This window comes from Lucilia sericata, unplaced genomic scaffold, assembly GCF_015586225.1.
Source record: "Lucilia sericata isolate MDLA Ls3-8-SP2 unplaced genomic scaffold, ASM1558622v1 Contig000974F_arrow, whole genome shotgun sequence".
Lineage (NCBI taxonomy): Eukaryota > Metazoa > Arthropoda > Insecta > Diptera > Calliphoridae > Lucilia > Lucilia sericata.
The window spans coordinates 22478-166656 of record NW_023994957.1 but is presented as its reverse complement, the minus strand read 5'-3'; the positions used below and the strand labels follow the sequence as shown (position 1 = coordinate 166656).

Here is a 144179-nt window from a genome sequence, read left to right as displayed (position 1 = left end):
CCATGATTGAAGTTATCCAAATAAACCTTCATCGGAGCGAGACGGTTACCAACGCCCTGATGGCTATAAAAAACATAGCACAGTGGGGTAGAAAGGAATCCTACAAATGCTCCAGGGGCGGCGCTATCTTGGTCTACTCTTTTCCTAATGTAAGACGTAATTTTGAACCGAATGGATTTAAATTTTTTTTGTGTTAGTTAGAGAACTAAATTACTAAAACCATAAAACCAAATTTGAGGCAAGAGCATTTATGGATTCAAAACTAAACGAATTTTGCCATTTGTTGGAATGAAAAATGCCTAGACTCTTTTTTTATTAAAAACAAACTTTCTTATCTTTATGTGAAATATCTTGGTATAAAAAATATCAAAATTTCAACTTTCGACCACATGTTCTAAAATCCCAAAGCTGGGATCAGAAAACTGAAAGATGTTTTGGAAGCCTTGATGTGTTCCCTATTTATACCCAAAATATTATCTGAGCCCCGAGAGAAATGTGGATTCTACGAATAAAATTAAAAAAATAAAAATTTTAGGATTTTCGCTCCAATTTATGGAAATTGCGGGATTTCTACCTTTTGACACATTTTTTTATACTTTATTATTTAGAATGATAAACTTAAAAAACGTTGAAATAGATAAAGATTTTATTACATACTAGCTGGCCCGACAGACGTTGTCCTGTCCAAATTAGAAAAAATGTTTATGTTCGATTTGTGATTTTAGATAAATCGAAAAAAGTGAGCGTAAAAGTGGGCGTGGTCAATTATTCCTTCAGTAAAACTTTAAATTTGATTACTACGAACATGTTTTAAAAAATTTAGCCAAATCGGTGCAGCCGTTTTCCGATTTTAGATAAATCGAAAAAAGTGGGCGTGGTAAATTTTTCTTTCAGTAAAAACTTAAATTAGATTACTACGTCCATTTAAATAAAAAATTTAACCAAATCGGTGCAGCCGTTTTCCGATTTTAGATAAATCGAAAAAAGTGTGCGTAAAAGTGGGCGTTGTCAATTTTTCTTTCCGTAAAAACCTAAGTTGGACTATGACGAACATTTCAGTAAAAAAATTGTCCAAATCGGTCTAGCCGTTCTCAACTGATGCAATTACCAACGAACGACAATTGATTTTTATTTATATAGAAGAAGATAGATAACATATTTCTTGAGTTTCTAAATCTAAAATTTGTATTTCCCAGTTATCCAAGAGAAGCCCTGGGTAACTGAAGAGATCCGGAACCTTGGGAAGACTCTTCGCAAACTATTGATATGGAGGAGACAATGAAACTCCTAATGGATTCTAATTTCCTACCCTGTATATCGAATAATATAGATGAACCGATATTGGAGGAAGGGGAGGTAATATTTATACCCAAACCAGGAAAACCTAGCCATGGGACACCTAAGTCCTATCGGCCGATAAGTCTTACGTTCTTCCTACTTTAAACCTTGGAACGAATAGACGATAAAAGGAAAGGATCCAAATTACTTGTGTAGAAGAACTGAGGAGGCTCTGAATACGACCTTAAGTTGAGCTCAACCGAGAGACCCCAATGTTAACCTGGCGAAGACAAGAAAGACAAAAATGTCTAAGTATACTGAACCCTGTTTCTTGGGCAAGAAGATACCGGTGACAGACAGAGTTAAGTACTTAGGTGTAATCCTTGATCGGAAATTAAAATGGAGACACCACATAGAGGATAGGATCAACAAGCCACATCGGTGTTGGGCGATATGTAGGAGAAATATAGACATGAAATGGGATCTTAGTTCTACTAAATATGACACATTGGCTTTATTAAAGTGTAATTAGACAAATTTTAGCTTATGCTTCAATAATTTGGTGGACTGCTTTGGACAAAAAGTGTAATATCAAATCACCACATGTAGTTCATTGTACATGCTGCTTAAGTATAAGTGGTGCCATGAGTACTACGTCAACCAAGGCTCTGGAAACAGTGCTAATTATTCCACCAATTGAAATATATATAAGATATGAGGCGGCACTCACAGCCGAACGGCTCATTACTTTAGGCGAACTGGCCAAAAGCGGTTAAAGGATACGTCATCTATGCATACTGGACACATTGGAAGGCTATACGCATTCATCGGACGTGCACGACGCATACCAGACACATAATATGTCGGAAACAACACAAGCTTACAGGTAGAAATACAAGCAACAGGTTTATGTTAGGTTGATAGGAAGATGTATATACATCAAATCGGAAAAAATACACATAGGGCATTATCGGGCCTGTTGTGCGCTCCTTTCCATGGAAAATGTTTGTTGGTAAAAACCAAAAACCTTCTATAGTATTCACTAAATGTATTATCGTCCGATGTTCTAAAACTCAGTTTCCTAAGAATTTTCCAATCTGTGTTCGTGAGGGATATTATATCCGGAATAATATCACCTCCAAGATATTTGAATCTAATTTCGGCAAAAGCCTGACAATGGCAAAGAAAGTGCTCCAGATTTTCACTGTCCTCTCTACATGCTCTATATTCGTCTGAATCCGCACGTCCACTTTTGTATAAGTGTGCCCGTAATCCTGTGTGTCCACTCAGAATATGTACTATCATACCAACCTCAGACTTGTTCATTTTGAAGGGTCTTCTTTTTCTGCTCTCGTTAGGGTCACCCCATAGGATTTTTGTGGTTCTGCCCACGGTTTCATTATTCCAAGATGCCCTCGTTGCGTCAAATGGTTTTGCATTCGTCAGGTTAACTACCTCGAGTTCATTGCCGACTACTCCCAAGTGGCCTGGTACCCATATGATGTGAACCTTACCTCTGGGAGAGTATTCAGTTAGAGCTTTTCTAAAATCCAATACGGTTTTAGATTTCACTTTATCACCTGATATCGCCCTAATTGCCTTCTGGCTGTCGGTAAATATGTTAAGTCCAGTGAGACCCATTCGCATTCCGTTATTGCTCGGACTTCTGCCTGGAAGCTAGTGTTGTGATTAGGTAAACGGTGGCATATTTCTGTTTCTGGGTCTTCAATATAAAAACCCAGGCCCATTTTGTCTCCCAATTTAGAGCCATCCGTGTAGCAACGGATTCCTACTGGTATTTGCTCTAAAGTTCCGCTTGACCAAGACATTCTATTTCGGATCAGGGTTTCAAAATTTCCGACATATTTTGTCTCTGGTATGCGATCGGGCACGTCTGATGATTGTGTATATCCTTCTAATGTGTCCAGTATACACTATCGGACAAAATAAAGTGCAAAAGTACTCATGTATATTCTTTCAGCGAAAAATCGGTTAAATGATTATTGAATATGGAATTTTTTTTCAAAATCATTTAGTTTATATACAATGCTACAAAAATAACAATAAAGCTAAATTATTCTACTTAAAATTTTTCTGCATAACATCTAAAATTAAAATAAATTCACTTTTTTGTCGGACAAAATAAAGTGTAAATTTTATATATCATTATTTAAATTTCTTGTATATCAAAATTTTTTATCTATTTTGGTTCTGATTTTAATATCTGTATCTATTTAAGCCATTTTGGTAATTTTGTTCTCCATTATTATTCGCAATCGCTTTCCCTTCCCCTTGCTATCCCCATATGATAATTTTCAAAAGAAATACGTTTTTGATCACTATTTCATCGGAATTTTTTGATAAATTGTGGTCCAAAATTAATCTATTGAATTTAGGGCGGTGCTCTGAGCAACTTATTTCAATTTTCAGTGATTTTTCCTACAGTAATGTTATTTTTTAACTTTATCAAGTGCTTAAGCTTATTATCTTGCCGAAATATAAAGTTGCCCAAGTCCATTTCGAAGGCACTGATCTTAAGATTTCACTGCAATATTCTCATATAGTGTTCATTGGAGCTTTTTGAATAAATTTCACCTAGGTTCCCCACACCTAACGTTAAAAATTGGACACTTACGAAGAGTCAACTGAACCATACCTTCAATCTTTCACCAACATATTTAAAAGCTTAAAATTTTTTTTCGATTTTAGTATTTAATTTCATATTTTTTAGATCAAATTTACGTAGTTGGTCAGATGAGTCCCAATTTCTACCGAAAATTTTGAAATGTCGACTATGAGTGTGAATTAAGCCCTTCAATATACAAAATTTAAAAAACAATACCCCAGGTTTCAAATATTATGGTGGAGGGCTATCGGTATTGTTACATTATTCAACTTTAAGAGCGAGAATCTTAGTGAAAATGGAGTAACTAATAACAAATGAGCAATTCACGAGCTTATTTAATAAAAATTTGGAAATAAATGCCGTAAAAATGGGTTTGGGAGACTTAATGCCTCAACCGATTCATGACTTCAAACACACGACTAAGGTTAAAAACATTATTGTAAGAAAAAAAAACACTGAAAAATTTGAATGACCTGCTCAGAGCATCGCCCTAAATCTAATAGATTAATATTTGACCACAATTGATCACAAAATTCCGCTGAAATAGCGAACAAAAATAGATTTCATTTGAAAATAATAGTATGGGAGAAAGCAAGGGAAAGTGGAAGCGATTGCGAATAATAATGGTAAAAAAATTACAAAAATGACTTGAGTAGATCCAGATATTCAAATCAGAACCAAAATAGATAAAAAATTTTGATATGCATAAAATTAAAATAATGATATATAAAATTTACACTTTATTTTGTCCGACAAAAAAGTGAATTTACTTTAATTTTAAATGTTATACAGAAAAATTTTAGGTGGAATAAATTTGTTTTATAGTTATTTTTGTAGCATTGTATATAAACTAAATGAATTTAAAAAAAAGTTCCATATTCAATAATCATTTAACAGATTTTTCGATAAAATAATGTAGCATGAGCACTTTTGCACTTTATTTTGTCCGATAGTGTACATTGATGACGTGTTCTATAACCGCTTTTGGCCAGTTCGCCTAAAGTTATGAGCCGTACGGCTATAAGTGCCGTCTCATATCTTATATATGTTTCAATGAGTGGAATATCTAGCATTGTTTCCAGAGCCTTGGTTGACGTAGTGCACATGGCTTATACCCAAGCAGCATGTACGTTGAACTACCTGTAGTAGTTTGATATTACAATTTTTTTCCAAAGAAGTCCACCAGATTATTAAATCATATCTTAGGATTGGTCTAATTACACTTTTATTGTCATAGTAGGACTAAGGACCCATGCCTATGGTTCTTCTACATAGCGACCGAGCAATAACATAATGCGTAAATTGGATTAGAATAAATATGTCGCCCACAGGGCTTAACCCTTTTATGTTGGTCTTTTTATGGATATAACTTCACCACACACTTTATTTTGACGTATATTGATCATTTTTGATGAAAAATGAAAAAGTGTTTTCATTTTTCAGGAATATTATCCTTTTTAGCATGTAGTGCCATCAAATTCTCAAAAATATCTTTATTTTCTTTGGAAATAACCATTTACTGCAACTGTGAACTCAAAATTATGCTCTAAATCGATAAAAATGGAAAACAAAATCTTGAGATACCGGTGTCCCGTATACATGAAAGAGTTAACATATTTACCGACAGCCAGAAGGCAATTAGGGCAATATTATGTGATATAGTAAAGTCTATGTAAGACCGTATTTGATTGTAAAAAAGCTTTAACTGAATACTATCCCAGAGGTTAGGTTTGCATCATGGGTACCAGTCCACTCAGGATTATAAAAATTAAATTTCAATTACGACGAGAAACATATTAACCTTTACTTTTTGAATCTGGTTTAACTTGATTTGTTTGAAGTTATAAAACATTCAAAGTCATTTTTCTCGAAACGACTTTTTTTGCATTATGCCAGTCTGGTAGTAAATGATTGAGCATATTAAAAAAAGTGTTTAAACACAGTCAGAAAAAGTGTCCCTATCTTATCTTCCAGAAGAACTTAAGTTTTAGACTTAACTCTTGCGCAAAGGACTACTCACACTCCCCTGGTGACGTTAGCTTAATTGATAGATGACCTGACTTGAGTGAGACGGGACTCAGGTGGTCAAATATCACCACTTGTAGAATATCCAGACTGTTCTGGCCAACTCTGACAAAGGATAGGACTATGACTCTTTTATCTTTGAGTAAGAACTCGAGTAGTCTTCTCACGGGTATAATTACTGGCCACTACATGATTGGATACAAGTCGAAACGTATGGGCTACAAACGTTATAGCTATTGTAGAAGTTGTTTGGATGAGGAAGAGGAGGAATCGGTACAACACATTCTATGTAACTGTCCAGTATTACAAGAGAACAGACTACATTATCTTGGTAAAACTTTTTTTCCATGATCTGGACTGTCTCAAAGATGCTGGTTCTTACGGGGACCAAAGGAACCACATAGTCAACGAAATTAGGGAGGGAAACCATTCTCTCTTATATATAAACTCTCAAGATAAGGGAATGGTAATTCTAAGGGTACCACAATTGTCCACAAGGCCTTCGAGTGAACTCGCTAACTTGCGAGCAACAAACGTAACCTAACTTTGAACTTAATTTTTTGGCAACAAACATTTAGCTAGAAAATATCTAAATTCAAGACATTTTGAAAAATTAGCGATAAATCGTCAAAATAATATTTTTGCAAAATGTTTCTGATTTTTTATATTATTCTTAAATCTATATAAATACATACGGTGGTGGAAAAAATAATAGAAACCACATTATTTTGTGGTAAATTGATGATTAGTATCTCGAATAAAAGGTATTTGACTCTTCTTTCATATGATATATCTATTTTATTGATCTTTTTGCTTAATCTTATTTTATTGGTATTCAACAAATTTGGAATTGGAAAAAATAATAGGAACGATTCGCAGAATTGCAAAGGGACATAAGCTAAGATATCATAAAAGGCGTTTTTATACCCTACACCACCATAGTGGGGAGGGTATTATACGTTTGTGCTGATGTTTGTAACGCACAGAAATATTGGTCCTACACATACCTTAAATTATACCGATCGACTCAGAATCACTTTCTGAGTCGATTAAGCAATGTCCGTCTGTCTGGCTGGCTGTCCATGTAAACCTTGTGCGCAAGGTACAGGTCGCAATTTTCATAATATTTTGATGAAATTTGGACCATGCGTGTTTTTCAATGAAGCCTATTGAAAATAGTTGAAATCGTCTATTATTTCACCTAGCCCCCATACAACCCTACCCCCGGAAAGGGCTTTTGAGTTCATAATTATGTTAAATATTGTAGTATCTCTACAAAAATCGGCAAAACTTAGTTCTATATACGTGTTAATAATACTACCAATTTTCATAATTATCGTATTTTATTTGACCCTAGCCCCCATACAAAGTCCCCTTCAGAAAATGACTTGAATGTCAATAATTCACTAATAAACACTAGTATCATGATGAAATTCGGCATACATAACTCTAATGTAAACGTAAAGCCATGTACCCAAATTTACACTTGCCCCCATATAACCTCTCTTTTAGAAAATCACTTTTTTCAACAAATTGTAAAAATATTTCTGGATTAAGGTAAACAACTTAAATGCTTTGTTATTAAATATAATCTACATTTTTAACGTGGTGTAGGGTATCATATGGTCGGCCATGCCCGACTATACTTTCCTACTTGTTGTATTTAATTTTGAAAATTTTAATTATAAGTGAAGTTCTTATTATAAAAATATAATGTTTACTTTGTTTTTTATGATAAAGATCGGTTTTACACCGTTTAATTTACCGTATGGTTCCTGTCAGCTGATTCGGGGGCCTCGCATTCAAAATTTCTTAAATAACATGTCCAGATGGTGGAAGAAATTACTTTTCATTGTAAAATGTTATATTAAAATAGTTGTTGAGAAAATTTCCAGCAGAAAATGTATTAGATACACTTAGAGATAATTTCAATCCACCGATTTTTAGGACAAATTTCGAGCAATATTTCAATTTTTTACATTTCAACAAGGTCCAGGAGATTAAAATGTGACTTAAATATCAGAATATCTTGACAAACTGGTAAAATAATATTAAATTAAGTTAATTTTAACACAAAAAGTTAAAAAAAATTAAAAAGTTTTTAAATTCATGTGACCTATAATATTAAAACGTCAAAAACAATATTTCTTCGTATTTTTTCACAAAATAAACGTATAGGACTTTGGAAAAGGTAAAAAAAATAAAAAAAATATTTTCTTTTCCTCATTTTAAAACTTTCTATTTTATTTTTTGGATTAGATCGTATTGTCTCTATTAGATCGTATTCCTATACACTTATCTACCTAAAAATCAAGACGAATTTTAAAATTTTTTTTAATTTTTTGAACTTTTTGTGTTAAATCTAACTTAGCTTTAAATAATTTTTCCTGTAAGTCAAATGTTGCTCGAAATTAGGGCCAAAATTCGGTGGATTACCTTTATCTATAAGAGGATCTAAAACTTTTTCTGCAAGAAATCTTCTCAACAACTATTTTTATATAAAATTTAATGAAAAGTAATTTCTTCCACTATCTGCATATTTTATTTAAGAAATTTTGAATGTGCGATCCCCGAATCAGCTGTCAGGAACCATAGTCATCATAAAAAATAAAGTAAAAATTAAATTTTTATATTAAGAATTAAATACAAAAACGTCTTTTATGATATCTTAGCTTATCTCCCTTTGCAATAATAATACGAATCGTTTCTTTTTTCCAATGTAAAATTTTTTGAATACCAATAAAATACCATAGAGCAAAATATCTATAACATAGATATATCATATGAAAGAAGAGTCACATACCTTTTATTTGAGATGCTAATCATCAATCATCATTCTAGCGGGTAGTTTTTGAGAAATGTTTTTACCACAAAATAATGTCGTTTCTGTTATTTTTCCACCACTTTATGAACGTACATAGGAATGGAATAGTACCTGCTGAGCACTGAGTACACATCATATAACAAGTACATGAGGGAATCTTTTTATACCCTCCACCACCATCAGTGGTGTTAGAGGGTATATATAACTTTGTCACTCCGTGTGTAACACCAAGAAATATTCATCTGAGACCCAACAAAGTATATATATTCTGGGTCCTTATCAAATTCTGGATCGATTTAACTATGTCCGTCTGTCTGCCTAAAACACGCTCACGTTAAAACTAGGAAAAGGAAGTAAACCAATTTTTTTTTTCATTTTATTTATTCTTTATTGAATCTTTCTTATGTAGAAATTTACAATAAGTAAACCTAAATTATAACTAACGTTGTTATTGCCAATGCAATTTCAACCAAAGTTCTCGATAATTAGATTATCGGGCAAAATCCAATGTTTCCGTTCTTCTCAGTCGTCTATGACCCTCAAATGACAGCAACTCCCTGGCAAGGGGATTTGGGTGATCCATTAGTTTCGACAAGTAGGTTAAACAAGAGAATTTGATCTCCTCGCGTATTATGGGGACATTGAGATCCCTATGAATATTACTATTGCGAATGTACCACGGAGCACCTGTTATTGACCTTAACAGTGCTGACTGCTTTCTTTGTAATTTTTCAACATTAGATGAGGAGGCTGTTCCCCACAGTTGAATGCCGTATAGCCATGTCGTTTTTATAACTGTTTTGTACAAAAGCACTTTGTATTCCAAGTCTAGAGCTGACCGTGATCCAATTAGCCAGTACATTTGAGCTGACTTTAATTTTATTTGTGTAACCTTGGCTTCAATGTGGTGAGTCCATGTTAAGCTGCGATCAAGGTGGATACCAAGATATCTCACATGGCTTTGTTCAGGAATTTTTATATTGTTTATCTGTACGGGAGGACAATTTTCTCGTCTTAAAGTAAATGTAACGTGAGTACATTTTGTTGCATTGACCTTTATTTTCCATTTGTACAGCCACTTTTCCTATTCGCCGATGTGAAGCTGGAGTTGTTCAGAAGCTATTGAAGGGTTATCATGTATGCTTACAAAAGCGGTATCATCCGCAAATGTAGATGTGTGAGTCAGTGCGCTCGTTGGCATATCTGCAGTATATAAAATATATAGGAACGGACCTAGAATACTCCCCTGGGGTACTCCTGCAGATATTTTTCGACGTGAAGAGATCACATCTTTAGATCTGATTTGAAAAGATCTTTCATATATATAATTTTTAAGCAGTTTGTGAACATTCGCAGGTAGTAATGTGATAATTTTGTGTATTAGTACATCGTGCCAGACTTTATCGAAAGCTTGAGAAATATCTATGAATAATGCTGAGCAATATTGCTTGCTCTCGAAGGCCTTCCGAATAAGAGTAGTTATTCGATGTACCTGTTCGGTAGTGCTGTGCTTTCTTCTGAAACCAAACTGATGGGCAGGAATAATGCAATTATCGTTAAGGTGTAGTATAAGGCTTTCAAGCAATAACTTTTCAAAAAGTTTTGAGAATATAGACAACAGGCTAATGGGACGGTATGATGTCACTTGAATGACATCTTTTCACGGTTTTGGTATCATAACAATTTCGGATACTTTCCATGAGGTAGGGAAATATCCAATACGTAGCATCGAGTTAAAGATGAACAAAATAATTCTCAGTGCTGAATTGGGCAGGTTACTTATCATCGTGGTAGTAATTTTATCTATACCAGGTGATTTTCCTGCCTTTAGACCTTTGATTGTCGTCTTTACGGTAGAGAACCAGAATTTTATTGGGCGTGGAACCACATTATTTATAATGTTAGCACTAATAGAAGAATCTGTATCATTTTCAGTAAACACATTCTCCAAGTGATTGGCGAATGCTTCAAGTTTTTCTGACGTATTTTTTGCTCATTGACCATTCTGGAGGCGTATGGGTGACTCATATGCAATAGGGCATTGCATATGTTTAACAGCTTTCCAGAGACTATATTCTGTTTTCTTAGTACCAAATTCACCAAAAATGTTCACTATTGTCCTATTCAGTTTGGTATTGAAAATGGTGTAATTTTCTCGAAAACTATGCAAGATAATTTCATGAAAATCACCATACATTGGTTTCTGTACAAGAGCTTGATCCCTGCTGAAAATGGGTTTTTTGTTAATAACTTCCGTCACAATGTCGATATCTTCACAAAATTTTACAAGTTAAAATCGCATGTCAATAGAATTCATTCAGAGAAAAAATTTTCTGGATCGGTTCATAATTGGACATAGCTCCCATACAAGGTTCCCTCCAGAAAATCACTTAAATGCACAATATTCATTACCAAATAATGATATAGATACAGAATTTTGAAATTTAGTCTTTATATACATTATTGGTCATAGCTCCCATACAAGGTCCTTTTACGAAAATCTCTTAAACGCCCATTACTCATTACCAAATAAAGCTATTGATACAAAATTTGGCACAAATATTAGTTTGGTATACAAAAATTCTATTTCAAGATTTTTTCACGATCAGTTCATAACATGGGTGCGGCAGGTCCCATGTAAAGTTCCCTTCAGAAAATCACTTGAACACACATTACTTATTATTAAATTACGATATAGATACAAAATTTGACTGAAATATAGCTTTTATCTACAGAAATTTAGCTTAAATAATTTTTTACGATCGGTCTATAATTGGTCATATCTCCCATACTAGGTCCTGCCCCTAAAAGCAATTTAACCGTATTTAACTAGTTGCATTATCAATTTGTGTAGAACAAAATTATATATATGTATTTTGAAAATCCTTAAATTTTTCACACACATGCATACATGCACATTATTAAATATCGTTAAAGCATATCTTAGGGCGCTATAACCTTCGCGACGGGTAGTCATCTTGACGCGATGCGAAGGCTTATGTGTGATGACCCATGCAGACCGTGCTGGTAGGGCTACCCATGCCAGAGGGGCTCATGACGAGCACATACTAAGAACTACCCTTCCCACGACTGGTAGCGTCTGTTTCTCCCCGATGGGGCGGCTACCAGTCCAAGTACTTGTCAAAAGATCTCTACTCATTCTTCGGATGTGTATCTTTTGACAGTACAGTCCGTTCGGGATCTTTAGATCCCTAAACTCCACGACGGTCCGTCTAAATCCACCAGCGTCTGTTCCCACATTGGGCGGCTTTGTGGTCTGCAAGCACATCATATGCAGAATCATATACTTGGTAGCAAGTATAAAATGCACACCGTTTTAATGTCCAATGTTCGACAAGAAACCGTGTCCCGCGTATCCGGTAAGGGGCCTAATAATCTCCGGAGACCCTACCCCCACGGCGAAGGCGACAGGCTGTGGAGAGTCGAGTGCTACTGCCACCCAGGTTAGTCCGGCGGAGACACCGGGTCGGGCTAGTCTGAATGCTACCGGCGCCAAACCCAAAACAAAAGCGTCTGCGGATTTAGGAAAGCCTGGATCCTGCAGTCGCAAAACAATATCAGCATCTGGCTCCAAAGCTGGATGCAGCAAAATAAGCAGCGAGGCACCTCTGGACGTCACCCCAAGTATCTCAAAAGCAGCTCTGGTCCGTATTGGCAAAATGCCCTGTTTCGGGGACTACCACCAAAGGTAGTAACCCCAGTGCCGGTTATGCACGAGGGAACTGCGAACAAGATTTCGGGTTCTCAAACGGCATCACCCAATGCCACTACGGCGAATAGTAAGACCCCCAGGCACGTAACACCAGCAATAAGGGCCTTCCTACAACGGCGCTCCGCCGCCAAAATTCTAGCGCGCTTAGCTGGCAAGCCAGTTGAGTCGCTAAGTAAAGAGGACAAGTCCTCTCTAGAATGGGCGAAGGGAAAATTGGCCGTTCTGGAGAAGGGTCCCCCCCTCATGTCTAAGGACGCGCCTAAACGGCAACGTTCTGAGGAGGAGACTAATCTTCAGGGCCAGCAGCACGGGACAAAACGTCCGAAACCGTTGCCCCCCAAGCCGCATGACAGGACCTTCGGTGAAGTGGTTGAGAACCAATTCACGCGTGCTGTCATCGACAGGGGTGACATAGATGGCGCTATGTCTCCATACAGATGGGACATAGTGCGAAAAAAGCTGATGGGGGTGTTCTGGGAAGTTCTTAAACAGAACCCTGGTCCCCCCACAGTGTGAGTTGGTTTCACAACAGAGTGAAGCTAATGGCCTGTTCTAACGAGCGCTCAGCTTTGCTCCTGAAGCAGGCTGTGTCGCTGATAAAGGATCCGTGGGAAGGCGCTAAGCTGGAAGTGGTCTCTGTGGACGAGACCCCACGAAGGCCTAGATCCACCGTTATAATTCCTGCGGAACCACATAAAAAGGCAGCGATACTAGAACTACTACAGGTTGGCAATCCGGGTCTTCCAACTCAAGATTGGAAGGTCGTCAGGGTTTCTCAACCTGTAGGAAGCTCCAGAAGGATTGTTGTGATCCTGAACCAAGAGTCACTGGCGCCGCTTCGCGAGAGACAAGGGAAGGTCTACTACGGCTTCGAGTCGATCTTCCCTCGTGTCTATCGAGGTGATGACAAGGGACTATTGGAACAGGATGATCCCGATCCTGACCAATCCGCTGCGGATATGTCTTGCGACGAGACTGACCTTTCGCTGATTCAATCAACTTCTAAGTTGGTTAAGGACTGGGAGGAGTCAGTTGACGAGGACGATCTCCTTGCCTCTGACAAGGAGGACGCCAACGTCACAGTGTTGCGTGAAGACAAAAAAGGAGATGGTGAGAGTAACTCAAATTAATCTCCACCACTCCAAAGCAGCCTCGGCTGCACTGCTCCTCCGAATGGGTGTAAGTGGGGAGGAGCTCGCCCTAGTCCAGGAACCCTGGATTCACCAAGAAAGGATAAGTGGACTAGGCATGAAAGCTTTAAGCTATTGTACGCAAAAGGATCTGGTAAGATTCGATCCTGTATAGTAGCCAAAAGCAGTCTCAACATCTTCATTCTTTCTGATTTCAGTGATGAAGACACCGTAGCAGCCATATGGGAGACCAGTGTAGGTGCTATATTGGTTATCTCGGCGTACATGGCTCACGACCACAGCGACCAGCCACCGAACAACCTGGTCTGCAGATCCATAGAGATGGCAAACTCGAAAAGCATGCCGATCATCATGAGGGCTGATGCCAATGCCCATCACACTGTCTGGGGAAGCTCGGACATAAACGCTAGAGGTGAGTCAATCTTTAACTTCATTCTATGCAATAATTTTGATATTCTAAATTCAGGATCCGAACCGACCTTTATTGTTTCAAACAGAAGGGAAGTTCTTGACATTACGCTGGTTAGTTCTATGCATCATGATAGGATAAAGAGACGAAAAGATTGGGAAATGCAAATGGGGCTAATCTCACGTTCACTCCACGATTTACCGATCATCGAAAACCGATCGGACATAGAAAACGCGGTTGAAACCATAAATCAAGCTTTCAAACACACGACTTCACTGTCTTGTAAACAGAATATGCACAAAGGCAGATGCAGGCCCCCATGGTGGTCTGCGGACCACCATGGACGCGCAGACTGTTTAACGAGGCAAAGAAAACAGGAAACTGGATTTCTTACAAGACCTCGGTTAATCGTTTCAAGAACCTGGTAAGAAATGCAAAGCGCAAATCTTGGAAAACCTTCTGTAGCGGCGTGGAAGGTTCTTCTGAGACCAGTCGTCTGCGCAAAATCTTATCATCTACTCCTCCTGTCCCAAGTTTCATTCAGAAACCTTGTGGCAGTTGGACGACCAGCAGCCAAGAAACCTTAGAAGTTTTAATGGCCACTCACTTTCCAGGCTGTCAATCTCCGGAAAACGGGACTGACATGCAGTTTACAGATCTCCCAGCTGATACAGGAATATCTATAAATGAAGATAAAATCAACTGGGCGATAAACAGCTTCGACCCCTACAAATCACCGGGTCCTGACGGTATAATACCTGCGGATTTGCAATACAATGCTGTCCATCTTATGCCTTGGCTAACGCGGATATATGATGCCTGTTTAAAATGGTCTTATATACCCGAACCCTGGACCAAGTGCACAGTGGTCTTCATTCCGAAAGGAGGAAAGACCTCTCACACGAAGCCAAAGGATTTTAGACCAATTAGTCTATCCTCCTTTCTTCTCAAAACTTTGGAAAGGATAATTGATCTGCATCTCAGAATACATATCAAACCTGACCATCTATCAGCATCTCAACATGCCTACATGAAGGGAAAATCTGTTGAGACTGCATTACATTCGCTAGTTTGTCACATTGAAAAGACAATAGCGCAAGGGGAATATACACTGGTTGCCTTCTTGGACATCGAGGGGGCTTTCAACAATGTTCACCCTGGGTCGATAACAACGGCCCTAACTGGCCTGGGTATAAACCAACCAATAACAGCTTTCATCAAGAGATTACTGACTCAACGAATCATTATCTCCGAAATGGGAGCAGCAAATGTCACAAAAGTGGCAAATCGCGGTACCCCACAAGGTGGAGTTCTATCTCCGCTTCTGTGGAACCTAGCGTTGAACCCACTTCTTATGGATCTTAGATCTATGGGATTTAAGGTCTGGAAAATATCTGGATACTTTATCGCAAAGGATGGAGATTGCACTCAAGACACTCAGTACGTGGAGCAACGTCAGTGGCCTTGGTGTAAATCCATCGAAAACGGAACTTGTTCTCTTCACTAAGAAGTACAAGATACCCACCTTCACTCTCCAACGACTGAATGGGATAGAATTGAAGTTATCGGATAGTGCTAAATATCTGGGAGTAATCCTAGATTCAAAACTATCATGGCATTTGAACACTCAATCTAGAGTATCAAAAGCGGCTGCGGCCTTATACTCGTGTAAGAGAGCAATTGGCAAATCATGGGGCATAAACCCCAAGAATACCAAATGGCTCTTCGACATGGTAGTCAAGCCCATACTATTGTACAGTGCACTTGTATGGTGGAAGTCTGTACAAAAGGACTCACACCGCAAACGTTTTGAGGGAATCCTTCGTACATCAGCTCTGTTGATAACGGGGCCCTCCGCACCACCCCATCAAAGGCTCTCTTTGTCATGATGGGATGGCTACCTATTGATCTAATAGCCCAATAGGTTGCCCTCAACGCGGCTATTAGACTCAATACAATTGGTATGTGGCATATGATTCCGTCAGGTCACTCCACCATTCTCAATTGTCTAGGAGAGATTCCTGACAATATCGACTATTGCATCGCCAAACCGTCTTTTGATAGATGCTTTTCGGTGAATATCCAACACGATCCAAATGTGATGGAAACAATCCTCCATGACGGATCGTATAAGGTTTTCACTGATGACTCAAAATCAAACCATGGTATAGGCGGTGGCTTTTACATAGCACATTCGGGAACGGAAGTATCATTCAAGCTTCCTGACCAATGTAGCGTCCTTCAGGCTGAACTATCAGCCATTAAACGGGCTGCAATATTCGAATTTATACCGACAGCCAGGCAGCCCTTAAGGTTCTAAGTGGTGTCTACACGACGTCAAACTTAGTCCTATAATGCCGGGCATCCCTTATTCCTATATTCGTGCGACAAACTGGTTCGGTGTAGGAAACCAGAGTGATTAGGTTGAAGTGTACTAATACGCCGACCGTTTTCTCTCGTTTCAGGTATCACAAAAGGATCAAAACACTGGACCCAAGTGTGTCCCCAGTTATGACATCGCGAGGACGACCTGCCTACCTAACCTAACCTAGGGCGCTGTAAAAATGTAAAAGAAAATGGGGTTTGTAATGTTCAATAAATCTTGGAATTGTAACAGATTTAAGCTGAATAAATCTTGGGGGTTTTCTATTTAAGACATGAGAAAACTTATTTCTACAAATATTTGATCAATTAAAAAAGTATTAATATAAAAGTAGCTGGTGGAAGGCATTTAAGATTCGGCCCAGCCGAATATAGTACTCTAACTTGTTTATGTTAAATATTTTCAGTTTGGGTTAGGAAAAATGTAAATTTGAGGTTAATTTCGATATGCGGTTCGCTTTAGACATTATGTAAAGTTAAAGTCAAAGCATCATTAGCAAGTACTGGCAATGTTGAGGAGTCAAATCCTAAAAGCGAGGAGGAAATCACTCACCCGCCAGAAGACAGAACAGCAGTGCTCTCCAGAATTGGGAATGTGTCTATTAAAAATACTGCTATTCCTATGGCTGATAAGGACACCGCAGAGCCATCAACAGTACCCACTGCATTAATAGCCACTTCAGGCTATCCGGAGGAGTCAAATCCAAATAGCGAGGAGGTGACCACCAACTCGCTGGAAGACAGTTTAATGGATGACCGTGATTGAGGTTATCCAAATAAACCTCCATCGGAGTGAGACAGCTACCAACGCTCTGATGGCTAAAATTAACACAGGTAAAATACATATAGCTTTAATCCAGGAACCTTGGACGATTCGCAACAAGGTTTCTGGATGAAATCGCGTAAATTTCCAACTTTTCTACGCTGATACAGGGTCTTGCCCGAGAACATGTATCTTATGTCACAAGAACTTATGTTTTCTCCTCTCAACAAAGGAAAAATAAGAAATTGTAATAGGTTGTGATGCCAACTCCCACCCTGTAGCTCAGGGTAGTACAAACACCAATCGTAGGGGACAAGCCCTCATGGATTTCCTTAATACTAAAGACTTGATAACATTGAACTTAGGTAATAAAGCTACCTTCGTCAATAGAATCAGAGAAGAAGTATTAGATATAACTATATGTTCAGAAGAGCTTATAAACGAAATTCAGGATTGGAGAGTTTCGGCCGTGCACTTCTTTTCTGATCATCGGTACATAATACTAATACCACCACCAAAGCCGATAAAGTTTCGGAATAAGTCTAAAACTAATTGGACAATGTTCGGGACCTTACTAAAGAACCGTTTAGGTCAGGACACTTTTCAATGTCTAAATAAAGAGGATATAGATACCAAAGTGGAAACGTTCACAAGTGTCCTGGTTGAATCGTTCGAGGACAGCTGCCCTCTGCGAGAGCGGAGATCTGCCCAGGAAAAACCCTGGGTAACTGGGGAGATCCGGAACCTTGGGAAGACTCGCAGTATACTGGGATGAGTATCGTAATAAACTTGGTGAATATAAGAAAATCGTTCGAAAAGCCAAACGAGACTTCTGTGAACAGGCAGATAGCGTAAATGACGTATCGAAGATAAAAAATTTCCTATCCAAAATTCATGTCCAACCCGAATCTATGATCGATGACACGGGCAAGAAGCTGGAGGATATGGAGGAGACAATAAAACTCCTAATGGACTCTCATTTCAAACCCGGTATATCGAATAACATATATGAACCGATATTGGTGGAAGGGGAGGATAACACGGAAATAGTTATTACATCTGACATGGTTAAAGGGGCAATCAAGAGCTTTGCTCCCTATAAAGCTGCAGGGCCGGATGACATTTTCCCGGCACTTTTGCAGATGGAGGCGGGACTGGTTTCCGTACGTCTGTCACAAATATTCACTGCATGCTTAAAATTGACATATACCTCAGTTAAATGGCAGGATGCAAGGGTAATATTTATACCTAAACCAGGGAAACCTAGCTATGCGACACCTAAGTCCTATCGACCGATAAGTCTTACGTCCTTCCTACTTAAAACCTCGGAACGGATAGTCGTTAGCATGGTTAAAAACAGCATACCATACAAAGACCTTAAATATAAGCAGCATGCTTATGTAAAGGAACGATCGGTGGAAACCGCTTTAAACGAAGTTGTCCACTACATAGGTGAGTCTTTCGATAGCAAACTGTATACACTGGCGGTATGCATTGACATCGAAGGCGCTTTCAATAACGTGCACACTGATACCCTTATCCAATCCCTAGACCAGTTTTATGTTGACCGGGTGCTCAGTAACTGGATCAACTACATTCTAAGGAACAGATGGATAAGCTGCGAGATATAACTATCGATATACGATATAACTATCAGGAAAAAGGTATTTCGCGGTATACCACAGGGTGGCATTTTGTCACCTTTACTCTGGGTTACCACGATTAATAGCCTACTAAGGACGTAATACTTTTAAAGGGCTCTGAATACGGCCTTGAGCTGGGCTCAACCTAGAGGCCTCAATGTTAACCCGGCAAAAACGGAAATCTGTCTTTTCACAAGAAAGACAAAAATTTCTACATATACTGAACCTTGCTTTCTGGGCAAGAAGATACCGGTGACAGACAAAGTTAAGTACTTAGGTGTAATACTTGACCGGAAATTAAAATGGAGACACCACATAGAGGATAGAATCAACAAGGCACATCGGTGCTGGGCGATATGTAGGAGAACCATAGGCATGAAATGGGATCTTAGTCCTACTATGACAAATTGGCTTTATAAAAGTGTAATTAGACCAATTCTAGCTTATGCTTCAATAATCTGGTGGACTGCTTTGGACAAAAATCCTAATATCAAACTACTACAGGGAGTTCAGCGTACATGCTGCTTGGGTATAAGTGGTGCCATGTGTACTACTTCATCCAAGGATCTGGCAACGTTGCTAGATATTCCACCCATTGAAACATATATAAGATATGAGGCGGCGCTTACAGCCGATCGGTTCTTTACTTTAGGCGAACTGGCCAAAAACGGTTATAGGACACGTCATCAATGTATACTGGACACATTGGAAGGTTATACACATTCATCGGACGTGCCACAGACACAGAATATTTCGGAAACTTTGAAACGCTAATCCCAGATAGAATGTCTTGGTCAAGCGGAACTTTGGAGCAAATACCAGTAGGAATCCGTTGCTACACGGATGGCTCTAAATTAGGGGACAAAGTGGGCCTGGGGTTCTATATTGAGGACCCAGAAACAGAAATATCCCACCGTTTACCTAATCATAACACAAGCTTCCAGGCAGAAGTACGAGCAATAACGGAATGTGTAAATTGGATTAGAATAAATATGGTGCCCACAGGGCCTAATATATTTACCGACAGCCAGAAGGCAATTAGGGCGATATCAGGTGATAGAATTAAATCTAAGACCATATTGGATTGTAAGAAAGCTTTAAATGAATACTCTCCCAGAGGTAAGGTTCACATCATATGGGTACCAGCCCACTCGGGAGTAGTCGGCAACAAAAGGGCGAATGTAATAGCTTTAAAGGGAAGGGAGCTCGATGTAGTTAACCTGACAAACGCAAAACCATTCGACGCAACAAAAGCTGAATTAAAAATATGGATGAGAGAATCCCATAAGGCCTCTTGGAATAATGAAACGGTGGGTAGAACCACAAAGATTCTATGGGGTGACCCTGATGAGAGCAAGACGAGAAATCTCCTCAAAATGAGCAAGTCTGAGGTTAGTATGATGGTACGTATTCTGAGTGGACACACAGGATTACGTGCTTATCTATACAAAATTGGACGTGCGGATTCAGACGAATGTAGAGCATGTGGAGAGGACAGTGAAACTCTGGAGCACTTTCTTTGCCATTCGTCGAAGTTAGATCCAAGTATCTTGGAAGTGATGTTATTCCGGAAATAACATTCTTAACCAACACCGATTGGAAGATTCTTAGGAATTACGTCCAGGAAACTGAGTTTCTGAACAATGAAAAATAATACATTCAGTGAACACATTTTTTTTTTCATGAATTGGAGCGCACAACAGGCCCGATAGTGGCCTAGGTGTATTTCTTCGGATTTGATGTAGTATACATCCTCCTATCAACCTAACCTAAAGTCAATTTCGAAGTACTGCCCTATAAAGTACTGCTCAAATATATAGCGCACCTTGTGTTAGGTTTTTATTCTTTTTATATTATTACAATAAATTAAGTTAAAAAAACATGATTGATGGCAAATTCAAGAACGAAGTCTAGTTTATGTAATAAGAATCAAAATTCGGTGTAAGTCGGCAAAATAACGGTAATAGGGCTTTTTATACAAAACTAACCTATAAAAACTCTTTCATAATTATAGCGAACTCTTTGAAATATGTTGAAACAATATTGAAAAATGTTAATTAATTTTGAAAAATTGCAACTAATTATTATGAAAGGACAGTTGTCTATGCTTCTAAATGCAATTTAATTTGAAGTGACAAATATTAAGCAGATGTCTTTGATTATTTTTTGTAGAAATGTGTCTTGTAGTACTAGTAAATTACTTTATGTCCAAATTATGCCCTTAATTGGCCAATAGTCCAATTTTTTTAGGATTATATCTAGTGACATTGGAGACAGCCTTCAAATGAGATTTTAAAATTTTTTTCCCCAGGGAAAAAACAATCTGACCTTCTAACATGGGTCACTTTTTGGCAGATTTAAGATTGTGATGGTACAAATTGTAATAATTTTATCAAATTTCACTATAAAACTTTAAAAAACTTGCTTCTAATGTTTAATCTTAATCTATGGAATAATCACACATCATTATTGTGATCTGAATATGCTTAATTCTACACAAGTTAAACCTTACATGTAATATAAAAAATTAAGAACTAATCCGCAAATATCTAATATCGTATTACATCGATTTGATAATAAATTTGTATATTACTTAAAGAAAAACAAGTAAGAGTACTATATTCGGCTGTGCCGAATCTTATATACCCTTCACCATAGCACAGTGGGGCAGAATCGACATTTTTTGGAAATAAATCTGGCATTTCTAAACGGCTGATCCGATCGGTATAAAATTTAGCGTGAGCGTAGCCAAGGAGTATTCGAGTTTAAGTTTTGAAGATGAACCCCGCAGATGCCCCAGGGACGGCGCTGTGGCGGCTCAAAGTAGGGTTCCTACGACATGTACAATTTTTAAACTCGTTCCATTTTTTTGTTTTTCATCCAAATACAAAGATTTTTATATTTTCTGAAAGCGCTCGACGAGATCTTATAATATCCAAGTTATAGGCATTTAAAAATTTAGTGATACAAAATTTACCATACCTTGGTCCGCCTTTTTTTGAATACCGGGCGTAATTTTGGACCAAATGGACTCAATTTTTTTTTTGTTAGTTAGAAATTTCCAATAATATATAAAAAATTTCAGATCAATATCATTTACAGATCCAAAAATATACGTTTTTTAATTTAAAAATTCAAAAAATTTTAGATTTTTGCCGTTTTTTTGCCAAAAATGTGTCTTAACTCTTTTATTAATAAAATAAAATTTAAGAACATATAACAATTTTATAGTTTTCTAAAAGGTATCTTTACGCAGAACGCTTTGGCGTAAAAAACTTTTCCTATTTTCTGAAAATGTTGCCACTGCGTCCTTCCGAATATGACCTATTTTTTATCAAAACTTCAACTTTGGGCGACATGTTCTAAAATCCCAAAGCTGGGATCAGAAAACTGAAAGCAGTTTTGAAAACCTCAATATGTTTTCTATTTACTCCAAAAGTATTTTCCCAGCCCTGAAAGAAATGTGGACCCTATGGGCAAGAAAGTAAAAATCCCATTTTTGGGATTTTCATTCCTATTTTTGGGAATTGCGGGATGCCCTTTGACCTTTTCAATTTTGATATGACAAATTTAACAAGCGTTGAAAATTTCATTGAGTTTTGTTCATAAATAAAGATTTTGTCATATATTACATATTTGTTTAATTTCTAAAACTATGATTTATATCAAAATTTTAATAGGGTCGCAGATAGCTACAACAATTTAGTCCATATTTATCCCTTAATATAATTTTTTAGTTAGATATGGAAATTCTCGACCCTTTACAAAAAATTTCAAGCCAATATCTCAATTACATTCAAAAATATGTTCATTTAAACCTGTGTCCTTTAATTTCATCTTTTTCATATTTTAGTATTAAGTATGACAGAACATACATTTGGTGTTGAATAAAATATTTGGAGAATTTTTAAAAATTATTTAGTTAATTATTTTATTAAAGACTATAACATTGTATATACAATAAAAAAAATTATAATTTTATTATGAGCCACGCACAACAACACCTAAATCACCCCACACAAACCACCTTTCCCGCCCACCGAAATATAAAACACAATTTAATACAATATCATCAGTTAGTATAATAGCTTTTTTTATTTGAACTGTTTATCTTAAACATAATACAATTAATTCTTACAACCTACTTATATAGTTAATTCCTAACACTACTTATTTTCTATAAAATAATCTGTCATATCGGTATACATATCCAGAAGGTAATATAAGTCCTTCAAATCTTCCTTGTTTTGAGATGATAGAGTTTCATAACAAATCCATCTTTTTCGCTGAATAGTTGAACAAGCTTAAAATCTCGATTCCTCGCTTCCTGGGCTTCTTCTGTTAACTATCCAAGTGGAAGAATATTAGATTCAATTATTATTTGACCATGACACAATACTTTGTGTACTGTTGGTGTTAGTTCCCTCCATGGATACAGAGATACAAGTAATTTAGAAATTTCAGATGTATATTCCCCAAATCGATTTCCATTAATTTTATGTTTACTATTCAGTGTCATTAAAATAGTGTTAACTCTTCGAAGCAACTCCTTGTCGATTCCAGTTATTTTTGAAGTAATTTCAAAATCACGAAAAAACCTTCTCGCCGTATTACCGTCATTTGTACTACCGCAACTTGGAAGTGGTTTGTCGATGTTTAATCCCATCTGAACTTTAAATTCTTCTTGGATTCTGCCTTTTTCCGCAGCTCTCAGTTCTTTCAATTCTTCATTATTTTTTGTTGATTTAGTAAGATTTTCTGGCACACTTCTATATTTGAGGTCGTATGCTATGTGTAAAAAGTAATCCAAAAATCGTATTCTGGCATGAAGTGGTGAAATTCCGAAAGACAGGACTACTTCATTAATACTTCTGCTTTTGTTTATATTTGAGAATTGCGACTTTTTCTCATTACATATTGAGCATCTCCAGAAGGAAGAAGTTTCTGTTATGGCATTGCTGACCTTTCCATCAATCATTGTTAAGCTTAGCTGATATGATACGTTAATAGAGAATTCCTTTATTTTTATGCAAATGGGCTCCAGTGCATTTATTTCATCTTTTAAATATTCCACTAAATCTTTTGTTGTTTTCTTTGACTCCTTTATATATTCAAATCCAATGGGTCTACAAAAATTTTTTGAACCCGGAGTTGTATTGATCCATATATCTTCAAATGAATTTCCGATGCTTGACGATGATGGATTAAGGGAATATGAACGAATTCGTAATGGCACTAATGATGACATAAATACACTTTTGTAGTCTGCTAATGTCCGACTTCCACAAGCTTGTTTGTATTCTGGAAGTGCTGATAAACCGTCACATCCCCACTTACACTTTAAGACAACATCACAGTTATGAATTTTCCTTAGTTGGTCTTCTGAAAAGTCTGACACAATTCTTGATGCTGTGTTTTCGAGCAAAAATGATACATCAATACAAGCTTCCACATCATTAACAGCAATAGGTGATGGTAGGATAGTTTTTTTTTTCCTGGATCACCTTGTATGATGGTAATATATTGTGTCCTTTTTCATGCAGAGCTTTCCTTAATATTTGGTACTTATTTCGACTGAGACCCAGTTCCAACATAAGCGCTATTGCTTCCTCTTCAGTAAAATTTGATTGTGATGTTGGAGTTGGTATACTTTCCACAATTCGCTTAAGTCGTTTTGGTGATGCATTAGGAAGAATAGTTACAATATGTACGGCATCCATAGGTTGGTTTTCCTTTTTCAGCATTTCGTTAAATGTATCAGCAATTTCCTCATTGAGATTGAAAAAAGTTTTTGTGTGACCCTCTTTTTTTTGACCTTGAACATAAGTCTTCGTATGACTTACAAGGCGCTGCTGTTGATGTGTTGTAAGTTGAGATTTCCGTAGTAGTTTCCATCCAACTACAAAATTTCTTTTGATTTCCATCCACAGACTTTCTTTTTACATCAAAAAGTTTTAAAAAGTTTTCAATTTTTGATATGCCTGTTTTGTCTACTTTTCTACTATATGTAGTTTTTATATAATTTGAAATGTCTTCAATTCTTTCTGGCCCTTTTGAAGATACACTCCATAAAACGGAACACAACTCTTCGTACTTTAATGTAATCTTCATTGTAGATTTATTAAATATGGTACTTAAAATCTGAGAAGTTTACTTATATACCAATTCTTGTCATTTCTGATACAGGTATTCCAAAGTAAAAAATTACGAATTGTCTACTTATTAACATTTAGGACTATATTACTATAACCTGTAATTCAGTCATTGATATTTCTTATTAGTGAATGAATCGAAATTATCATTACCTGTATATTTTTACCTACATGATCATAAACGAAACAGAACGAAATGATCTGTCGAAAAAATTTAGATAAAAAATAGTTATAAATTTCTGAAAATTTAAGCATAATAGGACCTTTCAATTATAAGGATAAGCGAACAAATAGAAAATAGGTAAATATAAGATTTAAATATGTTCAGTCATATTTAATACTAAAATATGAAAAATATGAAATTAAAGGATACAGGTTTAAATGAACATATTTTTTAATGTAATTGAGATATTGGCTTGAAAATTTTTGTAAAGAATCGAGAATTTCCATATCTAACTAAAAAAAGATATTAAGGGATAAATATGGACTAATTTGTTGTAGCTATCTGCGACCCTATTAAAATTTTGATATAAATCATAGTTTTAGAAATTAAACAAATATGTAATATATGACAAAATCTTTATTTATGAACAAAACTCAATGAAATTTTCAACGCTTGTTAAATTTGTCACTTCAAATAAGAAAATGCAAAAAAAAATTGAAAAGGTCAAAGGGCATCCCGAAATTCCCAAAAATAGGAATGAAAATCCCAAAAATGGGATTTTTACTTTTTTGCCCATAGGGTCCACATTTCTTTCAGGGCTGGGAAAATACTTTTGGAGTAAATAGAAAACATATTGAGGTTTCCAAAACTGCTTTCAGTTTTCTGATCCCAGCTTTGGGATTTTAGAACATGTCGCCCAAAGTTGAAGTTTTGATAAAAAATAGGTCATATTCGGAAGGACGCAGTGGCAACATTTTCAGAAAATAGGACAAGTTTTTTACGCCAAAGCGTTCTGCGTAAAGATACCTTTTAGAAAACTATAAAATTGTTATATGTTCTTAAATTTTATTTTATTAATAAAAGAGTTAAGACACATTTTTGGCAAAAAAACGGCAAAAATCTAAAATTTTTTGAATTTTTAAATTAGAAAACGTATATTTTTGGATCTGTAAATGATATTGATCTGAAATTTTTTGTATATTATTGGAAATTTTGTTGTCTAACTAACATGAGTCCATTTGGTCCAAAATTACGCCCAGTATTCAAAAAAAGGCTGACCAAGGTATGGTAAATTTTGTATCACTAAATTTTTAAATGCCTATAACTCGGATATTATAAGAGATAAGTAGTATGTCCAAGCATGTTTTTTCAAGATTTCGTCGAGCGCTTTCAGAAAATATTAAAATCTTTTGGATGAAAAACAAAAAAATGGCACGAGTTTAAAAATTTTACATGTCGTTGGTACCCTACTTTGAGCCGCCACAGCGCCGTCCCTGGGGCATCTGCGGGGTTCATCTTCAAAACTTAAACTCGAATACTCCTTGGCTACGCTCAACGGATCCGTTTAGAAATGCCAGATTTATTTCCAAAAAATTTCGATTCTGCCCCACTGTGCATAGTGTATTTAAAAATTCATTTTCCCGACTATATCATTATTATAGCAATAGCAAAACATAATGAACAACAACAACGCTAAACGAAATAAACACACAAAAAAAATACACAAGGCAGTAAAACCAACAGACATCCAAACATACGAAATTCAATACACCAAGAAAACAAAAACAATATACACAAGGCAATGAAACACACAGCCATCCAAACGAAATTGAATGTACCAAGAAACAAAAACAATATACACAAGGCAATGAAACACACAGCCATCCAAACATACGAAACGAAATACTCAAAAAAAACAAAATACAAAGGCAATGAATAAGCAGTGTTGTTGTTGTTTATTTTTAATGAAATTTTCAGAGGTTGTCTCGGATTTTTGCTTATATCTCCGTTGTTTATGAACGGATTTTGCTGATTTTAAATAGAAAACTTCTCGAAAGCATGTCTGATAGAATTATTGAAGATTTGGATCCCGAAGATATCTGGGGTCTTCAGAAAACTGATTTCAACAGACAGACAGACGGACATGGCTTAATCGACTCCGCTATCTATAAGGATTCAAAATATATATACTTTATGGGATCGGAAAATTATATTTTGGAAATTACAAACGGAATGACAAACTTATATATACCCTTCTCACGAAGGTGAAGGGTATAATAATAGTTTTCGTTCTAATTGAGATCTATTTTCCATTTTTTGAAATTAAAATTTCCATTTTCTGAAAATAAAATAAAAATTTTATTTTTTTTAAGAATTTTAAAAACATTTTTTGGTGGTGTTTCAGTTAGCACATGTGCATGTCTTAGCATCCTTTTTCTTGGCCTATTATCTTTTTTTAAGGATATGAAAATACTAGAGTCACTAAATTTTAACCTTTTGGAGAAAATGTGATCACATTTTTGGGCCTATTTAAACATAGGCCTAGTTGAAATATTAAAAACGCTCAATGCTATCGCGCGAAATTCAGAAATTTTGGATCTATCAAGGAAATATTCTAATAAAAAATTGATCAAATTGTTATCAAATGTTTATAAATTATATTATGATTGATTAATTAACGATTCATGTCTTCAGAATTTAAAATCGCTGCATAAATTGATTGTAAAATGCTAAAAATTAATTTGTTACAAAACAACCCAAAATGTTCGCTACACTTAGGCAACTCAATACTAACTGGGACTAAATGGGTCTTAAAATATAGGGGCAGACGTATTTTATCATCCCGAGATCCAATATTGATAAACATTTCATTTAAGAATATTTTATTGCCAATTTGATTATAAATGCGCTATAATTTTGAATCAATAATTAAGGACTTGTTTCGTAAAATATTTTCTAGCGCAGTTATTTTGCTATTTTAAAATAAATTTCAATATTGTTTTAATAAAGTGGAATATATGTTTTAATTTACCGCAAAAAAAATTATTATCTTAAGTTTTTTTAATGGTATAAAAAGAGAAAATAATAAACAGAAAATGCGCTATATTTTTGAGCAGTGCTTTATATTGTCTTTATGAATCGATCCTTTATTTTCAGCATAAGAGTAATTATACCCTACACCCTTTTATGGGGGGTTTATCTGCAATATCGATATCGATACGCCTTAGAAATGTTGTAAAGTTTTAGGAATTTATAGGTCGATCCTTTCGTAATTTATTTCCACTGTTCTCTACTTTTTAGAATAATGGTAAATTTTATTATCATATCACTCATTTACTAAAAGAATACAACAAATTATATAAAGTTTTTTGTATAACTTTACCTGTTTTATTACCTCAAAAATGTTTATTATTTTTGGCGCAACTTGGTACATTTTTTCGGATTTAAGGTGAAATTCCACACAAATATTTTATAACCCAAAGTACAACAGAAGATAATGGTCGGTCATTATTTGCAACTTTTACAGAAATAAATGTTGGGAAACAATCATATTTCTAATCTATACAAACTAACATTTTTAATAGCTATAAAAATTGGTTGTTATACGTGAAAACATCTGATTTACACAAGGAATATATTAAAAACTCCAATAAATTAAATGGCATAAACAAATTAAATTCGAATTTTTTTTTTTTACTCATTCAATTTTAAAGTTGTTATAATACTTACGATGATTGAGTATAATAAAAACGGGCTTAAGTATATGAAAATTTCTAAAATTTATAAGCTTAAGATCAAAATTAGTAATTATTTTAATGCGTAAACATAAATAATAATAATAATTAATTCACTTAAATTATAATTACTACGATTAATAATTAAAAAGTCCATGATTTAAGGGAAGCCACTGATGGTACTGCATATGTCCAGCTTGGCAGTTTTCCCAGTAAATTAGCAAATATTGATGTATGTTCCTTATTGTGCTCAAAATGTGTGGTTACTAATGTAATATCAATAAGAGAACGCTTAAAATCATCATCAGCAGTCTAAAATAATAAGATTTTTTACAAATGAATAAAAATCGACATTTTCTTAAAATGGAATTGCAAACCTTTAGTGTCAATGTTATATTAATAGTTTCATGCTCTAACCCATGTGTAATCATGACAAAATAGCATTTCTGTTTGTTGAAAACTGTTTCAGGTGGCAATCGTGGTGTTAAATTCCAACTTTCCAATGTCACTGATTCCTTTGGACGAATATTTAAAGACATCAAATAATTTCCAGTTATCATAAAATGCATTCGATGCCGACTAGCTGTTAGTTTTTCATGTAAAACTAGTTTAAGATGGCCAATTTCTCGAACAACCGGCGCTGGTCCAGGTACCCAAAAGCCGCTAAAAATATAAATACATATAAATAAAACATACATTTTTCGTATAGATTTAGCTATTAGTGAATAAATATTGATTTATTTAATTAGTTGACAACTGAGAATAAACCTAATAAGAAAAAGAGCAGCCCGTCTTATAATCCGTATAATCCGTCTTATAAGCCAAGCCATACTTCACTAAAAGGAACCTCAAGTCAGAATTCTGCGAGTAAGGGTGACAAGTTGTCAGTGAGAAACATAGAAAACAATTGAATGCCTGAGTTCAAATCCTGGCTGAGGAATTTTTTATTTGCAATTTGTAACAGAGTATATAACCTATTATTCGCAAAGTTTTTGTAAGCAAATTAGTAACAGTTTATTAATTTGTTTAAAGTAGATACATATTATTTGAACCTAGTCGAACCAAAATAATTAGTTATTCACCCAAAGAGTAATTAGTTTCCACGTGATTCCAATATTATTTCTAGCTGACTAGGTAATGAAAGTTTTTGCCACTTCAGGCTATCCGGAGGAGTCAAATCCAAAGACCGAGGAGGTAATCACCAACTCGCTGGAGGACAGTTTAATGGATGACCATGATTGAGGTTATCGGAGCGAGACATCTACCAACGCTCTGATGCAGTGTGACCATTTTTAGCTTTTTTTGCAATTTTAGTATATAAACAAAAAAAAAAAAAGAAATAGGAAATAGGTTTAACCGGAAAAAATCAGAATTAAATGTCTACCCAAACACAAGCAACAAGAAATATGAGAAATGTAATAATTTACACTGTAATTCGAAATAATGCAAAAAGATTCATGAAGCTAAATAACTTAAAATTACGCCAATACAAGTGAATACTTTAAAATGTTGTATTCTAAAATATTTTTCTGGAACCCAATGCTCTTTTGAATTCGAGGTGATAGAAATAATTCAAGAGATTTCATATATTTTTACAAATACGTTCAGTACGCTATTATACAAACTAATACTTTTTGTTTGCTCATGGAATGAAACATATAATTTTGGAAAAGGCTATGTATGACGGTTAATTAACAAATTGTATTTTTTCCTATACGAAATAAAGAGGTTTTAATTTTTATCATCCTTCAGGAGTTCTTGTTAATTTATTGAAAATAAGTATTAGAAAAAATCAATAACATATAATTAAGACTTTCTCATCCTACTTTCTGTTCTTTTTTTTTTACCAAATTTTTAGTAATTTTGTTGTCACGTTTCTTTTTTAATTAAAAAAAAAAAATACATAAATTTCGAAAATATTATTGACAATTTATTCCAGAATTACAAACTTACGGATTTGAATATATCTCTCAATTCATTTCATACTTTCTCATATATATTTTTCCGAAAAAATCTTGGAAGTATGAGTTATAAACCTGACATCTATTCACCGAGATTTAAAATTATTTCAACGGAATTTTCAATATTTTTGTGACATGAAAACTATTTTTAAAGTGTTTTGAGGAAGACAAATAAAATTGTTTATATAAAAAAAGTAAAACTAGAAATATTATACTTTTCCTTCCGAAAACACATATAGGTTATATACCATGAGCAACTAGTGTAATTAATAGAGTTTTAATGTAATTTTTGCATTCAGAAATATTTTAAAGTTAGAGACATTACATATTGCTAAATTTACAAAAATTTTGAAATAATTTTTAGCATTTCTGTTTATCTTAATACCACGGAACTTAATTTTTTACCCTACTCCACTATACTACGTTTAAGTATACTAATCGGTTAAGAATCATTTTCTGAATCTGAAATTTTCAAAACAATAAGCACGTATGCTTTTTGGTCCAATGATAAAACCTTTAAAAAATGATTAAAGTCCGTCCTTTATTTTACCTAGCCCCCATACATATACAAATGTATAAAGCCTTTCTCAGAAAATTAGTTTAAATATATCGGAACCAAGGTTCAATTCAACATAAATGCTTTATTACGAAAAATAAATCAAATTTTATACTCATATGGTCAACCACGGCAGAATATACTTTCTTACTTGTTATAAATTACAATGAATTTCAGTTACAAATTAATATGAATTGCTCATGAAAACACTTAAAAAATTTTAGCATTTTTTTTTGGCATTTTAAAATCAATTTAGCATTTTTTCTAGCATTATTTTGGATGGGATTTAGCCGCAACATTTTTTGAGACCTGGTCACACTGCTCTGATGGCTAAAATTAAAACAGGTTAAATACATATAGCTTTAATCCGGGAACCTTGGACGATTCGCAACAAGGTTTCTGGATTAAAGCAAGGTTGTGGCAACATACACCTTGCATTTGTTTACCTGCCATTCGATTCTCCGTCACTACCACCAACGTCAGATCTGATGAAACTGGTTGAAGAGGCACAAAGGAAAAATAAGGATATTGTAATAGGTTGTGATGCCAACTCCCACCATATAACCTAGCGTAGTACAAACACCAATTGCAGAGGACAAGCCTTAGGTAATATTTAGGTAATAAAGCTACCTTCGTCAATAGAATCAGAGAAGAAGTATTAGATATAACTATATGTTCAGAAGAGCTTATAAACGAAATTCAGGATTGGAGAGTTTCGGACGAGCACTCATTTTCTGACCATCGGTATATAAGATTCAAAATACAGGCCACCACCAAAGCCGATGAAGTTTCGGAATAAGTCTAAAACTAATTGGAGAATGTTCGGCACCTTACTAAAGAACCGTTTATGTCAGGACACTTTTCAATGCAGAAATAAAGAGGATATAGACGCCAAAGTAGCATTTTGGCTTCAATAACGTGCACACTATGGTGGGTCGGAAAAAAGTTGAATTAGTCACCCCCGATTAAAGAAATGTCATAACATTTCCAAAAATATAAGAAATATATATTTTTTTTAATTACGTCGCCATTTTAAGTCCGATTGTAACAGATCATATATCAATTAAATGTAGTTATATTTCACTCTTAGACAATTTTGTACTTCGACGTCATACACTCCCGCTCACTTAAATACGTTCACTTTTTTGTTTACATTCAAATTAATTTTTTGCAAAAAATAATGGACTAATTAGTAATATTAAAATTTTTAATAATAACATGATGTCTTAGGTTTTACTAGTGAGACAAAAATTAGCGCAATACCTAATAGCGGATTTTTAATAACTTTTTTTCTAACATACTACGTTTTTTAGCTATATTTTTTATCTCACTTGATTAGGTTCAATCAGAATAAAATCCGTTTGGCAGTGAGTAAAATCCATTCATATTCTATTGTCTGTGAATGTAGACAATATATTTTTTAACAAATAGGTTGCGGTAAGCCATTAACTAAAGAATAAAATGGCAAAATTCAAGCGTTTTTGGAAGCTGTCCAAAATCACAGGAATTTGCAAAAAAAATTGGCCAAATTCAGAATGTTATTCGCAATTTTATAAGAAAACTGTTTGAATATTAGGAAAACATAAATGGAACTGCATATAGAGTCAAACAAAAGCGGATAGAAGAGATTTCATAAAATTTGCTTCCAAGTCAAGTGATTCTGTAGCAAAAATTAGAGAAAAAGTGGGTGTTACAGCAAGCCTAGCTACAGTATAATGAATTGTAAGAAGGGCCAAGGCTTTAGAAATATTAAGAAATTAATAAAAGCCACTCCAATTGCCACTCGAAAAGATAAATCCTCTTCAGTTTGCACGTGAACACCACCATCAGTGGTGATAGAGGGTATATATAACTTTGTCATTCCTAGAAATATTCATCTGAGACCCAAGTATATATATTCTGGGTCCTTATCAAATTCTGAGTCGATTTAGCTATGTCCGTCTGTCTGTGTAAAACACGCTCACGATAAAACGAAGCAATAGAGTTTAACCTAATTCACCCAAAATGTTCTTCATTTTCCTAAGTTGTTTGGTATTGAAAATGCTCAAAATCGGTTCACACCGGGAAAAGTTATAAATCAAAATTTAAAACAACCTCGAAAAAAAATAAGCATTTTTTACACATTCTAATGTAATTTTCTCGAAAACTATGCAACATAATTCCAAGAAAATCACCATACATTCGTTTCTACACAAGAGCTTGACCTCTGCTCAAAATTGCCAGAATCGGTCAACAATACCATACAAAAGTACATATTCCCGGAAAATGGGTTTTTTGTTAATAAATTCCGTCACAATGTCGATATCTTCACAAAATTTTACAAATTAAAATTTTATGTCAATTAAATTCATTCAGAGAAAAAATTTTCTGGATCGGTCCATAATTGGACATAGCTCCCGTACAAGGTCCCCTCCCGAAAATCACGTAAAAGCGCATAACTCATTACCAAATTAAGATATCCATATAAAATTTGGTATAAGTATTGCCCATATGCATAGAAATATCACTGTGAAATTTTTGTCCGATCGGTCCATAATTGGTCATAGCTCCCATACAAGGTACCCTCCCGAAAATCAGTTAAAAACGCGCATAACTCAATACTTAATTAAGATATCAATATACAATTTGGTACAAGTATTGCTTATATGCACGGAAATATTACTGAGAAATTTTTTTCTGATCGGTCCATAACTTGTCATAGCTCCCATACAAGGTTCCCTCCCGAAAATCACTTAAACGCGCATAACTCATTACTACATTAAGATATCCATATAAAATTTGGCATAAGTATTGCCCATATGCTTAGAAATATTACTGTGAAAGTTTTTTTTGGATCGGTCCATAATTGGTCATAGCTCCCATACAAGGTACCCTCCCGAAAATCACTTAAACGCGCATAACCCATTAGTTAATTAAGATATCCATATAAAGTTTGGTACAAATTTTTTTAACTCATTACCAAATAATGATATAAATAAATACTATTCTTGTACACATAAATGTCACTGTGTGTAATTTTTTAAGTCATGGTTGAATAACCATGTACGGACACCACTATAAGATAAAAGACCAAAAATAAGAAGACCCCTGTCTTCCAGCTTTGCCCAAAGTCATGCACTTTTTTAGTTATAGGCCCCCAAAGATTTGGGGCCTCGGTGTCATTTTTGAAAAAAGTGATAATTTTCTCAGGCTCATATCTTGCAAACCGTTCGGAATTTTGATTTACTCTCTGAGGAAATGTTCTTGCTCTTATCACAAAGAATAAAAATTGTGAATATATGAAGTCAAAAAAACGTTATCTTCATGATCAGAATCGCAAAAAGTATTTTTTTTTTAATTTTTTTCCTTGTTCAGATCTATAAGTAGCAAACCGTAAACAAATTTCTATTACATATGAACTTCCTAGGAATGATAGGTAAGTCGCAAAGGTGAAAAGTTTCCTGAAAATTTTTTAATTTCATTTGGTTTTTCTTTACTTCGACATTAGGGTGTCCACTTTTTAGGAGGAATACCTCTAAAACGATGCGTTTCAATGAACTAAATACGGGAAAAGTAAAAAACAACTTTTTTCAAAAGGTCCTCAGTTCCCTAACTGCGATTGAAAATCTTGATCTCAGTACAATATGTTCAAAAATTTTTTTCTGCAGTCTTTTCGAATTGGGTGTCAAAAATTCCGCAATTTTAAGCTTGTCGCGGGAAAAATAATTAAAATTATTGTTAGTGTATTTCTGGTCCGCAAAACTACTTTTATTGTATTATAAGGGACATACAAATTTCAAAAAATTCTGAAATGGACTAAACCAAATGCCAAACAATTTTTGGAATATTTTTCTGTATGAGCTAAAAATTACGACACTTTTGACACCCATTTCGATAAAAAGCGAAACAAAATGCCTCTCCAACCCACTAAAAATCATTTTGTGAACCAAAAATATTTTACAAAATTTTTTAAATTATTTTTCCCGTAATCAGCTAAAAATTAGGGAATTTTCGAGACCCATTTCAAAAAAATCGAAAATGTTTTATTTTTCAAAAATTATACTGAGGTCAGGATTTTCAATCGCTGGCAGGGAACTGAGGACCATTCCAAAAAAAATATTTTTTATTTTTCTCATGTTCAGTACATTAATACCTGTATTATGTAAAGAAGATGGAAGACAGTCTGGAAGCAACGTGCCTGTGAACATCATAAGTTCCGAATCAGAGTCAGATTCGGACGACGATTTGCGTCCACAACTTAAAAGAGTGCGATTTGCATGTCCAGGTCCATCAGCATTATAAACATATACTAATGCTTTTTAATTATTTTTGTAATAGATAGCATTGTATCTCAATGTTGAAGTAAAGAAAAAACAAATGAAATTAAAAAAATTTCAGGATACTTTTCACTTTTGCGACTTATTTATCATTTCTAGGAAGTTCATATGTTATAGAAAGTTGTTTATTGAGATCTTACGTACATTATTGTAGTTGATTGTTTTCTTAAATTTTGAACGGTTTGCTACTTATAGATCTGAACAAGGAAAAAAAATTTAAAAAATTTACTTTTTGCGATTCTGATCATGAAGATAACGTTTTTTTGACTTCATATATTTACAATTTTTGTTTTTTGTGATAAGAGCAACAACATTTCCTCAGAGAGTAAATCAAAATTCCGAACGGTTTGCAAGATATGAGCCTGAGAAAATTATCACTTTCTTCAAAAATTACACCAAATCTTTGGAGGCCTATAACTGAAAAAGTGCATGACTTTGAGCAAAACTGGAAGACAGGGGTCTTCTTATTTTTGGTCTTTTATCATATAGTGGTGTCCGTATATGGTTATTTTTTTCGTGTTGCACTGTGTGTTATTTCAAAATTTTTTCACGATCGGTCTATCCTTGGTCATAGCTCCCATGCAATGTTCCCTCCCGAAAATCACTTAAATGCACAATATTCATTATTAAATAATGATATAGATACAGAATTTTGAAATTTTGTCTTTATATACATAATTGGTCATGGCTCCCATACAAGGTCCTTTTACGAAAATCTCTAAAAAACACATTACTCATTACCAAATAAAGCTATTGATACAAAATTTGAGACAAATAATAGTTTTGTATACAAAAATTATATTTCAAGATTTTTTCACGATAGGTTCATAACATGGGTGCGGTCGGTCCCATACAAGGATCCCTTCAGAAAATCACTAAAACACACATTACTTATTACTTAATTACGATATAGATACAAAATTTGACTGAAATATAACTTTTATGTACAGAAATTTAGCTTAAAGAATTTTTTACGATCGGTCTATATTTGGTCATATCTTCCATACTAGGTCCTGCCCCTAAAAGCGCTTTAACCGTATTTAATTATTTGCATTATCAATTTGTGTAGAACAAAATTTTATATATGTATGTATTTTGAAAATCCTTAAATCTTTCACACACTTGCATACATGCAAATACTAAATATCGCTAAAGCATATCTTAGGCCGCAATAAAAATAAAAAAGAAAATTGCGTTTGTAATGTTCAATAAATTTTGGAATTGTAATAGATTTAAGCTGTTTAAATCTTGGTATTTTTCTATTTAAGACAAGAGAAAACTTATTTCTACAAATATTTGATCAATTACAAATGCATTAATATAAAAGTAGCTGGTGGAGGGTATTTAAGATTCGGCTCAGCCGAATATAGCACTCTAACTTGTTTTATGATAAATTAACCATTCCACAGTGGAAAATTTTATTGATTTCCGTATCGAAAATGGTTTTTGCATAGTTTGGATATATGTATATTTCCGTAAAGCTGAGATAACGTACTACACTAATATAGGCAAAGTTTTTTAACGCATCGCTTATAAGTACAAGAAAATAAAGTTTGAAATTAGGCACTTTTACATTAGATATTGAAAAGTATTTTGAAGCTCAAAGTTGAATGCAATTTTTTTATACTTTTAATTAATGTCCAAGTATCTGTTATATATTTTTCAAAAGGGGATATATGCAAAATTAATTGACATTTTCTAAATTTTAATTATATATTATCCGTTGCATATTTTAAGCACTTAAAAATGTGGAATTTTTCTACATTAAATTTCAACTTTGAAAAAGATTTTAACTAAGTGCCCAGGAAAATCCTTTGGATGTTATACATTGTATGTGAAATTCAGCTGCGATTATCTGCGATTAACGAAAAAAATCTAACTTAACCTAAAAATGTGACTCTTCGATGATTCGTTAACTAATATAACTATTACGTATTTTGAAAAATCACTAAATTTTTAACGCGCTTTAGCCCAATTCAAAAAAACTCCACATAGGACTTTTTGGAAAACAGGACTTTTGGAAAATAGGACTTTTGAAAAGTTTTCCCCATTTTATGGACAGATTTAACGATTTCTTTCGAAATATGGGTTAAGAGACTTTATGGGGTATATTTGACCAATTATAATCAGGGTTTAATATTTAGTTTTTAGTTTTATTTTTTAAATGTTGACTGAACTGAAGAAAGTTCAAGTATTTATTTTTCCCTCACAAGCTATCTGAAGTCAGTCAACTGTGTCAACGCACTGCTGCAAAAACTTGCAAGTGGTTTTGTTTTTCTTCAGCAGCCACACACACAAGCAGCGGCCATGTTAAGTTTTTCAACTCAGCAGAACTGAACACAACGACTGAACAGTAAAAACAGATTTGCGTGTGCTGCTTACGTATGTATTGCTTAGTTCTTGGTTTCGTTTTCTTACTAATGGACGTAAAAAAAACTGATAGTTTGACTGGTTAGTACAAATCAAGCCGACTGAACAATAAAACTTGATGGGTTGTTTGTTCATTAAGACTTTGTTATTGTATGCAATTTGTTTTAGTATATTGTATGTTTTTGTGTTTAAATTTGACAAAAGTAAACAAAGTAATTGATGATTATTGCTAATAGAAATTGTTAATTAATTTAAAATTTATAAAATTATAAATTACTATACTTATAAATTTAGATATTTTCTTTAAATAAAAATTGATTTAAATTTAAGCATTTGATGATTTTTTTGTGAGATTTTGTTATTGTATGTATGTATGTATGTATGTATGTATGTATGTATGTATGTATGTATGTATGTATGTATGTATGTATGTATGTATGTATGTATGTATGTATGTATGTATGTATGTATGTATGTATGTATGTATGTATGTATGTATGTCTGTATGTATGTATGTATGTATGTATGTATGTATGTATGTATGTATGTATGTATGTATGTATGTATGTATGTATGTATGTATGTATGTATGTATGTATGTATGTATGTATGTATGTATGTATGTATGTATGTATGTATGTATGTATGTATGTATGTATGTATGTATGTATGTATGATGTATGTATGTATGTATGTATGTATGTATGTATGTATGTATGTATGTATGTATGTATGTATGTATGTATGTATGTATGTATATGTATGTATGTATGTATGTATGTATGTATGTATGTATGTATGTATGTATGTATGTATGTATGTATGTATGTATGTATGTATGTATGTATGTATGTATGTATGTATGTATGTATGTATATTAGGGTGGGTCGAAATAGGCTTTTCGCTCGGATCAACATCTAATAGTGAAATTATGTTGTATTTTAACGTCAAATGGAAGACTGTAAAATATTATTCAATTATTTTGAGGGTAAGAGCCCGCGAATCGCCGTCAAAGTTTGTAAATGCGTTTATATGGAAAAAATTGCACTTTTTGGAGTATTTTCACAAAATGAGGCTTTAAGTATTAATTATTGCACCATTTTATAGCAAAATCGTAATGTCTACAAAATTGTCTTTCCAAAAAGATGGAAAAACTCAAAATTGGTTAAAAAAGTTTTGAGTTATTAAAATTTCCCCCGAGAATTTTGTGATTCTGAAGACATATAAAAGTAAATATAAGAAAATTTTTGTTAGTTTTGAAAAATTTTACAAAAAAATATTATGTTTATCTTTATAAGGTTCATAAATATGCTAGTACGAATTTTTGTTCAAATTGGATAACGCTTACTCGGTTTAGTCTATGGTCAAAAAAGGGCCATTATTTTAACAGCATCTCCAAAACTCCATTTTCAAACTTTAAAAAATTTTGTTAAATGGATTATTAAAAATTAAAGTTTTCTATGCTGGATATTATAAAGGATATATATAAGAATTAAACACAGAAAGAATGAGCTTAATACCTCTCATAATTTTACCGTACCTGCGATGTGAATTTGAAGGATTTCGGGAAAAAGGCAATTTTTGCCAATAATTAAGTAAAAATTATATTATTACCAATTGTTGCTTAATTTTGATCAATTAAATTGCGATTATTATTTCCGAGTCCATGAAAAGTTATTTCTGATAAAATTTCCGAAATTAAAAATCATTAACCCTCTAAAAACCGGGGTCAAAATCTAGTTTTTGTATATTTAATATTCTTCATTAAAAATAGCAAAATATTGTGTATTTAATTATGAATTCATTTTGACAAACTACACGAAAATATATCCAGAAATCTAGGAATCAAACTTCTTCAAAAATTAACCCTCTGTAATACTTGGGGTCAATTCAAGACCGATTTTAAAAAAAAACACGTTTAAAAAGGAATTTTCTTAAAGATTTAATGGATATATATCCAGTATTTGGTTTATCGTATTATTTGAATGTAGTAAAAATAACTTCTAAGAAGTTTCATCAATATCCATCAACAAATTAACAACATCATGCTCTTATTTCTTCAAGAACATAAAATTCAAAAATTTGATTTTGACCCCGGTGTTTAGAGGGTTAATGATTTTTAGTTTCGAAAATTTGATTAGAACTAACTTTCCATGGACTCGGAAATAATAATCGCAATTTACTTGATCAAAATTAAGCAACAATTGGTAATAATATAATTATACCATCCACCACCATCAGTGGTGATAGAGGGTATATATAAGTTTGTCGTTCCGTGTGTAACACCAAGAAATATTCATCTAAGACCCAACAAAGTATATATATTCTGGGTCCTTATCAAATTCTGAGTCGATTTAGCTATGTCCGTCTGTCTGTCGGTGTAAAACACGCTCACGTTAAAACTAAGCAAAGGAAATAAACCAAATTCACCCAAAATATTTATTATCATCCTAAGCAGTTTGGTGTTGAAAAATTACGTATTTTTCATATTTCAAATATATTTCGATGAATTTTGTCACACATTATTTTTTCAGGGCAGTGATGAATTATATTCAAAATCTTTACAATCGATCCAATATTTCCCATAGCCCCCATACAAAGGTATATATTGCCGGAAATTAGTTTATCGTTAATAACTCCCTCAAATATATCGGTATCAACACGAAATTTTGTACATGTAAATATAATATGAACAGAAATCATACTGTCAACGTAGATCTCAGTCGGTCCACAATTGGTCATAGCTCCCATATAAGGTCCACTTCCGAAAATCAGCTAAACACACATATTTCTTTGATGAATAAAGCTATTGTGATAAAATTCGAGTTGGATATGTTTTGTATACATACAAATCATTCTACCAATTTTTTTACGGATCGGTCCATTATTGGTCATAGCTCCCATATAAAGCCCACTTCCGAAAATCATTTAAAAGCTCATATTTCATTGTAAACTAAAGCTATTTTGATGAAATTCGACATAAGTCCATAATTGGTCATAGATCCCATATAAGGCCCACTTCCGAAAATCACTTAAAAGCACATATTTCATTATCAAATAAAGCTATCTTGATAAAATTCGACACAAACATGTTTTGTCCAAATATGAATCACTCTGCGAAATGTTTCCCGAATAGGCCCATAATTTCTTCATAGTTCCCATATAAGGTCCACTTCCGAAAATCACTTACACGCATATATTTCATTGAATTCTAAAGATATAGGGGTAAAATTCGACTTGAATAAGTTTTGTGTACATATGAATCATTCTACCACTTTTTTCTCGGATCGGTCCATTATTGGTCATAGCTTCTATATAAGGTCCACTTCTGAGAGTCACTTAAACTCACATATTTCATTGTCAAATAAAGTTAATTTGAGAAAATTCGACACAAATATGTTTTATCTTGACATTAATCACTCTACGAAATTTTTTGCGAATAGGCATATAAAACATTGTATCAAATTTTTTCTGGATTGGTCCATATTTGGTAATAGGTCCACTTCAAAAAATCTCTTAAACGCACATATTTAATTATCAAATAAAGATATCTTGATAAAATATAAAATATGATGAATCACTCTGCGAAATTTTTCCGGATAGGCCCTTAATTGCTCATAGCTCCTATATAAAGTCCACTTCCTAAAGTCACCTAAACGCACATATTTCATTGATTAATAAAGCTATTGGAGTAAAATTAGACTTGATCTTTTTCTGCATATAAATCATTATATGAAATTGTTTCCTGATCAGTCCATAATTGGTCACAACTCCCATATTCTGTATATAGATACATCATTCTATTAAAATGTTTTCGAACTGGCGTATTAATATACATTTTTCTGGACCTAATCAAAATTAGTTCGACAAAAATTTTGGCAAGTTATCTAAAAATTAGATAGTTAGATGGGTTTCAATAAAAAGTTGTTTGCTGGTGGAGGGTATTTAAGATTCGGCATAGCCGAATATAGCACTCTAACTTGTTTTTACTTAATTATTGGCAAAAATTGAATTTTTCCCGAAATCCTTCAAATTCACATCGCAGGTACGGTAAAACTATGAGAGGTATTAAGCTCATTCTTTCTGTGTTTAATTTCCAGCATAGAAAACTTTAATTTTTAATAATCCATTTAACAAAATTTTTTAATGTTTGAAAATGGAGTTTTGGAGATGCTGTTAAAATAATGGCCCTTTTTTGACCACAGACTAAACCGAGTAAGCGTTATCCAATTTGAACAAAAATTCGTACTAGCACATTTATGAACCTTAAAGATAAACATAATATTTTTTTGTAAAATTTTTCAAAACTAACAAAAATTTTCTTATATTTACTTTTATATGTCTTCAGAATCACAAAATTCTCGGGGGAAATTTTAATAACTCAAAACTTTTTTAACCAATTTTGAGTTTTTCCATCTTTTTGGAAAGACAATTTTGTAGACATTACGATTTTGCTATAAAATGGTGCAATAATTAATACTTAAAGCCTCATTTTGTGAAAATACTCCAAAAAGTGCCATTTTTCCCATATAAACGCATTTACAAACTTTGGCGGCGATGCACGGGCACTTACCCTCAAAATAATTGAATAATATTTTACAGTCTTCCATTTGACGTTAAAATACAACATAATTTCACTACTAGAAGTTGATCCGAGTGAAAAGCCTATTTTCGACCCACCCTAATATACTACATACATACATACAATAATAAAATCTCACAAAAAAATCATCAAAATGCTTAAATTTAAATCAATTTTTATATAAAGAAAATATCTAAATTTATAAGTATAGTAATTTATAATTTTATAAATTTTAAATTAATTAACAATTTCTATTAGCAATAATTATCAATTACTTTGTTTACTTTTGTCAAATTTAAACACAAAAACATACAATATACTAAAACAAATTGCATACAATAACAAAGTCTTAATGAACAAACAACCCATCAAGTTTTATTGTTCAGTCGGCTTGATTTGTACTAACCAGTCAAACTATCAGTTTTTTTTACGTCCCTTAGTAAGAAAACGAAACCAAGAACTAAGCAATACGTAAGCAGCACACGCAAATCTGTTTTTACTGTTCAGTCGTTGTGTTCAGTTCGGCTGAGTTGAAAAACTTAACATGGCCGCTGCTTGTGTGTGTGGCTGCTGAAGAAAAACAAAACCACTTGCAAGTTATTGCAGCAATGTGTTGACACAGTTGACTGACTTCAGTTAGCTTGTAAGGGGAAATTTTAACTAGTTACTATTTTTTAAGCATGGTACTAAATTTAGTCAAATATTTAGTAATTTGCGACTGCAATTAGCAGTTTTTTGAAACCCTGGACCTAAGTCCCCTGTCAAAAACCTAACTGGTGAGAATGTATTAGTTGAAGCACGAAAATAAACACAGTTGTTCAAAAGGTACTAAATAATAAATGTATTTTTGATACGTTATTTTTTGTATGTTATTACTAGGATTTCATACACTAGTGAATGAAAATATTAGTTAATTAATTTTTTTCAGAAGACATTTCATCTTAAAACATATTATAAATCCGTCTTTTTGTTATTTTTTTTCTGCAGTAATGGAAAAGAAACAAGTTAGAGTGCTATATTCGGCTGAGCCGAATCTTAAATACCTTCCACCAGCTACTTTTATATTAATACTTTTCTAATTGGTCAAATATTTGTAGAAATAAGTTTTCTCATGTCTTAAATAGAAAAAATCCCAAGATTTCAACAGCTTAAATCTATTACAATTCCAAGATATATTGAACATTACAAATGCCATTTTCTTTATATTTTTATAGCGCTTAGCGATGTTTAGTAATTTGCATGTATGCATCTGTGTGAAAGATTTAAGGATTTTCAAAATACATATAATTTTGTTCTACACAAATTGATAATGCAACTAGTTAAATACGGTTAAAGCGCTTTTAGGGGCAGGATCTAGTATGGGAGATATGACCAATTATATACCGATCGTAAAAACTTCTTTAAGCTAAATTTCTGTACATAAAAGCTATATCTCAGTCAAATTTTGTATCTATATCGTAATTTAGTAAAAGGTAATGTGTGTTTAGGTGATTTTCTGTTATGAACCGATCGTGAAAAAATCTTGAAATATAATTTTTGTATACAAAACTTGTATATGAGCTATGACCAATTATGTATATAAAGACAAAATTTCAAAATTCTGCATTTACATCATTATTTGGTAATGAATATTGTGCAATGAGTTATGTGTTTAACTGATTTTCGAGAGGGAACCTTTACGGGAGCTATGGTCAAGGATGGATCAATCGTGAAAAAATTTTGAAATAACATTTATGTGTACAAAAATAGTATTTATGCCAAATATTTTATGGGTTCACTATTTGGTAATGAGTTGTGCGTTTAAGTGATTTTCGGGAGGGGACCTTGTATGGGAGCTATGACCAATTATGGACCGATCGGAAAAAACTTTCACAGTAATATTTCTATGCATATGAGTAATACTTTTACCAAATTTTATATGGATATCTTAATTTAGTAATGAGTTATGCGCGTTTAAGTGATATTCGGGAGGGGACCTTGTTTGGGAGCTATGACCTATTATGGGACGATCGGAAAAAAATTTCACAGTAATATTCCTGTGCATATGAGTAATACTTGTATATGGATATCTTAATTTAGTAATGAGTTGTGCGAGTTTAAGTGATTTTCAGGAGAGGACCTTGTATGGGAGTTATGTCCAATTATGGACCGATCCAGAAAATTTTTTCTCTAAATGAATTCTATTGACATAAGATTTTAATTTGTAAAATTTTGTGCAGATATCGACATTGTGACGGAAGTTATTAACAAAAATCCAATTTTCCGGGAATATGTACTAAAGACGTGCACAGTTACAACTGTTTGCACAAGTTTTGTAGTGTCTGCTACTGTGAGTGCGTATTGATGAGTAGTTGAGTACCCAGCGGTAAAAATATACATTATGTACTCGCTTATCTAAGTGATATTTCGTGGCAGTCAGTGGTGATGCTTTCACTTATTCTTTCACTTAGATTTAACATAAAAGTGTCCTAGCTACCTCATCGATGTGCTCTCGCTTAGAATGTAAGCCACAATATCATTAAGCAAATTGAAATTTCACTTACATAATGTGTGGAGTTCTAAGCGAAGTTAATGAGACGCCTATAAACGCTTGCAAATAAGAATGTAATGTATGTAGATTACAATCCTATTTGCATCTGTAAGTTAAAGTACCATGTTTTCCGATTTTGTTATAGAAAAATTTTATACTTTTTATATTTATTTTAAAATTATGCAAGTTTATTTAAATATGATCATCAAATAATAAACATGTATTATAGTTAATTCAATAAAAATATAATTAAACAATTTTAACGAAGATAAATGAAATGAATCTTAATTTTCTTTTGAAACTTTCGGTCATCTTCCTTTAGAGATCCTGTAAATAATCAAGAGGAAATTGTGTATTAAAACTAGAATATATGAAGTAAATTTACCCTAATTTTTAAGTCCGTTTCTGCCATTTGGATCACCACAATTATTTTAGATTTTTACAATAAAATAACTTTTTTAACAAAACACAACTTCACTTACAAAAGATGAACTTTAAACTGAAACAAAAATATTATTCTTTTCATGTAGTATACATACACAAGAAAAATAAAACGGTACTTTAGTTCTGTTTTTTTTTTTTTTTTTTTAAGATATAAAAACAAAAAACAACATGAAAAAGGCAGCTAACTCTCTGCTTAAATCGCAATCTATGTTATAATTAAAGTGCATGATATGTTGGATTACGCATACATTGCACTGTAAGTACTTAGATTGCTCGCTTAGAACGTCATACTGATGTCATCGAATATTATCTAAGTACTTTGTTTCATTTACCGCTGGGTAGTTCTGGTACAAGTTGATATTGTTATTTTCTCAAACATAGGTTGTGTAAGTGAGTACAAAGAGAATAAGGGTAACATACTTGTTTTGCTATACTTTTGCCAAACAAATAAAATAGATAATGATGGTTGTACAACAAATAACTTATTGTATGCTGCAAGCGTATAAAAACACAGTTGTGTTAGAAACATTTTTTTATTATTTTATAATGTATATTCGGTATCTCGTGATCTATACGAGCAAAATTTAACATAGTTGCGTATCTACTTACAATCTGTAGACTCAGTAGGTCTAATGGAGTCCAGTGGTAAGGCCCTTAAAATTGGTCACCTCGACTCAATTTTTTTAAAATCAATAAAAATGCATTTATGATCCGAATTAAAAAAAAAACATTTTAATAAAAAAATACAAAACAAAACTTTTGAAAGGGTCCTTAGTTTCCTCATTGAAAATCCTGATCTCAGTACCATTTGCCAAAAAATAAGTTTTTAAATTTTGTCGAAATTCATCTCAAATATTTCCTAAATTGTAAAATTTGTAAGAATATTTTTGGTCCACAAAAAGACTTTTATTTAGCGCATTACAAAGGACACAAAGATTTTGATTTTTTCGAAATATGTAAAAATTATCGTAATTTTAAGAAAAGTAAATATTAAATAAAAAAACTGAAAACTGAACTAGAACTAACTAGAACTGAACAAGAACTGAACTAGAATATTAAATAAAAATATAAAAATATAAATAAATAAAAAATTAAAAATAAATATAAAAATATTCACTAATTTATTATTCATTTATTACATATTTTTTTTTTGTTTTGAAATAATCTTATTTGATATAAATAAACATACTGCATCAATATAGATTATTTGTATTACTATAACAACAAATAGTCAAAAATATTTGTAGTACAACAGTTATTTGAGAGCAAGAAACAAATACAATACAGTATTCAACTCAAAACCATAAGCAACTGGTATTGTTTTTGTGGATAGAGTGGATGAGCACAAGCAAAAGCATACAAAATCAGTTACACTCATTCTCTCATTTATACTTATAGTATTAGGTACTCACCATGGTGTATTTGTTTTACAAATACTTTGTGGTGTACTACTGCACGTCTTTAATATGTACATTTGTATGGGAGGTATATGAAATTGTTGACCGATTCTGGCAATTTTCAGCAGGGATCAAGCTCTTGTGTAGGAACGATAGTATGATGATTTTCATGATGCTTATTTTTTTCGTAGTTGTTTTAAATTTTGATTCATAACTTTTCCCGGTGTGAACCGATTCTGCTCATTTCATACCAAACAACTTACGAAAATGAAGAACATTTTGGGTGAATTTGGTTAAATTCTATTGCTTCGTTTTATCTTGAGCGTGTTTTACACAGACAGACGGACATAGCTAAATCGACTCAGTACCGCAATTCTGTAATTTTTTAATTTTAACTACCGATATCGTAAGGTAACGACAAACATCGGTTGCATTAACGAATTTTTAATTTTGTAACTTTTTAACGAGCTTAGAATATTTTAACGACAAATGTCGGAAAAATATGAGAATATCAAAAGTTTTGTATTGAAATATTTTTAAAATATAAAATTATTAACGTGAACTTTTTATTTGTCGTTACATTGCCGATATTTTTCGTTAAATTAATGATTTTGTTTAACGAAAAAAATCGGTAAAATAAAATTCAGAATACCACATAACGACAATTATTGTTAACTTACGAATTTATACTATTTAACGACGAAATTTTGTAGTTAACAAGTTACTGAATTGCGGTACTGAATTTGATAAGGACCCAGAAAATATATACTTTGTTGGGTCTCAGATGAATATTTCTGGGTGTTACACACGGAATGACAAAGTTATATATACCCTCTATCACCACTGATGGTGGTGGATGGTATAAAAAATTATGTGAAATACTTTTTTCATTATACCCTTCACCTTCATGAGAAGGGTATATATAAGTTTGCCATTCCGTTTGTAATTTCTATAATATAATTTTCCGACTCCATAAAGTATATATATTCTGGATCCTTATAGGTAGCGGAAATGATTAAGCTGTCCGTCTATTTTTAGAGGACCCCAGATATCGGCGAGATCCGAATCTTCAATAATTCTGTTAGTCTAAGACTAACTGGTGTTAAATTTTAGTTCAATCGAACGTCGAACGTAACGATTGGGTATTACTTTTTTAAGTAGGTGTCAGTCGCAGTGGGACGCAATGTATTGTGTGTATATGTTCCCACAGAACAGGCATGGTAATGATTACACAAAGTAATTTATTACAAGGTCAATTACAATTACTTGTAATGTGTAATTGAACAATAACCAATTACAATTACATGCAATTGTAATTGAAGTTTTTCCAATTACAATTACTTGTAATGTATAATTGACCAATAACCAATTACAATTATTTTTAATTGTAATTTAAGTTTTGCATTACAATTAATTGTAATTTTCAATTATAATTACTTCTAATTATAATTTAGGTATTACTAATTACAAATTACATGTAATTATAAGGAACAAAATTCACAATTAAAAGTAATTGTAATTGGAAATTCTTCAATTACAAATAATTGTAATTGCAATTACATGTAATTGGCAATGCTTCAATTAAAATTATAATTGTAATTAAAGATGTAGTCATCAACTCCTCCCACATTTACATCTGTATGTGCGATCTCGATCTGGTGTTAGCTACATATTTAATCAAGACTGACATAAACGTCAAGTTAATAAGCTTGAAATATTTCAATGCGTTCTTTGTAAATAACATTTTAAATATTATAAGTAAGAGTGTTATATTCGACTATGCCGAATCTTATATACCCACCATCAAACCGTATGCCGCAAATGGAATGCTCCCCTATAAACATTAGGTTGATATTAGAAATAGGGCTTAAGTAAATTATGGACACATCCTTTTCGGATTAACAATATATTAATTTTTAAAAACAAAATATATTTGTCCAACTTTTAAACCATTTTTAAAACAGTTATGACTGATAAGCTTTTTTTCGGGAGGCCACTTGCATGGGGGTTTGCGAAAACGTGGACCGATATTGCCCATTTTCAATACCAAACAAACCTTACCTATAAGAAATATTTGTGAAAAATTTGAACTCTCCAGCTCTTTCCGTTCGGACTCTGTCGTGCTTTCAACCATGAAAGCTTAACACCCATACAAAGGTACATATTCCCGGAAAATATGTTTATTGTTAATAATTTCCGTTAGAATGTCGATATCTTCACAATATTGTAAATTTTAGGGCGTTATTATTATTACCTTCGCGACGGGTAGTCATCTTGACGCGATGCGAAGGCTTATGTGTGATGACCCATGCAGGCCGTGCTGGTAGGGCTACCCATGCCAGAGGGGCTCATGACGAGCACATACTAAGAACTACCCTTCCCACGACTGGTAGCGTCTGTTTCTCCCCGATGGGGCGGCTACCAGTCCAAGTACTTGTCAAAAGATCTCTACTCATCCTTCGGATGTGTATCTTTTGACAGTACAGTCCATTGGGCGGCTTGGTGGTCTGCAAGCACATCATATGCAGAATCATATACTTGGCAGCAAGTATAAAATGCACACCGTTCTAATGTCCAATGTCCGACAAGAAACCGTGCCCCGCGTATCCGGTAAGGGGCCTAATAATCTCCGGAGACCCTACCCCCACGGCGAAGGCGACAGGCTGTGGAGAGTCGAGTGCTACTGCCACCCAGGTTAGTCCGGCGGAGACACCGGGTCGGGCTAGTCTGAATGCTACCGGCGCCAAACCCAAAACAAAAGCGTCTGCGGATTTAGGGAAGCCTGGATCCTGCAGTCGCAAAACAATAACAGCATCTGGCTCCAAAGCTGGATGCAGCAAAATAAGCAGCGAGGCACCTCTGGACTTCACCCCAAGTACCTCAAAAGCAGCTCAGGTCCGTATTGGCAAAATGCCGCCCCCCTGTTTCGGGGACTACTAAGGCCACCAAAATCAAGGTAGCAACCCCAGTGCCGGTTATGCACGAGGGAACTGCGAACAAGATTTCGGGTTCTCAAACGGCATCTCCCAATACCAGCACGGCGAATAGTAAGACCCCCAGGCACGTAACACCAGCAAGAAGGGCCTTCCTACAACGGCGCTCCGCCGCCAAAATTCTAGCGCGCTTAGCTGGCAAGCCAGTTGAGTCGCTAAGTAAAGAGGACAAGTCCTCTCTAGAATGGGCTAAGGGAAAATTGGCCGTTCTGGAGAAGAGTCCCCCCCTCACGTCTAAGGACGCGCCTAAACGGCAACGTTCTGAGGAGGAGACTAATCTTCAGGGCCAGCAGCACGGGACAAAACGTCCGAAACCGTTGCCCCCCAAGCCACATGACAGGACCTTCGGTGAAGTGGTTGAGAACCAATTCACGCGTGCTGTCATCGACAGGGGTGACATATATGGCGCTATGTCTCCATCCAGATGGGACATAGTGCGAAAAAAGCTGATGGGGGTGTTCTGGGAAGTTCTTAAACAGAACCCTGGTCCCCCCACAGTGTGAGGACGGCTGTTGGTTTCACAACAGAGTGAAGCTAATGGCCTGTTCCAACGAGCGCTCAGCTTTGCTCCTGAAGCAGGCTGTGTCGCTGATAAAGGATCCGTGGGAAGGTGCTAAGCTGGAAGTGGTCTCTGTGGACGAGATCCCACGAAGGCCTAGATCCACCGCCATAATTCCTGCGGAACCACATAAAAAGGCAGCGATACTGGAGCTTCTACAGGTTGGCAATCCGGATCTTCCAACTCAAGATTGGAAGGTCGTCAGGGTTTCTCAACCTGTAGGAAGCTCCAGAAGGATTGTTGTGATCCTGAACCAGGAGTCTTTGGCGCCGCTTCGCGAGAAACAAAGGAAGGTCTACTACGGCTTCGAGTCGATCTTCCTTCGTGTCTACCGAGGCGATGACAAGGGACTATTGGAACAGGATGATCCCGATCCTGACCAATCCGCTGCGGATATGTCTTGCGACGAGACTGACCTTTCGCTGAGTCAATCAACTTCTAAGTTGGTTAAGGAGGGGGAAGAGTCAGTTGACGAGGACGATCTCCTTGCCTCTGACAAGGAGGACGCCAACGTCACAGTGTTGCGTAAAGACAAAAAAGGAGATGGTGAGAGTAACCCAAATTAATCTCCACCACTCCAAAGCAGTCTCGGCTGCACTGCTCCTCCGAATGGGTGTAAGTGGGGAGGAGCTCGCCCTAGTCCAGGAACCCTGGATTCACCAAGAAAGGGTGAGGGGACTAGGCATGAAAAGCTTTAAGCTATTGTACGCAAAAGGATCTGGTAAGATTCGATCCTGTATAGTAGCCAAAAGCAGTCTCAACATCTTCATTCTTTCTGATTTCAGTGATGAAGACACCGTAGCAGCCATATGGGAGACCAGTGTAGGTGCTATATTGGTTATCTCGGCGTACATGGCTCACGACCACAGCGACCAGCCACCGAACAACCTGGTCTGCAGATCCATAGAGATGACAAACTCGAAAAGCATGCCGATCATCATGGGGGCTGATGCCAATGCCCATCACACTGTCTGGGGAAGCTCGGACATAAACGCTAGAGGTGAGTCAATCTTTAACTTCATTCTAAGCAATAATCTTGATATTTTAAATACAGTATCCGAACCGACCTTTATTGTTTCAAACAGAAGGGAAGTTTTTGACATTACGCTGGTTAGTTCTATGCATCATGATAGGATAAGGGGATGGAGAGTCTCAAGTGACTGCTCTTTCTCTGACCATCAGTACATCGATTTTGAAATCGTAGTTGACAAAGTGGCCCCAAAGCCCTTTATAAACAGGAGACGAACAGATTGGGAAATGCAAATGGGGCTAATCTCACGTTCACTCCAGGATGTACCGATCATCGAAAACTGATCGGACATAGAAAACGCGGTTGAAACCATAAATCAAGCTTTCAAACACACGACTTCACTGTCTTGTAAACAGAATATGCACAAAGGCAGATGCAGGCCCCCATGGTGGTCTGCGGACATTGCGAAATCTCGAAAAGAGACGCGCAGACTGTTTAACGAGGCAAAGAAAACAGGAAACTGGATTTCTTACAAGACCTCGGTTAATCGTTTCAAGAACCTGGTAAGAAATGCAAAGCGCAAATCTTGGAAAACCTTCTGTAGCGGCGTGGAAGGTTCTTCTGAGACCAGTCGTCTACGCAAAATCTTATCATCTACTCCTCCTGTCCCAAGTTTCATTCAGAAACCTTGTGGCAGTTGGACGACCAGCAGCCAAGAAACCTTAGAAGTTTTAATGGCCACTCACTTTCCAGGCTGTCAATCTCCGGAAAACGGGACTGACATGCAGTTTACAGATCTCCCAGCTGATGCAGGAATATCTATAAATGAAGATAAAATCAACTGGGCGATAAACAGCTTCGACCCCTACAAATCACCGGGTCCTGACGGTATAATACCTGCGGATTTGCAATACAATGCTGTCCATCTTATGCCTTGGCTAACGCGGATATATGATGCCTGTTTAAAATGGTCTTATATACCCGAACCCTGGACCAAGTGCACAGTGGTCTTCATTCCGAAAGGAGGAAAGACCTCTCACACGAAGCCAAAGGATTTTAGACCAATTAGTCTATCCTCCTTTCTTCTCAAAACTTTGGAAAGGATAATTGATCTGCATCTCAGAATACATATCAAACCTGACCATCTATCAGCATCTCAACATGCCTACATGAAGGGAAAATCTGTTGAGACTGCATTACATTCGCTAGTTTGTCACATTGAAAAGACAAAAGCGCAAGGGGAATATACACTGGTTGCCTTCTTGGACATCGAGGGGGCTTTCAACAATGTTCACCCTGGGTCGATAACAACGGCCCTAACTGGCCTGGGTATAAACCAATAACAGCTTTCATCAAGAGATTACTGACTCAACGAATCATTATCTCCGAAATGGGAGCAGCAAATGTCACAAAAGTGGCAAATCGCGGTACCCCACAAGGTGGAGTTCTATCTCCACTTCTGTGGAACCTAGCGTTGAACCCACTTCTTATGGATCTTAGATCTATGGGATTTAAGGTAATAGCATATGCAGACGATGTGTCTGTAGTAGTATCTGGCAAATATCTGGATACTTTATCGCAAAGGATGGAGATTGCACTCAAGACACTCAGTACGTGGAGCAACGTCAGTGGCCTTGGTGTAAATCCATCGAAAACGGAACTTGTTCTCTTCACTAAGAAGTACAAGATACCCACCTTCACTCTCCCACGACTGAATGGGATAGAATTGAAGTTATCGGATAGTGCTAAATATCTGGGAGTAATCCTAGATTCAAAACTATCATGGCATTTGAACACTCAATCTAGAGTATCAAAAGCGGCTGCGGCCTTATACTCGTGTAAGAGAGCAATTGGCAAATCATGGGGCATAAACCCCAAGAATACCAAATGGCTCTTCGACATGGTAGTCAAGCCCATACTATTGTACGGTGCACTTGTATGGTGGAAGTCTGTACAAAAGGACTCACACCGCAAACGTTTTGAGGGAATCCTTCGTACATCAGCTCTGTTGATAACGGGGGCTCTCCGCACCACCCCATCAAAGGCTCTCTTTGTCATGATGGGATGGCTACCTATTGATCTAATGGCCCAAGAGGTTGCCCTCAATGCGGCTATTAGACTCAATACAATTGGTATGTGGCATATGATTCAGTCAGGTCACTCCACCATTCTCAATTGTCTAGGAGAGATTCCTGGCAATATCGACTATTGCATCGCCAAACCGTCTTTTGATAGAAGCTTTTCGGTGAATATCCGACACGACCCAAATGTGATGGAAACAATCCTCCATGACGGATCGTATAAGGTTTTCACTGATGGCTCAAAATCAAACCATGGTGTAGGCGGTGGCTTTTACATAGCACATTCGGGAACGGAAGTATCATTCAAGCTTCCTGACCAATGTAGCGTCCTTCAGGCTGAACTATCAGCCATTAAACGGGCTGCAAACTGGCTCAGGTTTTATCGAATATACGGTGTTAATATTCGAATTTATACCGACAGCCAGGCAGCCCTTAAGGTTCTAAGTGGTGTCTACACGACGTCAAACTTAGTCCTAGAATGCCGGGCATCCCTTAACGAGATGGCGAAACATTCCACAATAGGACTGTATTGGATTCCAGGACATCAGCAAATTCCTGGTAATACCATCGCGGACTCTCTTGCCAAGTTAGGCTCCTCGCTTGCAGGAGAGCATACCGACCCTTTTGTCGGTATACCGCTTTCAACCTGCAAACGCTGGATACGTGAAAAACTATATGAGCTTGCGCAATGCAGATGGTCGACTGAAGCCACCTGTAGACAGGCAAGGATCATGTGGCCATCTTACGACCCACAAAGATCCCGAGCCCTTTTCTACATTCCGAGAGTTAATCTACGGAACTTAACGGCAGTGGTAACTGGCCACTGGCCTTTCGGACTCCATGCAAGAAGACTGAACTTACCCAGTAACGACTTCTGCAGGAGCTGCCAGGATGAAGAGGAAGAAGAGAGTATAACTCACTTCCTCTGTCATTGTCCTGCCCTAGCTGATCACAGAATGGGTCTGCTAGGTAGCTATTTTCTGCATGACTTAGCGGATCTATCGGAGGTTGATATCCGAAAGATAGATTCCTATATTCGTGCGACAAACTGGTTCGGTGGAAACCAGAGTGATTAGGTTGAAGTGTACTAATACGCCGACCGTTCTCTCTCGTTTCAGGTATCACAAAGGGATCAAAATTCTGGTCCCAAGTGTGTCCCCAGTGATGACATCGCGAGGACGACCCTGCGACCTAGGGCGTTATTAAAATATACACTATCGGACAAAATAAAGTGCAAAAGTACTAATACTATATTCTATCAGCGAAAAATCTGTTAAATGAATTTTGAATATAGAAAATTTTTTAAATTCGTTTAGTTAATATACAATGCTACAAAAATAATAATAAAACAAAATTATTGTACTTAAAACTTTTATGTATAACGTCAAAAATTAAAGTAAATTCACTTTTTTGTCGGACAAAATAAAATGTAAATTTTATATATCATTATTTAAATTTATTGTATATCAAAATTTTGTATCTATTTTGGTTCTGGTTTGAATATTTGGATCTACTTAAACCATTATGGTAATTTTTTTACCATTATTATTCCCAATCGCCTTCCCTTCCTCTTGTTTTCCCGCATATGATTATTTTCAAATTGAATCCATTTTTATTCACTACTTCATCAGAATTTTTTATCAATTGTGGTCCAAAATTAATCTATTGGATTTAGGGCGGTGCTCTGAGCAGGTTATTCTAATTGCCAAAATGGCTAAAGTAGATCCAAATATTCAAATCAGAACCAAAATAGATAAAAAATTTTGATATACAAGAAATTTTAACATGATATATAAAATTTACACTTTATTTTGTCCGACAAAAAAGTGAATTTACTTTAATTTTAAATTTTATACAGAAACATTTTAAGTACAACAATTTTGTTTTATTGTTATTTTTGTAGAATTGTATATTAGCTAAATGAATTTAAATACATTTTCATTACTTAATAATCATTTAACAGATTTTTCGCTGAAAGAATATAGCATGAGTACTTTTGCACTTTATTTTGTCCGATAGTGTATATGAAAATGGTGTTTGTAATGTTGTATAAATTTTGCATTTGTAACAGATTTAAATTATTTAAATCTTAGTTTTTCTATTCAAAAAATGAGAAAACTTATTTTACAAATATTTTATCAATTACAAAACTATTAATATAAAAGTAGCTGGTGGAGGGTATTTAAGATTCGGTACAGCCGAATATAGCACTCTTACTTGTTTTTGCTACAATTTTCTTTATAGTCCCATAATGGGATCCAAATATGGAATACAACTTCACTTCCGTATAACTTCCAAAAAAAGAGCATACAAATTACTTCTTGAGAATGACTTCAGAAGTAGTGAATTTGGAATCAAATAAAAAGGACATCCCTCTTATGACAAGGCTGTGTTAAAATCATCACTGCTTCAGGTCTTTTTCAGTACTTCCATGCATAGTTGCCAGATGATTTTGTCCAAAATCGTCAATAGATTTTTGGAAATCGTCAAAATTATTTGTTACAGATAATAAACATATCAAATGGTATTTCGACTAATTTTGTATACACTAGTTTATCTATCGAGACATTTTTATCAATTTCGATTGATTTTAGCTGTCATTATCTGCTTAATTTGACAAATATACTTCAAAATACCTTATATTGAGTTCTAGTAAATTACATATGTGATATGATATACATACAGTAAATATGAATATGAGATATTTTTTATTCAATCTTTTTTACATGTTTTTCAAGAATTTTTTTAATATACATATTTATTGAGAATTTTTTTCATAATTTTATTTGAATTAAAAAAATTTAAAAATAAAGTATATAATGTGATCTATAAAACTCGAATATGTCAATAATAAGCGTTAAAGACATTTTAAGAAGGGTACCTTATATGGGCTGGTAGGGTTAATTATGGACGATCAACATAAAATTTGGTAGAGAGATTTTGCCTCGTATAAAACTTACTTCTGTGAAATTTCATCGCTATACTCTTCTTTTTAAGCCAGTAATGAGCGTTAAAGTCATTTTATGTAGGGGACCTTATATAGGGAGTAGGGTCAATTATGGACCGATCCACATAAAATTAGCTGGAAAGGTTTTGGCTCCAAAGATACTTACTTATGTCAAATTTCTTCGCTATACTTGTATTTTTACGCCAATAATGAGCGATAAAGCATTTTCTGAAGGGGGGGGTAAGGGCAATTATGGACCGATCCACATAAAATTTGGTTGAGAGTTTGGCTCATATAAAACTTTCTTCTGTGAAATTTCATCGCTATACTCGTATTTTTAAACCAGTAATGAGCGTTAAAGTAATTTTATGGAGGGGACCTTATATGGGGGGTAGGATCAATTATGGACCGATCCACATATAGTTTGGTGGAGAGATATTAGCTTGCATGAAACCTACGTGTGTCAAATTTCATCGCTATGTTCGTATGTTTAAGCCAGTAATCAGCATTATAGTCATTTTCCAAAGGGGACCTTATATGGGGGGTAGGGCCAATTATGGACCGATCCACATAAAATTTGGTTGAGAGATTTTGGCTCATATAAAACTTACTTCTGTGAAATTTCATCGCTATATTCGTATTTTTAAGCCAGTAATGATCGTTAAGGTAATTTTATGGAGGGGACCTTATATGGGGGTAGGGTCAATTATGGACCGATCCACATAAAATTTGGTGGAGAGATTTCAACTCGTATGAAACTTACTTATATCAAATTGTATCGTTATACTCGTATTTTTACGCCAATAATGAGCGTTAAAGTCATTTTCTTAAGGGGACCTTATATGGGGGGTCGGGTCAATTATGGACAGATCCACATATAGTTTGGTGCAGAAATATTGGCTTCATCTCGATATCTCTTTTTTTGTGGACGCAATCGTGCCAACAACAGACAGACGGACAGACGGACGAACATAGCTAGATCGTCTTAGAATCTTACGTGGTCCCAGAATATATATACTTTATGGGATCTGTGAACAATATTTCGCTGTGTTACATTATATTATAGAAATTACAAACGGAATGACAAACTTTTATATACCTTTCTCACGAAGGTGAAGGGTATAAAAATCGTCAAATTTAGAGGTATAATCGTTAAATCGTCAACAGGCTATTTTTACCACTAACAATCGTCAAAATGACGATAAATCGTCAAATCTGGCAACAGTGCTTTCATGGAGTATATTCTACTTCTTTTTCGTTACTTTTAAAGTTCTTTTTTTGTTGGGTACATACATATATTTCTTTTTATTTTCAGTTGAGTTGAAGGCCTCGTATATCCACCAAATGTGGCTTAATTTTATGTAATGATTACCTGAACGTAAAACGGATTCCTATAGTTCTTCAAACTATGAGTTTAATCAATTATCAAGAAATTTTTTCAGTCTTTTTGAGCTTTTCAATGTTTAGTTAGTTAGTTAGTTTGAAAGGAGGATATATATACATCAAATCAGAAGAAATACACCTAGGCCTCTATCGGGCCTGTTATGCTCTCCTTAACCAGTGCCTCAGATGGGAATCGAACCCACAACCTCCGGTCTACCAGACTAGAACCCTAACCACTAACCTACCGGAGGCCACTTTTCAATGTTTAAAAGGTAATAAAATCTTTTATTTTTAGAGCATATTTTAAAATTTAGGAGTATATTTTTAGTTTTTTACTTCATATTTAATGTGCTTAAAACCCTTTTAGAGCATATTTTTGGTTTCCCTGGTAATAAACTTATTCTCAAATTTAGTAACATTTTACTTTTGAAAACATACCCAGGCATAAGTTGACGCGCTGAAAGCAACGGTAGTCCGCAAAAAACTTCACTCTTACAAAGAATATTTTCATCCTGCGGTATTGGTTCTTCGGGCATTGTTAAACTTTCAATAGTTTTACGTGCATTTCGATCCATTTCTAGAAACCAAAACCCTGAATCTGTATAACGAATGTCTCCTTGTTTGTCGTACAATGTCCTTATGGCATGCTATAATTATATTGTTAACTAGAAATGTAAATTAAGAAATTATGTATGCATGTAAATATACTTTACCGTTATATAATGCCTTTGGACTCTGGGATCACCGCTCTTATCATCTCTATATGGGAAACCATAGTGAGTAAAGGAAATGAAGTAAAATCGTGTAATAATGTATGTGGCAAAAAGTATAACAAGAAAATTTTTGCATTTCTTAAAGAGAATAACCAAAGGAGTTAAATAACTGGTAGTAAAAAATGTGAATGCACTGCAAATTATGGCAACCATAACGTCTGGATTTTTCTTTCCACCAGATCGACCTGCCGTCGAAATAAAAACATCCACAACCATATTATAAAAGTTTAACGTCCATAAAGCAACTAGTACTTGTCCAGCTAAATGAATATATAACCACCGTCGAACTAAAAATAAGCAAATTATATTATTATTATTATTATTATTATTATTATTATTATTATTATTATTATTATTATTATTATTATTATTATTATTATTATTATTATTATTATTATTATTATTATTATTATTATTATTATTATTATTATTATTATTATTATTATTATTATTATTATTATTGTTATTATTATTATTATTTTTATTATTATATTTTTTAAAACTTAAAAAAAAATTATGGAAAAATGATGCTGAATTAGTACTATGTTTTCGTTTTAATTAATTTTTCAATTTAAATTTGTCAAATAAAACATACACATTTGGTTTTGTTTACATATAGAAGCGATAAAAAACGACAAATTTTATTAAATCCCTAGGTAGATAAAACTTTTTTCACAACATCTAACAGAGTACCAGCCTTAATGGTTGAAACAATTTTTTCAATGATGAGACCAATGACTTTTTGTCGCTTTAAAAACTAGTAACTATAACACTATGCGACAAAAATAAATACCTGGAAAGTGATACTATTTTTCTGAAAGGTGGATCCGAGTAGAACAAGAATCCATTTTTGAAATTTCCCAAACACCTCCAAAATCTTGAGATACGGGTAAAAAACCGGGTTTTCATACTTTTAAGCACTTACAAATCAGTAACTTAGGTGAGTCTCAACCGATTTTAAGTTTCTGAACGGATTTAGAAAGCAGAAGCTGAGGCCTTTATAATGACATATATGACGATTAAGCAACCTGGAAAACTATGGGTGCATTTCATCCGCAAACATGTTTTTGATTTTAACTTTGCCCCGTTTTTAAAGTTTGGAGATGTTTTTTTAATGTATTTTATATAGGAACCGTACTATTTATTAATTAATTATAAGCCTTTGTTTATTAAAGAGTAAAACGCAACTTTGATTTTAAAAATCCGTTAGCAATTGTCGACGTTATTGATATTTTTCTTAACACAAAATTGTTCAAAAAATGATTTTCTGAAGGATCATTATGTGGGATAGGGTTAAATAGAGTAAGATCCTCATTAAATTTGGTGGAACTGTTTATGTTTATATTATGTTTATATTATATTACATCGTGATATTAATATAATTAAGATAATTATGGAATTAAAGTAATATTTTGAAGGAGGATTTGTATGAGAACTAGGGTCAAGGTCCGATCAATACAAAAATCGACATAAACGAGTTTGCTATAATCATTAGTGATTTTTTAAATAATACGGACTTATTTGACTTTAGTCCCCATACAAACCCTCAAGAAAATTACTTGAATTCCATAATTATTCTTTAAATATCACGATGAAATTCAGCACAAAATAACATTTATCCTCCCACCAAATTTTATGAGGATCGGCCCACATTTAGCCCTATCCCTCATATAAAGCATCCTTCAGAAAATCAGTTTTTGAACAATATTGTATTTAGAAAAAGATTAAAAATGTCGTCAATTGTTAACTGATTTAAAAAAAACAAAGTTGAGTTTTTCTCATTAACAGACATAGTATTCTAATACATTAATAAGTAGTACGGTTCTCTTATAAAATACTTTGCAAAAACATCTCCAAACTTTAAAAACGATGCAAAACTAAAATCAAAAACATGTTTGCCAATGAAATGTGCTTAAAAATATGAAAAACCGGTTTTTACCCGTATTTCAAGATTTTGGAGGTGTTTGGGAAATTTTAAAAATGGATTCTTGTTCTACTCGGATCCACCTTTCAGAAAAATAGTATTACTTCCCAGGTATTTCGATTTTCGTTTATTTTGTCTCACTGTGTAATTGAAGCATGGATGCGAATAAACCAGTTGGGAAATTTTACAGGAGACGCAAGGACGAAAATCAAAATTATTTTTTAAATTTATTTTCTTGCGAATATATGTAAACGGATCAATTAAATAGGAATTAATTTCAAAAAAGTGGTCTTATTGGATTCTCTGACAACACCGATTTAAATATCAATTTAGAAACTATAAATACAATTGGAAGAAATAAACATTGACGTTGGAAATTTGTTTTTTAACTAAATGTGGTTTCATATTATTTAATGGTTAAATTACTAAATTACTTCTTGATAATGACTTCAGAAGTAGTGAATTTTAAATCAAATTGAATCTGTGTTAAAATCATCACTTCTTCAGGTCTTTTTCAGTACTTCCATGGAGTAATTCTACTTCTTTGGAAGTTCTTTTTTGCTGGGATATGGAAGTACTGAAAAAGACCTGCAGAAGTGATGATTTTAACACAGGCTTATCATAGGAGGGATGTCCTTTTTATTTGATTCCAAATTCACTACTTCTGAAGTTATTCTGAAGTTATATGTTATTTTGTTGGAAGTAAAATTGAAGTCTTATGGAATACAATTAATTCGACTTAGGTAGGTAGGTAGGTCGATAGGAGGATGTATTCTACATCAAATCCGAAGAAATACACCTAGGCCACTATCGGGCCTGTTGTGCGCTCCTTATCATGAAAAAAAAAATTATTTTTCAGTGTTCAGAAACTCAGTTTCCTGAACGTAATTCCTAAGAATCTTCCAATTAGTGTTAGTTAGGAATGTTATTTCCGGAATAACATCACTTCCAAGATACTTGGATCTAACTTCGACGAATGCCTGGCAGTGGCAAAGAAAGTGCTCCAGAGTTTCACTGTCCTCTCCACATGCTCTACATTCGTCTGAATCCGCACGTCCAATTTTGCATAGATGTGCTCGTAATCCTGTGTGTCCACTCAGAATACGTACCATCATACTAACTTCAGACTTGCTCATTTTGAGGAGATTTTTCGTCTTGCTCTCATCAGGGTCACCCCTTCGTGGTTCTACCCACTGTTTCATTATTCCAAGAGGCCTTATGGGATTCTCTCACCCATATTTTTAGTTCAGCTTTTGTTGCGTCGAATGGTTTTGCGTTTGTCAGGTTAACTGCCTCGAGCTCCCTTCCCTTTAAAGCTATTACATTCGCCTTTTCGTTGCCGACTACTCCCGAGTGGGCTGGTACCCATATGATGTGAACCTTACCTCTGGGAGAGTATTCAGTTAAAGCTTTCTTACAATCCAATACGGTCTTAGATTTAGTTCTATCGCCTGATATCGCCCTAATTGCCTTCTGGCTGTCGGTAAATATATTAAGCGCTGTGGGCGCCATATTTATTCTAATCCAATTTACGCATTCCGTTATTGCTCGTACTTCTGCCTGGAAGCTTGTGTTATGATTTGGTAAACGGTGGTATATTTCTGTTTCTGGGTCTTCAATATAGAAATCCAGCCCCACTTTGTCCCCCAATTTAGAGCCATCCGTGTAACAACGGATTCCTACTGGTATTTGCTCTAATGTTCCGCTTGACCAAGACATTCTATCTGGGATCAGCGTGTCAAAGTTTCCGACATATTCTGTGTCTGGTATACGATCAGGCACGTCCGATGATTGTGTATAATCTTCCAATGTGTCCAGTATACATTGATGACGTGCCCTGTAACCGCTTTTGGCCAGTTCGCCTAAAGTAAAGAGCCGTTCGGCTGTAAGCGCCGTCTCATATCTTAAATATGTTTCAATGGGTGGAATATCTAGCAACGTTTCCAGAGCCTTGGTTGAAGTAGTACACATGGCACCACTTATACCCAAGCAGCATGTACGCTGAACTCCCTGTAGTAGTTTGATAATGCACTTTTTGTCTAAAGCAGTCCACCAGATTATTGAAGCATAAGCTAGAATTGGTCTAATTACACTTTTATAAAGCCAATTTGTCATAGTAGGACTAAGACCCCATTTCATGCCTATAGTTCTCCTAAATATCGCCCAGCACGGATGTTGCCTTCTTGCCCAGGAAGCAAGGTTCAGTATACGAAGAAATTTTTGTCTTTCTTGTGAAAAGACAGATTTCCGTTTTTGCCGGGTTAACATTGAGGCCTCTCGGTTGAGCCCAGCTCAAGGCCGTATTCAGAGCCACCTCAGCTCTTCCACACAAGTAATTTGGATCCTTTCCCTTTAAAAGTATTACGACATCGTCTGCATAGCAGACAGGTCTAAGTCCTTTCTCAGTTATGGTCCTTAGGAGGCTATTAATCGTGGTAACCCAGAGTAAAGGTGACAAAATGCCACCCTGTGGTATACCGCGAAATACCTTTTTCCTGATAGTTATATCGTACATCTCGCAGCTTATCCATCTGTTCCTTAGCATATGGTTGATCCAGTTACGGAGCACCCGGTCAACATAAAACTGGTCTAGGGATAGGATAAGAGTATCGGTGTGTACATTATTGAAGGCGCCTTCGATGTCAATGCATACCGCCAGTGTATAAGGATGAACCTATGTAGTGGACAACTTCGTTTAAAGCGGTTTCCACCGATCGTCCCTTTACATAAGCATGCTGCTTAAATTTTAGGTCTTTGTCCTTTTCACCATACTATCAACTATCCGTTCCAAAGTTTTAAGTAGGAAGGACGTAAGACTTATCGGTCGATAAGACTAAGGTGTGAATAGCTAGGTTTCCCTGGTTTAGGTATAAATATTACCCTAGCATCCTGCCATTTAATGGGGGTATATGTGAATTTCAAGCATGCAGTGAATAGTGTTGCCACGACCTTGCTTCAGTACCGTTGCATCCGATGTGGATAATCCTGTTGAGAGGAGACAACATAAATTCTTGTGACATAAGATACATGTTCTCGGTCGAGACCCTGTATCAGCGTAGAAAAGTTGGAAGTTTACGTGATTTAATCCAGAAACCTTGTTGCGAATCGTCCAAGGTTCCTGGATTAAAGCTATATGTATCTTACCTGTGTTAATTTTAGACATCAGAGCGTTGGTAGCTGTCTCGCTCCGATGGAGGTTTATTTGGATAACCTCAATCATTGTCATCCATTTAAACTGTCTTCCAGCGAGCTAGTGATCACATCCCCGCTCGTTGGATTTGACTCCTCCGGGTAACCTGAAGTGGCTATTGATGCAGTGGGTACCATTGATGGCACTGCGGTGTCCTTATCAGGCATAGAAAGAGCAGTCTTTTTAATCGACACCTTTCCAATTTTGGACAGCACTGCTGTTCTGTCTTCTGGCGAGTGATTTCCTCCTCGCTTTTAGGATTTGACTCCTCAAAATTACCAGTACTTGCTAATGATGCTTTGGGTACCGTCTTAGGTGTTTTAGTGTCCTTATCGGGGCCGGTTTTGACATCCCTTTCAATCAGCACCTCCCCAATTTTGGAAAGGACAGCTGCACCTTCTTTTGGCGAGTTAGTGGTATCTTCCTCGCTTTTAGGATTTGACTTCTTAACGTCATCAGTAGCTACTGATGCTGTGGTCTTAGGTATTTTAGTGTCCTTTTCGAGGCTTGTTGTAACAGCCCTTCCAATCGGCACCTTCCCAATTTTGAATATGACAGCTTTAGAGGCGAAGTAAGCTTTACCTTTATTCTTGGCAAGACTAGCCATAGATTTCTGGTCGATACCTATTACAAATAAAGTTCCCTCAGGTTCTTCTTTCCTGTAAAAGACGTCCCATTTTTCCACGGCCAGCTCAGCATTTTGACCACCAAGAATTTCCAGTATACGTTCATTAGCCAGTTTATGTAGACAATGGACTTTAAGAGCACCGGAAGCTCGCTCTTCTTTGCCAGTCCCAGCTTAGCGCCATCCCAGGGAGGAGGGATACTTTCCACCAAGTTCTTTAGGGTGCTCACACATTGGTGAGATGCCAACCTCATCAACATCAAGCCCATTCTGAACTCGCAGCACACGCTCTTTATTGGTTGTTGGCCCTTTGAAGCGATTGCGTGGTCCACTATTTTATTGTTCACCAGATCTTCTACCTTAGTCTGTTGGTCTATTGGAATTTTGCCTGTCGAATTACCGGCATCGTAAACTGCATAACAGAGATCGTCCCGGTGTCTTCTTTTGGCAACTTTGGCGTAAGATGGCGGCTCTTTTCCTTTTCCATTGTCAAGCCTATCTTTCCTCGCTTTTCGGGGTTTCTTTTGGGATACCCTTGCCTTCGAGGTTGATTTCGCCGACGTGGTCGTCTTCGGGATATCTATCTTGGCGTTGTCACCCTTACTCTCAGGATTCTGACTTGAGGTTCCTTTGAGTGAAGTATGGCTTAGCTTCGACTGTGTATTAGAAGACGGGGAGCTCTTTTTCATCTTAGGTTTATTCTCAGTTGTCAACTCTTCGGGAGACCTGATCCTCTTTGCCTCAGATCTTGTGAGAGAGTCCGATTTTTCCTTTGGAGTGTCGTTGGATTGACTAACTATGATTTCCTGAAGCATCTTTTTCAGCTTCCTCCTCTGTGCTCCAGATAGTCTTTTCTTAGTAATAGGTAGTTTAGCTATGATATCACTCACCTGTTTCACCATTTGCCCTACTTCATCCTTTTTGGGATTTGCTATAATGGTGTTGTTATTATCTTCTGAGGATTCAGAGTCGGAACCCTCACCTATATTTAAAGGCTGAGCTCTCTCCGAGTACATCCTTCTCTTTCACCCCTATGTTTTTGCCAATGGCATGCTGTACACTTGACGCATTGTCCGCCACGGAGGCCAAGGTACCCACCTCCGTAGTAGTATTTTGCTCACGATTGCAGGATGACGACGACACGTGACTCGCGAGTGGATCAACACTTGCCGCCGGTACTGGGTTATTTAGGCCCTGCACCGTAACTTTCATCTTTTTATTTTCCATGTTGTTTTTTTTCCAGTTTTTGGTCCACGGGGAATATAATATTCCCAGGTGGTGGACAATCTGCCCTCCTTCAGCTTGATTCAAACTAAAACTGGGGAGAACAGATGGTCCATCACCACCCCCTATCCGCCACCCGGGGACGCGCTCGGTAGGAAAAACAGGAAAACTCCCCCGAGAAATTCGACTTAAATAATATAGGGAAATAGACACATTTAATACAAAAGCCCAAAAATAAAATTTTTTGTCTAATAAAATGGAAGAACAAAAATATATATATTCATCATCGAAAAAATATAATTATTTTCGCTTCTTCGAAAGTCATTAAACATCACTTCCCCAGAAGGTAAAAAATTCACTTAGTGCTACTTTTGAAGTGGTGATAAATCCCAGCAAAAAATAACTTCCAAAGAAGCGAAAAAGGAGTAGAATTTACTCCATGGAAGTACTGAAAAAGACCTGAAGAAGTGATGATTTTAACACAGGCTTGTCATAGGAGGGATGTCCTTTTTATTTGATTCCAAATTCACTACATTGAAAAAATATAATTATTTTCGCTTCTTCGGAAGTCTTTAAACATCACTTCCTCAGAAAGTAATGCTTAGCTTAGCTGCATTTGCAGCTAAGACTTCTCGACCGAATCTAAAGATTATAACGCCAACGCCAATTATTCCAGTACGACTGTATAGAATATGAAATTATGTGTTTTTTGGTTCTCTGCCATAATCAAAATTAAAACTTAGGTTAAGTTAACTCGAATGCATATGGTCAACATGCACTTCAAAAAACCGTAACTCGGTACGGTTAGTTATTCCACGTCACACATTTGACCAATGCGGTTCGAAACGAAAAACTCTCGAAGGCAGAGCAAGAAAGGACGGCCGATTCCCCTTAAGCGATAATGGCAACGACGCACGACGATCTTCCTCCACCCAGAGTAGAATTACGAATGCATTTGTCTATTATCTGTTTAATTTTGCAAATATGATTTAAAATACTTTACATTGAGTTCTTGCAAACTAACTTGGTATGATCTCTAGTAAATGTGTGTATATTAGATGTTTAAATTTTTCGTATGCAAAACAAATTTCCTCCTTTAAATGAAATGTCCAAAAACAATACTCCCTCTATCCTTCTTCCCACTACCAATTATTCTAGATCCTAGTGTTGACCCAAAAAAAAGAGAAATTCTCAAAAAGTTTTGCGTTCGTTATTCCGTAAATCATTTGATCAAATGAAATATTCTAAAACATTATAATGTTTAATTTCATTGGTTTTTCTAATTACATACATCAACTTACTTAAAAATTATAGATAGAAAAATGATAAAATGTATTAAAAGTAGTACAAAAATCCTATTTTAAAAAATTGTCAAATTTAGACTTAAAATCGTCAAATCGTCAACAGGCCAGTTTTGACAGTGAAAATCGTCAAAATGATAAATCGTCAAATCTGGCAACAGTGGACACATTACATATTCAAAACCTATAATATATAATAGTAAACTCTTTTTTTACTCTTTCACTACATAACTAATAAACTTATTTACATAAAATTTGGCATTTAATAGGTCTAACCTCAGAAGTTAACAAGTTAGAGTGCTATATTCGGCTATGCTGAATCTTAAATACCCTCCACCAGCAAGCTACTTTTTATTAAAACCCATTTAAGTATCTAATTTTTAGCTAACTTGACTTCACATAGGAGCTACGACCAATTACGGGCCTCTCCAGAACAATTTCGTAGAGTGATTCATATGCATGTACACAAAACATATTTGTGTCGAATTTTATCAAGATAGCTTTATTTAACAATGAATATGTGAGTTTAAATGATTTTCGGAAGAGAGCCTTATGGAAGCTATGACCATTAATGGACCGATCCAGGGAAAAATTGTTAGAATGATTTATACGTATACAAAACATATTCAAGTTGAATTTTATACCGATAGCTTTATTTATCAATGAAACATATTCGTTTAAATGATCTTCGGAAGTGAACCCTATATGGGAGCTATGACCAATTTGAAAGTATCCTTAGTTCCCTACCAGTGATTGAGAATGCTGATTTCAGTATAATTTCTCAAAAAAAGTTTCCTAAATGTTTCTACAAATTAGTCAAAATTTCCTAATTAAAGCTCATTTTCAATTTGTAAATTTTTAAGGGACATTTTTGTCGAGAAACTGACTTTAAGTATTAAACAAAATGCAGAAAAATATAAACTATTTCATCGTAACATGCAAAATTTTGACATCTATTAAAAAAAACTATAGTTATTGCAGATAGAATAACATTCTCTTCATTTTAGAAGAAACCCGGGCAACGTCGGGTAGGCGCAGCTAGTAATATATATTTCTAAAGTTAAAATCGGTTGAAAACTAAATAATATTTCACTACGGTTTCATGAAAATTTCTGTATATACATACTTACTTGTATTTTCAAACTTCAATATCCCAATTATTAAGTTAGCCAATAATGTAATAAGAAGTGGGACAATTAGAGCATATGCAGTCCGTATACCAGCTCCTGTTAATGCAGCTGAAAGTATGCCCCAAAAAAAGCTGGTGCCTATCAAGCGTGCTTGAGTTTGTAATGCCAAACTTAGTGGAGTCTATGTAGAAAAATGTTAAGTTAAGACATAAAACAAACATACATTCATAGATACATACATACATACATACATACATACATACATACATACATACATACATACATACATACATACATACATACATACATACATACATACATACATACATACATACATACATACATACATACATACATACATACATACATACATACATACATACATACATACATACATACATACATACATACATACATACATACATACATACATACATACATACATACATACGTACGTACGTACGTACATACATACATACATATGTATGTATATATTTATGCACAATATCAGTGGTATTTACCTTTTGATTACGATTAAAAATTAGGTGTGCTACACTCTGAACAAAGATTGTAACTAAACAATAAGTTGGAATACACAAAAATGTATTGGAATACCTGTAAAACAAATAAAATTGTATTTATAAAAATATTGTAGGAAATATTATAAAAATATTATAAGAAATGTTATAAAAACAGTGTATTATTGTATGTATGGTTACGGCCAATTATGAACTGATCTAAAAAAATACCTTAATTTTTCTCTAAATATAAAAAATAATGGTCTCAAACTTTTAAGATCGAATAAAGGACTAAAATTGACATTACGCAGCCATCGCTGTTTAATATTAAGACATTCTGATTGAATTTTTCCACGATAGTATAGAATTGGATGAAGTTTTGTATAAATATTACCTTTTCTAAATGAAAAAAAAAAAAAAATAATATTTTTATCATCCCTACAGCACAGCAAAAATAAAACGAAGTACTTCCAAAAGAATAACATTTATCACCACTTCAAAAGCAGCACTAATTGAATTTTTTACCTTCTGAGGAAGTGATGTTTAACGACTTCCGAAGAAGCGAAAATAATTATATTTTTTCAATGTTGAAGATATTGTTCTTACATTTTTATGAGATAAAAAATGTCATATTTGGGCTTTTGTATTAAATGCTTCTATGTTTCTCCTATGATAAGCCTGTGCTGAAATCATCACTTCTTCAGGTCTATTTTAGTACTTCCATGGTGTAAATTCTACTTCTTTTTCGCTTCTTTGGAAGTTCTATTTTTTGTTGGGAGTTTACCGCTAATATATGAGAGGTATTGACCTAATTTGCTATTTAATTCCTTTATTTATTCTTAAAAAATATATGTATGTATAAAAAATTATAATTCGCTTAACAAGTTTTTTATTAGTTTGCAAATTGGAGTTCTGGAACAGCTGTTTGAAAGGATTTCCATTATGAATACATATGCCCAAAATACAGTATACGTTATATTTTGAAAATGAAAATTCATATTTTGGTAAATGAAAATACATATATTTACCCTCTTATTCACAAACAACATTTTTATTTTATAAAAGGTTTATAAAACTAAATTTCCATACAAAATCTTATTTATAAACTGTTTATAAAATAAAAATTTTGTTTGTGAATAAGGGGGTTAATATTTACACCAGTGTGTATATTTTATTATTACTATTATTTTTAAAAATAAAATATTGAAGTAGTTTTTCATTAGTTCCGAAAAATTTTAACAATTTGTTGACCAAAAATAGTGATTTTATAGAATACTAGTGTTTATAAGTGAATTATTGATGCTAATATATTTACCAGAGACAGAAAATAATTATTATCTATGAAATGTTTGCTTAACAAAATCAGTATGAAAGAATCCTCCTAGAAATGTTTTGAATGTACCAAAATATTTCACATACCTTTTTTAATAAACTTTTTTTATAATACAAATTGAAAATAAAAATTATTTTTGATTTTTATTCTATTTGTTTTAATAAAAAATTATTTATGTTTTCTTTAATAATACTCACTCAGTAATTTTTATTTATTCAAACAAAAAATAGAAATCAATCAATGATTTTTATTTTTCAAAATAAAGAATAACAAGTAAGAGTGTTATATTCGGCTATGCCGAATCTTATATACCCACCATCATATATAAATAAACTTTGATATTTTGAATATTTTATTATTATGTATCGATATTAATAAGAACATCACTTCTGTAAAATTTCATCACTATAATCGTATTTTTAAGCCAGTAATGAACGTTAAAGTAATTTTATGGAGGGGATCTTATATGGGGGGTAGGATCAATTACGGACCGATCCACATATAGTTTGGTGGAGAGATATTGGCTTGCATGAAACCTACGTGTGTCAAATTTCATCGCAATATTCGTATGTGTAAGCCAATAATCAGCATTATAGTCATTTTCCAAAGGGGACCTTATATGGGGGGTAGGGCCAATTATGGACCGATCCACATAAAATTTGGTAGAGAGATTTTGGCTCATAAATCGCTATATTCGTATTTTTAAGCTAGTAATGAGCGTTAAAGTAATTTTATGGAGAGGACCTTATATGGGGCGTAGGGTCAATTATGGACCGATCCACATAAAATTTGGTAGAGAGATTTTGACTCGTATGTAACTTACTTATGTCAAATTTCATCGCTATACTCATATTTTTACGCCAATAATGAGCGTTAAAGTCATTTTCTGAAGGGGACCTTATATGGGGGATAGGGTCAATTATAGACCGATCCACATATAGTTTGGTGGAGAGATATTGGCTTGCATGAAACCTATGTGTGTCAAATTTCATCGCTATATTCGCATGTTTGGCCAGTAATCAGAATTACAGTAATTTTTATAATGGGACCTTATATGGGGGGTAGGGCTAATCGTGGTCCTATGTCCGACATAATTCAGAATTTTATTTCGGAGGTCAAAAAACTGACTTATTCGAAATTTTGTGCTATTTGCTTCATAAACAACGAATTTGTGAATGTTTGAAGCTTTTTACACAATATTCCGGGGGTACATTTGTATGGGGGCTATGTGAAATCGTTGACCGATTTTGCCCATTTTCAATACCAAAGATTTCTGATCAATAAAAAATATTTTAGGAAAATTTGATGGTGGGTATAAAAATCACCTAAAGAATTTTAATTTTCCAATTTTCGAATCTAATTTCTACACAATTTCAGCAAATTTGGTCGATGATATCAGTGGTAAAGAAATTTTAAAAATTTTCTATTAATCTCTGTTTAAACCCGATAATTTTTATTTGTGCCTTATGGTTTAAAAATTATTTGTGTTTTTAATTATTGATTTTTATTTGAAAAAGTTGTTAGTAATTTTTACGGAAAATATAAAAAATACAAATCAAAAGCAATTTGTATTTTCTGAGAAATTAAATACAAACCAAATAAAATTTTTAATTTTAATTTTTTTTAATAAAAATAATAACAATTACTGTCTCTGATATTTACACTTAAAGTTATATAAAATTTTAAATACACTTATTAGGGTTGAAATAGAATCCAATTTTTGTTGGAATTGGTTTGGAAAATAATTAAGAAAATTATTGGTTTCATAAAATCAAATGTTATCATTTTTTATTCGATAAAGAATTGAATTATTTGAAAAATATGAACACGCAACGCTGATCTATGCGCTACACAAATTGTATGAAATTTTGAATTTTCACACAAATATTGTAAAAAATGGGAGGGTAATATAAAGTTAATATTGTATATCTAGGAAACTATAAATAGCGCAGGAAAATTAGGGTTTTGCTGCGGAATTTTAGATAGTTAAATGAAAATTGGCACATAGCTTCTCAATAGCATAATAAGTAAGGGATTAAATGTCACCGAAAATATAGTGTACGCTAAGCGAGATATTGGAGGTCAAATGTTACAAAATTTACAAATATAGAGAATTGAATTTTCTATATCTTAGTTTTGGAATACTTTCGAATAACATTAGTCGTTTCAAATGTTAATATTTTTAACTCCAATACAGATAATGTCGCATTTTTTCTTCCTTATATTAGCCAAAAGTACATAATTACTTTCTGTTATATCCCTTATCACAGCATCACTCTCTGGTCCATAGTGCAATGTCCGTCTATACGACAAAAGTCAGCAATATATGTATTTTCACCAAATTCCGTTGAAATCAGACTATGACTTCAACTAGCTCTAATATAGAAAACTGACTTTAATTTGTTTCCAATACATATTAATGAGAACCACATTGTTTTTACTCTTTTGAAAATTCAAAAATTGTTACAAAATATTTAAAGATAAAGTCTGATTTTAATAAAATTAAATTAGAATTAAAAAAATTGTGACCACCAATTTTTTTCTAATTCTTCTCATAAATAGGACCTGTGATACTATCTGAAATTATATCTATGGGTCATAGAGCAAAAAAGAACATCCAAAGAAGCGAAAAAGAAATAGAATTTACTCCATGGATGTACTTAAAAAGACCTGCAGAAGTGATGATTTTAACACAGGCTTGTCATAGGAGCGATGTCCTTTTTATTTGATTCCAAATTCTCTACTTCTGAAGTCATTCTTAAGAAGTAATTTTTATGCTCTTGTTTTAGAAGTTATTTGGATGCGAAATTGTATTATAGAATACAACTTATTTGACTTAAATAATATTAACATTAATAAGGGAAATAGACACATTTAGTACAAAATCCCAAAAATAAAATAGTTTAACTGATAAAAATGTAAGAACAACAAAAATATATCTTCAGCAATGAAAAAATTGGATAATTTTCGCTTTTTCGGAAGTCATTAAAGATAACTTCCAATGAAAGTAAAAAAAAAATCACTTAGTGCTACTTTAGAAGTGGTGATAAATGTTCTTCTTTTGGAAGTACTTGGTTTTGTTTTTGCTGGGGCATATTGATTGCTTATGAGCAGGGCAAGGATTTCTATGCAAATGCATTTTTGTAGTCAGTAACACAAAATTACTTTTAACTATTTTTCTTTTCAAATCAAACAAGTAAGAGTGTTATATTCGGCTATGCCGAATCTTATATACCCACCATCAAACCTCGTTTGACTCGAATGAAACTTACTTATGTCGAATTTCATCTATATACTCGTATATTTAGGCCAGTTATAAGCGTTAAAGTAATTTTCTGAAGGGGACCATGTATAGGGGGGTAGGGTCAATTATGGGTCGATCCTGATAAAATTTGGTAGATAGAATTTGGTTCGCATTAAATTTATTTGTGTCGAATTTCACTCGTATTTTTAAACCATTAATGAGCGTTGCAGTCATTTTCTGAAGGGGACCTTATATGCGGGGTAGGGTCAATCATGGACCGATCCTCATAAAATTTTTTAGATAGATTTTGACTCGTATGAAACTTACTTATGTCGAATTTCATCTATATACTAGTATTTTTAAGCCAGTAATGAGCGTTAAAGTCATTTTCTGAAGGGGACCTTATATGGGGAGTAGGGTCAATTATGGACCGATCCTCATAAAATTTCGCATATTGATTTTGGATCATAAGAAACTTACTTATATCGAATTTCATCGCTATATTCGTATTTTTAAACAAGTTATGGCTGTTAAAGCTGCTTTTCGAGGGGCCACTTGTATGGGGGCTATCCGAAAACGTGGACCGATATTGCCCATTTTCAATACCAAACAAACCTTACCTATAAGAAATATTTATGTGAAATTTCAACCCTCTAGCTCTTTCCATTCGGACTCTATCGTGCTTTCAACAGACAGACAGACAGACAGACGGACGGACGGACGGACAGACGGACAGACATGGCTAGATCGTCTTAGAATTTAATGAGGACCCAGAATATATATACTTTTGTGGGTCTATGACCAATATTTCTATGTGTTACAAACGGAATGACAAAATCAATATACCCCCCATCTTTTTTGATGGTGGGTATAAAAATTTGCTACAAAATTGCATCGATTTGTTGTTGCATACTTTTGCATATTTTGTTATAAATGCAAAATTGCATATTTTGCTTTAAATGTTTTTACAATAAATTTGATTTTTACATACACACATATTTAAAATTTTTTGGTATTTATTTCAAAAAATTCTAACAAAAAATTTTACAGAGTTATTTCTTAAAACCTACACCACTATAATGGAGAGAGTATTATGCGTTTGTGCTGATGGTTGTAACGTCCAAAAATATTGGTCCTATTCCCACCTTAAAGTATCGGCTCAGAATCACTTTCTGAGACTGTCCATCTGTGTGTCTATATAAACCGATAACTTGACAAATTTGGCACACACATCGCTTTCACTTAACGTCAGAAATTCCACAGATTGCTCATTTTTTTTGCCTAATTTTCCTGGGGTGAAAAGTTAGAGTTCTCAAATATGAATATTTTGGACTAAAATACACTAGCAATAGTGGGCAAGGAACCTCCATATAAAGATAATATCAAATTAGCATCTCTGAGAAAATATAACAGTTAGAGTCTTAAAATTTTGTTGGTGTCATTTTGATATCAATATAAATATTTAAGACAAATATAGGCCAACAACTTTGAAATCCATGTAAATACAAATTTGGCGGAATAGCTACTAATATATAGAAATAGTTGAGCATATTTTTGGTAAAACAGCGTTTTAGGCAATTATATTATTGCAAAATAATATGCATAAAACATCTTTGTCATTTTATCGCTTATTGTGTTTTATGCGGCTGAAGATGATATTCCATTTAATTTTGATGATGTTCCAGAAGACTCGGAAAAATATAAGAGAAAACGTCGTAAGATGCTACATGAAAATAAATTTCAAATTAAACTTAAACAATTTATTGATTAAAATACATATATATTCAGGTATGTGGTGAAATTTAATTGTAAAACAATTTTTGGTATGTATGTATGCTCTATATCTATAATGATCCACCAGTGCACAGTGGACCAAATGCCTAATCTAGCGCGCAGTAGTGTTTTACTCGACTTAGAAAGAACTTAGAAATGTAATATTTTGAATGTGACTTGAAAATTAAATGAGCTTCAATATCTATGGAATGGGAATAATATCTAAAAGTAATGGCACATACTACAAGTGTGTACACACAGATTGGTTCGAAATCAGTTACAACAATCTTATATTTGTTAACCTAATCAATATTTTGTTGCAATTATAAAAAATTTTGCAATACAATAGAATTTCTATATTTATAGCAAATAAATTATGACAGTGATGGATTTACTATTCTAACAAAAGTTTATTTAGTTAAGAATGCATTCTTTTAAATTGTTATTATAAAATATTGACAAAGATAACCGAATTTTAAAACTATGATTTGGTTTTTGAAATCCTTAATTTAATTTATTGTCGGAGCTCACCACTGAATTTTCGGTTAGGTTTTTTTAACATTTTTAATAATATTTATATTTTTAAAGAAAAATTTTAAAACAATCATCAAAAGTTAAATAAAGAAAAGGAAATCGCTCAAAATACAGTTCAAAATTGTGAAAAATGGAATATAGCTCCACACTTTTTTGCATTTCCAATTAGCAAATATTTCTGAAAGGACTACCGTTCACACAAGTCTGTAAATAAACTTTCTAAATCCCACGGTAAAAAAAAAACAATCCATTCATACAATCCATGATTTCCCACTACATATTACGTTTGTATTTGTAATGTATCGTTTTTAATGTATACTTTTTGGTGTTAAATAAAATAAATATAAAAAGAAAATATAATTTTAAATTTTATTTGAACAAAAAAACATGTTGCCCTCACTGATAATAGCAGTTATGTCAACCGATAATATCGGTTATTCCCGCCCAAATTCGATTGAAAACAAATTCGGTCATGACAACGAATCTGTTTTCTCTGCGTATAAATACAATATGAAGGGCTTATGCCAGTAACTCGATATGCCACCAACCATCACAATTCGATTTTATGTGCTTTTTGAGGTGCTAGGAACCATATCTAATGTCCATAAAAAGATTTTTAGCATATTATGGCAAATTGGCGAGATAAGGATCATGCCTCTTTTTCCATTGAAACAATTTGAAAAAAAAATTATTTCATAAACTCGATATGCCACATATATTTTTTACGCTTTTTAAGAAAGTCCTTTATAATGATGGAGATAAAAACGGAATTTATATTTTTTATGTGATAGAACAAGTTAAGACAAGTATCATTATACGAATAGAAAAATTTTTTGCTCGAAATCTCGTGATATATATTTTTTAGAAATTAAAGTGGCTTACCACTGCATAAAAATAATTTCATATATAATTATGTTGCTTACCAACAGTGTTGCCACTTAATGTGTAATTACACATATTGTGTGTAATTTTTATTTCTATGTGTAGCCCATGTATAATTGGTTTCACGTGTAATTTATGTGTAATTTAAAATTTTTTATATCCTTCTGTAGAAAAGAGTTTGGAGAGTATATTGGGTTTGAGCTGATGTTTGTATCGCACAATAATATTTGTGCTACACTCACCCAGCAAAAATAAAACGAAGTACTTCCAAAAAAATAACATTTATCACCACTTCAAAAGTAGCACTGATTGAATTTTTTTTACCTTCTGAGGAAGTGATGTTTAAAGACTTCCGAAGAAGCGAAAATAATTATATTTTTTCAATGTTGAAGATTTTTTATATTTTTATGAGAAAAAAATGTTATATTTGGGCTTTTGTATTAAATGTGTCTATTATTCTAATTAATGTTAATATTATATAAGTCAAATTAGTTGTATTCTATAATACTACAATTTCACTTCCGGAAAACTTCAAAAAAAGAGCATTGAAGTAGTGAATTTGAAATCAAATAAAAAGGACATCCCTCCGGTGACAAGCCTGTTAAAATCATCACTTCTTCAGGTCTTTTTCAGTACTTCCATGGAGTAAATTCTACTTTTTTCGCTTATTTGGAAGTTCTTTTTTGCTGGGCACCTTAAAGTATACTAATTATAATCATTTTCTGAGTAGATTTAGCTCTGTCCATCCGTCTGTCCTTGTAATCAATTTTCGATATAAATTTATGAAATATTGCACAAACTTTTCTTTTGGAAATGGTTAAAATCGGTCCATTATTTTATTAAGCCACCCAATAAAGAAATAATAATTATAATAATTTAGTTTAAAGTAGAATTTTTTAAGAACTGAAATGAATTATATACATCCAGAAGTTCACCGTTGTTACAGTTATTAGTTCTTAGTTTAATAACGAAAAAAGTGGATCACACTTTAAAGACGTAATTATGAACCCTATATGAGTTGATATAATGGATTTTAATCATTCGGAATAGACTTCGATCGCACTTGTGCTAAAAGACTTTTATTTTTCAAAATATCTTAAAAATTGCTATCTGTCCCGTGCGAACAAGGAGCATGTGTAATTTTTCTTTAAATGTGTAATTTAGAAGCCGAACAAGTGTAGTTTCTAAATTATTATGGTGTGTTATATAAAGTGCATATCGAAAAATGGGCATATTATTAATAGTGGACGTGGCACATTCCATATGTTTGAAATGTGTAAAATTATTATATCTATGAAACTAGAAGTAGGCATGGTACGTCAAAGTAGGCATGGTACGTCAAAAATGAAAAAAAAAAAAATTAAATCTGAGAAACTATAACAATTAGAATTCTTAAGTATTGTACTGTATACTATAAGTACTACACAGTATACAATAAGTATAAATCTTTAAAACAAATATAGGTGGACCGCCAATAGTGGGAGTGACACCTCCCATATGTATTAAATTCTAAAATTTGTATATCATAGACACTATAACAGCTAAAGTTTAAAAACTTAACACGAAAACGGTACTTTTGGTACTATTTGTTAAAAAAAATCGGCCGACTACCAATTGTGGGCATCACACAGATGAAGTCAATACTTAAATTTATATGTCTGGGAAATTATAACACTTACAATCGTCATTTTTTTAATAAATCAACATTTGACAACTTTTCATAATTAGCTTCGAATTTTTTTCCGCAGCCTATTTACACTTGTAATTTTAGCAAAGATCATAAAGAAATGTTTGGACAATTTGCTTCAATTAATTGTAATTATCATTATGTGTTCATGCATGATCCAATTTTAGCCATTACATATTTAATAACGGTATCAAATTATTTTTTTTGACATGAGTGCTTATTCAAAAACTGAAGAATTAGCGACCAAATACTCAAATTTTGACCGATAACAAAGGCAGCCAATTTTTATACTTTTATAGTTCCAGAAAAAATGTTGATAAATATTTAATATAAAGTCTGTTCATTTACTTTCCCAGTAGAGTAAAATTAAAATTTACAAAATTACTCTCTTAAATCTTTAAAGTAGTAAAAAGTAAATTACCGCATTACTAGTAAAAACGTTCAAGAAAACAAAAGTGTAATTTTTAAACCGTCGATATGTTCACAAATTTCAATAAGAATTAATGCTTCCAAAATACATAGTTAAAAGTAAATGCGCATTAAAAACTAAGTACAGTGGACGTCCAATAGTACGTATACTCTTTATTACGAATATCCAATAATACGAATGGCAAAGTTGTTGCATTGTCTACTCTATAGTACGAATAAAGTCACAATCTTTCTGTTCGATAGTACGAATAACGCATTTTTTATGAGAATTTCGGTTTTATTTACGTATGAATGAAATTTTTATTATGTTTTTATTTTATTACTTCGGTATCATTCACCTTAAGCTCAGTAATTTTGAAGTTTTTTTGTATTTATTACAAGTGTTTTGTATTTTTAAAAATCCTATACACACAAGTTACTGCATGTATATTTACAAATCAACAATTATTTAGTGTTATTAATTTATTTTATTGGAATTTTGATTACCCAAGAGAAGAAATTAAATTGGATGATAACGCCAATGAGGAAAGTATTTTATTAGTTCCCGACAATAACTCTGCTGAGAACAATATTGAAGCCTCAAAAGCGCTGTTATTGAAAAAGCCGTAAGAATCATTTTACAATGTAATAAACATCGATGTTAAATGATGGATTTTTTAATAAGTAAAATGATATTTATATACATATGTATGTATGAACTGTTAATTTTGAAAATAGTGTGACTCCACATTCCAAACAATGGGTTTAAGGATAACTATTCTAATTTTTAAGAGAAAATTATAAATTAGAGAATTGTGGTATATTCCATTCAAGTTTCTAATAAAAGTTTTATGTAATCTGAACATTTTAATACATTTTAGAACACATATATAAATTGCAAATTGTCTTTGGCACACATCTTTTTAAAAACATTAAAATTTAAAACATTCTACATATATCTCATTTCAACCATTGGACTCACGATACTTTCAAAATTAACAATTCATATACGTAAATATGTCACTTTTAAGCCTGTTTATGTACAAGAAATTTATTTAAAATAATACACATTTATTATATTTTGTTCCGTTATGTAATTTTTCATGAAAAATAAATAAAATCCAATATTTTATGTGTATTATTTGAATTTAAACATACAAAATGTGTTGTTCAATAATACGAATTTTTCGGTATTACGAAAGGGCCTGACACTATATAACTCGTACTAGTGGACGTCCACTGTATACTCACTTAAATAATAAAGGTATTCACGTCAATTTTTTTTTTCCCTGTGAACAACCTTTTTTGCAACAAAGTTTAAATGAGAATAAAAAAGTAGAAAAAGTAGTGGTACCCATTTTGTTTGAGAAAAGTGAGGCTAGCAAATAACAAAAGTTAAAAAATTTATAAAAATTAAAGGACAAATGCCGAGAGAAAGTGTTAAATCACTATTGTAATCGATTTGTCTTTAATTGAAGTAGAAAATATATATGAAGATAATGGCAAGTAATCCCTTTCGTAAATATACAAATGTAAAAATGGTTTTGTAAGATTTTCATATAAACTTTTCAGAAGATGTTGAAATTGCTGAAAATTTTGTGGAAGATTAATTTACAACATTGATTTATCCATCGTATTGTACAGCACTCATTTTTATATCAATTTTATTTAGTTTACTGTTAAAAAAGGTTTTTTAAATCGCGGTTGATTTCTAACAGTTGTAATATCTGGTACTTCTTACATAAAAAAGGAGTATTTTTTTAATGCTTTGCAACGCTGTCATTGTGAGTTATTTGCACTTCTGTGCAAAATTTCGCACTAAATTTATACACTAAGTGCCGGTTTAGATTGAGACTTTTTCTTAAGGGTGAGCACTAGGTTGATCAACACGATTTTTAAACCGGTTTTTTCTGCTTTACCAGTGTCGGTTTTTTCTAAATGTTGATTTTTCGAATATCGAATAACCCGTTTTTTTACTTTTTAAAAACCGGTTTCGAATACTTTTTTGCTTTGTATTCAAAGATTACTTAAATTAAATTTTGAAGTAAATAATAATACAGCCCGTATAAATTTTAAAAATATTGGAGTAAACTTTTTTGATTTTCCTAATTAAATTTTATTTTTTAAATTTATTTAAATAACTGTTTAATAAAATTTTATCAATCTTAAGGTTATATTCCAATTACAATAATTAATTTGCGGCTAAAATATTATGAAAGTGTTAGAATGCCTATGAAAATTGTCTAAACAGGGATTTTAGAATGTGCTAGGATTACATAGTTAATTATGTTTAACGGAAGTGTCCTACTTTTATCCATTTTTTTACATTAAAGTAATAATGTAAATTAGACGACTAGATCTAAAGTTATAATCTTTAAAACTGTTAAAAATCAGTTAGGGCCTTGTCTTATTAATCAAATTTAAACATAAAGGGTATTTTTATACCCTACACCACTTTAGTGGGGAGGGTATATTGGATTTGTGCTGATGTTTGTAACATACAAAAATATTCGTCCTAGACCCACCTTAAAGTATACCAATCGGCTTAGAATCGTTTTCTGAGTCGATTAAGCTATGTCCGTCCGTCCGTCTGGCTTGCTGTCCATGTAAACCTTGTGCGCAAGGTACAGGTCGCAATATTCAAGATAATTGGATGAAATTTGGCACGCACGTTTTATTTTACCCAAGGACGAAGCCTATTGAAAATGGTTAAAATCGGTCCATTATTTCACCTAGCCCCCATAGAACAGGTCCCCCCGAAAAGGGCTTCTGAGCTCATAATTATGTTAAATATACAGATATATCCATAAAATACGACACAACTAAGTTTTATAGAAGTCTTGATGACCCTGCCAAATTTCATAAAGATCGGGCCCCATCTGACCCTATCTCCCATACAAAGTCCCCTTTAGAAAATTACTTGAATGTCCCAATTTAACTTATAAACACAAATATCGCGATGAAATTCAGTACAATAAAATATTATGTAAATATAAATATATTCACAAAATTTTATCGGGCTTGGTCCATATTTGCCCCTAGCCCCATATAAAGCCTCTTTCAGAAAATTAGTTTTTCATCCATAAATTGCTTAAATGTATCGGAACAAGGGAATATTGAAGATAAATGCTTTATTATAAAAAATAAATCACATTTAATATTCATAACTGGTGTAAGGTATCATATGGTCGGCCACGCCCGACTATACTTTCTTACTTGTTTCAAATTAAAATAGATTTTGATATTTATAATGAAAACCCAGTTAACCAGTTTTTTTTAAATGTCAACTATTCGAACTATTCGAAACCCGGTTTTCGGAAAATGTCGAATAATCGATCACCCTAGTGAGCACGCAAGCGTGTCGAGTTTGTAGGCAAAGGTAGGAAAGTAGCAAGACACGCACGAATAATTGAGCAGTAATTTGAGCTGTTTTTTCGACATTGCTTTCCTTCATGCTCGTGATTTTGCTAGTTGCTTTATTTCTATTCTGCTCTCACAGCGTAAATATCGTGTGCAACTACTCTCACATATGAATTAGTGTTTCCATTTGCAATAATTTAATTTTTTACATATTTCAATAAATTTAAAAATAATTTTTTCAAACGTTATGAATATTAAAATGTTATTATCGGCTGTATTTATAAAAACCTATTTTAGGTTTATTAAACAATTTTAGGCAAAATTCAAGAAAACCGTATTCATAAACGCCAAATAGCTTAAAACACCTTTAATAAACCATTGACAACTATACGAGTTTTATTGTAGGCTCGACCCTTCTTTAATAATAACAATAAGTAGATTTTTAACAACTTTTTTCTCAGATAAAGCTTTTTTCGGTAACTTTAGGTTGATAGCGAAAACTAATTATGGTTTCTTTTAAAATAAAATCTAAAAATTCTAATTTTAGCGTTTACAAATTTTTAAATAAAATCCCAGAAAATGTTTAAACCATTATATTTTGGGAAAAACTAAAATCTAGGCATTTATAAATATTTGACAATATTCCAAGTGGCCAGCACTATTTTTAGACAATTTGGAAATGCCCGTCTGTCAACCAATTGATGGACAAAATCATTCGATTTGCCTTTTTCAAAGTTTGTTGGTTAAATATAATGCCATTAAGTAATTAATAATGTAAATTATATTGATTAGTGTTATACTAATGCAAAATATATTCGCCGGCGTTAAAATTGGTCAAATATCAAAGAAATTTATCAATATTTCCAAAAAATTTTCAAAAATTACAATGAAAATAAATAAAAATAAGAAAATGTACAATAGTGAAGTTTATTTTGTCGCAAAATATCCGTTATTCCGATACTTTTAATAATAATTAGAAATTATATGTTATATTTATACATTTATAAAATATTTAAAACAATAAATTAAGAATTATAAAAATGGCAACTCTTACACTCATAATTTCAACAAGTAAGATAATATAGTCGGGCGTGGCCGACCATATGATACCCTACACCAGTTATGAATATTAAATGTGATTTATTTTTCATAATAAAGCATTTATCTTCAATATTCCCTAGTTCCGATACATTCAAGCAATTTATGGATGAAAAACTAATTTTCTGAAAGAGGCTTTATATGGGGGCTAGGGGCAAATATGGACCAAGCCCGATAAAATTTTGTGAATATATTTATATTTACATAATATTTTATTGTGCTGAATTTCATCGCGATATTTGTGTTTATACTGTGAGCGTCAAAAGAAACTGTACACCAGTGGCATTTATGTTTAAACTTTTATTTTATTATTTTTTTATAATGTAACTTAAAATTTTTTTAGTTTTTATTTATTATATGTCCTTCTTAAACTTTTTATTAAAAACAAAAACAAAACTTGAACAACAACAAAAAATATATAACAAAAACAAATAAATCTTCAAATTCCACGCGTCAAAAGAAACTGTACATTATTTCTACATTAAAATAATAACGTTAGTTAAAAATAATTAGTATTTAGTTTGATTGCCATTTGCTTTTATTACAGCTTGCAGTCTTCTGGGCATCGATTCCACAAGTTTTCTAGTAACTTCAGGGGAAATTTTCAGCCATTCCTCCATTATAGCTGATTTGAGGGAATCCTTGCTTGTAATTTCCCTTTTTCTTATTTGTTGATCCAGATGTTCCCACAAATGTTCTATGGGGTTGAGATCGGGTGACTGGGGGGGATGATCCAACTGTTTTGGAGTATGGTAAAGCAGCCATTCCTTTACTATTTTGGCAGTATGCTTGGGATCGTTGTCTTGCTGGAAGACCCAAGTTCGATCCAAGCCCAATTTTTCAACGCTCTGTGCCAAGTTGTCCTTTAAAATGTTGAGATAATCTGTTTTATTCATAGTATTTTCTATGAATACCAAATTTCCTACACCATTCGCTGCCATACATCCCCACACCATCACCGACCCACCACCATGCTTTACTGTGGACATTACATTTTGCCGATCGAATTCAGAATTTTTCGTTCTCCAAATTTTAACTGGTTTTTTCTTACCAAATATTTCAAATTTACTTTCGTCAGTAAAAAGCACATTGTTCCAGAATATATTAGATTGATTTTCGTATTTTTTGGCAAACTCCCGACGCCGACGTTGATTGATTGGTGAAATATATGGCTTTTTTCTTGGAACTCGTCCATGCAGTCCATTTGCATGTAAGGCTCTGCGTATTGTGCTGGCACTGACACTAATACCGGAGCATTCTGAAATATTTTCGGATATTTTTACAGCACTTTCCGTTGGGTTTTTCTTCACTTGTCGCACAATGGACCTTATTTGAGTACTGTTTAGTTTAGCTGGCCTTCCAGATTTAGGGCGATTTTCTAAATTTGAAAATTTTTGGTACTTATCAATTATATTTTTTAAAGTGTTGTGACTTCGTCCAATGATTACACCAATCTCTCGTAAAGATTTGCCTTCTTTGTAAAATTTTAACACAAGTTCACGAACATCCAAAGAAGTTTGTTTGCCCATTTTTAAAAAATACAAAAGTTTCCTTGTTTGAACTGCTTGTGACAAAACCAAATCTATTAATATCTTTAATAATTAGTTAATATTGCTTAAATTGTCATATGAAAGAAAATAAAAAAAATAACGGAAGGTTTATACTGTAAAATTGCTTATTATTTGTTGTACAAAATAGTTGTACAGTTTCTTTTGACGCGTGGAATTTGAAGATTTATTTGTTTTTGTTATATATTTTTTGTTGTTGTTAAAGTTTTGTTTTTGTTTTTTAATAAAAAGTTTAAGAAGGACATATAATAAATAAAAACTAAAAAAATTTTAAGTTACATTATAAAAAAAATAATAAAATAAAAGTTTAAAAATAAATGCCACTGGTGTACAGTTTCTTTTGACGCTCACAGTAAGTTAATTTATGACATTCAAGTAATTTTCTGAAGGGGACTTTGTATGGGAGCTAGGGTCAAATGGGGCCCGATCTTTATGAAATTTGGCAGGGTCATCAAGACTTCTATAAAACTTAGTTGTGCCATATTTTATCAATATACCTCTACATTAAACATAATTATGAGCTCAGAAGCCCTTTTCGGGGGGTTCTGTTCTATGGGGGCTAGGTGAAATAATGGACCGATTTTAACCATTTTCAATAGGATTCGTCCTTGTGTCAAATAAAACGTGCGTGCCAAATTTCATCCAATTATCTTGAAAATTGCGACCTGTACCTTGCGCACAAGGTTTACATGGACAGCCAGCCAGACGGACGGACATAGCTTAATCTACTCAGAAAACGATTCTAAGCCGATTGGTATACTTTAAGGTGGACGAATATTGTTGTATGTTACAAACATCAGCACAAATCAAGATTTTACAAAGGGCATGTAAAAGAAAATTGAGAAAGTCCCAGGGTTCAAAAGTCTCTATGTAAAAGAGGACTAACAACTTTTAATTATTAAACGGAGTTTTAATTTTAATAAATTTTATGAAATACAATTCCGTAACAATTGTTTTTTATTAAATAGTATTTCAATTCCACAAAATTATTGCCCCTATTATGGTTTACAACTCAACTCAGTTGAGTTGAAATTGAAACAACTCAACTTTAGAACAACTCAACTTATATTTGGTATTATGAATTACAACCAATTTCAGTTGTAATTGTGTTGATGTTGCCAACCTAAAAAGTGCTTTTTTGTCATAAAATTAAGTGAAAAGTTTTTGAATTTCTGTTTTTCGTAAATGACAAATGTATTGAACATCTTTTTATTGTAAATTCGCTTGAAATCAGTGATTAATGAAATTTAAGAAAATTTAAAAAGAAAAAACTTTAGTTTGTTTTATTTTAAAAATTTATTCTAAACAATTGAGTTGTAATTTGTTACAACTGCTTTTGATAAGTTGTAATTTTTTTCAAAAAAGTTGTAATAAATTTCAACTTTAAATTTTAAGTTGTTATCGATAATACCAAAGAGCAAAATTTCAACTAAAGAAGAGTTGAGTTGTAAACCATAATAGGGGCATATATTTATTAAAGTTTAACCTGGAGTGACTACATTTGGGTTAAGACTGAAAATCATATTCTTTGGGTTATGACTGAATCCCATATGGGTCGCCGGTGCCCCAATATTATTTTTTAAATTTGTCTCTATGTATTTCCTACTTTGAAGTTCACAGCTACAATAAGTGGTTATTTCCATAGAATACTAAATTCTTTTTCAGAATTTGGTGGCATTACATGACTAAAGGGATATTATCCTGCAATATCCTTCGATAACAATTAAATACAATAAAAACTCATCGGATTAGTTTTGTGCGTTAAAGGCTTAACAAATATTACGAAACACAATCTTACTTTTTGGCTGTTGTCAAAAAATAATAAGCAGATGGGCAGACATTTTTTGCAGAACTTCTTTTTGCCACAATTACTCGCGAACACGATTATTAATTTAGTATTGCCTTTTATAAGGAAATAGGTGAAATTTTTGTAACCCTACTGTACATACATATATATTAATTTCACTTACCATGTCATTGGTTTTCCCATCACATCTAGATCATATGCAATAGCATAGCAACAGGCACATGATGTTACTAAGCTGATCGTTTTAATTAGAAAGCCCAAAAATATTTCGTATCTTAAATGTTTTTTATTGATTCCTTTGGTAGCTCTGGACAGTACGATATACGGCAATAAAACCGAACAAATTACAATAATGTAATTAAAAACGGTTGCAAAATCTCCAGAATATGTGACGAAGTAAATCCCAAATATATCATAATAAACAGAGGATCCGTCAAAAGCAGGCTTAAAGATAAATTACAATTATATTATTATTACAAAAATAAACAAGAAAGAGTACTAGTATATTCGAATGAGCCGAATCTTAAAAACCCTCCACCTATTAGATGATTTTATATTGCTTTTTTATATTATAATTTAATTGATCAAATATATGTAGAAACAGGTTTTGCTGCGGAATTTTGTGTATATCTACCATTATTAATAAGATATTAAAAAACGACGTAAATATCGTGTGCGCTAAGCAAAATATTGGCGGTCAAAGGTCACAAAAATTTTTATTTTACGAATATAGCTCGAAAACAATTAATGATATGCAGAAATAATCTTCAACTAAAATGTAGAAAATTTAATTGTCAACAGAAATGTGGTAGCATCTGCAGTCGTAGGAATCGGAAGGGGACCTTGAATGTGAGCTATTATGGAACGATCGTGAAAAACTTTTACAACAAGATTTTTGTATATAAATCCAATATAAGAGTAAACGTTTGTATGGATATCGTTATTTGATAATTAGTGATGAGCTTTTAAGTGATTTTTGGATCGGTCTATCAATTTTTTACGTGATATATGTAAAACTTATATTTGCGAAATTGTTCGTATAAAATAGAACTTGTAAAAGTTGCAACGAGAGAACATTTTTACGCTCTTGGTTTTTGCTCTTCTTGCAAGTTTTTTATTAAGAAAAAGATCAATAACATAGTCAAGTGTTTACTGATTTTTATAAACAAAGTTGCGTTTTATTCAAAAAAAGGCATAGTTTTCTAATACATTAATAAATGGTATGATTCTTATATATAATAATGATTAAAAACATCTCCAAACTTGGAAAACAGTGCAAAACTAAAATAAAAAAAATGTTTGCTTATGAAAAGCTCACATATTTCAACATCATATCTATCATAAACAAGTAAGAGTGTTATATTCTGCCATGCCGAATCTTCTATACCCACCATCAAAATTTTGTGCCGTAAAATTAAATTTTGGAAGGTCTTCTCATTTATTTGATATATTCGAAATTAATAAAGACATCAGAGTGATTTTCGGAATAGGGCCTTTAGAGTATTTTGTTGCTATAAAACTTGTTTATGATAAATTTCACCACTACACTGCTATTATTAAGCCAGTTGTGAGCGTTAAAGTAATTTTCTGATCAATTATAAACCGATCTTCATAAGATTTGGTAGAGAGATTTTGGCTTGTAATAATCTTAGTTATCTCGAATTTCTTCGCTGTACTCGCATTTTTAAGACAGTTAGCGTTTAAGTATTTTTTTAAGGGAACCTTATATAAAATTTGGCAGAGAGATTTTGTCGTGTAAGAAACTTATTTATGAATGTCGAATTTCATCGCTATACTCGTATTTTTAAACCATTAATGAGCGTTAAAGTAATTTTCTGAAGGGAACCTTATGTGGAGTTTAGGGTCAATTATGAACCGATCGTCAAAAAATTTGGTAGAGAGATTTTGGCTTGTATGGAACGTATTTGCGTCAAGTGTTAACGCTGTATCCGAACTTTTAAGGCAGTACTGAGAGTTAAAGTAATTTTCTGAAGGGTATGTACATTATATGGGGGCTAGGGTCAATTATGTACAGATCCTTATAAAATTTGAAAAAAATATTTAGGTTCCTATAAAATATGTTAATTTAAAATCTTACCGCTATATATGCCTTTTTATTCAGTTATGAACTTTAAAGTCAATTTCTGAAGGGGACCTTAAATGGCGGGTAGGGTCAATTATGGGAAGATCCTTATCCATCTATCCCTCTATCTTTTTTGATGGAGGGTACAAAAAGCATCAGCTTCTACTTTCTAAATCTGTTGAGAAACTTTAATTGGCTGAGATTCAACTAAGTTACTGACTTATAAGTATGTACTTAATTGTCCAAAACCGTTTTTATACCCGTATCTCAAGATTTTGGAGGTGTTTGGCAAATTTCAAAAACAGATTATTGTTGTACTAGAAAAATAATATCTCTTCCCAGGTATTTATATTTTACATTATTTTGTCTTATTATGTTATTTGTAACTAAATAAGCTGATTCTTGGTTCTTGTTATTTCTTATTCGATTTGTTATCGAATCCAACGCCGAAAATTGCATATCTGACTTTTAATCTGCTACAACTCTTCAAGTGTTTTAGTACCATTACAACGATATCTTATACCAAGTTCACACGAACAGTTGAATTACTTAATTCGGCCTCTGAATTACAATAGCCAATTAACCCGTTTCTACGACACATTCGTAATTCGTTTAAACAGTTCACCGCCATGTTGTTGTTGTTTTTTCATTCATTATTTTATTTTTTGGAATACATGTGTGTATAATACAAAAATAAGTTTGTTACATTATTTTAACAAATTAAGTAATATATTTTCTATTTATTTGTATTTTTTGCAATTTTATTTTTTATTTGTCTACAGCAAATGAAAACAAACAGCTGATTATGATAAATATCCGATAAAAATTAGAGATGGCACTCATTCATTCGTAATTCGTAAGTAATTCAAACTGAATTACGTACAGCAGCTGAAATTGTGTATGACCAATCATATAATTCAGTTTGTAATTGGGGGCTGAATGACGAATGAGAGCGTGAATGATGAATAATTGCATCATGTGAACGTAGTATTATATATCCTCATGAGTTAATTAGTTCAGTCTACAGACTCATTGGTAATCCGGATTCTATCATAAGTTAACACACTATGTATGTTCAATAACAAAAAATGTTACTAATTATCACAATTTGTTTTTGTATTTTAATACAAATTTCAAATATTTTTATGAAAATTAGTGACAATTAGTAAAAACTTTGACAATATCTTCAAAAACTTTTGATCTTAAATCAATACAAAAGATGATAGAACGATATCACAATGCTATATATATAAAACAGACTTTGTTTGTTTGTGTGTTTGTTTGTTACGCTTTCACGGCAAAACTACTGAAATGAAATTTGGACCGCTAATAGGCGTAACCCCAAGAGGAACAATAGGCTATATAAGATCTTCATCGGATACCACGCCCCTAGGTCTAACCCCAAAAGGAACAATAGGCAATATAAGATCTTGATCGGATGACACGCTCCTTTTTACACCCACTTTTTGTAAAACAATTATTACACCAATTTTGCAATCACAATATGCAAAAACTACTAAACCGATAACCTGAAATTTTGCATACCGATGGGTATAAGCTCAGACAGAACTATAGGCTATATATAAGAACTTGACCCGTTGCCACGCCCCTTTCTACGCCCACTTTTTATAAAACTATCCTTACCTATATCTTATCCTATAATTATATGAAAGAGAAAGTCTGTTTGTTACGCTTTCACGCACAAACAAACTGCTGAAACGATTTACATGAAATTTAGAACACTAATAGATCTATTCTAAAGCAGAACAAAAAAAAAATAATAAAATAATAATAACAAAATAAAATAATGATTTGAAGTCACGATTCTTCTTATGCTCACTTTTTTCTATATAATTGTTATACAAAATTTTCATTCGAGACTTACAGAAAACTACTGAACCGATAGGTCTAATCTCAGGATCGGACGCCACGCCCCTTTTTACACCAACTTTTTGTAAAACAATTATTAAACCAAATTTAAGTTCAGGCATACAAAAAACTACTGATCCGATTTTCATGAAATCTGTTATGATGAATGTTGTGGAATGAACAGTACGACACATTACATCTTCAAAACCTATAATATATAATAGTAAATATATATGAAACTCTTTTTTTACTCTTTCACTACATAACTAATAAACTTATTTACATACAATTTGGCATTTAATAGGTCTAACCTCAGAAGTCAACAAGTTAGAGTGCTATATTCGGCTATGCTGAATCTTAAATACACTCCACCAGCAAGCTACTTTTTATTAAAAACCATTTAACTATCTAATTTTTATCACATAGGAGCTATGACCAATTACGGTCCTCTCAAGAAAAATTTCGTAGAGTGATTCATATGTATGTACACAAAACATATTTGTGTCGAATTTTATCAAGATAGCTTTATTTAACAATGAATATGTGAGTTTAAATGATTTTCGGAAGAGAGCCTTATGGGAGCTATGACCAATAATGGACCGATCCGGGGAAAAATTGTTAGAATGATTTATACGTATACAAAACATATTCAAGTTGAATTTTATACCGATAGCTTTATTTATCAATGAAACATATTCGTTTAAATGATTTTCGGAAGTGGACCCTATATGGGAGCTATGACCAATTATGGTCTTATCCGAAAAAAATTTCGTAGAGTGATTCTTATATAGACGAAACATATATGTGTCGAATTTTATCAAGATACCTTTATTTGACAATTAAATATGTGCGTTTAAGTGATTTCCGGAAGTGGGCCTCATATGGGAGCTATGACTAATAATGGACCGATCCGAAAAGAAATTTGGTAGAATGATTTGTATGTACACAAAACATATTCGGCTCGAATTTTATCACAAAACCTTTATTTGTCAATGAAATATGTGCGTTTAGGTGATTTTTGGAATTGGACCTTACATGGGAGCTATGACCAATTGTGGACCGACTGAGATCTACGTTGTACAAAATTTTGTGTTGACACCGATATATTTGAGGGAGTTATTAACGATAAACTTATATCCGTGAATATACACCTTTCTTTTTTTTCGAGGTAATCTGACATTTTTTAACATCATAACTTTTTACGTCGTGGACCGGTTTTACTGATTTTCACTACCAAACTGAATAATAAGAAATGTTTTGGGTGAATTTCGTGAATTTTTATTGCTTCGTTTTAACGTGAGCGTGTTTTACACAGACAGACAGACGGACGGACAGACGGACATAGCTAAATCGACTCAGAATTTCATAAGGATCAAGAATATATATACTTTGTTGGGTCGCAGATGAATATTTCTTGGTGTTACACACGGAATGACAAAGTTATATATAACATCTATCACCACTGATGGTGGTGGAGGGTATAAAAAAACTATACATGGTATTGATTGGATTATACGCACATTTTTATGTTCACTTTTTGAATAACTGCTATAACACCAAATTTCTAGGCTAAATATAAAAAAACATGAACCGATTTTCAAGAAATGTGGCAACATACAGTGTTTGAGGAAGAGAATGTTTAATACACCAAATCCGAATAAATACACCTATAATGAAATGCAATGACCTTTTTCTGTCCACTTTTTGTTACATTTATAATGCTAAAGATCATGATATACAGTTAGGAACAAAATTGTTCACAAAAAGTAAGATTAAAGATATACCTAGAAAAACAATTTGTACAAACTTAGGTCTGGCAACCCATTTTGTGTTATGTAGTCTGGCACAATGTTGTTTATTGTATGGCAACATTTTTTTGGAGTACCGTTACTTTTTTACCAAAAACAAATTAAACAACTATATCCACGTGTGTGAACATTTTTGAACCTCAGATCTTTTTCTCAATTTTAAAAAATAAAAAAACAAAATTCGTATTTTTTTAATAACGTAAGTAAAAGACATTATTTAATGTTATTTAAATAAAATACTACTCTTTTAAATAATTTATTTAGCCTTTTATAATGAGAAAAGCTAAAACTCCCCTATTGAAACAAAATGTGGCAAAAGACATAATGGATGGTGTCCCATATCGCGAAATCGCTAAAAAATATAATATATCAATAGGGTTAGTGAATAAAATAAAGAATCAGAATAGTTTAAACTCCACGGGAAATAAATGTGGTCGTCCCAAAAAACTTTCACTTGCCGATGCTCGAGAAGCTCGTCGATTGATTGTGTCTGGTGAGGCTAATACAGCTGTTGAAGTCACACAAATACTCAACCAAGAGTATAATTTAAACATAAGTTCCAAAACCGTTCGAAGATGTTTAAAATCCAGCGGCCTAGCGCCAAGAACAAAACTTAAAAAACCTTATTTAAGCGAACAAAATCGAAAAAAGCGGTTGGCTTTTGCAAAAAAGTACGAGCATTTTACGACAGACGACTGGATGAAGGTAACTTGGTCAGATGAGACAAAAATCAACCGTATTGGGTCTGATGGGCGCCAATGGGCATGGGTTGATAAAAGAATTGGAGTCCAAGAGCGAAATATTACAAGCACAATGAAATTTGGAGGTGGATCTTTGATGGCTTGGGGCTGTTTTCGTGGAAACCAGTTGGGTGTACTACGCCGAATAACTGGCAGAATGTGTGCCAAAGATTACATTACAATCCTTGAAGACTCATACATGCCAAGTTTGGATATATTTGGTTTAGAGCCGGGTCAGGATGACATCTTCATGCAAGACAACGACTCGAAGCACACTGCCGGAATTACTAAAAAGTGGTTTGAAGAAAATGGGATTAAACTTTTAGATTGGCCACCCCAGTCTCCGGATTTAAATCCGATTGAACACCTTTGGTCAATATTGAAAAGGAAAATATTGGCTAAAAAAGACCCTGCGAAAACCATCAATGAACTTTGGGAGCGTTCTATCGAGGCGTGGGTAAATATTAACCCACAGGTGCTAATAAATCTTGTAAATAGTATGCCAAAACGAATAAAAGCTGTTAAAACTGCAAGAGGGGGGCACACGAAATATTAATAAAAACGTAAGGATTTTCGTCAAGGGTCATAATTGTTCACAGCTAACATGTGAAACCTTTTTAAATTTAAAAAGTGAATTTAATATTTTTTGTTAGTTTATATTTTTTTTATTAAAGCATAATGTAAAGATTAAATCAATTTAAAAAATTTCAATAAAAACAATGAATAAGAAAAAGCAAGTTATTTATATTTAATATTGGTTGTTTTATGAACAATTTTGTCCCCAACTGTATATGTAATTTTCATAGTATCTGAGAATTATTATTTAGTTAAATTTTTAATCAAAAATTTATTTTTATATGTTTGTAGATCCTTAACTAACCTTACGATTACGTAAAATAAAAATCTGTATTCAATTTAATATATTATCAAAAATCGACTTTCATCTAAAGTGTTTCCACCGGAAAACTGTTTTTATTTCAAAACCTGTAATCTGCTGTATATTCTCAGAAAATAACTATTTTAAAACAGAATCTTTATTAGATCTTAAATGAATGTCTACGATGCCACATTTGTATGCAGAATAAAAATTACTGAAAAATTAAAACCGCTTCTAAAATAGGGAAAATAATATATTCGTATTACATTTTCACTTAAATTCGAATTTTAAAACGGCTGTGGTTCCTTTTATAACACCTAAATCTATCTAGAAAATCATTCATATCTCTCCTTAAAATTTCTATTTATATAACTCTTTAAAAAATTACTTTAAATAACAATAAAGATCAGTAATCACTCATATTTTCCATACAAATCGAGTTTTATATCAAAAATAAAAAATTTTAATTTATTGTTAATAAAAATCTATGATCAGGTAAATATGCCATCAAAAATTATCTTGATATAAATTCGGTTGCCATTTTTCAAATGCAGTTCAAATCTAAAAAACCATGAAGATATGTATTTGAGTACTCATTAGAGTGTCCCGAAATCGAAACTTTTGCAAATCGTATATAGGTAGACCTCTCAAACGATGCATAGAAAGTATTGTTCATATAAAATTTGGATAAATTGATCTTTCGATATATTTTTATACTTTTAGAAAATTATCCACCAAAAAAAATGTAGCGCCGTATTTATTCTAAGCTTTTCAAATTAAATAATAATTTTGAATAACTCCAGCACACATTTTCCATTTACCATTGACAAATTCCGAATTTTTTTTAATTAGAGGAAGACGTGGATATTTTAATAAGTAAAATTATTTGGGTATCTGCTTTGTATATTTAACGATATTTGACCTTTATTTCTTCGGATTTTATAAGTGGTGTCTAAATTCAGTCAAAACTTTAGTGTGGATGCATAAAAGCTAATGAATAAAAATAATATGTTTAAACATACTTTTGTAGAAATGGATGTATTTTTGAGAAACAATGATAAGACAAAAACGGTGGTTTTACTCTTTAATGAACTACTCAAAATTGTTTGTCAAATCTAAATTTGTTTTGTTTTCTCTGTCAAGATTCAAGGATTCTTCATATTTATTAGAACAGAAAAAAAATTAATTTTGTTATTTTTAAAGGAATTTGAAATCTTCCAAATTTTTCATAATTTTGTGCTGAATGTTTCATAATCGATTCAGAGTTTCTTCAATTGCCTATACTTTTTCAAATAGAAAGAAAATCGCTTGAAATTTTGTACGGTTAATGGTACGTATTTTTGTAGTTAATAAAATGCCCAGAAGCCTTTTGTGTCTATGCACCAGGGGCACTACAATTCAAAGTACAGTGTGACCGAATTTAAACTGAACAGTTCTTTAAATCAACTGCACGTGGAAAAAATAAAACAACTAATTTGAAAGTGTCATTAGTTCCCTACCAGTGATTGAGAATGCTGATTTCAGTATAATTTCTCAAAAAAAGTTTCCTAAATGTTTCTACAAATTAGTCAAAATTTCCTAATTAAAGCTCATTTTCAATTTGTAAATTTTTAAGGGACATTTTTGTCCAGAAACTGACTTTAAGTATTAAACAAAAAAATATAAATTATTTTATCGTTATATGCTAAATTTTGACATCTATTAAAAAAAGTATAGTCATTACAGATAGAATAACACTTTCTTAATTTTATAAGAAACACGGGCAACGCTGGGTACGCGCAGGTAGTTTTTAATTAATTTTTGTGAATGTATTTTATGTAAATATATTTGAAGAGGGGATTGATATTGATAAAATAAACTTCACCCTTTATTTACAGGATGTCATGGTTTTAAAGGTTACTCATCTTTTCAAAATAATGAGTGTGATATGCGTTTTTCTATACTACTTCCCACTATCAAGACAAGATGATAGGATTTGCTATTCAATTTGTCTCGCCATTTATGTTGTAAGAACTTTGCAGTTAATTAGGGGCTTATAAACGCACTTTTAATGTCAAGGTGAGTGGTAGCGATGTCAAGGGCCTGTAGGGCTAGCTAGTACACAACAACATTAAGTATTACTTGATAGATCGACCGTGTGAATGTGTTAAACGTGGGATATAAAATAGATTACTAAAATTTAAAAACAAAATAGAATGAGAGAAGGAACACGATTGATGGTGCGATATACCTGCTAGATAAGGACAATCCGCACGTCGCAGTCAGGGAGCAGGATGTTGGGGTGTTGGACACTACGTGGAACGGAGACGGTACCCTTACTTACCTTCATGCCAGAATTCTTGAGTTGAGGTATTAATAATCCAGGCCGAACGAAACCGTGTGATAGCCAGGAATGGGACTTTGAGGTCTCTTGAATTTTTGTCCAAGATGGCAAAGGCAGATTCCTCAAAAGTTCTCGTCACTGGAAAAGTAATTGGTCGACGGGGAAGACCCGGAACACCGGTAAACTTTGTATGTCAAACGGTATATTAGTACCTGGTATATTGTAGAAATGCTCTTAGGGACATTATGAGACTGTTTGCTATAATACTGTGGTGGGTAATGGGGCGCTGCAGTGTGCATGGTAATGAGGTTGCGGACGAGCTAGCAAAATTAGTTTTAAACCTTGTCATAGATATTATGAATTGTAAAATATCAAAGCCCTAACGGCCAACAATTGAAGAGAGTGTTACCATGATACTTTTAGGACTGTATAGGCGCAGTCTAATGATTCTGATAGGGATCATAACGAGCACTGCTCAATTAGGGCCTTTGTCAATAAGTGGTACTAGAATACAGGATATCTAAGTGAAATGACTGGAAAATAGGTTCCATGACTTTTATAAATTTTCGAATTAATGAAATGAAATTGTACCAGGCATTGAATTTATTTTTCTTGAAAATTTTGGGTCAACAAGTATTAAAAAAAAAACTATTGTAAAAAATACTATTTTATTAGTGTCGATTTTACACCAAACCTCTCCCACCTTCATCAATAACACTTATCGTTAGATATATAAATCCGTAGAGTTTTTTGCAATTTTTCACTATGGATATTATCATTTTATTTTTATTTAGAAAGAAGGCTACAATGCCAACTCCGAGAGAAAAACAATTCGAATAAAAACACATGCATTTTTATGAAAAGCCATCAGTCCAGTAGCAAAGAAAAAATTCCGGTTAAATACATTTATTGCTATAATCGTCACATTATATGTTCATTAACAAAAATCGCACAATTGTATAAATTGAAAATAAATAAAATTTTCTGCCCCAGTTAATATCAATTTAGTCTGAACAAATAATAAAAATGTAAGGAGCCTGCAATTTAAAAAATCTATCACGAAGACGTTAATACGCAGGAATTGAAGTCTGAATGTTTTCATTTGAGGCAGTACTTAAAGTAAATAGCAAAATTAACCGAGGTTTTTGAAGTTGCTACAAGAATATTACTTTCCTTAATGATTACAAATGGAATGCTTAAGAGAATAAAAAATTAATTACGAACCACCGTTGCAAGGACGGCGATGTAACTTGTTTTTTGTATACATAGGTAGTAATATTATTTAAGAAATTGACTTTGAAGATATAATAGAAGATTTTACTGAAAAGAAGTCCCGAAAGAACGTTGTCATAACCACTTTAAATATTTTATTTGGTGACGTATTTTTAAAATTAATTAATTTGTATTACAATAAACCTTAATTAATATGGTACATACTTATATACAAATGTAAATATATTTGATTATACCCCTAGCCAAAATTTACTAAGAATTAAGTTGAGTTAAAAATCGATAACTATTTGTTAATTGACGAAAAATATGTATACAAAAAATAAGATATCTATATTTGAAATTATAATGCGATTTTTCGTAATTTTGAGTGGTGGATATGCTAAAACCATTTGATACTTGCAAAATTATTAAAAAAAGTTAGCCGTAAGTTATAAACTAACATAACATACTTAAAATTGAGTTTTTCTTTTTAAATTTTTTTTGTGTCTGGGGTCTGGTCACACCTAAAGGCGGCCCTGATGATTACTAATTTATGTTTAATTTTGAACTAAAAAATCTGCCATTAATCTGTAAAAAATATATCATGGTATGGGGAGCAATTTCCTATTATGGCACCTTCGAGCGTAAGTTTTTAAGCTCAAGTGTAAATGCTAAGAACTACATTTGGTTAATAAAAAACGCATTTTTTGGTTTTTAATGACCTATATGGACCTAGCCCTTGGATCCTACAACAAGATAATGCCTTGATCCACACTGCCCGGATCGTAAAATCTTATATAGAGTTCCAAAATGTTGAATTGTTGAGCTGCCCTCCATATTCACCAGTCTTAAACATTATAGAAAACTTGTGGGAATGGGTTGGCCAGAATGTTTATGAGTCTGGAAAACAGTATTCAACAATTCCTGAACTAATCCATGCAATTAAAGAAGTCTGGAGCTCAGTACAACTGAATTACATGGCCAAGCTATATGAATTACTTCCAAACAGGATTTGTAAAGTGTTAGTCAACCAAGGAGGTTCAACACATTAATAAAATAGCTTAGTTTAATTTATATCGCTGTAAATAATCTAAATTAATAAGTTTTAATTAAAAAAGTTGTTATAAAATCACTTTTTCTGGGGGATGTTCTATTCAAGTGACGAATTTTTAACAGTAGCTTTTTTCGGTTAATGTACAAAAAAAAAATAATATAAAATCAAATATTACAGATATGACAACCATTCGTATCACATTTTATTCAGAACAAAAAGTATTACAATGCCCCTCATTGTAAAACAACTTTCCAGAAATTCCTGATCCAAAAATATAAGCTTTGAAAAAAATGTATATATGTGCTATTCAAGTGGCGAGGAGTGTATAAAGTTCGCACAACAAAGTGTTATACAAAGCCCCCTTCAGAAAGTGACTTGAATATCCGGAATTTATTTCTTAGCACTGTTATTGCAATGAAATTTAGCACAGACAAATATTATATATATATACATATATAGACTACTAAACGGATGAACCGATTTTATTAAAATTTTCACAATATTACTGTACGTCTGGAATAAGTAGCCTATTACTTTTTATCTTTAAATTCCAAGTGGGCGAGGAGCCACGCCCATATTAAGAAAATATTAAATCCGTATATTTTAGATAATATAACAGTTAGACTCCTCAAATATTGTCAGAGCAACTTTACTGTCAATATTATTATTTAGGACAAAAAGTAGGCGGACTAGCATTAGGGGACGTGGCACCTCCCATATAAATTAAATACAAAAATACGTTTATCTTGGAAACTATTATAGTTAGAATCTTCAAATTTTGCACGAATAACTTTAACATCCATCTAAACATTTTGGGTAATAATTTGGCACCTCCCATATTAATTAAAGACAAAAATTCGTTTATCTGGAAAACTAATGGAACTAAATTCTTCCAATTTTGCACAAAGAACTTAAATATTCATCTGAACATTTTGGAGGAAAAAAAGCGGGAAACTAATAGAACTTGATTTATAAAATTTTGCACAAATTAGTTTAGTTTTCATCTGAACATTTTGGACTTCCATGTGGGGGCTTCAAGCTCAAATAGAAAAATTCGTATATCTGAGAAACTATTAGAGCTAGAATCTTCAAATTTTACATGAAAAACTTTGAAATTCATGTGAGCATTTAGAGCATAACGGGCGGACTTTCAATGGGTGGCTTGGCACAACATATATGAATTAAATACAAAATTTCGTGCATCTTGGAAACTCTTATATTATTCAAATTTTTTATAGATAGATAGAAATTGGCGATAGATAGAAACTGGCGTCCTGGCAATAATTTGCTTGACATCTCTCATATGTAACATATTATAAATCTTGAAAACTATTGTAGTTAGAATCTTCAAAATCGTTAAGTGGGATTTTTATATATATATTTATACACATTCCTTTTAGGGTAGCAAAGCACACTGGGTATAGCTAGTATATTATATAAATATTATAAAAATACAAATCTATCCAGCCCATTTTAAAGGGATCGGTCCACATTTGCTCATTTCCCCCATATAAAGTCTCTTTTAGAAAATAAGTTTTTCGTCAATAAATTGCTTAAATAAATCGGAATCAAGGTAATATTCAAAACAAATGCTTTATTATGAAAAATAAATCACATTAAATATTCATAACTGGTATAGGGTATCATAGTCGGACTTGGCCGACTTACTTACTTGTTTTTTAAATGATAGCGATGAAATTCGACATAAACATATTTTTTAGGAAATTAATACCATTGTAAAATTTTATAAGGATCGGTCCATAATTGACCCTATCCCCCATATAGGGACCCCTTCAGAAAATGACATAATTGACTAAAAGAAGCATCTATAGCGATGAAATTCGACATGAGCATATTCTATAGAAACCTAAATCGCTTTGTCAAATTTTATAACGATCGGTCCATAATTAACCCTTCCCCCCCATATAATGTCCCCTTCAGAAAATTACTTTAACACTCATAACTGCCTTAAAGAAGCATCTATAGCGATGAAATTCGACATGAACATATTCTATAGAAACCTAAATCGTGTTGTAAAATTTTATAACGATCGGTCCATAATTGACCCTACCCCCCATATAAGGTCCCCTTCAGAAAATAACTTTAACGCTCATAACTGCCTTAAAAAAGCATCTATAGCGATGAAATTCGACACGAACATATTTCATAGGAACCTTAATATCATTGTAAAATTTTATAAGAATCGATCCATAATTGACCCTATCCCCCATATAAGGTCCCCTTCAGAAAATTACTTTAACGCTCATAACCTAAACTAAAATCGTTCTAGGAAATTTGACGAAGATCTGTCCATAGTTGACCAAACCTAAAAAATTTCTTAAATATCAAAGTTTATTTATAAGGAAGCATTCCTTTTCGGCAAGATTCGGCACAGCCGAATATAACACTCTTACTTGTTTCAATTATGTAAGTCTTGTGTAAATTGTACAAACAAACTGACATTTTCTCAAAAATATGTTGAAAGAAATGTTTAAGTTTTTGCTTTACTTATTTTTTAAGTTTTTGTAAAATGAAAAATAAAAAAAAAAATTTTAAATACAAGTGTCTTCAGAAAAACAGGATGGTTTGTCTTATTTACATACATATTTCGAAAAACAAAAGTGGAGTTGCTGTCTTTGTTTTTAAATCCATATTTACTTATATACAGTGTCTCTCATAATTATTCGAATTTGGGTAAACTATAAAAAGAAAGCAAATTTAATAATATATTTTGTGTGCAAAAAAAATAAATTAATTTGTTATATTGTCTAGATAGTCCTTATGTTTGATATCACGCTTTTTAAAACTTGAAAAATTTGCATTGACTTAAATTAATTGTGGATTTTTTAAAAAAAGTCCATGAAATTGCCTCTCAAAAGTATACGAATTTTTCCTATATTTCATATTTGATCATATTATACGCAACACAAATTTTAGAATCGAATGGTTTTTATGCGTAATATTGTTTTAAGGGGTTACTATCCACGGAAAGGATATATTTTTGGCCCATTTGGTCCACAATTTTGGGGAATTTGTACCCTCTTTTCATGTAATATCATTAAAATGGCGATTTTTGGCCATAATTGTAAATTTTTCTCCTTATTTCCAGAGATAAAACAAAAATTTGATATTGGGACTTAAAAGACCCCTTGGGGTATCTAAAAATAATATTTTTTGTTACAAGAATCTGTATTTAAACGTTCCAAGATAAATTATTCGGATCATTCTTCTGTCGCTAATTCAATATATTGGAACTTAAGTCCATTTTTATAATACTAGGATCAACTATTTTCGGGAAAAGTTTTCTGGTATATATTCTTTTAGATATCAGCTTTTATACATTTTAAGTTTTCAATGTGTTGTGGAAGTGTACAACTCCAAAACATGCCTCGAAGAAACACCATTCAAAATAGTAAAATCATTATTTTTATATACCAATGGCCTCCATGCTGCACGGCACGATATCATTATGATCTAACTCAAAAATGTTGATATGTGTTTAAATATTATTTATTATGATCAAATTAAAACCAAAATTTTGGACTTACAGTGTTATTGTAACGGGCAACATAAGCGTGAAAGTTACGAGTAGTAAAAACTGAAATCTACTATATAGGATGACGTTTTGTTAAGGCATGTTTTGGGGTTGTATACCGCTATAATATATTGAAAATTTAAAATATATTAGTGCCAATATGTACATGAATATACACTAGACAACTTTGTCGGAAAATATCGTCCCTAGAGGTACGAAAAGGGACTTATGATCCAGATAATTCAATTAGAAACTGAAAAACGATACCAAAAATTCATCTTGGAACGTTTAAGTACAGATCCTTATAACAAAAAATATTATTTTTAGATACCCTATGGGTTCTATTAAATTCCAATATTAAATTTTGGTTTTATCTCTGGAAAAAGGGTGAAAACATTACAAATATAGCCAAAAATTGCCATTTTAATGATATTACATGAAAAGAGGGTACAAATCCCCCAAAATTGTGGACCAAATGGGTCAAAAATATATCCATGCGGTTGATAGTTACCCCTTAAAACAATATTAACCATAAAACCATGCGATTCTAGATTTTGTGTATCGTATAATATGATCAAATATGAAATACAGGAAAAATTCGCATACTTTTGTGAAGTAGTTTCATGGACTTTTTTAAAAAAAGCACAACTAATTTAAGTAAATGTAAAGTTTTCAAGTTTTAAGGGGCGTGATATCAAAACTAAGGACTATCTAGACAATATAACAAATTAATTTATTTATTTTTCACACAAAATATATTATTCAATTTGGTTTCTTTTCATAGTTTACCTAAATTCGAATACTTATGAGAGACACTGTAGATAGGATTGGATTATTAAAAATTAAATACTTACTTGGACAATACCAAACTCATCTGAATCTGCTATTGCTTTTGTTAGCTCCAATATATTGCATCCTGTGTGTTGTATGCTACCATGCGGCAAATAATCTAATGAATCAAATTTTGTATGATAGCGTTGACCATTGATGATGTGGGCAAAATCAAGCCCCGGTAAACCACCAAAATTTGAAAAAATTCGGTAATCTGTGTCAGAAGGAATTAGGCCAGAATCAAAAATTTCTTCCGCAGCTACTTGAGCACTTGGATACGGTACTGAATCAGCATACATCTAGAAATACAGTTAAAAAATCGTATATAATGTCTTACATAACAATATAAATTATATTTTTCTATTTAAGTAAATTTAATTACACTGATATGCAAAAAAAAATTGTTTCGCTTTCTTTGAATTTTAATAATTAATTGAACTTTTACGCAATGTACATTTTTATGTTATTGTACCTTTAACACCTAAATAGGTACATGTTTATAATTCATTTAAATTTATCAGTTCGCAAGCACATTTGCTGGAAAAAAAATAGATCTGTTATGTACTATTAAGATGTCATCTTTAAAAGATATAATTAATTATTTTTTAAACTCAGCATGGAGTCGAATTTCACAAGACATTTTAAACAAAGGCTGGAAATTCATTTTAAATTTATTTTCAGACCAATATAAAACTATTCCCATAAGTGTCCTAACAGAGAGAATTTTTCCGCTAGAAATAAGTCAGCTAAAAGAAATAAGTGAGCTATTAGACTTCTTCAAGCGCTAAATCCTCAGAGGTAAAGCATGTGTAAATTTGTTATTAAAAATTGATAAATTATTTAATTAAGGTTTAATAATGTTTATAATTTCTGATGCTGAATAGGGGTGTTAGTTTTTTTTCAAAATTTAAGCATTCGATAACGTGAACCAATTGTAAAAAGTAAACTGCCATAGTAAAAATTAGTTCACATTATCGTGAGTTACCTGTATTATGTATTTTAACTGTATGTATGAATATTACCTGTATAAGCCATGAATTATTCCGATTGTTTTGAAAAAGAAGTTCTTTTCCTCCAGATCCCACAGATTCCAAATTAATGAAAGCTTTGTAACAATGATAGTAATATATTTTTATTTTTTAATTAAAAATTAATAATTGTATACCTTTTATTTCCGATGCCCATTTGTGCTTTGTTATGAAACCATGGGATGCCTGGAGGCCAGTCTCTTCTGCTCCATTAAATAAAAAGATTATTGAATGTTTCAGACGTTTTTCACTGCGTGACAAAACTCTTAGTATCTCCATCATTACCACACAATTTGCAGCATCGTCATTTGCTCCTGGGCTGCCTGGTACCGTATCAAAATGGCAATTTAGTAGCAAAGCTTTATCTTTAAAATTAGTATTTTGATGTCCCTCGTTCAATTTATATTCTCCATGCAATTTTACTACAACATTTTGAACATTACGATACATGGTCGTCATTCCATATGTTTTAAAACCAGTCCAATATGTACCACTAACGACCTTTTAATGAAAATGGTAAAACATTATATACTTGTCTGAACAGTCATTTTGGAAAACATAATATGTAAATTTGTACGTCTAAGAGCAGGTTTTTCTTATAATGATAATCTACATAATGTATGTGCCATCAACTGATATCGCAATTAGAGCGATATCAAAGTCTGAGGTTAGTATGATAGTACGTATTCTGAGAGTATAGCTGTGCCCATAACACTGGATTATACAAAATTGGACGTGCGGATTCAGACGAATGTAAACTCTGGCTTGGCATTTTCAGACTTTCGACGAAACTAGATTCATATACACATCTTGGGAATGATTTCATTCCATATATAACATTCCTCACTAACACTGATTTTTAACAACAAACAGTTTTCATGCATGGGAGTGCTCAACAGGCCCGAGGTGCATTTCTTCGGATTTGGTGTAGTGTACATCCTCCTGTCAACCTAGTCTAACCTATTTAACCCTTTCAGGGTCAAAAATAATTTATGTCTAGAAAAAACTTGAAAACTTATATTTAAGATAATCCGGGAAAAATAATATTTTTTATACCCTCCACCACCATCAGTGGTGATAGAGGGTATATATAACTTTGTCATTCCGTGTGTAACACCAAGAAATATTCATCTGAGACCCAACAAAGTATATATATTCTGGGTCCTTATGAAATTCTGAGTCGATTTAGCTATGTCCGTCTGTCCGTCCGTCCGTCCGTCCGTCTGTCTGTCTGTCTGTCTGTGTAAAACACGCTCACGTTAAAACGAAGCAATATAATTTAACCAAATTCACCCAAAACATTCATTATTATCCGGTACAGTTTGGTATTGAAAATGAGCAAAATCGGTTCACATTGGGAAAAGTTATGAATCAAAATTTAAAACAACCTCGAAAAAAATAAGCATTTTTTACACATTCTGATGTAATTTTCTCGAAAACTATGCAAGATAATTTCATGAAAGTCATCATACATTCGTTTCTACACAAGATATTTATTTCTGCTGAAAATTGCCAGCATCGGTCCATAATTTCATATACCTCCCATACAAAAGTGCATATTCCCGGAAAATGAGTTTTTTGCTAAAAACTTCCGTCAGAATGTTGATATCTTCACAAAATTTTTGCAAATTAAAATCTTATGTTAATAGAATTCATTGAGAGAAAAAATTTTCTGGATCGGTCCATAATTGGACATAGCTCCCATACAAGGTCCCCTCCCGAAAATCACTTAAACGTGCATAACTCATTACGTAAATAAGATATCCATATAAAATTTGGAATGAGTATTACTCATATGCACAGAAATATTACTGTGAAATTTTTTTCCGATCGGTCCATAATTGGTCATAGCTCCCATACAAGGTCCCCTCCCGAAAATCACTTAAACGCACATAACTCATTACTAAATCAAGATATCCATATAAAATTCTGCACAAGTATTGCTCACATATACAGAAATATTACTATGAAATTTTTTTCCGATCGGTCCATAATTGGTCATAGCTCCCATACGAGGTCCCTCCCGAAAATCACTTAAACACACATAACTCATTACTAAATTAAAATATCCATATAAAGTTTGGTACAAGAATTGCTCATATGCACAGAAATATTACTGTGAATTTTTTTTCCGATCGGTCCATAATTGGTCATAGCTCCCATACAAGGTCCCTTCCCGAAAATCACTTAAACACACATAACTCATTACTAAATTAAAATATCCATATAAAATTTGGTACATGTTTTGTTCTCACATATATAAATATTACTATGAAATTTTTTTCCGATCGGTCCATAATTGGTCATAGCTCCGTACAAGGTCCAATCCCGAAAATCACTTAAACACACAAAACTCATTACTAAATTTAAATATCCATATAAAGTTTGGTACAAGTATTGCTCTCACATATAGAAATATTACTATGGAATTTTTTTCCGATCGGTCCATAATTGGTCATAGCTCCCATACAAGGTCCCCTTCCGAAAATCACTTAAACGCACATAACTCATTACTAAATTAAAATATCCATATAAAATTTGGTACAAGTATTGTTCACATATACAGAAATATTATTATGGAAGTTTTTTTTCGGATCGGTCCATAATTGGTCATAGCTCCCATACAAGGTCCCCTCCCGAAAATAACTTAAACGCACATAACTCATTACAAAATATTGATATATAACCATTTAGCACAAATATTGCTCTTATATACATAAATTACACTATAAAATTGTTTTGCAATCGGTCCATATTTGGTCATAGCTCTCATACTAGGTCCCCTCCAGAAAATCACTTAAATGCACAATATTCATTACCAAATAATGATATAGATACAGAATTTTGAAATTTTGTCTTTATATACATAATTGGTCATAGCTCACATACAAGGTCCTTTTACGAAAATCTCTTAAACTCACATTACTCATTACCAAATAAAGCTATTGATACAAAATTTGGCACAAATATTAGTTTTGTATACAAAAATTATATTTCAAGATTTTTTCACGATCGGTTCATAACATGGGTGCGGTCGGTCCTATACATGTTTCCCTTCAGAAAATCACATAAATACTCATAACTTTTAACAAAATTAAATAAATCTTGGGATTTTTTCTATTTAAGACATGAGAGATCAATTAGAAAAGTATTAATATAAAAGTAGCTGGTGGAGGGTATTTAAGATTCGGCTCAGCCGAATATAGCACTCTAACTTGTTGAATTTGAGTTTTCCCTAGTGAGTTATAGAAGGTCAAAGTTAAATGTCGAATATATTCGACATTCGAAAAACAGTCTCCAAAAAGTACCACCAATATTTTTTATGAATTTTTTTTGTAAAATGTCTTCTTAAACTTCTTTCAATACAATACAATATAAATCTGCATAGTCCGATCTCCTAAAATACAATTTTTTGGCCATTAAATGAAGCTGTTTTTTAAACGTTGTTAAAATTAAAAGCACTTTTTAAAAAGTAGTCATAAGTGACAATTTCTTAAAATCTGATTTTTAAATACTTTTAAAATACGGAAGATCTTTCTAAATCTCAATTATAAATATAATAAAGTCTTCATTTTCATCTAAAAGAAAAAAATTAAAACTAAAGTTAAATATTGTACCCAAAAAATGCTTAAAAACAGAGTCTATTGTAATGTCGAATATATTCGACAAAACCACGGAAAGGGTTAATGGTTCTAAATTTATTTGTTCAGTAAATTAAATTCTTAACGTGCTAAATATTTCCATATTTTGGGAATATGGAACGATTCCGAGTTGGACCTAACATGGGAGCTAAGGTCAAATGTGGTCCGATAAATTTGCAACATTGTTTTTATACTTAGGAATATTATCAAGGACTCGTAGCCTATAGACTATGTGGCAAAAATTATCGAAGTTTCTACTATATAATAAATTATTAAATTCAGCTAATTCATATTATTTAACGTTTTGAAAATAACTTTCAAGACTGGGATCACTGCTCCTTTATATTACAACATTTTACAAATACCTTACCTGTATATCTAATTCAATGCGCTGATTTTTGTGTGCTAATTGTTTAATGTAAGATATTTCTCGTTTCAGAAAATCTACAGCCAACACTTCATTGCTATAACTACCAACCACACGGGGCCCAAAGTTTGTCAAAATCTTTAAATCTTTCCATGCTCTCTCAGCAATAAATGAATGTGGATTGTAAAGAAGATCCGAATTTCCAAGAGCTTTTGGTAAGTTCTCATGTAAATTATATCGACAAGTATAGCCCAATAATATTAATACTCCAAGTACAACAAAACTCCACCCTTCCCATATATGATGAACATTGCGTTTGCTGTAAACTATCAAAAAAATATTTTTAGAGTTTTTCTTATATATATAAAAATTTTAAAGATTTTACCACTATCGAATATGATTTTCTGCCCACCGGTCTGACGCCTACAATCCTGTTTGAAAAAAAAATATATAGATTAAAATAGAATTAAATTTTTCATTTTCAAAAATTTAATATACATTTAAGAAATTCTTTAATGAAAAGTAGCCCTAAAGTAAAGAAAAAAAATTGAGACCTTTTTTCATTATACGATTTTGGGGTCATTTCTTTTAAGATGAAAAATAGCCCAAAAATGCAACATACCCCCCCAAAAAAATAAATTTTGTGTTTTTGTAGCCTGTGCATTTTATGAGACCATTTTTCGTTTTAGACTTTTGGATAGTTTCTAATTTCGCGAACTTTTACAAATTCCGGGAATTGACTTTTAATAATTCTCGGGAATTCCCGATATATTAAAACCTGCAACTTTTGAAAGACGTAGTTTATTATTTAGTTTCGGTCATTTCTGCACCATTAGAACGTGGAAAAATTATATTTAATAAAATTTATTTTATTTTATACTTTATATGAATATCATCAAAAAAGAAATATATTATTTTTAAAGAGAATTGCAATTCAATCAAAAGCGTTATTATTTCTTTCATAATAAAACAACTTTCTATTCACAAAGCAAGATTTAATAATTTGTCGGAAACATATGCAAAACTGTATTATATCTGCCATTATATTTTGAACTTTTGTAAAATACTAAATAGAAAGAATCGGACAAAACTATAACAAGTTTTCCACAGAAAGAAAAAAAAATATTTAGTTTGTTTCAATAGATTTTATAAAATGAAAAAAAAAAACAAGAAAATTTGCTGCAAAAATTTTAATTTCCTTAAAATAGTTTTTACTTAGATAAATTGTTTATGTATTGTATTTTTATTAAAAATCCTCAAAGTTCATAAAGAATATTGTCGAAATCCTCTATAGTAGTCGCTACGTATATTTGAGTGGTCCTGTTTGTCTGGAGAAAATAAAAGATGTCGATTTTTTAACAAAATTTTTGCTTTACATTCGAATTTACATTATTATTTCCTGTTTTTTATACCCTCCACCACCATCAGTGGTGATAGAGGGTATATATAACTTTGTCATTCCGTGTGTAACACCAAGAAATATTCATCTGAGACCCAACAAAGTATATATATTCTGGGTCCTTATCAAATTCTGAGTCGATTTAGCTATGTCCGTCTGTCCGTCTGTCTGTGTAAAACACGCTCACGATAAAACGAAGCAATAGAGTTTAACCAAATTCACCCAAAATGTTCTTCATTTTCCTAAGTTGTTTGGTATTGAAAATGGGCAAAATCGGTTCACACCGGGAAAAGTTATGAATCAAAATTTAAAACAACCTCGGAAAAAAATAAGCATTTTTTACACATTCTGATGTAATTTTCTCGAAAACTATGCAAGATAATGCCATGGAAATCACCACACATTCGTTTCTGCACAAGATCTTGATCCCTGCTGAAAATTGCCAGAATCGGTCCACAATTTCATATACCTCCCATACAAAAGTACATATTCCCGGAAAATGGGTTTTTTGTTGATAACTTCCGCCACAATGCAGATATCTTCACAAAATTTTACAAATTAAAATCTTATGTCAATAGAATTCTTTCAGGGGAAAAATTTTATGGATCGGTCCGTAATTGGACATAGCTCCCATACAAGGTCCCCTCCCGAAAATCACTTAAACGCGCATAACTCATAACTAAATTAAGATATCCATATAAAATTTGGTACAAGTATTACTCATATGCACAGAAATATTACTGTGAAATTTTTTTCCGATCGGTCCATAATTGGTCATAGCTCCCATACAAGGTCCCCTCCCGAAAATCACTTAAACGCGCATAACTCATTACTAAATTAAGATATCCATATAAAATTTGGTATAAGTATTGTCCATATGCATAGAAATATTACTGTGAAATTTTTTTCCGATCGGTCCATAATTGGTCATAGCTCCCATACAAGGTCCCCTCCCGAAAATCACTTAAACGCGCATAACTCATAACTAAATTAAGATATCCATATAAAATTTGGTACAAGTATTACTCATATGCACAGAAATATTACTGTGAAATTTTTTTCCGATCGGTCCATAATTGGTCATAGCTCCCATACAAGGTCCCCTCCCGAAAATCACTTAAACGCGCATAACTCATTACTAAATTAAGATATCCATATAAAATTTGGTATAAGTATTGTCCATATGCATAGAAATATTACTGTGAAATTTTTTTCCGATCGGTCCATAATTGGTCATAGCTCCCATACAAGGTCCCCTCCCGAAAATCACTTAAACGCGCATAACTCATAACTAAATTAAGATATCCATATAAAATTTGGTACAAGTATTAGTCATATGCACAGAAATATTACTGTGAAATTTTTTTCCGATCGGTCCATAATTGGTCATAGCTCCCATACAAGGTCCCCTCCCGAAAATCACTTAAACGCGCATAACTCATTACTAAATTAAGATATCCATATAAAATTTGGTATAAGTATTGTCCATATGCATAGAAATATTACTGTGAAATTTTTTTCCGATCGGTCCATAATTGTTCATAGCTCCCATACAAGGTCCCCTCCCGAAAATCACTTAAACGCGCATAACTCATAACTAAATTAAGATATCCATATAAAATTTGGTACAAGTATTGCCCATATGCATAGAAATATTACTGTGAAATTTTTTTCCGATCGGTCCATAATTGGTCATAGCTCCCATACAAGGTCCCCTCCCGAAAATCACTTAAACGCGCATAACTCATAACTAAATTAAGATATCCATATAAAATTTGGTACAAGTATTAGTCATATGCACAGAAATATTACTGTGAAATTTTTTTCCGATCGGTTCATAATTGGTCATAGCTCCCATACAAGGTCCCCTCCCGAAAATCACTTAAACTCGCATAACTCATTACTAAATTAAGATATCCATATAAAATTTGGTATAAGTATTGTCCATATGCATAGAAATACTACTGAAAAATTTTTTCCGATCAGTCCATAAATGGTCATAGCTCCCATACAAGGTCCGCTCCCGAAAATCACTTAAACGCGCATAACTCATTACTAAATTAAGATATCAATATAAAATTTGGCACAAGTATTACTCATATGCACAGAAATATTACTGTGAACATTTTTTTCGATCGGTCCATAATTGGTCATAGCTCCCATACAAGGTCCCCTCCCGAAAATCACTTAAACGCGCATAACTCATTACTTAATTAAGATACCCATATGGTACAAATATTACTCATATGCACAGAAATATTACAGATAAATTTTTCTCTGATCGGTCCATAACAGGTCATAGCTCCCATACAAGGTCCCCTCCCGAAAATCACTTAAACGCACATAACTCATTACTAAATTAAGATTTCCATATAAAGTTTGGCAGAAATATTGCTCATATATAGAGAAATATTACTGTGAAATTGTTTTCCTATCGATCCATAATTGATCATAGCTCCCATACAAGGTGCCTTTCAGAAAAACACTTAAAGGCACATAACTCATTACCAAATAATGATATAAATAAATACTATTTTTGTTCATAAATACTATTTTGTAATGCAAAAAGCACTTAATGCTATTTCAAAAATTTTTCACGATCGGTCTATATTTGGTCATATCTCTCATACTAGGTCCTGCCCCTAAAAGCGCTTTAACCGTATTTAACTATTTGCATTATCAATTTGTGTAGAACAAAATTATATATATGTATGTATTTTTAAAATCCTTAAATCTTTCACACACATGCAAATACTAGATATCGCTAAAGCATATCTTAGGGCGCTATAAAAATTTAAAAGAAAGTGGCGTTTCTTATGTTCAATAAATCTTGGAATTGTAGTAGATTTAAGCTTTTTAAATCTTGGGATTTTTCTATTTATGACATGAGAAAACTTATTTCTACAAATATTTTATTAATTAGAAATGTATTAATACAAAAGTTGCTGGTGGAGGGTATTTAAGATTCGGCTCAGCCGAATATAGCACTCTAACTTGTTTCATTTAAAATTGTCCTAATTTCAAACTGTTTTGTTTCGAAGTAAATGAAACATTTCAAACGTCCTTTTCTGAAATTCAAATGAATAATATCCCTGCAGGAAATGGAACTAGTACCAAACTAGTATTTTACTAATACAAAAATCACCAGTACTAGTTTGCAACTGTAAACTTTCCTATAAAATCTTAAAGCACAAATTAACATTACCTCATAATTGGTAATTTTACTCCTTTGCAATCCTCCTACTTGGTTCCAAGTAAAAAATACTACAAAATTAATTTGTGTATTGTTTTATTTATAAAAAATTAAATTAAATAAAAAATTTTGTAAATACATTTACCTTTTATAATGCAAGTTAAAATTTTGAAGAAATTATGGTTTCTAACCGCACCACCAACGTAGATATCGTGGATTATACATATAATGTCCACAAAATTGCCTTAAATACATTTGCGTATGATCAAATAAATATGAAACTCATTGCAATTTTTAAACTTAACAGACGTCTGTTGGGTAATTAAAAAAAATCGAAAAACTGAGATATTCAACATGACCCTCTCCGACTTCAATGAAATTCGGTACAATCATTCTTCGTATAAATACCAAATTTAAAGTTCTCAAAAATTTTCAGATACATACTTTACGGTTTAGATTTGATCGATGTTGAAAGTTCATATTTTTTAAGATTTTTTTTTCAACAAGCTTTAATTTTGAAATGGTCCATTTTCTAAATTAATGACGTTATTATATATCTTTGGGGCATTTCAAAAATTTTCGAGCAGGTTTTGTACCTTACCCTTTCTGATTTTAATGAAACTTGGTACACCCATTCTTTCTATAAATACGAAGTTTAAAGTTCTCCAAAATTACCAAATTCTTCACGGTTTAAATTTTATTAATGTTCAAAGTTCACATTTTTTAAGATTTTTTTCAACAAGCATTAAATTTGAATCGTTTATTGTTGAGTACACTATAAGCAATCTTATGTAAAGGAATACAGAAATGGAATGGAATGATATATCTTTGACTAAAAGACGTTTTATGATATCATTATCTTTATATTAAAACTATAATATTTTAAGTAATATATTGTCAAACTACAAGACATAGGCTTTAGCAAAGGACTAAAACATTTAAAAACGGATAAATAGTTTAGAAAATATACGATGTCAAATTTAATGCTTGTTGATAAAAATTCTAAAAAATATGAACTGTAACGAATTTATAAATTTTGGAGAACTTTAAATTCCGTATCTTACGATAAAATCTAAACTGTAATGAATTTGGATATTTTGGAATACCTTAAATTTAGTATTTACACAATGAGTGTGTGTACAAATTTAAATAAAAAACTAAAAAATCGAGAATTTTTGAAATGTCTCGGTTTATTTTAACTAAAAACTAATACAAAATCGTCAAAAGGTTCGACATTCATATCAAAAATTGTGTATAGTCATCAAAATCAAGTAAACTCGTCACTACCAAAATATATACCGAGCGAAAAAAAAGTTCCCCCCCAAACGCTTGAGCTGGATCCGCGCCTGATGTATGCCCATAGCATTCGTCGAGTGTATAGCAGAACTCGCTAAAATCTAAAGCGCCTTGGCGACACATCAAATTGTTTGACTAAAACGGTAAGTTTTTTGATTGTGTTAGTAAAAAAACTCACACCGCATATATACATGTGAGTTTTTTCACTAACACAATCAAAAAACTTACCGTTTGAGTCAAACAAATTTGATGTGTGGCCGTGTCGTTTAAGAAATATATTTGTCAATGGTTTAATGAAAGCATTTTAATCTATTTGACTTTTATGAATACGATTTTTGTAAATTTTGCCTAAAATTGGTTAATAAACCTAAAATAAATTTTTATGAGTAAAACCGTAAATGTTTACAATATAACAACTCTGTACTTATAAAATTTACTAGATGTTCAGTGGTTTACAATAAGAAAATAAGTGTTACCATTTATTTTCAGAGTTCAGTAAGAGTATGAACAGAACAAGCACGCCTCGACATTTTCCATACAACTTGACAGAAAAGACTGGTAACCAGTTTGAAATAAAACTTGATGACAGATAGAGAACATAAATTTTAAAGAAGACAGCCTGTTGAAATATATGATCCTCTAAAAAGATGATGTATGGTCAGCTTATCTTTCAAAAGCTATGAACAGCTGCAAAGTTTGGAGGTATGTTGTGAAATCTTTTGTATCATAGAAGACTTTAGAAACAAAACATTAAGAAATATTGACATAAGTGAAATTAACCCTTTTTAAACTTACAATTCGTAATAGGTAATCCTTATATATTATTTTATGTTTAACTATTATACAGAAATTAAAGTAGAAATAATAAAGAAAAAATTAATAGTGAAGAGATACAGGTGACATCGAGGTGACATCCCAAAAGTTCCACAAAAGAGTAGAGGAAGAAAACATCGATCTTTATTGACGATGAAAATCCAACCACCAGCAAAAGGTGCAAAAACAACAAAGAAAAATAACCACTTTACCAGTTAATCGCTGAAAAGTCGAACTCCACAATAAAAACATTAACAACAAACACTTCCTATTGCTATCAACACTCCAATACCCAAGAAATAATTTGCAGTATTTATGCACAAACTAAGAGACTGGCGGTAGTGAATTTTATGAGGTCCCGGTTCAATACCCAATACTTCGAGCCTGAATCGATGTGGATGACAGTTGATGCCATGATTTCTGTGGTCACGTTGGATTCTAGAGGACAATAACATACGGTTTTTGGGTAAGTCCAAATACTAAAGTTCCTATTTTTGTAGTTGTGGTCAAAGTTCTACGAATACAGAAATATATGGGCAATTTTCAGCTCTATTGGTCAAGAACTGCTGGAGTTAGAGGGGGTCAAAGTTGGACATTTTGGTCATACAGGGTTTTATTCAAATGAATGTAACTTTTCACCTATTGGTCCTAGCAAAAATTGTCCAAAGGAGTTCAGATGACAATTTCTTCATTGTTTCAAAAAAAAAAAAATTTATTTTTTATACCCTTCACCTTCGTGAGAAGGGTATATCGTCACCTAAAACGCAAACGGCCCTATATAACATTTTTGATATTTTTCAGGAGAAGCAAAAAACTATCTAAATTGAAATGTTTGTTTCTATCAACGAGATTTATTTGTAGTCAATAAACAAATTGTCTAATAGTGAAACCTATCAGTTGTTATGATAGTTGATAATGGCGTATATAAAAATGGATAAATTGGACTTTTTACCTTTAACATTTAAATGTTTTTGTAGACAGGTCTTTTGTTTTTTGTCAATAAAATCGCAAATTTTGGTCGGAAGAGTTCAATTTTTTGTGTGGACATTTGTTTTGATTTTGATGAACGGTTAGGACCGTTTGTAATTTCTATAATATAATTTTCCGACCACAAAAAAGTATACATATATATTCTGGATCCTTATAAATAGCAGAGTCGATTTGGGCATGTCCGTCTGTCTGTCTGTTTGTTTGTGTATATGTTGAAATCAGTTTTCAGAAGACCCCAGATATCTGCGAGATCCGAATTTTCAATAATTCTATCAGACATACGATCGAATAGAACATTACTTAAAAACAGCAAAATCGGTCCATAAATAACGGAGGTATGAGCAAAAATCCGAGACTACCTCTGAAAATTTCATAAAAAATTTAGATTTTTCGTTCATGCACAGACAAAAATATTAAACAAACAAAAACAATTTGTAAATTTTGTTATTGTCTTACTTATTTATAAAACTGCAAAGCAAGAACAACAATTATGAATGAAGCAGTGTGTTGTTATTGGCTAGAAACATGAAATTAAGTTTGTAGAGTCTGTGCCTCGTTTCTGTAACACTCGCCTCGAGAAGTTTCTCGCATGAAACAGTGAAATTGAAGAAAAAACAATGTGAATTGAAACAAAATATCATTTTTCACATGCAAGTGTTTCTGTAAGAAAATTTTGTGAGAACTATCTGTCATTTATGTTTTTTGACGTAAGTTATTGGAAATTTGTGAGTAAAAGTGTTTCTGTAAGAAAATTTCGTGAGAATTTAGTGGGATAATTCATTTAATTTCTATATTTTTTGTTTATTTATTCTTCGTTTATAAATTTGTTCGGAAATTTTTGTTTTCTTCTTTTAGTTTTTATGTTTTTGACAGCTGTTTTATTGGAAATTTCCAATAAAAACGTAATTCGCGTAGCCTCTTCTCACTTTAAGTTACAGAAACACTTTTTACTCACAAATCGAGAAACGACGGAATTTTTTGTTTCACACTTCTCGATGTGAGAACTTCTCTAAAAGTTACAGAAACGGGTAACTGGATTAAGTGAGAACCTATAAAAGGGGACTTTTTGGTACCTTTTCTTTCTTTTTGAATTTTCTATAATATTATTTAAGAGCTTTATAGTTGTATCACTTGACACGAAATTACCCATATATCTTCAACATCATCAACTACATCATGGGTAGAAGTATTACTCCTTCCCAACCCACAAGACACCTTCTTCATCACCAAAAATTCATCATCAACAACATCATCATTAAAACTTCCTTAAATTAAGGATATCTCAAAAATGTATCTTCCACTTTCTGTATTCCTTCACCAAATATAGCTTATAATAGGTTTGTTCGCGTACTCGATATTTTGTAACAATTGTTACTGGATTCCGTTCGCGTACTTTTGAAAACTTGCAACGACAAAGTAAGAGAACGATAAAAATGACAGTTCGTTGATAGATAATTTTTTGATTTTATTTTAAAAAATATCCAACATATATTTACAACATATGGTTTATATATGAATATTAGGGTGATCAGCCAGGTTTTTAATAACCGGTTATAACCGTTTTTTTTTTAAGTCGGTTTCGGTTTTTCTGAAAAGGGGTTTTCTCCTCAAATAGCCGGTTTTTTCTAAATGTGCGTTTTAATGGATTTTAGTGTATTAAAAACTTTAAACAATATTTTCTTTTAATGTATAACTAGCTAAAACCCGGCGTGCTTTGCTACTCCTGTCGATATAAAATAAAAAATATATTGATATACATTTTTTGTTTATAAAAATTTTATTATACCCTACACCACTTTAGTGGGGAGGGTATATTGGATTTGTGCTGATGTTTGTAACATACAAAAATATTCGTCCTAGACCCACCTTAAAGTATACCAATCGGCTTAGAATCGTTTTCTGTCGATTAAGCTATGTCCGTCTGGCCGGCTGGCTGGCTGGCTGGCTGTCCATGTAAACCTTGTGCGCAAGGTACAGGTCGCAATTTTCAAGATAATTGGATGAAATTTGGCACGTACGTTTTATTTGACCCAAGGACGAAGCCTATTGAAAATGGTTAAAATCGGTCCATTATTTCACCTAGCCCCCATAGAACAGAACCCCCCGAAAAGGGCTTCTGAGCTCATAATTATGTTAAATATACAGATATATCGATAAAATACGGCACAACTAAGTTTTATAGAAGTCTTGATGACCCTGCCAAATTTCATAAAGATCGGGCCCCATTTGACCCTAGCTCCCATACAAAGTCCCCTTCAGAAAATTACTTGAATGTCCCAAATTAACTTATAAACACAAATATCGCGATGAAATTCAGCACAATAAAATATTATGTAAATATAAATATATTCACAAAATTTTATCGGGCTTGGTCCATATTTGCCCCTAGTCCCCATATAAAGCCTCTTTCAGAAAATTAGTTTTTCACCCATAAATTGCTTAAATGTATCGGAACAAGGGAATATTGAAGATAAATGCTTTATTATGAAAAATAAATCACATTTAATATTCATAACTGGTGTAGGGTATCAGATGGTCGGCCACGCCCGACTATACTTTCTTACTTGTTAATATTTGTTTGTCACTATTCAAACCATAAAGTAATAAGACAAAGAAAGGTTGATATTTAAAGTATTTTATTAAATAATGATATTTATGTACATATATTATTTCTTAATAATTATTTCTTATTCCTATTCATTAGCATAAATTTACAAAATATTACAAAATTACTAAAATATAATTGACTTAATATTTACAATTAAAATTTTTCTTAACAATTATTTCCTATTCTAAAGCCTTGGGATATACAATATTTTTCGTTTTCTCCTCAGGCGCGTAGATATACAAATCTGAAGGTTTCTCAACTCGCGAGCATGCAACATAAAGCTGACCATGTGAGAAGCATGGATTTTAGAGATTTATTCCACACACTTGCAGGGATTGACCCTGAGATTTGTTTATCGCGAATGCCAAACGTATAGAAAATTGAAACCGTTTAAAGTCGAATGGCATTTCCGATGTTGTCATTGGGATCCGAGGTAGTAAGACATCCGTTCCTTTATATTGGCCAGTTGTAATCGTTGCTTCGATTAAGTTGTTCATTAATTCCTTAACTGTTAATCGTGTACCATTACAAAGACGTGGTGGATCAATATTTCGCAATAAAATAATTGGAACTCCAATTTTCAACTTCAATTCGTGGGGATACATTGACGATATCATCATTATTTGTAACAGTATCGATGGATTTATATGTTTTTAAATTACCATCGATTCTATTCAAAATAATATTATCGATACATTTAACGTCAATGTTTTTGGATGCCAGTAAAGCACGCTCACATAACCACTGCCTATTTATACCCTACACCACTATAGTGGGGAGGGTATTATACGTTTGTGCTGATGTTTGTAACACACAAAAATATTGGTCCTACACCCACCTTTAAGTATACCGATCGACTCAGAATCACATTTTGAGTCGATTAAGACATGTCCGTCCGTCCGTCTGTCCGGCTGGCTGGCTGTCCATGTAAACCTTGTGCGCAAGGTACAGGCCGCAATTTTCAAGATAATTTGATGAAATTTGGACCAAGCATGTTTTTTGGCACAAGGACGAAGCCTATTGAAATCGGTCCATTATTTCACCTAGCCCCCATACAACCGTACCTCCCGATTTGGGCGAAATTGGCACAAATAAGTTTTATATAAGTATAAATGACACTGCAGATTTTCGTAATGATCGGCCCTTATTTGACCCTAGCCCCCATACAAACCCCCCATCAAAAAATGTCTTAAACGTCTAAAATTGACTTGTAACCATTTGTATCGCAATGAAACTCAACATAATTAACTATTATTTAACAATATATCCTTTTCCCAAATTTAATGAGGATCGGCCCAAGTTTGACCTATACTCCTATATATAGCCTCATTTAGAAAATTTGTTTTTTATCAATAAATTGCTTAAATACTTTGGAATTAAGGTAAAATTCAACATAAAAGTTTCTTTGTGAAAAATTGAAATTTTTAAAATATACTCATGGTGTAGGGTATTATATGGTCGGCCATGCCCGACTATACTTTCCTACTTGTTTTGAAATTACGTTGAGGATTTGGAAAAACACATTTTATTAACTCTTCCTTTGATTGTGTGATCCTGCAAAAGTTAGAGGGAAACTTTACACAATTTGTGGTTAGCTCAATTGACATTTTTCCATTTCCTAAATCCAGCAATTGTTTTGCAAAACCTGAAGTTGAATCATCATTTTGCAACTGTACACGCATGTTTGTTTTTAATTTTAACGTGTGAACATGTTGCCAGAGATATGATGATTTCAGGCAAGCATTAAGTTCATCAGCCGGTGTTGAACCAGGTATCACAGGAAGTGTCTGGCGAAAATCACCCTCTAAAAGAATTAATGAATTAGAATTACTTCTCATGTCCTTTAAAGTGCAATCAAGCGCTTCGAAGGATTTTTTGTGGGCCATGGTGCATTCATTCCACAATATTATTTTATATGTTTGCAGGATTTTACCCATTGAAGAATTTTTCTTAACATTACATGCATAATCTTCAGAAAATTGTGTTTTCAACGGTAATTTGAGTGCATAATGCGTAATTCTGCCTCCATCTAAAAGTGTTGCTGCAATACCTGATGACGCAATGGCTAAGGCAATATTCTTTTGTGATCGAACTTTAGCTAAAATTAATGAGATGAGAAAGGTTTATCCGGTTCCTCCTGGAGCATCAATGAAATAAAATCCTCCTTGTAAGAAATAATTATTAAGAAATAATATATGTACATAAATATCATTAATTAATAAAATACTTTAAATATCAAACTTTCTTTGTCTTATTACTTTATGGTTTTGGATAGTCACAAACAAATAAAAATAAAATTTTTATAAACAAAAAATGTATATCAATATATTTTGAATTTTTTTTATTTTATATCGACACACAGTGGTATAGGAAAAAAAAAGAGGGAAATAATTCGGTAACTTCTAAATTTACCTAGCACTATTATTTTCATCCATAAGGTTAACTCTTAAATTTGTTACATATATGGATGAAAATAATGGTGCTAGGTAAATTTTCTAAAAGATGTTGAGTTTTCCCTAATTAATTTGTCACTTAAAAAACATTAGGTAGGCATGTTATAGGCATGTTATGAAAGGTAATTTTGTAATTTTCAAAACTGTATATAATTTTTGAAAATTAAAAAATTCGCGGAATACTTTTTTTTAAAAAAAATTAAAAAATGTTTTTTATTCAGTTTTTGCGAAGATACAAATTTTTCAAATTGCAATAAAAATTTTATTTATGAATATTTTTTTATGAAATTTTACAGGCAGGTAGATTTTTTTACTCAAAATCCAAAATTAAATAAAAATTTAGAATTTTCTTATTAGAAATCCCGGAATTCCCAAAAAAGTTTTAAAAAATCTCAAAAATGGGATTTTTTGGTTTTTTGCCTATTATATCCATACCAGGGGCGGGGTTATCGAAACCCGTTACAAAATGATTAAGAACATATTGGGTCATATAAAACAGGTCACTATAATTTGATATCGACTACGCGATTTGAGAATTTTTGTTCAAAATTGAATTTTCCATAAAAAATAGGGTTGTTTTTGGATGGACCTGGTCCCCTCGGTATCAAAAATTTTTAGGTTTTGTTTCATTTGTCGTATTTTATGTAAAGTCAGCTTTCCAAAAAGTATAAATTCTATATACATCTTCTTAGAAACTTTTTAGATAACCTAAAAAGAAAAAGATACTTTTTTCCCAAAAAAATGGCAAAAAATCGCCATCTCGCAAATATGCATATGGATGTTAAAGGTCTTCGTGCAAAATTTTAAGATTATAACTCCAATAGTTTTCCAGATAAACGAATTTTGGTATTTAATTCCTATGGGAGATGCCACGCTCCCTATTGGTAGTCCGTCCTAAATATTCATGTCGATACTACAGTGGCTCCGAAAAAATTTGAGGACTCTAGCAGTTATATTTTCTCAGATATACTAATTTAAGATTTTCTTTATATGGGAGGTGCCACGCCCACTGTAGCTATGCTGCCCATTTTGTCAACATGTGTTTATATGAATGCCAAAGTTGTTCATACAAAATTTGAGGACTCTAGCTGTTGCAATTTCTGAGATATGCGACTTTTAATACTTATTTTGTAGGTGGGCGTGGCACCTCGCCTACTTGAAATTCCAAAACAAAAGGTAGCCTATAGTTCCTTCCGGACATAACTGAAGACACTCTGAAAATTTCAAGGAAATCGGTTCAGCCATTTAGCTGCCTATAAAGCACAAACAAACAAACATACATACAAACACACGGTTATTATTAAAAAAACAAAACCGGTTTATATTAAATTGCAATTTTTCGAAGAAACCGAAAACCGGTTTCGAAAAAATGTCGAAGAATCGATCACCCTAATGAATATGTAACAAACCATTGAAAACGAAAACTTGGTAAAATTTAAAAATTTTGAAAGAAATATATAAATTAATAACAAACGAATATTAAAAAAATATTTGTAATTAGATTTATTTAATTTTGTTTATCATAAATTAGTTTTTAAAAGAGTTTTTTTGTTGAAAAAAATCGTAACAAATATTGCCAATCTAGCGTTTTTAAAACAATTTAGTTTGTCTTTCTCTTAGCGATTTTGTGTAAATTTTTATTCTACTAACATGTTTATTATATTTGTAATGATATTACATGTTTTGTCAACTTTAAATATCCATTTACTTATAAGAAAAATCATAGTTTTAATTGTTTGTTTTTTTGGTGTTTTGTTAGCGATTGAGATTTCAGCAAGAGGGCATTACTAATCTTTGTTTATAAACAAAAACTTTTTTTTACAAATTTGCGTTCGCGTACTTTTTTGGATATTTTTTTGATTGAGAGTAAATTAAAAATTACTCTCTATTATAAAGTTACTGGATATTTTTACTGGAAAGTACGCGAACAGGCCTAATGTCATAAGCAAAATATAAAAATATCAGAACAAATTTTTAGGGAGTTAATTCATTTTTGTTTTAGGGAGTTATTTCGTGGGGAGTTATTTCATGACGCCGTTCTATAATTTGTTATTTTTAAATGGGAACTTATTTCATTTTAAAATTAGGGATTTTTTTCATATGTTGGGTTTTTTTTTCATTTTTAAATTTGGGAATTATTTCATAATGAAAAAAGTCCCCAAATTTGAGGATTTATTTCATTTTTGTTTTGGGGAGTTATTTCATGACGCCAATTTTTGTCTGTATTTTATAAGGAAAATAGGGATTTTGTGTCATAATTTTGAGTTCTTTTGTAACATTACTCTCGAAAAATCGATTTTATAATATTTTTTATTATTTCATAACAATGGATTCAGTTTTTAAAAAGAGTTTTACAATAAACCCAAAAATGACTTTAAAAACCAAAGACAAGTAAGAAAGTATAATCGGGCGTGGCCGACCATGATACCCTACACCAGTTATGAATATTTAATGTGATTTATATTTCATAATAAAGCATTTAAGAAATTTACGGATGAAAAACTAATTTTCTGAAAGAGGCTTTATATGGGGGCTAGGGGCAAATATGGACCAAGCCCGATAAAATTTTGTGAATATATTTATATTTACATAATATTTTATTGTGCTGAATTTCATCGCGATATTTGTGTTTATAAGTTAATTTGGGACATTCAAGTTAGGGTCAAATGTGGCCCGATCTTTATGAAATTTGGCAGGGTCATCAAGACTTATATAAAACTTAGTTGTGCCGTATTTTATCGGTATATCTGTATATTTAACATAATTATGAGCTTAGAAGCCCTTTTCGGGGGATTCTGTTCTATGGGGGCTAGGTGAAATAATAATAAAATTTCATTCAATTATCTTGAAAATTGCGACCTGTACCTTGCACACAAGGTTTACATGGACAGCCAGCCAACCAGACGGACGGACATAGCTTAATCGACTCAGAAAACGATTCTAAGCCGATTGGTATACTTTAAGGTGGGTCTAGGACGAATATTTTTGTATGTTACAAACATCAGCACAAATCCAATATACCCTCCCCACTAAAGAGGTGTAGGGTATAAAAACATGTTACGTACAAACGATTGTCTATCATTGTATATAAGTTTGTCATTCCGTTTGTAAATTCCACAATATGATTTTCCGACCATATAAAGTACATATATTTTGAATCCTTATAGATAGCGGAGTCGATTAAACTATGTCCGTCATTATGTCTGTCTGTTGAAATCAGATATATTCGGGATCCAAATCTTCAATAATTCTGTCAGACATGCTTTCGAGAAGTTTCCTATTTCAAATCAGCAAAATTCGTCCATAAATTACCGAGATAAAAGCAAAAATCCGAGTCAACCTCTGAAAATTTCATTAAAAAGAAAATGTTTTGCATGCTTTGATAAATAAGCAAAAAAACACTGCTTATTGAAACCAGTAAGAGTTCTATATTCGGCTGTGCCGAACCTTATATACCCTTCACCATGATGTGTTAAAAAACAGATATTATGAATTTTATTACAAAACAATAAAAAAATACCAGTTGCAAAACGAAAAAGTTTTGAGTTATTAAAAATTTCTCCGAGAATTTTGTGATTCTGAAGACACATAAAAGTAAATATAAGAAATTTTTTTTTAGTTTTGAAAAATTTTACAAACAAATATTATGTTTATCTTTAAAAGATTCATAAATGTGCTAGTACGAATTTTTGTTCAAATTGGATAACGCTTACTTTATTTAGTCTGTGGTCAAAAAAGGACTATTATTTTAACAGCATCTCCAAAACTCCATTTTCAAACTTTAAAAAATTTTGTTTAATGGATTTTAAAAAATTAAAGTTTTCTATACTGAATATTATAAAGGATATATATAAGAATAATACACCAAAAAAATGAGCTCAATACCTCTCATAGTTTTAACGTACCTGCGATGTGAAGTTGAAGGATTTCGGGAAGAAGGCATACAATTTTGCCAATAATTAAGTAAAAATTATATTATTACTAATCGTTGCTTAATTTTGATGAAATAAATTGCGATTATTATTTCCGAGTCCATGAAAAGTTATTTCTGATCAAATTCGAAATTAAAAATCATTAACTCTCTAAAAACAGTGGTCAAAATCAAATTTTTATATATTTAATATTCTTCATTAAAAATAGCAAAATATTGTGTATTTAATTGTGAATATATTTTAACAAACTACAAGAAAATATATCCAGAAATCTATGAATCAAACTTCTTCAAAAATTAATCCTCTGTAGTGCTTGGGGTCAATTCAACTTTTTTTAAACACTAAAAAACACTTTTCAAGAGAAATTTTGTAAAATTAATTTTCTTAAAGAATTAATGGATATATATCCAGTATTTGGTTTATCGTATTATTTGAATGTAGTAAAAATAACTTCTAAGAAGTTTCATCAATATCCATCAACAAATTAACAACATCATGCTCTTATTTTTTCAAAAACATAACATATAAAAAATTTTGATTTTGACCCCGGTGTTTAGAGGGTTAATGATTTTTAATTTCGAAAATTGTATCAGAAATAACTTTCCATGGACTCGGAAATAATAATCGCAATTTACTTGATCAAAATTAAGCAACAATTGGTAATAATATAATTTTTACTTAATTATTGGCAAAAATTGGCTTCGAAATCCTTCAACTTCACGTCGCAGGTACGGTAAAACTATGAGAGGTATTGAGCTCATTCTTTTTGTGTTTAATTCTTATATATATCCTTTATAATATCCAGTATAGAAAACTTTGATTTTTTAAAATCTATTTAACAAAATTTTTTAAAGTTTGAAAATTGAGTTTTGGAGATGCTGTTAAAATAATAGCCCTTTTTTGACCACAGACTAAATGAAGTAAGCGTTATCCAATTTGAACAAAAATTCGTACTAGCACATTTATGAATCTTATAAAGATAAACATAATATTTGTTTGTAAAATTGTTCAAAACTAAAAAAAATTTCTTATATTATTTACTTTTATGTGCCTTCAGAATAACAAAATTTTCGGGGAAAATTTTAATAACTCAGAATTCTTTTAACCAATTTTGAGTTTTTCTATCTTTTTGGAAAGACAATTTTGTAGACATTACGATTTTGCTAAAAGTGCCATTTTCTCCCATATAAATATTATATATTATTAAATATTATTATATTATATTATTATTATTATGAATAATATTTCACAGTCTTCCATTTGACGTAAAAATACAACATAATTTCACTATTAGAAGTTAATCCGAGAGAAAAGCCTATTTTCGACCCACCCTACTCTACATGCTAAATTTCATGTTTCTAGGTTCAATATTATAGAAAATTCAAAAAGTACCTTTTGTAGAACGAAAATGTACCAAAAATTACCCTTTTATGTGTTCTCACCTCATCCGGATTCTACAAACTTAACTTCATGTTTCCAGGTTCAATATTATAGAAAATTCAAAAAGTATCTTTTGTAGAGCGAAAAAGTCCTCTTTTATGTGTTCTCACTTAATTCAAAAAGTACCTTTTGTAGAACAAGAAAGTACTAAAAAGTCCCCTGTTATAGGTTCTCACCTAATCCGGGCCCTACGGGCGAAATTTCATGTTTCTAGGTTCAATATTATAGAAAATTCAAAAAGTACCTTTTGTAGAACGAAGAAGTACAAAAAAGTCCCCTTTTGTAGGATCTTACCTACTTAAGGTCCTACATGCTAAATTTCATGTTTCTAGGTTCAATATTACAGAAAATTCAAAAAGTACCTTTTGTGTTATATTCGGCTGTGCCGAATCTTATATATACCCACCATCAAGCCGTATGCCGTAAAAGGAATGCTCCCCTATAAACATCAGGGTGATATTACTTATCAAATTTACTGAGGAGGACCTTATATGAGAGGTAGGCTGAATTATTGACCGATCTACACAAAATTTGATAGAGAGATTTTGGCTCGCATGGAACTATGTGTGTCGAATTTAATCGCTATACTCGTATTTTTAACGTTAGAGTCATTTTCTGAAAGGGACCTTATATGAGGGGTAGGATCAATTATTAACCGGTCCACATAAAATTTGGTAGAGGGATTTTGACTTGCATGAAACATATACAATTTGATAAAGAGATTTTGACTCGGATAAAACTTATGTGTGTCGAATTCCGTCACTATATTCTTATTTTTAAGCCAGTAATGAGCGTTAGAGTCATTTTTTGAAGGGGACCTTAGGTTCAATTATAGACCGATTCACATAAAATTTGATAGAAGATTTTGGCTCGCATGGAACTTATGTGTGTTGAATTTCATCGGTATACTCTTATTTTTAAGACAGTAATTAACATTAAAGTCATTTTCTGAAGGGGACCTTATATGGTCGTTAGGGTCAATTATGGACCCCTCCGCATAAAATTTGGTAGAGAGGTTTTGGCTCGTAAGAGACTTACTTATGTCAAATTTCATAGCTATACTCGTATTTTTAAGCTGGTAATGAGGGTTAAAGTCATTTTCTGAAGGGGACCTTATATGGGTGGTACGGTCAATTATGGACCGATACTCATGAAATTTGGGAAGGAGATTCTGGCTCATATGAAACTTATTTATGTCGAATTTCATCGCTATACTCGTACTTTTAAAACAGATATGCCCGTTAAAGCTCTTTTTCGAGGGCCCAATTTTCAATACAAAAGAAACCTTACCTATAGAAAATATTTGTGGAAAATTTCAACCCTCTAGCTCATTCCGTTTGGACTCTATCGTGCTTTCAACAGACAGACGGACGGACAGACATGGCTAGATCGTCTTAGAATTTAAAAAGGACCCAGAATATATATACTTTTGAGGGTCCATGACCAATATTTCGATGTATTACAAACGGAATGACAAAATCAATATAGCCCCCATCTTTTTTGATGGTGGGTATAAAAAGTACGAAAAAGTCCTCTATTATGTGTTCTCACTTAACACAAAAAGTACCTTTTGTAGAACGAAAAAGTACCAAAAAGTCCCCTGTTATAGGTTCTCACCTAATTCGGGCCAAATTTCATGTTTCTAGGTTCAATATTATAGAAAATTCAAAAAGTACCTTTTGTAGAACGAAGAAGTACTAAAAAGTCCCCTACATGCTAAATTTCATGTTTCTAGGTTCAATATTATAGAAAATTCAAAAAGTACCTTTTGTAGAACGAAAAAGTACCAATCTCCTAATCCGGGCTCTACATACTTAATTTCATGTTTCTAGGTTCAATATTATAGAAAATTCAAAAAGTCCCATTTTATGTGTTCTCGCCTAATCCGGGCTCTACATAATTAATTTCATTTTTCTAGGTTCAATATCATAGAAAATTCAAAAAGTACATTTTGTAGAACGAAAAAGTAGAAAATTCAGAAAGAACGAAAAAGTACCTACCAAAAAGTCTCCTTTTATAGGTTCTCACTTAATCCAGGCTCTACAAACTTAATTTGATGTTTCTAGCCAATAACAACACACTCAGTGTGACCAGGTCTCAAAAAATGTTGCGGCTAAATCCCATCCAAAATTATGCTAAATCGATTTTAAAATGCCAAAAAAAAAAAAATGCTAAAAATTTTTAAGCGTTTTCATTAACAATTCATATTAATTTGTAACTGTAATTCATTGTAATTTATAACAAGTAAGAAAGTATATTCTGCCGTGGTTGACCATATAAACTACCCCAGATATGAGTATAAAATGTGATTTATTTTTCGTAATAAAGCATTTATGTTGAATTTTACCTTGGTTCCGATATATTTAAACTAATTTTCTGAGAAAAGCTTTATATATTTGTATATGTAAGAGGGCTAGGTAAAATAAAGGACGGAATTTAACCATTTTTAAAAGGTCTTGTCATTGGACCAAAAAGCATACGTGCCAAATATCATCAAATTGTTTTGAAAATGTCAACATGTACCAGACGATCAGACTTACATGGCTTAATCGATTCAGAAAATGATTCTTAACCGATTAGTTGGTTGGTTCCTAGAGGAACCACTTCCAAATTATAAATATTATAAAACTTACTTTTAAGGTAATAATAAGCAATTTCATTGTTAATGAAGACAATTATATTGGAATATAAATACAATATATAAAACGGTTCTTTAAGGCTGGTACTCTGTTTGAAGTCATGAAAAAATTTTATAAACTTTTAAAATTTCATTTTAAAAAATTTAAATGCATCAATGTTATCACCACTATCAGTGGTGATAGAGGGTATATATAAGTTTGTCATTCCGTGTGTAACACCAAGAAATATTCATCTGAGACCCAACAAAGTATATATATTCTGGGTCCTTATGAAATTCTGAGTCGATTTAGCTATGTCCGTCTGTCTTTCCGCCCGTCCGTCCGCCCATCTGTCTGTCTGTCTGTGTAAAACACGCTCACGTTAAAACGAAGCAATGGAAGTTAACGAAATATTCATTATTATCCGGTACAGTTTGGTATTAACTTCTAACTAACTTCCGTCAATAGAATTCATTGAGAGAAAAAATTTTCTGGATCGGTCCATAATTGGTCATAACTCCCATACAAGGTCCCCTTACGAAAATCACTAAAACGCACATTACTAAATTAAGATATCCATATAAAATTTGGTACAAGTGTTGCTCACAAATACAGAAATATTGCTATGAAAGTTTTTTTTGGATATGTCCATAATTGGTCATAGCTCCTATACAAGGTCCCCTCCCGAAAATCGCTTTAACGCGCATAACTCATTGCTAAATTAAAATATCAATAAGTCTGACACAAGTATTGCTCATATACACAGAAATATTACTGTGAAATTGGTTTCCTATCGGTCCATAATTCATCATAGCCCCCATGCAAGGTCCCTTTCAGAAAAATACTTAAACGCACATAACTCATTACCAAATAGTGATACCCATAAAATTTGGCACACATACTATTTTTGTACACAGAAATGTTATTTCAAAATTTTTTCACGATCGGTTCATATTTGGTCATAGCTCTCATACTAGGTCCCCTCCAGAAAATCACTTAAATGCACAATATTCATTTCCAAATAATGATATAGATACAGAATTTTTAAATGTTATCTTTATATACATAATTGGTCATAGCTCCCATACAAGGTCCTTTTACGAAAATCTCTTACACGCCCATTACTCATTACCAAATAAAGCTATTGATACAAAATCAGAAATTCATGATCGATCCATAACATGGGTGCGGTAGGTCCCATGCAAAGTTCCCTTCAGAAAATCACTTGAACACACATTACTTATTACTAAATTACGATATAGATACAAAATTTGACTGAAATATAGCTTTTATGTACAGAAATTTTGCTTAAAGAATTTTTAACGATCGGTCTATAATTGGTCCTATCTCTCATACTAGGTCCTGCCCCTAAAAGCAATTTAACCGTATTTAATTAGTTGCATTATCAATTTGTGTGGAACAAAATAATATATATGTATTTTGAAAATCCTTAAATCTTTCACACACATGCATACATGCACATTATTAAATATCGTTAAAGCATATCTTAGGGCGCTATAAAAATATAAAAGAAAATGGGGTTTTTAATGTTCAATAAATCTTGGAATTGTAACAGATTTAAGCTGTTTAAATCTTGCGATTTTTCTATTTAAGACATGAGAAAACTTATTTCTACAAATATTTGATAAATTAAAAAGTATTAAAATAAAAGTAGCTGGTGGAGGGTATTTAAGATTCGGCTCAGCCAAATATAGCACTCTAACTTGTTTTGAATTTGTTTTGAAAAACGCTTTTTATGAATGAAAATTGTATTTAAATTGTGCATTGGACGACACATGGTCTTGTGGTAGAGACAATTTTATTTGAATTGTGTTTTAATTTGAAAATTGGATAAAATATTTTAATAGTTCATTAACATTTTCTTTAGGTGTATTATTTTTGTTTCTTTATTACAATTCGAAATTTGTGTCAAAATTTACAAAGTTAGCCTTGACATTGCTTTAGATAATTTTCACGACGTTTTCAAACATTTTCATTTATAAAATAAATTTTGGTTGAGACGGTTGATTTTTAAAGACAGAAAAATAAAACCAGAATATAGTTTGAATAATATAGGAGGAAAAGGAAATATTAAGGAACATTTTGAACGGTGAGCATTATTTTGGACTTCTTTTGAAATTTAAAATTAACTAGATTTGGTTCTGTTATAGGAAATTTGTAGAACTAGTCTTTGAAAACGATCTAACGTTTGTTCTGAATGTGATTGATGGCTTTCATATAATTTATTGGCGAATTCGAACCAAAAACCGATTAATGAATATAAAGAACGAACATAATACGCTGAAAACGATATACTACTCGTCAGAATCATAAAGAAAGCATAAAATTTTCCGACCATATAAAGTACATATATTTTGAATCCTTATAGATAGCGGAGTCGATTAAACCATGTCCGTCATTATGTCTGTCTGTTGAAATCACATATATTCGGGATCCAAATCTTCAATAATTCTGTCAGACATGCTTTCGAGAAGTTTCCTATTTAAAATCAGCAAAATCCGTCCATAAATTACCGAGATAAAAGCAAAAATCCGAGTCAACCTCTGAAAATTTCATTAAAAAGAAAATGTTTTGCATGCTTTGATAAATAAGCAAACCAGTAAGAGTTCTATATTCGGCTGTGCCGAACCTTATATACCCTTCACCATGATGTGTTAAAAAACAGATATTATGAATTTTATTACAAAACAATAAAAAAATACCAGTTGCAAAACGAAAAAGTTTTGAGTTATTAAAAATTTCTCCGAGAATTTTGTGATTCTGAAGACACATAAAAGTAAATATAAGAAATTTTTTTTTAGTTTTGAAAAATTTTACAAACAAATATTATGTTTATCTTTAAAAGATTCATAAATGTGCTAGTACGAATTTTTGTTCAAATTGGATAACGCTTACTTTATTTAGTCTGTGGTCAAAAAAGGACTATTATTTTAACAGCATCTCCAAAACTCCATTTTCAAACTTTAAAAAATTTTGTTTAATGGATTTTAAAAAATTAAAGTTTTCTATACTGAATATTATAAAGGATATATATAAGAATAATACACCAAAAAAATGAGCTCAATACCTCTCATAGTTTTAACGTACCTGCGATGTGAAGTTGAAGGATTTCGGGAAGAAGGCAATTTTTGCCAATAATTAAGTAAAAATTATATTATTACTAATCGTTGCTTAATTTTGATGAAATAAATTGCGATTATTATTTCCGAGTCCATGAAAAGTTATTTCTGATCAAATTCGAAATTAAAAATCATTAACTCTCTAAAAACAGTGGTCAAAATCAAATTTTTATATATTTAATATTCTTCATTAAAAATAGCAAAATATTGTGTATTTAATTGTGAATATATTTTAACAAACTACAAGAAAATATATCCAGAAATCTATGAATCAAACTTCTTCAAAAATTAATCCTCTGTAGTGCTTGGGGTCAATTCAACTTTTTTTAAACACTAAAAAACACTTTTCAAGAGAAATTTTGTAAAATTAATTTTCTTAAAGAATTAATGGATATATATCCAGTATTTGGTTTATCGTATTATTTGAATGTAGTAAAAATAACTTCTAAGAAGTTTCATCAATATCCATCAACAAATTAACAACATCATGCTCTTATTTTTTCAAAAACATAACATATAAAAAATTTTGATTTTGACCCCGGTGTTTAGAGGGTTAATGATTTTTAATTTCGAAAATTGTATCAGAAATAACTTTCCATGGACTCGGAAATAATAATCGCAATTTACTTGATCAAAATTAAGCAACAATTGGTAATAATATAATTTTTACTTAATTATTGGCAAAAATTGGCTTCGAAATCCTTCAACTTCACGTCGCAGGTACGGTAAAACTATGAGAGGTATTGAGCTCATTCTTTTTGTGTTTAATTCTTATATATATCCTTTATAATATCCAGTATAGAAAACTTTGATTTTTTAAAATCTATTTAACAAAATTTTTTAAAGTTTGAAAATTGAGTTTTGGAGATGCTGTTAAAATAATAGCCCTTTTTTGACCACAGACTAAATGAAGTAAGCGTTATCCAATTTGAACAAAAATTCGTACTAGCACATTTATGAATCTTATAAAGATAAACATAATATTTGTTTGTAAAATTGTTCAAAACTAAAAAAAATTTCTTATATTATTTACTTTTATGTGCCTTCAGAATAACAAAATTTTCGGGGAAAATTTTAATAACTCAGAATTCTTTTAACCAATTTTGAGTTTTTCTATCTTTTTGGAAAGACAATTTTGTAGACATTACGATTTTGCTAAAAGTGCCATTTTCTCCCATATAAATATTATATATTATTAAATATTATTATATTATATTATTATGAATAATATTTCACAGTCTTCCATTTGACGTAAAAATACAACATAATTTCACTATTAGAAGTTAATCCGAGAGAAAAGCCTATTTTCGACCCACCCTACTCTACATGCTAAATTTCATGTTTCTAGGTTCAATATTATAGAAAATTCAAAAAGTACCTTTTGTAGAACGAAAATGTACCAAAAATTACCCTTTTATGTGTTCTCACCTCATCCGGATTTTCTTTCTTTTATCGTGCCTCTCTTCTGCCTCTTCAACTTCATCTTCAGCTTTTTTCTTTCTTTTGTTCATCCTTTTATTTTATAATTATTATTGTTTTTTATTAAATTTTAGTACTTTGTGAGTGATTTGTTCAAAAAGACAACTAAATAAAACTAGGCTTTCGTTTGTTTGTTAATTTGTTAACAAATTCTTTAATAAAAAAGAAACAAAAAACTAATTGAAATTGTATAACTATTTATGAGAATACTTTATTAATATACAATTAGTACAATCATATATATTCATGCCAATAACAAAATGCTTAATTAGAAAACTTAATTTTTCTAGTAGAGGTAATATGACTAAGGTTAACTACGAAATTCAACTGAAGTTTCAATCATAATTAACATTGATGTGTATGTATCTGATTCATGTTTATAACCACCATTAATAAAGATCGGAATATTGGTCGTAGGCCCTAAAATAATATACGATCTGTTCGTATGTCTGTTGAATGCACTATACTCCCCGAATTGGACGAACTAGAATATGCATATTTTATATAGATTTTTCTCAAGTTTCATTTAAATCGATTGTAAACTAAATATAATATCATTACGGTTTCATGAAACTTTCCCCATATTGCATAGTTTGACTTTAAGCCTGCCAGACGGACGGACGGACGGACGGACATAGCTTAATCGACTCAGAAAACGATTCTAAGCCGATTGGTATACTTTAAGGTGGGTCTAGGACGAATATTTTTAATGTTACAAACATCAGCACAAATCCAATATACCCTTCCCACTAAAGTGGTATAGGGTATAAACATTTCACATGTTTTTCAACAATACAAACAGAGTACTAAATCAGCAACATTTTTCCATAAAATTTTCATTACATTTTTATACCCTACACCACTTTAGTGGGGAGGGTATATTGGGTTTGTACTGATGTTTGTAACATACAAAAATAAAGTATACCAATCGGCTTAGAATCGTTTTCTGAGTCGATTAAGCTATGTCCGTCCGTCCGTCCGTCTGGCTGGCTGGCTGTCCATTAGAGTGGGTCGGTCTCTATGGACAAAAAAAAAAGTTGTGTCAGTCACCCCCTAGGATTAAAGATATGTTAATAACATTTCCAAAAATATAAAAAATATTTTTTTGCCACGCCTAGAAATACCGCCCTTTTTGTTTTTTATATATAACGTCGCCATTTTAAGTCTGATCGTAACATATGATATATCAATATTTATGGCTTGACTGTAGCTATATTTCACTCTTAGAAAATTTTTTAATTCGACGTCATATTCTATGCGTGACTTCTGATATCTCGGATCCTTCTCTAAAATCGAAAATTGTGGCTTTAATGGAATAAAGTACATTGAATTATATGAACTATTAGCTTTTAAAATGCTCACTTTTATGCATAAACACCTATTTTATAGATATTTAAAAATGTTCAAGTATTTATCAACCGTTCCCATAACAAACTATTAATTTTCCAGGAAAAACAGTCGAAACTTTTTTTAAATGAACTATATATAACAGAAATCCGTTTTATTGTTGCAGTTACAAACCATTTCAGATCCTACTTCCTTTCAAAATAGCAGAAAGTTAACTATGTATGTACTATATATTAATACAGCAATATAGTGGTTTTGCTATGTCCGTCCGGCTGTCCATCCATTTAAACCTTGTAATCAAACTACAAGTCGCAATTTTCCAGATAATTTGATGAAAATAGCCTCAAATATTTCACTTTACCAAAGGACGAAATTGTTTGAAAATGGATTAAATCGGAGCTCTTAATTGTGGCTTGTCGTTATTTCCCTCTTAAACACTTCCATTATGATGAAATTCTGCATATCTAACTCCTATATGAACATAAATCCCTCCACCAAATTTTGATAGGATCGGTCTATAATTGATCCTAGCTCCCATATATAGGCTCTTTCAGAAAATTAGTTTTTCATCAATAAATTGCCTAAAAAGAATCAAAAAATCAACTCATAACTGGTATCATATGGTCGGCCATTCCCGACTAATATTTTTTTATTAGTTTTTATTTCAAGAACTTCTTTAAAAATATATAACTATTTAAGAAAAGTTAATCTATCATTAAATAAATTTATTACATTTTATAAAAATTAGTATAAACATTTTTGAAAATTGTTTAAAAAAGAACCAAGAGACATGCAAGTAATTGTATGATAAAAACAGGAAATATTTTTATAAAGTATAACTATTTAATTTTGCATAGATTTTTATAAAATAAAATGTTTAGTTTTTATGTACCTACGTGATTTTGTTATTAATTAATAAAATTAAATGCCGAATAAAATTATCTTCCTTGTGTTAAGATAAGGGCAGAATGAAATTTGTGTATTGTAAATTAATTTGAAAAAATAGTTTTCGACCATATCCCTAGCAAATTAATTGTTTGTAGTTAGAACTATACAGGTATTTTTAAATACCTGTAAAATAGGTGTTTATGCATAAAAGTGAGCATTTTAAAAGCTAATAGTTCATATAATTCAATGTACTTTATTCCAGTATAGCCACAATTTTCGATTTTGGGGAAGGATCCGAGATATCAGAAGTCGCGCATAGAATATGACGTCGAATTAAAAAATTTTCTAAGAGTGAAATATAGCTACAGTCAAGCCATAAATATTGATATATTATATGTTACGATCGGACTTAAAATGGCGACGTTATATATAAAAAACAAAAAGGGCGGTATTTCTAGGCGTGGCAAAAAAATATTTTTTATATTTTTGGAAATGTTATTAACATATCTTTAATCGTAGGGGGTGACTGACTCAACTTTTTTTTTTTCGACCCACCCTACTGTCCATGTAAACCTTGTGCGCAAGGTACAGGATGAAATTTGGCACACACTCCTTTTTCGGCCCAAGAAGGAAGCCTATTGAAAATGGTTAAAATCGGTCCATTATTTCACCTAGCCCTCATACAACAGAACCCCCCGAAAAGGGCTTCTGAGCTCATAATTATGTTTAATATACCTGTATATTGATAAAAAAAAGCGGCACAACTAAGTTTTATACAAACCTTGATGACCTTGCCAAATTTCATAGAGATCGGGCCTTATTTGACCCTAGCTCCCATACAAAGTCCTCTTCAGAAAATTACTTGAATGTCCAAAATTAACTTATAAACACAAATATAGCGATGAAATTAAGCACAATAAAATATTATGTAAATATAAATATATTCACAAAATTTTATCAGCCTTGGTCCATATTTGCCCCTTGGCCCTATATAAAGCTTCATTCAGAAAATTAGTTTTTCATGCATAAATTGCTTAAATGTATCGGAACAAGGTAATAGAAGATAAATGCTTTATTATGAAAAATAAATCACATTTAATATTCATAACTGGTGTAGGGTATCATATGGTCGGTCACACCCAACTATATTTTCTTACTTGTTTTTGTATGAAGTTTTTAAAAATTACACGTGAACAGAATACCAAGCTTTATTGATGAAAAACAGGATTTTATGCCATATTTTCGACATCGAACATTGCCTTACATTATAAATTTTGGTAAGTGTATCATGTGATCTCGGTGAATATCGCTAGTTGGCAATGAACAGATATTGTGCGCCGAAGTTTTGAAACATATTCAACCCCAAGGATATTTGGTCGATCTTTTCCCACTCGAATTTTAGCACAAGATTTCATCAAGCAAAAATAGACTTCTGGCGCAAATGCTATGTTTCATTTTGAAATTAATCAATCAAAAAACTTCCCAAAAATATCGATTTTTATAATCTGATATAGAATAAATTTTGAAGTCTGGGTGCCTGGTGGTTCCTTAAAAAACCAACCTGAAATTTCTAAAAATATCACTAACTAAAGAAGTAAAATAACCTCAAATACTTATTATTACAATGATATTAGGTAATGAAACGTAAAATATTTCTTGTGTTAAAGAAATTATCGATTTACAACTAAAACTTTTTGTCAAATGTGCACGATATCACAAAAGTAAATTTTTTGAGGTAGTCACACACTTTTGAACCTGTGCCCCGTTTCTGTAATTCTCGCATCGAGAAAATCTGTCGAAAAATTCCTGATTGTCTTGTGTAAAACAGGGTGAATACAAGAAATTTAAAAATTTCTTATTAAATTTTAATGAGTACAGTTTAAAAATAATCTGAGTCACACTGGAAGACTATTATATTTTAAGTTTTTTCTCGATTCGAGAAAATTACAGAAACGAGGTATTGGACAAGTCAAGTGAAACTTTATTCCAATACCGAACAAAGAATTAGTGTCGCTTGCAATTAAAAACATTTTGAAAGTCATAACATGAAGTTAACAATATTTAAATAATCAAAACCTAATTTTTGTTGGTTGGTTCTTGGAGGAACCCCAGCCTATTAAGGAAAAAAGTAAGAAATTATAGTCGGGCGAGGCCGACCATATAATACCCTACACCTTTGACAAAAATATAATGTGATTTAGTTGCCATAATAAAGCATTTAAGTTGAATTGTACCTTGCCTTAGATATACATTTTGATGGGGGCTTTTCATAGGAGCTAGGGTCATATGAGAACCTATTATTATGGAATTCGTGGGGGTCATCAAGTCTTGTATACAACTTGGTTATTGCAGCTTTTTGTCGAGATATGAGTATATTAAACATAATTATGAACTTAAAAGCCCTATTCGGCGGGTTCAGTTTTATGGGGGCTAGGTGAAATAATGGACCGATGGTAACCATTTTCAATAGGCTTCGTCTACGGTACCATAAAAGATCATGTGCCAAATTTCATTGAATTATCTCCAAAATTGCGACTTGTAGTTTGATTACAATTTTTAAAAGCCCTATTCGGGGGTTCAGTTGTATGGGGGCTAGGTGAAATAATGGACCGATGTTAACCATTTTCAATAGGCTTCGTCTACGATACCATAAAAGATCATGTGCCAAATTGCGACCTGTAGTTTGATTACAAGGTATACATGGACGGACGGACGGACGGACAGACGGACGAACATAGCTAAATCGACTCAGAAAATGATTCTGAGCCGATTGGTATTCTTTAAGGTGGGTATAGGACCAATATTATTGTGCGTTACAAACATCAGCACAAACCCAATATACCCTCCCCACTAAAGTGGTGTAGGGTATAAAAATAAAATTTGTTAATTAACCATCATACATAGCTTTTTCCGAAATTGTATATTTCATTCCATGAGCAAACAATAGGTATTAGTTTGTAAAATAGCCTTATCTATATCTATATATATAAAAATGAATGTGTGTTTGTTTGTATGTTTGAACGTTATAGACTACTAAACGGATGAACCGATTTTATTAAAATTTTCACAGCGTATTACTGTATGTCTGGAATAGGTAACAGGCTACTTTTTATTTTTAAATTCCAAGTGGGCGAGGAGCCACGCCCATATTAAGAAAATATTAAATCCGTATATTTTAGATAATATAACAGTTAGACTCCTCAAATTCTGTCAGAGCAACTTTAGTGTCAATATTATTATTTAGGACAAAAAGTAGGCGGACTAGCATTAGGGGGCGTGGCACCTCCCATATAAATTAAATACAAAAATACGTTTATCTTGGAAACTATTATATTTAGAATCTTCAAATTTTGCACGAATAACTTTAACATCCATCTAAACATTTTGGGTAATAATTTGGCGGACTACCCATGAGGGGAGTGGCACCTCCCATATTAATTAAAGACAAAAATTCGTTTATCTGGAAAACTAATGGAACTAAATTCTTCACAAAGAACTTAAATATTCATCTGAACATTTTGGAGGAAAAAAAGCGGGAAACTAATAGAACTTGATTTATAAAATTTTGCACAAATTAGTTTAGTATTCATCTGAACATTTTGGACTTTCATGTGGGGGCTTCAAGCTCAAATAGAAAAATTCGTATATCTGAGAAACTATTAGAGCTAGAATCTTAAAATTTTACATGAAAAACTTTGAAATTCATGTGAGCATTTAGAGCATAACGGGCGGACCAAGGTATATTTATTTTATAAGGTAGTGTTAAGGGCGAATTCAAAAAAACTTGGGCGAATCGAAATACAACACTGTACAGTATTTGTTTTTGTTTAGGCGAATTCTGGTGTAGGCACAATGTCAAAAACAGCTGATTTATAATATGAGGCGAATTTGTAAAAATTAAAAAAAAAAAGTTGTTTGTAAATAAAAGATTTTTTGAAATATAATAAAATTGTTAAAATTCTTCGTAAGTAGCCAAAGAATTTGTCCAGCGTTTAGAAAGTTGTTTAATGATTTTCCCTATTAGGAACACTCTTCGGTCTAGACAAGAAAATGCTAAAATGTCAATGCATATACGTGCATTGGAGGTTAGAGTCATTTGGCAGACCTCACTCCATTTTTCTCTTTTTTGAATGTCTTTGGGCACATTAAAAAATGTCCCACCTCCAGCCTCCACTTTCTTCCCACATATTTTGCAACAACGCATTGTTTTTTTTTTAATTTCACAATAATAACACTTTTATCACTCACAATTTTTCACAATTTGATTATAAATTTAGTTTTACTTTTAAAAGCACACTTTTAAATGTCAAATTAAAAATATAAACAAACTTTGACATTTTGCATACATTAACCAAACGTAAACAAAGTTTGACATTAACTCTACACCGCGGCGAAAAAACATGAATGTGAGCAAAAAATAGTCAGCTGTTTTGTTAACACTACCTTATAAAATAAATATACCTTGGGGCGGACTTTCAATGGGTGGCTTGGCACAACATATATGAATTAAATACAAAATTTCGTGCATCTTGGAAACTCTTATATTATTCAAATCTTTTATATATAGATAGAAATTGGCGATAGATAGAAACTGGCGTCCTGGCAATAATTTGCTTGACATCTCTCATATGTAACATATTATAAATCTTGAAAACTATTGTAGTTAGAATCTTCAAAATCGTTAAGTGGGATTTTTATATATATATTTATACACATTCCTTTTAGGGTAGCAAAGCACACTGGGTATAGCTAGTATGTATATAAAAATGAATGTGTTTATTTGTTTGTTTGTGGGTTTGTTTGAAGTCTATAAACTGCTAAACGGCTGGACCGATTTTTTAGAAATTTTCACAGTGTCTTCCTGTATGTCTGGAAGGAACTATAGGCTACCTTTTATTTCAAAATGTCAAGTGGGCGAGGTGCCACGCCCACATACAAAATCAGTATTAAAAGTCGCATATCTCAGAAACTGCAACAGCTAATCCTCAAATTTTGTATGTACAACTTTGACATCCGTATGAACACATATTGTCACATGTTGAACAGCCTAGCTACAGTGGGCGTGGCACCTCCCATATAAACAAATCTTAAATTAGTATATCTGTAAGAGTATAACAGATAGAGTCCTCAATTTTTTTCGGAGCCACTTTAGTATCGACACGAATATTTAGGACAAAAAACTGGCGGACTAGCAATATGGATGTGGCACCCCCCATAGGAGATACATACTAAAATTCATTTACCTGGGAAACTATTGTAGTTAAAATCTTAAAATTTTGCACTAATACCTAAGTCCATAAGAATAGTTGTTGAAAAAATGGGAGGAATGGCTATAGTGCGTGGTACACTCCATAAGAATAAAATGTTAAACATCCATTTAAACATTTTGGGTAATAAATTGGCGGACTACCAATGGGGGCGTTGCACCTCCCACCTCGTTTATCTGGGAAACTAATAATGCTAGCTTTTTCAAATTTTGCACGAAGAACTATTATATCCATTTGAACATTTTGGAGAAACATTTTGAACATTTTGGAAAGCGGACTTTCATTATAGCAAAAATCCTCAAATTTTGCACGAAAACTTTGAAATCAGTATGAACATTTAGTATAGTGTTTTTTAATTTACATTGCTTTTAGGGTAGCAAAGCACACTGTGTATAGCTAGTTTACATATATATTTCAAAATACTGACCGTATTTGTAGATATATATGAAATCTCTTGAATTATTTCTATCACCTCGAATTTAAAAAATTGGGTTCCAGAAAAATATTTTAGAATACAACATTTTAAAGTATTCACTTGTACTGGCGTAATTTTTAATCTATTTATCTTCATGAATCTTTTTGTTTTATTTTGAATCACAGTGTAAATTATAACATTTCTCATATTTCTTGTTGCTTGTCTTTGGGTAGACATTTAATTCTGATTTTTCCCGGTGAAACCTATTTTCAATATAATTGTTTTTGAAAAAATTTAAAAAAATTTAAAATATTTTATAAAAATGCTAAATAAAATGTCAAATGCTAAATTAAAATTTCACAGCTAAATCAAAATAAAAAATGCTAAATCTAGCTGCTTCATTCATTATTGTTGTTCTTGCTTTGCTGTTTTATAAACAAGTAATACAATAACAACATTTACCGTATGGTTACGTGTTCTGTTTTGTTTTTTTGTTTAATATTTTTGTCTGTGCATGAACCAAAAATATAAATTTTTGATGAAATTTTCAGAGGTAGTCTGGGATTTTCATATCTCCGTTATTTATGGACTGATTTTGCTGATTTTAATTAGCGTTCTATTCGATCGTATGTCTGATTGAATTATTGAAGATTCGGATTTCGCAGATATCTGGGGTCTTCTGAAAACTGATTTCAACATACACACAGACAGACGGACATGGCTAAATCGACTCCGCTATCTATAAGGATCCAGAATATATATATACTGTGGGTTTTATTCCGTTGTGTATTTTGTTATTGTTTCTTTTTGTGTACTTTGTTTTGTATGTTTGGATATCTGTGGGTTTCATTTCGTTGTGTATTTTGTTTCGTATGTTTGGATGTTTGTTGGTTTCATTGAGTTGTGTATTTTATTTTTGTGCTTTATTTCGTTTAGCGTTGTTGTTGTTTCTTTTGTTTTGCAATTGAAATAAATTGAAATTTTATGAAATTAATATTTTTTAAACACCTTCACCATAGTGTGTATAAAAAATATTATTATTCAGCAATGTCGAATAAACACTTCTACTTGTTATTATTAAAAACTTACTAAACAACTTTTTTGTAAGAGAAATTGCAAGTACTTCTTTAACTCGCTATTTGTAAGCGAGCGTGGAAGTACTTCAATGCCGTCACCGTGCTAAAATAGTGACTTAAAATACTAATGAAGAAGTAGTGAAAAGTGGTTTTATTAGGATTTTAACTCATTACTTTTCAATGCAAGTTTTTCCTGGGATATGCAAAAATAGTCATAAACTTCTACAGAAGTTGATTTATTAATGTGACTTTTAGCTCTAAATTAAGGCCACAGGACGAAATCCTATATCAACGTCTATTTAGCAATATAAAAAATTTCCGACTAATTTATTAATTAAAATTCTCTTATTTTATACTTTAGTGGAAAAAATACTTAAACTTTAGGATTTTGAAATCCCAAAACGGTATTTTCAATCAGGAATTAGGAATTTGACGTTTAAAAATTACATTGTAATAGAGTACCAATGAAACAATATTTTTATAATAAGCCCAATTCACGATCTAGTGTAAATGGTCTTGCATCATTGCATTTGCAAAATTCTTTAGTATATTTTTACACTACACTAAAAAAATTATTCTTGACATTTTCTCAATGTCCGATTATTTTTAATCCTAAGAATAAATTGACAGTTTTCATACAAAAATCATTTTAACCGGCAGTATATCTACCGGTTAAACGATAATCGAAGGTTGAGATAATGGCCTTTAGAAAACAAAAAGTTCTAAAGCAATTAAAAGGTTAAATTTATCAAAAATGGACCAAATGCGACAAATAGAATTATGTATAATTTATCTTCTAGAGATAAAGTAAGAACGAATTTAAAGAAAAAAATAGCAAAAGGCGTGTATGTTGTGTTTTGCAATTATTGTTTTAAATATATTCACAATTAATAGCAAATATTTGTAATTGAAAAAATACACCATCTTAAATTGAGCTTATTTATACTCTATCTGCAGATAACCAAAAAGTACTTATTTTAATGTCGTATTTTACGTCTTTAATCAAATAACACTTTTAAAATATTTTTCATCAAAAGAGTCAAAATTAATATAAACAATTTTAAAATATACTAAAGTGCCTAAAAGTGGCAAGTTATTTTTAAAGTTATATGTATGTATGTAACGATAGACTGGATTTGATAAAGGTATTGTTTTGATAAAAAAAATTAATATGTATGTTTTAAACTGCAGTACATATATTGTTATGATAGATGAATACAAGATACATATTGTAACTTTTAAAATACAATACAAATATTATTTATTTTACGATGAACTTGAAAAAGAATACTTACAATATAACCACCATCCAAAAGAGACATATCTGATAAGAATTTGTCAAAATGCAATACAAAAGCTAAATCAATAGTCAAAGATGTCAGTTCTGTTTTATTTACTATTTATGTACATATGTATATTTTGCACACACTATTATAGCTAGAGGAAAACCATGAATTGAATACAGCTCTTCACAACCATTTAAGATTTTGAATGATTTTAGCAAATTTAAATCGAAAACAATTAATAATAACTTTTAATTTTCTTCACAGAAACTTATAACATGGTCATAACCGGACCCGTCAAAACTGACTTTTATAAAAGTTGATTATCATCTGCGATTAACCCTCAATATGAAATAAAAAAAAAAATACTCATGCGCATTCAATGTAAAAAATAAGAATATTATTCCTGTCAACATATGTATGTATGTACATTAGGGATATAACTAATTTGGCGAAATTCGTGACATACCACCATGTGATGAAAATAATTTTTTAGGTCATTTGGAATCACAAACATCACGCACCAACCCCAATTTCTAATACTTATATAAACCAAATTGTTTTCAAGTTTTTTTATTTAGATTAGTGCACTGAAAATAATGAATGCCTAATAAATATACAAATAATATCGTACTTTGTACGAATGTTTCGTTGTTCGCACAACGAAATATTTTATTATAATCCTATCTATCTATCTATCTATCTATCTATCTATCTATCTATCTATCTATCTATCTATCTATCTATCTATCTATCTATCTATCTATCTATCGATCTATCTATCTATCTATCTATCTATCTATCTATCTATCTATTATCTATCTATCTATCTATCTATCTATCTATCTTACATATCTATCTATCTATCTATCTATCTATCTATCTATCTATCTATCTATCTATCTATCTATCTATCTATCTATCTATCTATCTATCTATCTATCTATCTATCTATCTATCTATCTATCTATCATCTATCTATCCTATCTATCTATCTATCTAGCTATCTATCTATCTATCTATCTATCTATCTATCTATCTA

The 144179-nt window shown here is 32.3% G+C and overlaps 1 protein-coding gene across 1 annotated transcript; it reads right to left on the bottom strand.

Moving 5' to 3' along the window:
* Positions 1–28715: 28715 nt before the first annotated feature.
* Positions 28716–143439, bottom strand: LOC119609392 (endoplasmic reticulum metallopeptidase 1-like). The gene is made up of 13 exons (XM_037964150.1): positions 143150–143439; positions 107886–107931; positions 107504–107826; positions 103630–103993; positions 103487–103569; positions 102488–102763; positions 86296–86576; positions 68442–68535; positions 67921–68101; positions 58467–58813; positions 58192–58400; positions 29042–29327; positions 28716–28976 (listed from the first exon to the last, which is right to left on the bottom strand). The coding sequence occupies exons 1-13, from the start codon at positions 143174–143176 to the stop codon at positions 28809–28811; spliced, it is 2685 nt and encodes an 894-aa protein (XP_037820078.1). The 5' UTR covers positions 143177–143439; the 3' UTR covers positions 28716–28808.
* Between the last annotated feature and the right edge of the window lie 740 nt (positions 143440–144179).

What these genes read in the sequence shown, in the direction of transcription:
- LOC119609392 (XM_037964150.1), bottom strand. Translation starts at nt 143,176, where the DNA reads ATGTCTCTTTTGGATGGTGGTTATATT. An exon ending in ATGGGCATCGGAAATAAAAG is followed by an intron (nt 103,570 to 103,629) that starts GTATACAATTAT and finishes ATTGTTACAAAG; the next exon opens with CTTTCATTAATTTGGAATCT. An exon ending in GCGCGTCAACTTATGCCTGG is followed by an intron (nt 29,328 to 58,191) that starts GTATGTTTTCAA and finishes TTATATTTTTAG; the next exon opens with CGGCTTTTGGGTACCTGGAC.